The sequence below is a fragment of the Coregonus lavaretus genome (assembly GCF_964263955.1).
Source record: "Coregonus lavaretus genome assembly, chromosome: 21".
NCBI classification, from domain to species: domain Eukaryota; kingdom Metazoa; phylum Chordata; class Actinopteri; order Salmoniformes; family Salmonidae; genus Coregonus; species Coregonus lavaretus.
Window position 1 is genome coordinate 19,504,411 of NC_140008.1, and position 144,179 is coordinate 19,648,589.

A 144,179-nucleotide genomic window follows, 5' to 3' on the forward strand; every position below is an offset into this window, starting at 1 on the left:
CAGAGACTTGAATTGATTAGTAGGGTCCTTAGGGAGTCCTTTGTAAAATTCATCTTCACTAAGTTGTCTCAGAATTGTCTTTACATAGTCTGCAGCATTTTGTATCACTATTGCACCTCCTTTGTCAGCAGGTTTTATAATGATACTGGAGTCATTTTTGAGTTCAATAAGAGATTCTTTCTCTGCTTTGCACATATTGTGGAATACCTTGTATTCTTGTTTCTTAGCCAGGAGATGATGTACATCTTTCTCAACTAGGCAGCAATATGTTTCAAGAGAGGGATTTCTTTTGGGTGGTAAAAATGTGCTTTTCCTCTTAGAATGTGTCTTTTCCCTTGTCATGTCCTCAGGGTGAGAGTCAAGTTCATTGTCATTCAGGTTATCAATGGGGAAAACATTAGCACTATGTCCTGTCTGGTTACTAATATCGTTCAATAGATTAACATTGGCAGGTGTATAGGGAGCAAACCCATTACCAACAAACTCAGTCAATCTCCAACTGCGGAAACATTTTTGAAAGTCTATAACTGTATCAAGTCATTGGCCTGTGATGTTGGGACAAATGATAGTCCCTTACCTAGGGCAGATGAACATGTATCAGATATAGACCTGTTGGACAAGTTAATTACCGTGTCTTGCTCCGTGTATGTGGGGGGGACTTCGGGTGTTGCCGTGTTCCTACGTTGTCCTCTCCTGCATTTCTTGCGGGGAAGCAGGGTGGACGGTGGTCGTGATGACGGCCTATTCGATTCCCCAAAAAAGAACACGCTGATTGGTCGCTGGTCACTGGAGTCAGATGTGAAGGAGTTGGTTGATCACCACATCAGTGGCCCTCTATGATTACGGCTGGGCTGGCGTTTACCCTTCCATCTTGCTCGTGGGGGAGTGCCAATTAGCTGTCTCCGGCCATCCCTCCAGAAATATACCTTCTGCTCCTTGTAGTCCGCAGTACCACACTCAAACTTTTTCCACTTGCTTGTCTTTGTCTCCTCCGCAAGTTTATCACAAATGTTTTCCACATTGGTCAGAATGTTCTCTCTTTTGTCCTTATCGGTGATCTTGCTTTCCAGATCAACATTTAGCTGTGTCACTTGATCTCTTGTCATGCACAATTGTTCTGTCACTTCTTGTATGGTCAGCGCCATTAAATCAAAACAAGCATTTATTAAGAATCTATGAGATACAGAAATAGATGGATGATCATTTAATGTCGGGTTTTAAAACGGGCAAATCTGTGGAGAGAGGGTAAAGCACACAATTCTCAATGCATTTATTTATTCACTGTAATATGTTCATTTCAAAGGTTGTAGATGGGGAACGGGGGTATGTTTTTATAGTAATGAAAAAACAGTACATATCTGTAACAATTAGCATGTGAAAACAACAAACAAACAATATTATCCCTCTTATTTGATAAAACGGTTTGTCTCTGAGGTCACACCATGACCATAGACACAGATGGTTCAAAATAGAAAGTGAAATGTACTTAGCTTACATATTCAGACAGTCAAATAGGACACTTTGTTTCATTAAAACAGTTCTGTTATGTTTTTGATCAGATAGTGTAGTAAAGCATCAGTCAGTGTGCTGACACCCAGTTGTATCAGAAACTGAATGTTTGTTAACAGATATGGGTCCCACACCCAGTTACTAAAGGTGTGGAAATAAATGTTTTAACTTCTACTCCTCTTCTCACAAACTGATATAGCACAACTGTGACACCAACCTCAAACAAAACCATTTTGGTAACACTTTACGTGACACCCAGCATCATTACACCATAGCCTACGTGTCAACAGTATGCTTATGTTACATATTTTTTTAAAGAAATTGACCATATGAAATGATCATTGTAATTGCGCACACATTGATGCACCTACCCTAATGCTCTGTTTCTGATGACTGAGATGAATGCAGGAGCAGATTCAGGAGCAGGACAAGGCACCCTGTTCTTAACTGATGACTGACATAAGGGCATGTACGTGATAGGCCTATCTGGCTTATATGATTATGATAGTCATAATGCTTCTTGACAGTGTCATAAAGTCTATTTTCTTAGTCCAAGTAAAGTGACACAGGATGGTCATAATGCTTTTTGACAGTGTCATAAAGTGTATTTTCTTAGTCCAAGTAAAGTGACACAGGATGGTCATAATGCTTCATGACAGTGTCATAAATTGTATTTTCTACAAGTGATTTAAAATATGATGAAAAAAACATGACTAAAGAATTCATTACAACAACAACGGATGTAAGACATTTTATCATTTTGAATAAATGTGGGTTTTGACACTCTTATGTAGGTGTCATAACCAGCCATAAAATAACGCAATATATGTCACAACAGGTGTAAATATATGGGTCATGACAGTGTTATGACCATATTATGACAGGTTATGACAAGTTATGTCAGCTGTTATGACATTATGACATGGTTATGACCGTGTCATAACGTGTTATGACACTGGGTGTCAAGTAAAGTGTTACCACCATGGTATATTCAACAGAACGACATCCAACAACGACAAAAATTAGCTAAGAAATAGCACCATTCAAAAGCACCATCAGGAGAGTAATAGCAACCTAGTTACTCCAATAGAAATCAGTTCCTTCATCGAGAGCTGACATTATTGCAAGGTTGCTGGTTCTGAGTGTGAGCCCAGTAGATGGATGGATGTGTAAGAAGGCTGTTACTGTACATGTAGCATATTAGAGACTGAAGTAAACTAGTTGACCATTAAAGGCATAGTAGGAAGGCCATGCTATCAGAGAGAATGATCACTCACGGCCAGGGGGCATGGGAGGGTCTATGTTCCGATGTAATCAGAGGTTGGAGGTGGTTGACTCAGTGATGGACACTGTGTTTCCACTCACTGTATACGTGACTAATACAGAGTACCATGTAGCATTGTTCACATTGACAAGGCTACGGTAGGTTTGCTTGTATCTAAACGTGTACAGTAAGTGCTACAGTATGAGAGAAGTGCTGAGGTTTGCTGCTAGACGTGAACTGAACCGACCATTGACCAGACCTCGCTGGGTCCCATAAAAGGGCAAGACAGTGGCGAGTAAATGGTTATGAACATGGACCGGACCGTGGACCGAGAGTGTTAAGTAGAGTCCTCAAGACAAGTCACAAATAATTAACATACAGTATTCTTATGACTAGTCAGACTTTGTGCAAATCAAACCCTTTTCAAAAAGATTTTGTTCTGAGACAAAGCATTGACAAGATAACTTAGAAGACCAAGTGAGTTGGCAACAGCCACCACATAACAAACATTACATTACATTGGGTAAGTGATAGTAAAGTATCAGGACAGTTTCAGTTGTACAGTGTAGATTTAGTGTACACATAGAACAATGTCTGTAAATATACAAGTAAAGGTCTGTATGGACATAGAGGCTCAGGGTGAGACTGGGCCACTTAATAAACAACGGAGAAACGTAACTAAGCTGAACAGAGTACTTTGGCCAGTCCTCTGGCCAGCATGGCAATAGTAGTAGCACCACCAAACCCTTTAAGGATATACACTACATGACTAAAAGTATGTGGACACCTGCTCATCGAACATCTCATTCCAAAATCATGGGCATTAATATGGAGTTGGTCCCCCCTTTGCTGCTATAACAGCCTCCACTCTTCTGGGAAGGCTTTCCACTAGATGTTGGAACATTGCGGCGGGGACTTGCTTCCATTCAGCCACAAGAGCATTGGTGAGGTCGGGCACTGACGTTGGGCGATTAGGCCTGGCTCGCAGTCGGCATTCCAATTCATCCCAAAGGTGTTCGATGGGGTTGAGGTCAGGGCTCTGTGCAGGCCAGTCAAGTTCTTCCACACCGATCTCGACAAACCATTTCTGTATGGACCTCGCTTTGTGCACAGGGGCATTGTCATGCTGAAACAGGAAAAGGCCTTCCACAAACTGTTGCCACAAAGTTGGAAGCACAGAATTGTCTAGAATGTCATTGTATGCTGTAGCGTTAAGACTTCCCTTCACTGGAACTAAGGGGCCTAGCCCGAATCATTAAAAACAGCCCCAGACCATTATTCCTCCTCCACCAAACTTTACAGTTGGCACTATGCATTGGGGTGTTCTCCTGGCATCCGCCCAACCCAGATTCGTCCGTCGGACTGCCAGATAGTGAAGTGTGATTCATCACTCCAGAGAACCTGTTTCCACTGCTCCAGAGTCCAATGGCGGGAGCTTTACACCACGCCAGCCGATGCTTGGCATTGCGCATGGTGATCTTAGGCTTGTGTGCGGCTGCTCGGCCATGGAAAACCATTTAATGAAGCTCTAGATGAACAGTTATTGTGCTGACGTTGCTTCCAGAGGCAGTTTGGAGCTTGGTAGTGAGCGTTGCAACCGAGGAAGGACGACTATTACGCGCAACGCGCTTCAGCACTCGGCAGTACCGTTCTGTGAGCTTGTGTGGACTACCACTTTGCGGCTGAGCCGTTGTTGCTCCTAGACGTTTCCACTTCACAATAACAGCACTTACAGTTGACCGTGGCAGCTCTAGCAGGGCAGAAATTTGACGAACTGACCTGTTGGAAAGGATGCCACGTTGAAAGTCACTGAGCTTTTCAGTAAGGCCATTCTACTGCCAATGTTTGTCTATGGAGATTGCATGGCTGTGTGCTCGATTTTATACACATGTCAGCAACGGGTGTGGCTGAAATAGCCGAATCCACTAAATTGAAGGGGTGTCCACATACTTTTGTATATATAGTGTAGGTACATCGAGACAGAGAGGTATCCCAGCAGCTCATTTGACCTTCACAGCAGTGCCCCCACAGCTGGTATAAGTTAGGGCACTTTCAGAGTGGGGGATAAAAGCACAGTTCTCTCTCTCTTTCTCTCTCACCCTCCCGCCGTCTACCTCTCCCTCCTCTGATGTCAGGCAGGCTGCTCTGTGGTGCGTTGGCTGGGCAGTCCCTCCCCCCTGTGGAATGTGCAGCTCAGTGGGTCTGGTCTAGGCCCGCTGGGGGTGGCTCCTGGTCTGGTCTGGGCCCGCTGGGGGTGCCTTCTGGTCTGGCTCTCGGTCTGGTTCAGGGGTCAGTGTCCTTGGCAGGTCTTACAGCACATCTGTCTGAAGTAGGGGCGGCTGCAGAACTTAAACCTGAGCACCAGGGGGCAGTACGCCACCGTGTTCACATCTTTGCACTCTGGAAGGGAAAAATATATAAAAGGCGAGTTAAAATAATGAACAACTTAGATGGATATTTAGCTGGCAGGAGAATACAGTGAGAAGGTAATTAATGGAGAGTTGAACTTTGACCTTCAGGGTCACCCTCTGGGATGTCCATGGGTAGGCTGCTGAGGTCACATTTGCTCTTGCACTGTTGCATGGCTGCCGGGCGCTGGAGGTCTGGACACTCATTGGACGGCTGGCCGGTTTGTGCGAGACACTGCACAGAGCGCATCTCCTGACCCAGACCACACTTGGCTGAGCACTGACACAGAACAGAGAGAGAGAGAGGTCACAAAACTAGGAGTACACACAAAGAAGCCATAGTAAAGATGGATAATAGAGCACTTTACAAATCTGAACAGGAACACTTAACAGGAACGATTAACACTGTCTAGTATTTCCTCATCACTTCACTAGATCAATCAAGAGGACCTAGGAGGTCCAGTTGAATGAGAGCAGAGTTTAATACATAGCAGAGCCCATGTTAGTCCCAGCAAGCCCCCCAGCCTTACCTCTCCCCAGGGCCCTGTGACCCACATGGGGGGTGGACAGCGCTGCAGGTTACAGCGCACCCTGGTGGTGGGACGCCCATGCTTGGGACACTGGGACTCTGGCAGTGTGTCTCCACTCTCCCCACGCTTACACAGAAGGACACGGTGCCTGAACCCTGGACCACAGCTGGGATTACACTGGGGAGAGAGAGACAGACAGACAGACAGACAGACAGACAGACAGACAGACAGACAGACAGACAGACAGACACAGACACAGACAGACAGACAGAGAGAGAGAGAGAGAGAGACACAGACAGACAGACAGACAGACAGATAGATGGGGGAGAGGTTATTCAAGTCTGAGAGCGCCAACCTCTACAGCCTCAGAGCACACCAGAGACCAGTACATAATCCAACCAGCAGGTGGCATTGATTACACACAGAAATGTTGCATAGGTACAGAAAGTGTTGAGGTAAGCAACTTCTCTCTTTTTTCTTAAAATCTCTAGATTCCACTTCTTAGATTAAATTAAAAATAGTTGGGTTAGCTTATGGGGGTATTTTGGGTGTACCTCTGACCAGTCCAGGGCCAGCCACTCTGGGGGGCAGGTATGGTTGCTGCAGGGCTCGGTGAGGGGTGGTCGTTGGGGGGTACAGGCCCCATCGTCCTGCACCTTCTCCTCTGTAGGAGAGATCTTCCTCTTACACAGCACCTCTCTGGTCCTCAGGCCCCCGTTACAGCTGCGACTGCACTCAGACCACTCCCCAGACCACCAGCTGGGGGAGACAGACACACGGACAGACCTTAGTCCAGCAGGATGTCATTCTCTCCCAATACCACACACATGTGCATACACACATACACACATGATAGGTAAACACTTATACTGCATATATAGGTTCATTACGTAACCCGATCAGAATTTTGCAAGTTCTAGCAACAGCCCTAGCAACGGAAGCTAGATATCATCGAATCCCATTGTGACGTGGGGGAGGGAACACTTTTTGGCAGGGGGACACTATTTGGCATGACAGGACCATTCAGAGAAGCTTCACACAGGCAGTGGGACATATACATTGACACTCACCTTGGGGAGCATGGCTCAGAGTTGCAGGCTCGCTTCTTGTCTTTGGGTTTGCTCCTCTTGTCACAGAAGTGGTTATAGACCACGGTGTGATCAGTCTGCTTCTTACACACTACCTGCTGGGTCTGACCACCTGACAGAGAGAGGGAGGATAGAACACTTTTAGAACCATCACAGTGTATAACTTGTACAAGCCCTCCTCCATTCACTAGTTTTCCTGACATAAGGTCAAGTAAATTTGCTTTTAAGCAAAGTAAATGAGTTCTTATCAGGCTAGTTGCTTTGGATCATTATCCCGCGATAGAAAGAAAGCAAAGTTGGCCTCAGACCCGCACGAACGCCTGCAGTTTAACCAACCCCACAGTACCTCTGTTCATGAACATTCCACTCCCATGTTTCCCCAGAGTCAGTGTTACGTCAGGAAAACTCTGAAGCCACCATGTACCAGTGTGTGTGTAATGTGTATGTGTGAGAGAGGGAATATGAGAAAGCCTATGAGAAAGTGAGGGGTATGCACTGTGCACGTATGTGCAAAAATCAGAAACCTTTTGTCCATAAATGACGCAGAAAAGCTAATCCATGCTTTTGTCACTTTCTAGATTAGACTACTGCAATGCTCTTCTCTCCGTCCACCCGGATAAAGCACTAAATAAACTTCAGTTAGTGCTAAACACGGCTGCTAGAATCTTGACTAGAACCCCAACATTTTATCATATTACTCCAGTGCTAGCCTCTCTACACTGGCTTCCTGTTAAGGCTAGGGCTGATTTCAAGGTTTTACTGCTAACCTACAAAGCATTATATGGGCTTGCTCCTACCTATCTCTCCGATTTGGTCCTGCCGTACATACCTACACATATGCTACAGTCACAAGACTCAGGCCTCCTTATTGTCCCTTTCTAAGCAAACAGCTGGAGTCAGGGCTTTCTCCTATAGAGCTCAATTTTTATGGAATGGTCTGCTTATCCATGTGATAGATGCAGACTGGGTCTTGACCTTTAAGTCTTTACTGAAGACTCATCTCTTCAGTAGGTTCTATGATTGAGTGTAGTCTTGCCAAGGGGTGCGAAGGTGAACGAAAGGTACTGGAGCGACAAACTGCCCTTGCTGTCTCTGCCTGGCCGGTTCCAGTCTCTCCATTGGGATTTTCTGCCTCTGACCCTATTACGGGGGCTGAGTCACTGGCTTACTGGTGCTTTCCATGCCGTCCCTAGGAGGGGTACGTCACTTGAGTGGGTTGAGTCACTGACGTGATCTTCCTGTCCGGTTTGTCGCCCCCTCGGGCTCGTGCAGTGGAGGAGATCTTCGTGGGCTATACTCAGCCTTGTCTCAGGATAGTAGGTTGGTGGTCTGTTGATATCACTCTGGTGGTGTGGGGACTGTGCTTTGGCAAAGTGGGTGGGGTTATATCCTGCCTGGTTGGCCCTGTCCGGGGGTATCGTCAGACGGGGCCACAGTGTCTCCTGACCCCCCCTGTCTCAGCCTCCAGTATCTATGCTGCAATAGTCTATGTGCCGGGGGGCTAGGGTCAGTCTGTTATATCTGGTGTTATTCTCCTGTCTTATCTGGTGTCCTATGTGAATTTAAGTATGCTCCCTCTAATTCTCTCTCCCTCTCCCTCTCTCCCTCCACTCCCGGAGGACCATGCCTCAGGACTACCTGGCCTGATGACTCCTTGCTGTACCCAGTCCACCTGGTCGTGCTGCTGCTCCAGTTTCAACTCTTCTGCCTGCGGATATGGAGTCCTGACCTGTTCAACGGACGTGCTACCTTGTCCCAGACCTGCTGTTTTCAACTCTCTCTCTCTACCGCACCTGCTATTTCAACCTCTAAATGCCCGGCTATGAAAAGCCAAGTGACATTTACTCCTGATGTACTGACCTGTTGCAACCTCTACAACCACTGTGATTATTATTTGACCCTGCTGGTCATCTATGAATGTTTGAACATCTTCGAGAAAAATCTGGCCTTAATGGCCATGTACTGTTATAATCTCCACTCGGCACAGCTAGAAGGGGACTGGCCACCCCTCAGAGCCTGGTTCCTCTCTAGGTTTCTGCCTTTCTAGTGAGTTTTTCCTCGCCACCATGCTTCTACATCTGCATTGCTTGCTGTTTGGGGTTTTAGGCTGGGTTTCTGTATAGCACTGTGACATCTGCTGATGTAAAAAGGGCTTTATAAATACATTCGATTGATTGATTGATGTGCCTGAGTGAGTGTCACGACTTCCTCCGAAGCTGCCTCCTCTCCTGGTTCGGGCAGGCTTCGGCGTTCGTCGTCACCGGCCTTCTAGCCACTGCCGCTTCTCATCTCATCATTCCATTTGTTTTGTCTTGTCAATTACACACACCTGGTTCATATTCCCCTCATTAGTACGTGTATAAGTGTTCCCTCTGCCCCCTTGTCCTTGTGGGTGATTGTTTAGTGTGAGGAGAGTGTAGCTCGGTTGAGCTCTGTATATTTTGTATTGCCGGGGTATATTTTCCCTGTGTGCCTGTTTGGTTCCAGTGTGCCTGTTTTGCGCACTGGACTGTTTGACGCAATTCTGCGTAACTCTGTATTCCGGAATAAACTCTGTATTCTGTGATTTACCCTCCTGCGCCTGACTCCTTCAAATCACCCATCACAGAATCACACACCCGATATGGAGTCAGCAGGAGAGGAGCGCATGCCTGGAGTCGTGGCACAGGTCCAGGAGCATTCGACGATGCTAGCCAAATTGGGAGAAGCGATGGATCGGGTTCTCCAGGTCGTCCAACACCTGGAGAGGAGAGGACCCGATCTGTCGGGACCAGCTGGGCGACCGGATCCCGCAACCCACACCCCAGCACCCAGAGGGATCCATATATCGACGGGACAGCTGCTCTCTGCTAGGGATTCCTCCTCCAACTGGAGCTCTACTATTCCAGCATCAGCCCGGCCCCATCGGAGCGGGAGAAGGTGTCCGCCCTCGTCTCCTGCCTCTCGGGGAAAGCCCTGGAGTGGGCCAACGCGATCTGGAATGAAGAAGGAGCCGCGTTAGACAACTACGGGGAGTTCGCTCGCCTCTTTCGGACTGTCTTCGATCACCCGCCCGAGAGTCGAGAGGCGTGCGAGCGTCTTGTTCACCTGAGGCAGGGGACGAGGACCGCGCAGGACTTCGCCCTGGAGTTCCGGACTCTAGCAGCTGGGTCCGGGTGGAATGAGCGGGCCCTCATCGACCACTTCCGGTGCCATCTGCGGGAGGACGTCCAAAGGGAGCTAGCCTGCCGGGACACCATGTTGTCCTTCACTCAACTGGTGGACATGGCCATCCGGTTGGACAACCTGCTGGCGGCCAGAGGACGTCCTGGACGGGGCCTGCCCGTTCCAACCCTGCCCGACTCGGATCACGAGCTGATGGAACTGGGTGGAGCGGCGATCCGGGAGAGCGGAGGACGACAGCGCCAGTGTCACTCTGGTGGCACGAGAGGACATTTCACTGCACAATGTCGTCAGCGTTCTTTTGCGTCTGGAGGCGGCAGGCAGAGCACTCTCGCGTAACCCCAGGTATCGAACACCCACACTCGTTCAGAGCCCTCTGCTGCGCACTGTACCCTACCCATCCACTTTCCTGATTACACTTTAGTTCCCCAGTGTAAGGCGCTGGTCGATTCAGGCGCAGCTGGGAACTTTATGGACATGTCATTTTCACACAGTATAGGCATTACATTGGTTCCCCTATCCATTCCACTCCCCATTAGAGCACTTGACAGTCGACCATTAGGGTCCGGGTTCGTTAGGGAGGTTACAGCACCAGTCACTATGGTTACCCACGAGACTCATCGCAAGCAAGTCACTTTTTTATTATTGAGTCTCCCGCTTTCCCTGTTGTGTTAGGTATTCCTTGGTTAGCACTCCACAACCCCACCTTTTCATGGCCACAGATGGTTCTCACAGGGTGGTCGCAAGAGTGTCAGGGTAGGTGTCTCGGTGTTTCCGTTGGTGAAACCACGGTGGAAAGTCCAGACAGTACCTCCACCGTGCGCATTCTCCCTGAATACCTCGATTAGGCGCACACGTTTTCCAAAATGCAGACAACCAAGTTACCTCATCGGACGGGTGATTGCACGATAAACCTCCGGGTAGACGCTGTGCCTCCCAGGAGTCATGTGTAACCCCTGTCACAGGCTGAAACGGAGGCTATGGAGACATACGTCACCGAGTCCCTGCGCCAGGGGTTTATACGTCCCTCCACTTTGCCCACCTCCTCAAGCTTCTTTTTTGTGAAGAAGAAAGACGGTGGTCTGCGCCCTTGCATTGATTCCCGATCACTGAACAAAGGGACGATATGATTTAGTTATCCTCTCCCCCTCATTCCTTCGGTGATCGAGTCAATGCATGGGGCGCGCTTCTTCACAAAATTAGATCTCCGGAGTGCGTACAACCTGGTGCGTGTCCGAGAGGGGGGCGAGTGGAAGACAGCATTCAGCACAACCACGGGGCATTATGAATACCTGGTGATGCCTAATGGTTTGATGAATGCACCATCCGTCTTCCAGTCCTTTGTGAACGAGGTGTTTCGGGACATATTTGGTCCCGGTGTAGTGGTCTACATCGATGACATTCTGGTGTATTCCGCTACGCGCGCCGAGCATATGTCCCTGGTTCGCAAAGTGCTGGCCCGACTGTTGGAAAATCACCTTTATGCCAAGGCAGAAAAGTGTCTGTTTTTCCAACAGTCCGTCTCCTTGCTCGGATACCGCATTACCACCTCAGATGTGGAGATGGAGGGAGATCGCATTTCAGCTGTGCGTAATTGGCCGACTCCAACCACGGTTAAGGAGGTGCAGCGCTTTATTGGCTTTGCCAACTACTATCGGAGGTTTATCCGGGACTTTGGCAAGGTCGCAGCTCCCATCACATCTCTGTTGAAGGGTGGACCGTCCCGGCAACGCTGGTCTGCTGAGGCTGACAGGGCCTTCAGTAACCTGAGTAGTCTGTTCACCTCAGCCCCGGGACTGGCCCACCCCTATCCATCACTACCGTTCGTAGTGGAGGTGGATGCGTCCGAGGTAGGGATAGGCGCGGTCCTATCTCAACGCTCGGGCATGCTACCCAAACTCCGCCCCCTGTGCCGCCTTCTCCAAGAAGCTCAGCCCGGCGGAGCAGAACTACGACATTGGTGATCAGGAGCTGTTGACTGTTGTCCAAGCCCTGACCGTGTGGAGGCACTGGCTCGAAGGGGCGAAACCCCCTTTCCTCGTCTGGACGGACCACTGTAACCTGGAGTACACCCGGGCAGCGAGGAGGCTGAACCCTCACCAGGCCAGATGGGCCCTATTCTTCACCCGGTTTGATTTTACTCTATCATACATCCCGGGAACGAAGAACGTGAAGGCAGATGCACTGTCACGGCTGTACGACACAGAGGAGAGGCCCAGAGACTACACCCCCATACTCCCTGTTTACACACGTCCTGTTAACACACGTCTTCCGGCACTACGGGGTACCAGAGGACATAGTGTCTGACCGGGGTCCCCAGTTCACATCCAAGGTCTGGAAGGCGTTCATGGAATGTCTGGGGGTCTCGGTCAGCCTGACCTCTGGTTTCCACCCCGAGTCTAATGGGAAGGTGGAATGGGTAAATCAGGATGTGGGTAGATTCCTGCGGTCCTACTGCCAGGACCGGCCGGGGGAGTGGTCGGTGTTCTTGCCATGGGCCGAATATGCCCAGAACTCTCTCCGTCACTCCTCCACTAACCTAACGCCATTCCAATGTGTTTTAGGTTACCAACCGGTTCTGGCACCATGGCACCAGAGCCAGACCAAGGCTCCTGCGGTGGATGACTGGTTTCGGTGTGCGGAGGAGACGTGAAATGCTGCTCACGTCCACCTCCAACGCGCCGTGCGTTGTCAGAAGGCCAATGCTGACCGCCACCGCAGTGAGGCCCCGGTCTTCGTACCGGGTGATCGGGTCTGTCTCTCGACCTGGAATCTGCCCCTCCGCCTGCCCTGCCGGAAACTGAGCCCGCGGTTTGTGGGTGGCCGTTCAAAGTCCTGAGGAGGATAAACGAGGTTACCTATAGGTTATTACTCCCACATGATTATCATATTATCCCCTCGTTCCATGTGTCTCTCCTCAGGCCGGTGGTGGTTGGTTCGCTCCAGGAGTCTGAGGTGCGGGAGGTCCCTCAGCCTCCTCTGGACATCGAGGGGGCCCCGGCATACTCCGTCCGTTCCATCCTGGATTCGAGGCGTCGGGTGGGGGACCTTCGTGGAGTGGGAGGGGTACGTTCCGGAGGAGTGGTGAGGGATATCCTCGATCCCTCCCTGTTGCGGGATTTTCCACCGTCGTCCTTCCGGCTCACCCTGCTCAAGGGGGGGTACTGTCATGACTTCCTCCGAAGCTGCCTCCTCTCCTGGTTCAGGCAGGTTTCGGCGTTCGTCGTCACCGGCCTTCTAGCCACTGCCGCTTCTCATCTCATCATTCCATTTGTTTTGTCTTGTCTATTACACACACCTGGTTCATATCCCCTCATTAGTACGTGTATAAGTGTTCCCTCTGCCCCCTTGTCCTTGTGGGTGATTGTTTAGTGTGAGGAGCGTGTAGCTCGGTTGAGCTCTGTGTATTTTGTATTGCCGGGGTATATTTTCCCTGTGTGCCTGTTTGGTTCCAGTGCGCACTGGACTGTTTGACGCAATTCTGCGTAACTCTGTATTCCAGAATAAACTCTGTATTCTGTGATTTACCCTCCTGCGCCTGACTCCTTCAAATCACCCATCACAGTGAGCCACTGAGTTTACGAGAGAGGTCAATGTACTGTCTGTATAGAATATCCAGCCCTGCACAGCAGCTAAATGGATCATTAGTAAAATAATTATAATAATTATAATTATAATAATACGTTTATATTTGTCCTGTTACACACTTGTACAAGCGCAAAGGAAAGTGTTTCTTACTTAATCCAATTCCCCCTGAGACTCCCGCAGGGAGTGGGTCACTGCCAGGGTCACCATTGCCCAGCGCCCCTGGAGCAATTGGGGTTAACCCTTTACACTCGTACCCGTATACGGGTTGTAAATGGCAGATTTAGGCACTGATAAGCACCTAAATGTGACCGCAGTGGCTGTACAGTAACATGCTATACATGACATCAGAGCTCTGGCTTTGCGCTTCACAGCTCTGTATGGGTTTTGACTGACAGCCGTTCTGAACTTGCCAAACACGACAAGAAGTTGCCTCCATCCTTCCCACTAATTCAGCAACTTTTGCAAATGTTTTCTCGTCTGAGTGAGGGAAATGCTGTAAATTAAGATGAGACATTGAGGATTATAATAAATACCGCTTTGATATCATACAAGCAAGCCAAACACCCTTGAGTCCAAATGTGCACTTCACGTTTCCATATCATAAAACTCATGTCATATACAGTGTCAATGTTTATGGTCACTATGTTTGATGTACAGTTACAAGATGACATGGCGTTATACCCTGGGTTGTTCTGAACAGAATGAGCCTATGTTTGTCTATTGTGAAGAAAATTTGCTGCGGAACACACACCTGAATACACACGACTCCTTTCTATGCGCACCACAATTACAATCTGTTTCTCTGAATTGCCTTGTGAAAGCCTAACACTGTAAGATTATATTTTATAATTTAGCTAGGGTTGTATTCTAAACATAACAACTACAAGTGTGCTTGCTCTAGTTCGGTACAGCTAGGAGAGCTCAAAAAAGCACCTTATAGTTGAAGACTCTTCTTTGAGTCATAAAAGTGCATTGAAATTAATTAGGAACTGTGCACACTTTGGAGAGGTGTGTGGCCACTTGGAGACACCAGTTAGTCCTCTCACTCAAACCCTTGTCATTTTTTGTCTTATGTTGCACCTACCCCACATTTTCCAGGAATAGTCCTATCATGTTACTGAATGTATCCAGAGTATTTTCAGATTTCGTTATCAACAAATGCAGTGAAAAGTACAGTAAATGTAAAATGCACATAAAATCAACAGTCTTGTGTCAGGTAAACTGTTATGTCCTCATCGTTGGTCTAATTATTTTTTCCATAATCTCCAAACTGTTCTCTTTCAATTGCTACCATGGTTATGCATATGCTTTTCATATTTATTCTGTAAGAAACATTTCAATTTAGCCCTATCCATATAGGCCAATTCCCTTGCTTAAGGGCACGGTGACAGATTTGCTGCTTTACACGCACCTGAATGCACACGACTCCTTTCTATGCACACCACAATTAAGATCTGTTTCTCTGAATTGCCTTGTGAAAGCCTAACACTGTAAGATCGTATTTTATAACTTGGCTAGTCATGTTGGCAATAGAACCATCTTTCAAATTATGCCCACGGTAGGGCTGTGGCAGTCATAAAATTTTGTCAGCCGGTGATTGTCAAGCAAATAACTGCCAGTCTCACTGTAATTTACCGTTAATTAACGTAAACACATTTAGCATCTCCTGGCTTCCACGCATAGCCTAAATTGTATATGTGTGAAATTTGTTTTGATTTAGAATGGACCATTATCATGCACCTGTCTCGAAACAGGGGCAGAGGGAAAAATACATGTCATCTATGCACTTAAATAGCGAATGGAGGACGCTTTTCCCGTGGTTCATTTTCATGCCAGCCAGGTAGGCTATACTCCTGTTGTAAAGAGAAGCAATGTGCTTAATATTAGTAAAGTTGAGAAATAAATATAGTAGGCCTAGCCTATAGAAAGCTGATGGGATCCTCCTCTTTTTAATAGAGGCCATCACTCTGTTTTCTCACGCAATTGCATAGCCTATATAAATGTTGCGCAACATGAGCTCATGGGCTCTCATGAAGTGTTTGATTAGATTTTCGATCACATTTGCATTGATGTCAGAGTGATAATAGAGTGCTGAGGACCAGGCAGTTAGCAAGTTTGGTAGGCTACTAATGAACATCAGCAGCATCAGAGCTTGGAGAAGCCTAATTACCGTTATTAAACAGTCACTGTCATGACTAGTGGCAGTAATACGGTCACCGTAACAGCCCTATGTCCACCTAACCCAGACTGAGCCTTATAAGGGCACATCGACAGGCTTTTTATTTTATTTTTCCCCTTGTCGGCTCCGGGATTCGAACCAGTGATGTTTTGGTTACTGGCCCAACACTCTAACCGCAAGGCTACCTGCAGCTCAAAAATATGAAATTAATATTGGCTAAGAGATTTATCTGCATGAATTTGGCTTTGTGTGTATTTCTAAACCATCAAAATCAAATTTAATCAAAGTTTAATGGTCGAGTACACAGTTTAGCAGATTTTATAGCGGTTGCAGCGAAATGCTTATGTTACTAGCTCCTAATAATGCAGTAAAATCATCAATCAATCATTCAATCAATGAGCAGTGATAGAGCCAGTGTATAGTACAGTAAAATGTATTAGAGCCAGTAGTGGTTGTACCCCCAGCGCAGAGTACAGAGCAGCGGGACCAGGATGTGTAGTGCCAGGCATATCCACTCAGAAGGTTTCTGCTGACTGGAGGGTTGAAGCGGTAGTGGATCCCTGGGTTCTCCTCCCTCACCAGTACCTACACACACACACACACGTCACATATGTTGTTACATAGAATGATTAGTATAACACACACACAGCTAGGCCATTACCATGACGATGATGGTCATGTTGGTGGGCCCCAGGGCCTCCAGGGTCTCAGGTTGGTCAGTGGGCCGGCGGTAGTGGAAGGTGGTCCCTGCGATGTCAAACCTACGAGGGGTGTCGATGGTCAGCTTCCCATTGATGAAGAACTGGTCCCCTTTACTCTTCAGCACTGGAGCAGAGAAGAAAGGAGAGCATGTATAGGTCCACACGGAGAAGTGACGTTTTCAATGAAAATCATGGAAGCGGGGAACGGAAGCTATTTTTCCCCATTGAAAGCAGTTCAGCCAAGCCTGATCTCAAGCAATAACGACACACATAGTTTAAAACGATGTTTATAGCTCCCGTCCAAATGTCGTGAATGATATACAGTGGGGGAAAAAAGTATTTAGTCAGCTACCAATTGTGCAAGTTCTCCCACTTAAAAAGATGAGAGAGGCCTGTAATTTTCATCATAGGTACACGTCAACTATGACAGATAAAATGAGGGAAAAAAATCCAGAAAATCACATTGTAGGATTTTTTATGAATTTATTTGCAAATTATGGTGGAAAATAAGTATTTGGTCAATAACAAAAGTTTCTCAATACTTTGTTATATACCCTTTGTTGGCAATGACACAGGTCAAACATTTTCTGTAAGTATTCACAAGGTTTTCACACACTGTTGCTGGTATTCTGGCCCATTCCTCCATGCAGATCTCCTCTAGAGCAGTGATGTTTTGGGGCTGTCGCTGGGTAACACAGACTTTCAACTCCCTCCAAAGATTTTCTATGGGGTTGAGATCTGGAGACTGGCTAGGCCACTCCAGGACCTTGAAATGCTTCTTACGAAGCCACTCCTTCGTTTCCCGGGCAGTGTGTTTGGGATCATTGTCATGCTGAAAGACCCAGCCACGTTTCATCTTCAATGCCCTTGCTGATGGAAGGAGGTTTTCACTCAAAATCTCACGATACATGGCCCCATTCATTCTTTCCTTTACCTGGCACTGCAGGATTTGAGTCCCTGGCGGCGTAGTGTGTTACTGATGGTAGGCTTTGTTACTTTGGACCCAGCTCTCTGCAGGTCATTCACTAGGTCCCCCCGTGTGGTTCTGGGATTTTTGCTCACCGTTCTTGTGATCATTTTGACCCCACGGGGTGAGATCTTGCGTGGAGCCCCAGATCGAGGGAGATTATCAGTGGTCTTGTATGTCTTCCATTTCCTAATAATTGCTCCCACAGTTGATTTCTTCAAACCAAGCTGCTTACCTATTGCAGATTCAGTCTTCCCAGCCTGGTGCAGGTCTACAATTTTGTTTCTGGTGTCCTTTGACAGCTCTTTGGTCTTGGCCATAGTGGAGTTTGGAGTGTGACTGTTTGAGCTTGTGGACAGGTGTCTTTTATACTGATAACAAGTTCAAACAGGTGCCATTAATACAGGTAACGAGTGGAGGACAGAGGAGCCTCTTAAAGAAGAAGTTACAGGTCTGTGAGAGCCAGAAATCTTGCTTGTTTGTAGGTGACCAAATACTTATTTTCCACCATAATTTGCAAATAAATTCATTAAAAATCCTACAATGTGATTTTCTGGAATTTTTTTCCTCAATTTGTCTGTCATAGTTGACGTGTACCTATGATGAAAATTACAGGCCTCTCTCATGGGGAACTTGCACAATTGGTGGCTGACTAAATACTTTTTTTCCCCACTGTATAGTCATGTCATAGCCACCAGTCAACTCTATTACACTCAAAGTTACTTCAACTTCAACCAGTGAATGCTAGCGATGGCTAGCTATAATAGCTATTCTACCAGTCTGTCTTTATGAGTGTTAGCATGCTAATAGCACACCCTGCACACAGAAATTTGTATTTTTAAGGGGTATGCAGTAGGTTGATAACGATATCGCCATAGTACACTACATGACCAAAAGTATGTGGACACCTGCTAGTCGAACATCTCATTCCAAAATCATGGGCTTTAATATGGAGTTGCCCCCCCCCCCCCTGTTGCTAGAAAGTTGGAAGCATAGAATCGCCTAGAATGTCATTGTATGCTGTAGCGTACAAGGGGCCTAACCATGAAAAACAGCCCCAGACCATTATTCCTCCTCCACCAAACTTTACAGTTGGCACTATGCATTCGGGCAGGTAGCGTTCTCCTGGCATCGACCAAACCCAGATCCGTCCGTCGGACTGCCAGATGGTGAAGCGTGATTCATCACTCCAGAGAACGCGTTTCCACTGCTCCAGAGTCCAATGGCGGCGAGCTTTACACCACTCCAGCCGACGCTTGGCATTGCGCATGGTGAATTTAGGCTTGTGTGCGGCTGCTCGGCCATGGAAACCCATTTCATGAAGCTCCCGACGAACAGTTCTTGTGCTGACGTTGCTTCCAGAGGCAGTTTGGAGCTCCGCAGTGAGTGCTGCAACCGAGGACAGACGATTTTTACGTGCTATGCGCTTCAGTACTCGGCGGTCCCGTTCTGTGAGCTTGTGTGGCCTACCACTTTGTGTCTGAGCCGTTGTTGCTCCTAGACTTTTCCACTTCACAATAACAGCACTTACAGTTGACCGGGGCAGCTCTAGCAGGGCAGAAATTTGATGAACTTACTTGTTAGAAAGGTGGCATCCTATGACGGTGCCACGTTGAAAATCACTGAGCTCTTCAGTAAGGCCATTCTACTGCCAATGTTTATCTATGGAGATTACATGGCTGTGTGCTCGATTTTATACACCTGTCAGCAATGGGTGTGGCTGAAATAACCGAATCCACTAATTTGAAGGGGTGTCCATATACTTTTGTATATATAGTGTTTGTTGTATCAGACATTTCAAACAACATTCCCAGCTACTGAGAAAACAGTCATGGTATTTAATCTAAGAGACTGAACAATTTGGGCAGGTTGGTATTAGTAAGTTATAATAACAGCATTAATGATGTCACAATGCACTTACCTTTTAATTCCAGTTTTGAGTCTGAATGCACACTAGAGAATACAACATGAGTCATAAGAGTATAACACATTGCGTGACACAGAAGAGACATGAACTCTCACCTAGGAAATTGAGGGAGACGTTGAGCTCCTGGATATGAATGAACACTGATCCTTTGGGGATTCTGACCACCTCTTCATAACCTGGGATGGGATCACACACACACCCACACCCACACACACACCCACACACACACACACACACACACACACACACACACACACACACACACACACACACACACACACACACACACACACACACACACACACACACACACACACACACACACACACACACACACACACACACACACACACACAAAGAAAGAAGAGAAGAGAAAGGCAAGGTGGAGGTTTTATTCACTGACATACTGGAGGGAGAATGATGTATAAGTAGTGTTTTACTCTGTGGGACTTCAATGGAATAAGCAGAGCCTTTCGGATTCCAACCAAATTCCTGGGCAACGTTCAGCTGCTAGAGTACAGTAACCATGTTTGAGGCCAGGCTGTGCTGTCCAGCCAGCCACCACAGTCCTGTAAAAAACAGAATAAATAATTTAATAATCCATTCCAATGGTGCGACTGCTGAGGAAAGAAGAGGCGTGGCTTTTGACCTCTCTCTGGAGTAGCAGTCGGCGCTGTGAGTAATTTCAGTAACCCAGCTCTGTACTTGCGGTTCCTGGCGGCTGGAGAGGGAGAGGTTTTTCTGTTAACAATCAGGGGCCTGTGCGGTAAACAGAGAGCCGAAGAGCAATAAACCCCCAGCCCTCAACCCCTGAGTAACCCTCCACCACTGCCAGAGTTACAGACTGGACAGACTGCAATGAGAGAGAGAGAGAGAGAGAGAGAGAGAGAGAGAGAGAGATATGGGGGGTTTGAGCGATGAAGAGAGGGTAGACTAGACAGATGAAGAGAAAACCTAGAAAGATAGATGAGAGAGAGCAGCTGACAGAGAGATGGAGGAGGTGATAACTCAGGTGAGAATGCAGACACCAGATGGGAGTAGTAAGGTTGCAGAGGCACAGGAGAATATGGCACCATCATCACTCTTAGGTGTAAATCACTAGATAGAACAACCTGCCCAGAACACCAGACCATCTGCTGTACTGCTTGGTTAGTGCCTGACAACAAACCCTATTTAAACCCTCCTGGGAGTAAGGATTGGTCTGCGCCTCAGAGACCTAAAAAAAACCTGTAGACATGACTGAGCGCTCTGTGGCTCATAAATCAGCCAGGACCCAGAATAGACCCGTCAGGCAGTCGGGCAGGCTGTAGGCCCAGGCTGAGACGGCCACTGTGGTCCCAGCCACTGAGCCGCAGCCACCTCAGTAGGGTGTGTCCACTCTGAGGGTTCCAGAGGGGGGAGGTAGAGTGGTGGAGGGAGGAGAGCTGTTGCTGTCGTGGATGGAGAGGGCCTAGAATAGACCTGTCCGGCTCCGCAGGCGCAGGGCTACCACAACCCACACTGGCTGAACTTCACCTAAAACTGTCTGCCACGTGCCCGCCTGCCCCCCGAACGGGAGCAGGAAAAACCCAACTCACCCCCTCCCTCTCTCCCCGCAGCCTTCCCCCCCAGCGGAAAAGAGAGCTCATGGTCTCCTTATTATAAGAGCGTATTGAGAAGGCATTAGGGTTAGTGCAGTATCATGTATGACCCACGGCTCTATAATTGGACAGAGGACCACAAGCCTTCCAACCGTCACTATGATGGAATGATGGAACTGAGACTTCGGGAGTGTCTCTTGATCAGAACTGAGCAGTTATAGGCTGAGCCTGCCTCAAGCCATCGACAACTGCTTGGTTTTCTTGGAGATGGGGATGGCTAATTCTGTGTCAACTGTGGGCCTGGCTGGGCTGTATCAGTTTTCCCCTGACATGCTTCCACAGAATTCATCATGAACCATTAATCAAGGCCAAAGTGTTTAGACTGGAATAGGTACCGGAATAAAAGGTCATTCTGCACCTTCAGGAGGGAGGGAGGGGGGGGGGTTGGCAGGGCAAGGCACGTGTACTGTAGATATTCACCAGTAACTCAAAATGATTAACTGCTACAGTATGTAGCTAATGAAACTAGAGAGCTCGCATGTGAACAGATAATTATACATTACTTTCAGAATGTCTGAGGACTCCTAACTCACATTGCACGGCAGTAGTCCAACACATATTTAGCTTGTGTCAGAATCCAAATGCATGCACACATTGTTAGAATTTCCATAAAACAATTAGGTTGCATAATCTCTCTCGTGGATGCCTCAAACGTAACTACATCTCATTCTCAGAACGTCGCTGGAGCTCCCTGGTCCAAAACACAGTTCCTTTCTTCTTTGACGTTTTATTTGTGTTGTTCATTTCAATTCCCCAGTCTAATTGAGAGGTACAGTATGTGCTATTTGCCTGTTCTAGAAGTGGTGTTGGAGGGAGCGGAGAGTGCGAGGACAGAGAAACGCAGCAATCAGGGTCTTAAAACTGCATTGTTGGTTAAGGGCTTGTAAGTAAGCATTTCACGGTAAGGTCTACACATGTTGTATTCGGCACGTGACAAATAAAAGTTGATTTGATTTGATTTAAAAAGAGAGACGTGTCCTGCTACCAAGGCTTGGAACAGAACAGTCCCCCCAGTGTATTTCTGTCCTGCCCTGCCTGAGAGAGGGGCCCACCACCACCCCCCAGCCCTGGGCTCTCTGAACCCCCCACTCCTCAGCCCACAACCCCCCTACTCAGAGAGTTATTGATATCTCCTACCGCTGCACTACCACTACTGTAACTGTACCCACATACTGTACTGTTTGCTGGGGTTTATAGTGTAACTCTAACTGTTGAGACCACCATAGTGCAGTAAGCTTTCTTCCTAGCAGTATTGTGGTGAAGGGACTCCTGCTCTGTATTCCACACCGTACCTCCTTCAGGCAGGGAGTCATTGAAGAGGCCCTCGATGGCCTCACAGCTGCTCCCGTCACCCCCGCAGATCCGGCAGCGGTCCTCCCGCACATCCGAGCCCAGGATCCGGTCACAGCCCACGTGCTGCAGGCAGACAGGCAGGGGACACAGGTCACAGGGAGCAGGCAGAAGGAAAACAGAGGGACATAGACACAACCACTAGCCTCTATAGAGAGAATAGCACACAGCACATAGTACTTTCAGCATCAGAAGTGAGGCTGATTGCAATGTTTCCCAGGTGCCTAATTAAAACACTGACACCACAGGATGCCAGGAAACTTTCCGAAAACACAACCTGTACTGCCAACAGTCGGTTCAAGCCAACGTAAACACAAATGTTGGTCTAAATTCACTCTTGCACTGTACAGTAACTCTAACATGTGAATGGATGGATAGAGCAACCCTGGGGCACTTCAAACCCTATTGACCCAGGCAGGTCTTAGTTCCATTAACTACCAATGTGGAAGCCATTTCCCCTTAGTAATGGGAGGACAGACACTTGTTCCAGGCCGGGCCCCGGCCCTTCAGACTGCTAGACTCTGGGCTCCGGGACACGTCCCCTGGTGAGCCTCGGCCAGGCCAGGCAGCCTGCTTCAGCCTGCGCATGTGTTCTTTGAGCCACCACTAAACGCCATGTGTTTCCAAGCCCACATCTCTCTCTCGCTGTTCCCTCTCAGTGTCCGCTCCATCTCCCTCTCTTGCCTCAAATCAAACCCTTACTCTCCGGATCCTGCAAACAATACTTACATTTTTCTCCTCACTGTTTTCGTATTTTTATATGCACCATAAATATAAGAGAGAGACGGGAGAAGAGAGGGGAGATGGGAGGATTGGGAAAGAAATGGGGAGATATATATATAATAAACTGTGAGAAATAATGAGAGAAAGAGAGTATGATGCATAGTCACTTTACCCCTACCTACATGTACAAATTACTTCGACTAACCTGTACCCCCGAACATTGACTCGGTACCGGTACCACCTGTATATAGCCTCATTATTGTTATTTTGTTGTGTTACTTTTTATTTAATTTTTTACTTTTGTTTATTTAGTAAACATTTTCTTAACTCTATTTCTTGAACTGCATGGTTGGTTAAGGGCTTGTACGTAAGCATTTCACGGTAAGGTCTACACCTGTTGTATTCGGCGCATGTGACAAATAAAATGTGATTTGATAGGGAAAGAAACAGAGTGCTGGAAAAAGAGCCAGATAAAGAGAGAGATGAGAACGCCAGAATGAGAGAGAGAGAGAGAGAGAGAGAGAGAGAGAGAGAGAGAGAGACAGAGAGAGAGAGAGAGAGAGAGAGAGAGAGAGCGAGAGAGAGAGAGAGAGAGAGAGAGAGAGAGAGAGAGAGAGAGAGAGAGAGAGAGCAACAGAGCAATAGAGGGAGAGGGGCCAGCGGCTGCTGTGAATGTGTGTAGCAGCCAGCAGTGCAGACAGCTGAGCTGGAGGGTCACTGAGTTCCTGCTGCACACAGAACAGAACGGAGCAGAACAGAGGAGAGGAGAGGAGAAGAGAGAACAGAGCTGAGCTGTTGATAAACAGGCTTCTCTCTGAGTCTGGACGAGCCCAGAGACTCCCACTCCCAACCCCTCCATGTGCCCAGGCCCTGAGACTGCTCCAAACAAAGCACAAGAGAGCAGAGTGATGGACGTTCAACTGCCTAATGAAATCCAGCTCTGCTCCACATAGCTGCAGGAAACCACAAAACAACAATTGAGATGTTTTGTGGTTTGGTGTCATTCACTGCAGCGAGTGTATCTTGTTTTTTCCTCCTCCCCTCCCGGCCCAAAGCCACTCCGCTTCTTGATAGGCTCTGAAGCCATCCAAAAACAACAGGACGGGGGAATAATTGGCATTATTTGTGTGAGCAATGAGCACTACCATCTGAAAGGGAATACTACTTCAGGGTAAATCCATTTGAATTCAATCACTTTTTGACAGCATCCCTTTTGATTTAAACAAAACTTTCCATACATGTTTGCCCATGGAGGAAGTGGTCAGAAAGGGACTTTTTGGCCCGAATGCCAAAACATTCAGGAGATAAAGGTGCTCAAAGTTCATCCATTTTGCATACCCCACCCTACCATGAGACATCCATGTCTTCAGCACTGGAGAAGATAATCGGTTGAGTTTGATATAATTTAAAAGCTTACAAACAGTGTTGTCAAACTATTTTATTATTTATTGAAAAACATTTAAAAAAACTTTTACCTTTAACGTCAATTATTTAATGTGACGTTAAACTCCGATTTTTTTTCATTTTGCATATGCTGTAGCTTAAACCCTATTTCACATCATCTGAGTTTTTGTGTTGTGCCTGCCATCGGTTGAGACACAACATGCTCTTGAATACAGGGTGGGTGTCATTTCAATCATAGAAATAGAATTCATAGAATGGACCTATCCCTTCAGACCACAATGGTACACCATTTGAAATGTGAATTTTAACTTCTAATTACTACCACAAAGATGACGGCTGGTCTACCTAGCATCGAATGTCAACTTAAATGGTAATGTCTATTCTATTATCTATATTTCTATTTCAATAGGTTTCCTATGGATAGACAGTATAATTTAAAACAACAGATATTCCCATTCAAGTCAAGATTCTCTGATGTATGGAACTCCAGCCATCTTTGTCGTACCATTTGAACATTGACATTTCAATTTGATTCCCGTTTTAGTACATTTATTTAGTGTACCCTGCACGCACAACACATGGAATTCCTGGTCTCTGGCAGTATTTGGAACTGCTGATCTGCAGTCAACGCCAAGTTCATCTCAGCCTATGCTGCCCTTCAGTCCCTAGACCTTTTGTCCCTGATGGAGACATGGATCAACCTAGAGAACACTGCTACTCCAGCTGCTCTTTCTTCATCTGACTAGAGCATCTGGTCATGCACAGGGCTACTCATTTCTCCCTCACTCACTTGTCCATCTCCTCATTTGAATTCCATGCTGTCACTAGGGCTGTTGTGGTGACCGTATTACCGCCACACCAGCAGTCATGAGTCATGACTGCAGTAAAATTCTACATGACCGTTGAGTCACGGTAATCTCCTCTTATACACTCAGGACATGCGTTGGTAGTATCCAACTCGCTAATGGCCTGGTACTCAGGGCTCTATCGTCCTTCTAACCACTCTGACATCGATGCAATCGAAAATCACATCAAAACAGTATTGTGCTTTTAAACCTCATCTCACTGTGATTGATCAATCTGAAGAAAGAAGTTCAACAACAGGTTGAAACTGAGTGGAAAACATGGTCATTGTGGATGTTGTTTGAAAGCCTAACAACGAAATGGCCAGCGCTTTCTAAGGTGATGGTTAATTAAAAACATCCATACAAATTAGAGCTTATACATATGCATAGGCCTATATGAGTCCAAGTCTGAAAAAACCCTGAATTAAAATACTGCATATTACGCACCACAGAAAAACATACATAAAAAACGGATTTAAGATGTCTTTAATTAAACACATTATAGTAATTGTCTTTGAGTGTGGACTGTATTATTATGCATACTGGATGGACTGGTTACCTTCTGCTACACTCCAAAGTTTCTATTCATGAGTCTGGGAGAGAACTTATAGGGCTAGGCAATGCTGTTGGTTCATTGATTGTGCAGGGCGGCTGACAGAGTTAGCCTACAACAGTGAATTTGTATTTGATTTTGAATAGCCTAGTAATAGGGCATTTTTTATATTTTCATAATTAATAGGCTGACACATTACCTTTAGCTACAGAATATCTCACCACCGTGCGTTTCCATCTCTTCCTCTTTCTCCTTCATTACTTTCTCCAGCACGCAGAGAGAGGAGCTGTCAACAGTTTAATGAAATATGTTTCGTTGTGAAAACATGTTACTTTCGATGTTCCCGAACAGATTTGACTTGGTTTCCCAAATTAAGCACTTGGTAGCTGCAGGAACAGGGTTGGGGAGCCCATGGCACACAGGGTGGAATATCACCTGTCACACATCGAGAGGCTGGCTGCATGCTCCTCAAACAGTGGTTGATGCATGGAGTGAAATAACCAGACCGGAGTAGCCTACCTGAACTAACAGGCGGATGACATGTCTTTTTTTCTCCTGCCCCTGTTCCTGCCCATTTGATAATGGGCCATTCTAAATCCAAACTAATTTAACATATTAGTAAAGACAATATTACATTGAGAATAGTCTGATGGGTGATAATATGGTCACTTGATGACAGAACAGTGTGTGCTGCCTGAGGCAAGGAACAGAGCGAAAGCTTTTTTTGCGACTTTCTCAAATCATCAATAGCCTATAGTCGCATCATGCAGCCCATATATGTTTTGATTTCTAAGACATTCTAAGGTTTGTATCATTAACAACTAAAGTTGCCAAATAACTCAAAATCTAGCGTAGCCGGTAGGACCTGCTTCAAATTATCACTTTTGCGCTCAACATTCATTCAACCTTCATATGTGCACTCGCTCCATAATGGGAAAAAATCCTTTCTATTTTATTCAGCTAAGTTCAATTATATTCTTCTTACTATAAAATAATTTAATATAAAATAATGACACAGGACTTATAGGCATATCTTGTCTGCTAAATGAACAAGCCTACAGCCTATTGTTAAAATGTAAATGTTCCAAAGGCACGCATCAGCAGCTTGTATGTGTGGAGGCCTGGAGATGCTAAACGTGTTTATGTTTACTAACGGTCAATTACCATGAGCCCGGCAGTCTTTTGCATGACAATAACCAGCTGACAAAATGTAATGACCGCCACAGCCCTAGCTGTCACTGTCATTTGTCCACTCAAGCTTAACATTGCTGTCATCTATCGCCCACCAGGTGCCCTAAGAGAGTTCCTCAATGAGCTTGAGACCTTGATAATCTCATTTCCTGACAATGGCTCACTGCTCTTCGTACTGGGCGACTTCAACCTCCCGACATATGCCTTTGATTAATTTCTTTCCAACTCTTTCTTTCCCCTCCTTGCCTCTTTTGACTTCACCCTTTCTCAGTCTCGTCCCACTCACAAGGCAGGCAATACGCTTGACCTCATCTTTACTAGAGGCTGTTCTTTGACTAATCTCACGGAAACCCACCTCCAGGTCTCTGATCACTACTTTGTTTCCTTTTCTGTCTCCCTCTCCTCCAACCACTCAGCCCCTACTGAAATGGTCATGTGCAATCGTCGCTACTCAACTACTTTTCTCCTTCCCCGCTTCTGACACCCAGGTGGCGACACGCATCTCTGCGTGCCTGGCAGATATCTCAGCTTGGATGTCAGCCCACCACTTCAAGCTCAACCTCGACAAGACAGAGCTGCTCTTTCTCCTGGGGAAGGCCTGCCCGCTCCAAGACCTCTCCATCATGGTTGACAACTCCACGGTGTCACCCTCCCAGAGTGCAAAGAACCTTGGCGTGACCCTGGACAACATCCTTCTGTTCTCTGCAAACATCAAAGCAGTGACTCGCTCCTGCAGGTTCATGCTTGTGATGTCCCTCCCACTCTGTCTGCTGGGATCTCCTGTTTGGTAGTCTGCTTGTTGCAGGAGACCAGTGGACAGAGCTGGGAGGATCGTCAGCTGATGTGGCACACCTGGGCAGGTTTGGCCTGCAGGCTATAAAGGGTGGCAACATCAGCCAACACTCTCTCTCTTCCCTGACTGGCAGGCTGGCTTCCACCACCTTTTGGATTTCTGGTGTGTTTTCACCATACAACACGGTAAATGGAAAGTTATCCTGTGCTGTTGTCTGATACGCCCTCTCGTACTCATCTTATTGAGCATGATGTTGATGTTGGAGATGCTTAGCCAATAAGGCAGCGCTTCTACCGTGTTTTCCTGACAGGCGCAAGCACTTAGACGCAGAAGTCAAGTACATGTTGGATAACGATATTGCTGAATATTCTTGTTCCAGTTGGGCTTCCCCTTGTCTGTCAAGAAGCCTGATGCATCTTTTAGGCCATGCACAGACTATCTTAAAGTTAACAACATTACGAAGCCTGATTCCTTTCCTCTTTCTTGTATGGAGGATTGTGTTGATCAAGTGGGTTCTGTAAAATGTGAGCAAATTTGATCTTCTAAAAGGGTACTGGCAGGTCCCCTTGTCTCCTAGAGCAAGGGAGATTTGTGCTTTCATCACAACTTCTGGACTGTATTATTTTACAGTTATGCCTTTTGGTTTGCATAATGCACCTGCAACATTTCAGCGCCTCATGAACATTGTTTTCTCTGGTCTGGACGGATGTGCGGTGTACTTGGATGACGTGGTCATTTATAGTGACACCTGGTCTCAGCATGTGCAACCTATACAAGCACTGTTTGATAGGTTGGCTTAGGCACGTTTGCTAAGGCAACGGTCACTTATCTGGGCAAAGTGATTGGTCAGGGTGTGGTTTGCCCAGTACATAACAAAGTTGAAGCTGTTGAGCAGTGTCTGCCGCCCATGACTAAGAAGGAGCTTATGCGCTTTCATCGGTATGATTGGTTATTTTCGAAGCGTCTGTAAGAACGTCTCCTCAGTGGTAGCACCCCTGATCGACTTGCTTAAGGCTCAGGTTAAGTATATTTGGTCGGACAGATGTCAGCTGCGTTTGAGAATGTAAAGAAACTTGTGTTCTTCGCCAGTGCTTGTTGCCCCTTGTTTGAATGATCCGTTCATACTCCATGTAGAGGCTAGTAATGTAGGTGTTGGCGCTGTTCTGTTGCAGGCAGATGTCCAAGGGGGTGGACCATCTAATTAGTTACTTCTCTAAGAAGTTTAACTCGTACCAGCTCAATTATTCTGTGGTAGAGAAGGAAGAGATTGCGCTTCTTTGGGCTCTCCAACATTTTGATGTGTATGTTGGTACAGGTGGCACCTCTCTCGTGGTGTATACAGATCATAATCCCCTGACGTTTCTGCGGTCCTTGCAGAACCCTAATCAGAGGCTTAAGTGGTGGGCGCTGTTTTTGCAGCCATACAATTTGGACAGCCGCCATATTAAGAAAATGCCTTGTCCCGCGCCCTCATGCCATAGTTTTTTGTTATTGTTTTAGATAACTTGCCTGTCCTCTCCTGTCTCCCTCTTGCTTCCCTGGTTCTGTCTCTCTTTCTCTCCCTCTTAAAATGCTTCTTAGGATCCGAGGTTGCTGAGGTGGGAGAGGGATTTTTTTGTTGATTCTGTTTTGTTTTGTTTTGTTTTTGTTTCAGGTTTGTGGTGTAACCCCATTCTTAGGGGGGGGGGGTTACGTCCCTCCCACTCTGTCTGCTGGGATCTCCTGTTTGGTAGTCTGTTGTTGCAGGAGACCAGTGGGCAGAGCTGGGAGGATCGTCAGCTGATGTGCTACACCTGGGCAGGCTTGGCTTGCAGGCTATAAAGGGTGGCCACATCAGCCAACACTCTCTGTCTTCCCTGACTGGCAGGCTGGCTTCCACCCTCTCCACTCATTCATACACTACTGATCCTACAGACGTCCACAGCTTACGTTACGTTTTTGTATTTATTATTATTTAGTTTAATAAAAGTATTCCTTTTTACATTTAAGTCATGCGTGGTCTCCCTTTGTTGTTACGAACTATGAGCCAGGTCGTAACAATGCTCTACAACACCCGCAGAGTACGACCCTACCTCACACAGGAAGTGGCGCAGGTCCTAATCCAGGCACTTGTCATCTCCCGTCTGAACTACTGCAACTCGCTGTTGGCTGAGCTCCCTGCTTGTGCCATCAAACCCCTGCAACTTATCTTGAACGCTGCAGCCCGCCAGGTGTTCAACCTTCCCAAATTCTCCCATGTCACCCCGCTCCTCCGCACACTCCACTGGCTTCCAGTCAAAGCTCGCATCCACTACAAGACCGTAGTACTTGCCTACGGATAGGGCTGTTACGGTGACCGTATTACTGCCCTACCAGCGGTCACGAGTCATAACCGCAGTCAAATTCTCTTTGAGAAAACAGAGTTTTGATGGCCACTATTAAAAACAGGAGGATCCATTCAGCTTTCTATAGACTAGGCCTACTATATTTATTTCTCAACTTTCCTAATATTAAGCACATTGCTTTGCTTTACAACAGGAGTAGCCTACCTGGCTGGCATGAAAATGAACCGCGGGAAAAGCATCCTCCATTCGCTATTAAAATGCATAGGTTGATATGTATGTTTCGACAGCTGCATGATAATGGTCCAATCAAAACTAATTTCACACATACAGTACCAGTCAAAAGTTTGGACACACCTACTCATTCAAGGGTTTTTCTTTATTTGTACTATTTTCTACATTGTATAATAATAGTGAAGACATCAAAACTATGAATTAACACATATGGAATCATGTAGTAACCAAAAAAGTGTTAAACAAATCAAAATATATTTTCTATTTGAGATTCTTCAAATAGCCACCCTTTGCCTTTATGACAGCTTTACACACTCTTGACATTCTCTCAACTAGCTTCACCTGGAATGCTTGTCCAACAGTCTTGAAGGAGTTCCCACATATGCTGAGCACTTGTTGGCTGCTTTTCCTTCACTCTGCCGTCCGACTCATCCCAAACCATCTCAATTGGGTTGAGGTCGGGGGATTGTGGAGGCCATGTCATCTGATGCAGCACTCCATCACTCTCCTTCTTGGTAAAATAGCCCTTACACAGCCTGGAGGTGTGTTGGGTCATTGTCCTGTTGAAAAACAAATGATAGTCCCAATAAGCCCAAACCAGATGGGATGGCGTATCGCTGCAGAATGCTGTGGTAGCCATGCTGTTTAAGTGTGCCTTTAATTCTAAATAAATCACAGACAGTGTCACCAGCAAAGCACCCCCACACCATAACACCTCCTCCTCCATGCTTTACGGTGGGAACTACACATGCAGAGATCATCTGTTCACCCACACCGCGTCTCACAAAGACACGGCGGTTGGAACCCAAAATCTCAAATTTGGACAAATTTGGACAAATTAAACCGGTCTAATGTCCATTGCTCGTGTGTCTTGGCCCAAGCAGGTCTCTTCTTCTTATTGGTGTCCTTTAGTAGTGGTTTCTTTGCAGCAATTCGACCATGAAGGCCTGATTCACACAGTCCCCTCTGAACAGTTGATGTTGAGATGTGTCTGTGACTTGAACTCTGTGAACCATTTATTTGGGCTGAAATCTGATGTGCAGTTAACTCTAATGAACGTATCCTCTACAGCAGAGGTAACTCTGGGTCTTCCATTCCTGTGGCGGTCCTCATGAGAGCCCGTTTCATCATAGTACTTGATGGTTTTTGCGACTGCACTTGAAGAAACTTTCAAAGTTCTTGAAATGTTCCGTATTGACTGACCTTCATGTCTTAAAGTAATGATGGACTGTCGTTTCTCTTTGCTTATTTGAGCTGTTCTTGACATAATATGGACTTGGTCTTTTACCAAATAGGGCTATCTTCTGTATAACCCCCCTACCTTGTCACAACACAACTGATTGGCTCAAACGCATTAAGAAGGAAATAATTCCACAAATTAACTTTTAAGAAGGCACACCTGTTAATTGAAATGCACTCCAGGTGACTACCTCATGAAGCTGGTTGAGAGAATGCCAAGAGTGTGCAAAGCTGTCATCAAGGCAAAGGGTGGCTATTTGAAGAATCTCAAATATAAAATATATTTTGATTTGTTTAACACTTTTTTGATTACTACATGATTCCATATGTGTTATTTCATAGTTTTGATGTCTTCACTATTATTCTACACTGTAGAAAATAGTACAAATAAAGAAAAACCCTTGAATGAGTAGATGCGTCCAAACTTTTGACTGGTACTATATATTATTTATTTTTTGTAAAGACAAGATTAAATTGAGAACAGTCTGATGGGTGACAATATTATCATTTACATTTACATTTTTACATTTTTAGTCATTTAGCAGACGCTCTTATCCAGAGCGACTTACAGTTAGTGAATACATATTTTTTTTATACTGCCCCCCGTGGGAAACGAACCCACAACCCTGGCGTTGCAAACGCCATGCTCTATCAACTGAGCTACATCCCTGCCGGCCATTCCCTCCCCTACCCTGGACGACGCTGGGCCAATTGTGCGCCGCCCATGAGTCTCCCGGTCGCGGCCGGCGGCGACAGAGCCTGGATTCGAACCAGGATCTCTAGTGACACAGTTAGCACTGCGATGCAGTGCCTTAGACCACTGCGCCACTCAGGAGTATTCACTTGTGAATGATGTATTATCACTTGTGAATGATGCCCAACCTGTGCACTCTAAGGCAAGAAACAGCGCATTTGGAGGCGAAAGAGACGCACACCTGTTTAGGGGAGGTGCTGGCTAACGGAGTAGAACACTTGAAAAAGAAAAGGAGAGCCTCACACTCTAGGAGCTCAGATGCAATAATTTAATAACCTAATAACCAATGTTTCGACAGACAAGCTGTCTTCATGTCACGTTCGTTGAATGACGGGACAGACCAAGGCGCAGCGTGATATACGTACATGTTTATTCAACTTAATAAACACAACGACAAAACAATAAACGAAACGAAACGTGAAGTCCTAAGGTAGACACAACAAACCTTAACAAGATCCCACAACTAGACAGTGCCAATAGGCTGCCTAAGTATGGTCCCCAATCAGAGACAACGAGCGACAGCTGCCTCTGATTGGGAACCACACCGGCCAACATAGAACTATGCATACTAGATCACAAACATAGAAAATACAACAAGGAATATACACACCCTGACTCAACATATAAGTGTCCCCTGAGTCAGGGCGTGACAGTACCCCCCCCAAAGGTGCGGACTCCGACCGCACAACATAAACATAACAGGGTAGGGGCCAGGTGGGCATTCCGCCTCGGAGGCGGATCCGGCTCCGGGCGTGACGACCTCTTACTCTCTGCCTCCCTGTTGCGCCCCTGGTCTGGTCTGGAGCCGCTGACCGGAGCTGGACCAGGCACCGGTGGAGTGGACTGCTCAGGCTCCGGACTGGAGCCGCTGACTGGAGCTGGACTGGACCCCGGTGGAGCGGACTGCTCTGGCTCCGGAGTGGAGCCGCTGACCAGAGCTGGATCAGGCACCGGTGGAGCGGACTGCTCTGGCTCCGGAGTGGAACAGCTGATGGAACTGGATCAGGCACCGGTGGAGCGGACACGGGCCGTGCCGGACTGGACACACGCGCCACTGGTCTGGTGCGAGGAGCAGGCACGGGCCGGACCGGACTAGGAACACGCACCACTGGCTTGGTGCGAGGAGCAGGAACGGGCCGGGCCGGACTGGCGATGCGCACCACTGGCTTGGTGCGAGGAGCAGGGACGGGCCGGGCCGGGCTGGCGACGCGCACCACTGGCTTGGTGCGAGGAGCAGGAACAGGCCGGGCCGGGCTGGCGACGCGCACCACTGGCTTGGTGCGAGGAGCAGGAACAGGCCGGGCCGGACTAGGAACACGCACCACTGGCTTGGTGCGAGGAGCAGGAACGGGCCGGGCCGGACTGGCGACGCGCACCACTGGCTTGGTGCGAGGAGCAGGCACGGGCCGGACCGGACTAGGAACACGCACCACTGGCTTGGTGCGAGGAGCAGGAACGGGCCGGGCCGGACTGGCGACGCGCACCACTGGCTTGGTGCGAGGAGCAGGAACGGGCCGGGCCGGGCTGGCGACGCGCACCACTGGCTTGGTGCGAGGAGCAGGAACGGGCCGGGCCGGGCTGGCGACGTGCACCACTGGCTTGGTGCGAGGAGCAGGAACGGGCCGGGCCGAGCTGGCGACGCGCACCACTGGCTTGGTGCGAGGAGCAGGAACGGGCCGGGCTGGCGACGCGCCTCACTGGCTTGGTGCGAGGAGCAGGAACGGGCCGGGCCGGGCTGGCGACGCGCACCACTGGCTTGGTGCGAGGAGCAGGAACGGGCCGGGCCGGGCTGGCGACGCGCACCACTGGCTTGGTGCGAGGAGCAGGAACGGGCCGGGCCGGGCCGGACTGGCGACGCGCACCACAGGCTTGGTGCGAGGAGCAGGAACGGGCCGGGCCGGACTGGCGACGCGCACCACAGGCTTGGTGCGAGGAGCAGGAACGGGCCGGGCCGGACTGGCGACGCGCACCACAGGCTTGGTGCGAGGAGCAGGAACGGGCCGGGCCGGGCTGGCGACGCGCACCACTGGCTTGGTGCGAGGAGCAGGAACGGGCCGGGCCGGACTGGGAACACGCACCACTGGCTTGGTGCGGGGAGCAGGAACGGGTTTCTCCTCTCCTACCCGGGCTTCCTCCTTCATCGCCTTCCGATAACGGACGGCCTCCTCCTCTGTAATTCTCCCCCAACCGAGGAGGACATCTACTAATGTTACCTCCTGTTGAGTCCCAGGCGTTTGCTCCTTCTCGGCACGCTGCTTGGTCCTTGTTTGGTGGGATCTTCTGTCACGTTCATTGAATGACGGGACAGACCAAGGCGCAGCGTGATATACGTACATGTTTATTCAACTTAATAAACACAACGACAAAACAATAAACGAAACGAAACGTGAAGTCCTAAGGTAGACACAACAAACCTTAACCGGAACAAGATCCCACAACTAGACAGTGCCAATAGGCTGCCTAAGTATGGTCCCCAATCAGAGACAACGAGCGACAGCTCCCTCTGATTGGGAACCACACCGGCCAACATAGAACTATACATACTAGATCACAAACATAGAAAATACAACAAGGAATATACACACCCTGACTCAACATATAAGCGTCCCCTGAGTCAGGGCGTGACACTTCATCAGGGTATAATGACAAACACTGCGGGTCACTAATTGATATAGTGTCAAAGGACACACACAGGTGTCTGTAATCATGGCCGGGTGTGGCCTGATATCATTGGTTAATTCACAGATAAACAGAACATACAAAAAACATGAATGGATAGCATAAAATCATAGATACAACTTGGCTACATAGGCCCACAAACATTTACAATGAATAGCAAAGTCACAAGAATCACAAGAATGGCTTCAAATCAAAGTCTACGTTGAGACCGAAGGGAGCAAGGGTCTTTAAATTAAAGATCCAGGCAGCCTCACGTTTTAACAATAAGTTGTCGAGGTCACCCCCTCTCCTAGGGAGGGTGACATGTTCGATGCCGATATAACGTAGGGACGAAATCGAGTGGTTCGCTTCCGAAAAGTGGGCCGCGACTGGGTATGCCGAGTTTTTGCACCTAATGGTGCTACGATGCTCCGAGATTCGTACTTTCAAAAGAAACAGCACATGCATTTTTTGTGCAACTTTGTCAAATCATAGTCGCACACCTCATGTAGCCTAGCCCAAATATTCACCAAAAAATGCACCTTTATAATAAAGCATTCCATACATAATCGCATTTGAAGACTTATACAGTTGAAGTCAGAAGTTTACATACAGTCATTAAAACTCGTTTTTCAACCACTCCACAAATTTCTTGTTAACAAATTATAATTTTGGCAAGTCGGTTAGGACATCTACTTTGTGCATGACACAAGTAATTTTTCCAACAATTGTTTACAGACAGATTATTTCACTTATAATTCACTGTATCACAATTCCAGTGGGTCAGAAGTTTACATAAACTAAGTTGACTGTGCCTTTAAACAGCTTGGAAAATTCCAGAAAATTATGTCATGGCTTTAGAAGCTTCTGATAGGCTAATTGACATCATTTGAGTCAATTGGAGGTGTACCTGTGGATGTATTTCAAGGCCTACCTTCAAACTTAGTGCCTCCACAAGTCTGGTTCATTTTCCAAACGCCTGAAGGTACCACGTTCATCTGTACAAACAATAGTACGCAAGTATAAACACCATGGGACCACGCAGCCGTCATACCGCTCAGGAAGGAGACACGTTATGTCTCCTAGAGATGAACGTACTTTGGTGTGATCCCAGAACAACAGCAAAGGACCTTGTGAAGATGCTGGAGGAAACAGGTACAAAAGTATCTATATCCACAGTAAAACAAGTCCTATATCGACATAACCTGAAAGGCCGCTCTGCAAGGAAGAAGCCACTGCTTCAAAACCACCATAAAAAAGCCAGACTACGGTTTGCAACTGCACATGGAGACAAAGATCGTACTTTTTGGAGAAATGTCCTCTGGTCTGATGAAACAAAAATAGAACTGTTTGGCCATAATGACCATCGTTATGTTTGGAGGAAAAAGGGGTAGGCTTGCAAGCCGAAGAACATCATCTCAACCGTGAAGCACGGTGGTGGCAGCATCATGCTGTGGGGGTGCTTTGCTGCAGGAGGAATGGGACAAAATTCACCCAATTTATTGTGGGAAGCTTGTGGAAGGCTACCTGAAAAGTTAAACAATTTAAAGGCAATGCTACCAAATACTAATTGAGTGTATGTAAACTTCTGACCCATTGGGAATGTGATGAAAGAAATAAAAGCTGAAATAAATCATTCTCTCTACTATTATTCTGACATTTCACATTCTTAAAATAAAGTGGTGATCCTAATCTAAGATAGACTACTATTCATAATGTGATGATTAGATTGGATAGTCATTGCAAAAAAGACAGTTCAATGCATGGCTGAGCGCGTATAGCATTGAGTAGGCCTAGGCTATAGGCTATATCCGATACGTCTCTTCTTTCTTCGCATGGGAAAAATGTGGCCTTTTATAAACACAAAGTTGAGAAATAAGTATAGTAGGCCTAGCCTATAGAAACCTGATGGGGTCCTCCTGTTTTTAATAGTAGCCATCAAAACTCTGTTTTCTCACGCAATTGCATAGCCTATAGAAATGTTGCGCAACATGAGCTCATGGGCTCTCACGAAGTGTTTGATTAGATTTTTTGTTGGTTAAATCTCCTGGTGTTGGCATCCCCTACCTACATTATGTTTTCACCATCTTTTCGTGCATGGCACACACACACGCAGATACGCAGCCACTCATGCATACACACACTTGCAGCAGAATATTTTTTAAGTAGCCTACTCTGCTGACACTGACAAACAGATCAATAAAAACGACGTTGCCCATATAGGGCTACGAGAAGGGGAGACACAAAAAGAATATGTCACCCATCTAAACTGGAGGAGGAAATTATTGTCCAAAAACAAACTTTTAAGTAGCATTGACCCAACAATGATAAATAGTGAATATGCGCAGTACGCACTCACTCGGGATATTGCCGATGCTCTCCGCTGGTGCCAGTAATTAATTGTTCGCTCAATTAAGTTGAGAATTTTGATAACTAAGAGACAGATTATGCTTTTCAGTGTCTTATCTTTACAGCAATAACCATTTGCTTTCCAAACTATGTTTTCCCGCGATTGTATTTGAAATATTGCGATATGCCTGGCTTGGCCTTTCTACTTTTCAGACAGTCGCAACTCAACAATAAGCTAATGATCCTCTGTGGAAAAATCATGCTTTAGTAGCCTATTTTGAATTATTGTATTTATTTCTGTATAGACAGGAATAGGCTAATTAGGCTATATCATTTTGGCAATTTAATTCAATTTACTTTAGGGAAAGCTTAGCTTCCCCTAGCCTTATGGACGCTTCGCCTATGCTAGCATATTAAAAATGTAACCGCAAGTAACCTCCATTCGCTATTTGAGAGCAGGCTACGGATGCTGTTTTTTTTTTATAAAGAAAAAATTATTCCACACATATATTAGTATGTGAAGACCAGATTAAATTAAGAATAGTCTGATGGGTGACAATATTATCAAGTGCTTGTCAAATTGTGAATGAGAGACTGATGAAGTGTGTCCAGCCTGCGCAAGAAACAGAGCAGAGCTCATGCCTTTCATGCAACTTTTTTCAAATCATCATTAGAGTCGCAATCATGCAGCATTAGAATGTATTAAAAATCTAAACATATAGCCTAACATTGTGACTCACAACTACAGTTGCATAAATAACTCTAAATTAAGCATATAGGAGGTCCTGTTTCTTCGTTAACCTTTCAACACAGAATAGCCACATGTGCGTACTCCCTCTGAAATAGTTTGGGGAAAATATCCTTTCTATTTTATTCAGCTATGTTCAATTGTATTCTTCATACTATAAAATAATATACAATTATGCCACGGAAGACCTCCCGAGTGGCGCAGCGGTCTAAGGCACTGCATCACAGTGTTGCGGAGTCACTACAGCCTGGGGTTCGATCCCAGGCTGTGTCACAACTGGTCGTGACCGGGAATCCCATAGGGCGGCGCACAATTGGCCCAACGTTGTCCAGGTTAGGGGAGGGTTTGGCCAGGGGGGCTTTACTTGGCTCATCGTGCTCTAGCGACTCCTTGTGGCGGGCCGGGCGCCTGCAGGCTGACTTCGGTCGTCAGTTGAACATTGTTTCCTCCGACACATTGGTGTAGCTGGCTTCCGGGTTTAAGCAAGCGGGTGTTAAGAAGCGCGGCTTGGCAGGTCATGTTTCAGAGGACGCATGACTTGACCTTCGCCTCTCCTGAGCCCGTTAGGGAGTTGCAGCGATGAGACAAGATCGTAATCACGAAATTGGGGAGAAAAGGGTGGTACATTTTTGGGGCAAAATTATAATGCCACGGAATTCTAAGCAAATCTTGTCTGCTAAATGAACTAGCATTATGGCATAGCCAGATCAGGGCCTAACATAAGGACAACTCAGAATATGCTATTATGTTCTTCTGCAATAGGCGAAACTTTCTTCATATCTTGTTTCTTTAGACCTGTCTAAAATAAATAATGGATTTTATTGGTGTAGGCTATATTAAATAGATTCATAAAACTTTTTTTAATGTAGATGTTCCAAAGGTCTGCATCAGTGGCTTGTAGGCTATACGTGATAGCCAGGAGATGCTAAATGTGTTAATGTTCATTAATGGTCAATTACCATGAGAACGGCAGTTATTTGCATGACAATCACAAGAAAACAAAATGTCATGACCGCCACGGCCTTACCTATGGAGCAGCAAGAGGAACTGCCCCTCCCTACCTTCAGGCTCTGCTCAAACCCTACACCCCAAACCGAGTACTCCGTTCTGCCACCTCTGGTCTCTTGGCCCTCCCACCTCTACGGGAGGGACGGCTCCCGCACAGCCCAGTTCAAGCTCTTCTCTGTCCTGGCACCCCAATAGTGGAACCAGCTTCCCCCTGAAGCTAGGACAGCAGAGTTCCTGGCCAACATCTGAAACCCTACCTCTTCAAAGAGTGTCTTAAATCATCTATTTTCCCTCTTACTACCTCTGACTTTGCTGATAGCTACTTTACTGAAGAAAAATGTCCTTACTATGACTGAGATAGATATGTGATTGTCCCACCTACTGTAGTTATCTTAAGATGAATGCACTTTACTGTGTGGTCCTCTGTAGCTCAGCTGGTAGAGCACGGCGCTTGTAACGCCAAGGTAGTGGGTTCGATCCCCGGGACCACCCACACACAAACATTTATGCACGCATGACTGTAAGTCGCTTTGGATAAAAGCGTCTGCTAAATGGCAGATTATTATTATTATTAAGTCGCTCTGGATAAGAGAGTCTGTTAAATGACTAAAATGTAAATGTTAATGTAAATTTATCAGCCAAAACATGACACCCACCCTGTATTAAAGAGCACAACACAAAAACCGTAGATAATGTAAAATAGGGTCTAAGCTACAACATATGCGAATATGAAAAAACTATTTAGATAATTGACGTTTAAGGTAAAAAAAAGGACATCATTTGTATTAAATAACATTTATTTCCAGAAATTATAAAATAGTTTGACAACCCTGTTTGTAAGCTTTAAAATTATATCAATCTCAACCGTTTATCTTTTCCAGTGATGAAAGCAAGGATGGTGGAGTATGCAAAATGTGTCTTTGAGCACCTTTATCTCTTGAATGTTTTGGCATTCAGGTCCGGAAAAAAAACTGTCTGAGGACTTCTACAATGGGCAAATATGTATGGAAGGTTTCGTTCAAATCAAAAGGGGTACTGTCAAAAAGTGATTGAATTCATATGGATTTACCATTCAACAAGAAGTGGAAGAGGAGGGGAGGGAGGAAAAGAGGAGAGAGATAAATGAGAGGAGAGGATAGAAAGGACGGAGCAGTCTCACCTTGCACTCTCCGTTCACACAGACATCCAGAGAGTCGTCTCGACATGGGGTCCCGTCCACCACAGCCGGTGCACGCTCTGTGTAGAAGTTATATCCCTCCGCCAGGCAGTTCAGAGAGCAGGACTTCACTCCACCTGGTCAACAGAGCAGCACAGAGAAGAGGAACATGAGACAATAGATCAATACAAGCAAACACTAACAGATCCCTCATTCAATTTAGATTTCTGAGGTAAGCCCAAGTGGGACTCGAACCCACATCCTTATGTCTGTCAGTCCAATATCTAAGCCATTACAAAAATATATTTACAAGATCCCATGTGTTTTGACAAGGACTTGACAATACCATAAGAAATAAGTCAGAGGTTATTAAGAGCTGTACGTTTCTTTAGGTGTCGTGTAATACTCTTGGTAAACAACACATAGCCTGACTAAGAGCTAGATTGAGTTGACCAGAGAAGCAGCTGTGGAGGTCCTCTATAGGATCCCATCTGCAGCAGCCAGCAGAGACAACAACACCAGACTCAGCCTTTTATATGACACACACACTGGCTTTCACATCATTTCATTGCTGAAAAACTTACGCAACGTGTTTGTATGCTACTCTGCTGCTGCGTCGTGTTTACAACATTACGTAACATTAACACCAACACAAATAAAATTGTTTTTTTAGCACTTCCAGCAGTGAGGCCTGATGCCTCTTGTTGGGTGAAGCACAATACATGAATCCAGCTGTTCACCTTCATTACTGAGAAACACCACGGGCTGCTCTAATGTGTCTGATGGCCACGCATGGTATTTTAATGAGCTTTTGGGTTTTATGTTCGATGCAGTTAGTTTGTTCTCCCACGGCTGTAAGGACTCGGGCGCCAAAGGCAGACAGAGAGGAGAGGGGGAGGTAGAGGGGGTCTACAGGGGGGAGAGCACAGTTTGGATTGTTAACATCAAGAGAACAAGCAGCTGAATGTGATTAAGTCCCCCCCCACCACACACACACACACACACAACCCCTTTGTCCCCTCTGCCCCCTCTGTGTCGGTCACCCCTCCACCACTTAAGGCCTAGGACTGATGAGAGCTGTGGGTTCTGAGGTGTCAAAAGCTCACAACAAAAAAACAGAGGGAGCTAACAGAAATAGTGCATCTCTCAGCAGATTCCCTGTGAAAGTGGATATGTGGTTATCCTGCAGACTAGCACAAAAACGGACAGAGAGAGAGGAAAGAGAGAGGGAGAGAGGGGGGAGGGGTTATTTGTGCACTGACAGGTGCTCTCATTTATGCCATATTACCGAGAATGCCAGCGACCACACTGAGCTCTCTTGCTGGCTGACAAGGCCAATCAATGTCTCAGCACGGAAACACCACCACACCTGCTCACACATACACACACAACACACATAAACACAATACACAACATAACGCAACGCAACGCAACACAACACAACACAACACAACACAACACAACACAACACAACACAACCACACCCATGGTCTCACTTTACTCACCACCACCACCCTTTAGTCAGCCCAGTTTCCGTGCTTTATAACCTGTCCAGGCTCTGGTCATGTGAGAGCAGGAATAAGGTGCTAATCATGCCCTAATACCCTGGCAGCCAGGACCAGGACCAGGAAGCAGACTTTCCACTAATTCTCCTAGGAAGCCTCTCTCTCTCAGCCAGGGTGTCATAGCCCACCACAGCCCCCCCAACTCCCTGCACTGTAACCCCCCTGCGGACTGGGTGAGCAGCCGTGTACAAACATATCAAGTCATCTAATACTGCCACGGCTGTGCACTAGCCAAATATACCCATTTCCAGCTAGTTCCACTGTTTGAAAAGTTCACTTTGGGCTCTGTTTGTGCTGGCACCACAGATACAGGTACAGTATGTGCTGCCTGCGAGGCTAGCAGACGAGAAAGTGGTGGGATGATGGAAAACTCTAACTCCCATGGTGCTGTGCTTTGGCAGGCCTGCTTCCAGTCTGAAGCGAAACGGGTTTGGAGGCTGGATGGATGGATGGATGGGGGCTGACTGACTTGGGGGGCCTGCTGGAGGAAGGCTGCCTGCGAAGGTTGTTGGACTGAGCGCAACAATGTGGATGGCGCATGCCTCTGAAAAAATAAATATGACTGCTAAAACGCTGCATGCTTTTTTAAATGAACTGTCCTTGGCTGTCTGAGCCAAGCCCGACAGCCTGCAAGAGGTGTCAGAGTACAGGACAGAGAGAAGGAGAGGGAGGGAGACAGCAGAGACCAGAGAGGAAATTAGCAAGAGAGGGAGAAAGAAAGAGGAATGGAGAGTGAGAAAGAAAGAGAAATGGAGAGTGAAGGAGTGAGTGAGTGAGGGGAGAGAAGGGGACTGGGATGTGTGATCTGGCCCTAACGCAGGGCAGACCATGGCACAGCTCCTATTTTAACAGCTGCAAGGGATTTCCATTGTAAAATCAGCTGACTTGATGAAAGGAGCACTTGTTGCCTGGAGTTGGAGAGGGCCCCTCTGTAAGCCATTATGTTATTGGACTGGTAGATTAAAGGCAGTTATGTCGTCAAAAGTATTTATCTTTTGCGTCCAGTGCAGCGCTCATCAAGCACAGGAATTCTAGCTGGGGATTCTGGGAGAAGACTTTCCAGGGCAAGCATATGGGAGCCAGACAGTAAACTTTCTGCAGCTTTCCCCTCTCCTCTCCTCCTCTCTCGCTTCTCCTCTCTTATTTTCTGCTCTCCCCTCTTCCCTTTCTGGGCCCACGGTCTGGCAGCACTCTACTGCTCAGCTCTCCCCATCTGCTGCTGCACTATTCTCTCTCTGTAAACTCACAGGTGTGTCTGCTCTAATATCAGCTTTCTCCATATCTACAGACTGTCTACAGACGTTTTCAGTCTACTGTGGAGGGGGGGGGGGGGGTACACACACTTACTGTACCCACCTCCCCTGTAGGGTTTCCAGGTGTAGAATTTCCCCCGGAAAGGAACGTTGTCGAAGTCGGAGCACTGAATCTCCCGAAAATCCTGAGAGCCTGCAGGGCACTCCTAAAACAGACACACACAGAGGGGCACAGAACAGCTCTATGTCAGTCAAATCCCAGGCCTCTCAACATCAGAAACCCAGTATATCCCCTCCCTTGTCTCTCTCGCTGCCAGCAGTCATTTACAGTAAGACTGAACTCACAGTAGCCTCTACACTACACCATGTACACACACACACACACAGTGAGGGCTTTAGTTTGGGGCTGGGTAGGCTGCTGTTAATTAGGTCAGTCTGAGAGCTGAAGATCTGAGTTGAGAGCTGGGCATAGCCAGGATGAGTATGTGATGGTACTGTAGGCCTTTCAGAGAGAGCTGCTGCTCCGTTCCGCTCCGCTCCGCTCTGCTCCACCACTCACGTCAATATTGCACGATCTGAAGCGCTTCCTCTCTCCCAGACAATACTTTCCACCAATGGTTGGCCTGGAACCAGAAAAGCAGAGGCGAAACACATCTGAGTGCAATTGAACAACAACTCCCCAATGACACTGGGTTCTATTCTCCTCCCGCCTGGCTGGCTGGGCTCTACCACCCTGTTTCAATCTCTGACAGTCTGTCTTTTTATTACTCAGCTATCCAAGCCAATGAGACTCCTCAGTAGAAACACTGTCTGTGTTAAAACTTTATTACGGCTGTCGTTGTTGCACGTGGGTGATTATAATGGGATGTTAAAATGATTGGTGGTAGACTGATGTCTCTCATCCCCAACAAACAGTTGTGCTTGGAAGTTAGGAAGAGCCAGCCAGATACAATCCTATGACTTTACAGTCCTACAGTGGCTGGGAATTCAATGGCAAATCCTTATAGACAGAGTTGAGATCCACATCACCCTCCATCTGCAGCACCACTCACCTGGGGCTGTCACAGTGGCGGATGGAGGAGGACACTCCTCCCCCACAGGTACGGCTGCACTCCTCCCAGGGGGTCCAGAGACCCCAGCCGCCGTCCACCCCCTCTGGCTGGGTCCCGTAGACCACACACACCCTCTTATAGCACCACTGAAACACACACACAGGGGAGGGACAAGCTTTGGAACTACTGATTTTTGTCATTTGCACACCAAACACCCCCATTTCTGCTGGTAATGGAACATCCCAGTGCTTACTCCTTTCTCTATGGTATTGGTTTGACAGATGGTTCCTTCGGCGGCGGGTATGCTGCTGGTGATGCAGCGGTTGCTTTTGCTCATGCACCACAGCTCGCTGCAGACTTCCTGCAGGCACAGAGAGAGCTGTCAGAGTGTGTCCATTTCAGCCCATTTAGAGACAACAGGCACTGATGAGCCCAACCAAGAGGGCTCACTGACCCGGTGCAGACGGCACCAGCGGTTGGTTCAACTACCACTGGTCTCTGTGGTGCTAATGTATTTAAGACTTATGCCGTTGTATTTTATTGTATACATATGCTCTGACTACATAGTATCAATGATAATGACACTATAAAGTGCTATTTTGTTCCAGATGTCCGTTCACTCAGCTGTCGGGCCAATAAAATAGACTGTCTAATAAAATAAAGGTAGCACAAGACTTCTTCATTAATTCTTCACACATGGGGCCAAAATCCTGGGACTGGTTAAAAAATGGGAAAAAAAACTCTAGCTGGGACACAAATAAATATCAGTCAAAATCCAGTCGCTACTCTGTCTGCCATCATGATGCCCTGATCAGAGTGGGCAGAGAGCCAGAGATATGCCAGAGAGGAGTGGAAAGCTGGCCTACAGATGGAGAGGAGAGCGCGCCTACAGATAGAGAGGAGAGCTGGCCTACAGATGGAGAGGAGAGCTGGCCTACAGATGGAGAGAGCGCGCCTACAGATAGAGAGGAGAGCTGGACTACAGATGGAGAGGAGAGCTGGCCTACAGATGGAGAGGAGAGTGCGCCTACAGATAGAGAGGAGAGCTGGACTACAGATAGAGAGGAGAGCTGGACTACAGATAGAGAGGAGAGCTGGCCTACAGATGGAGAGGAGAGCTGGCCCGCAGATGGAGAGGAGAGCGCGCCTACAGATAGAGAGGAGAGCTGGACTACAGATGGAAAAGAGAGCACGCCTACATTTTAGTCATTTAGCAGATGCTCTTATCCAGAGCAACTTACAGTTAGTGGTACATTATTATTTGTATTTTTATTATTCATACTGGACCCGTGGGAATCGAACCCACAACCCTGGCGTTGCAAACACCATGCTCAACCAACTGAGCTACATCCCTGCCGGCCTTTCCCTCCCCTACCCTGGGCCAATTGTGCGCCACCCCATGGGTCTCCCAGTCACAGCCAGGATTCGAACCAGGATCTCTAATAGCACATTTTTATTATTCATACTGGACCCCCGTGGGAATCGAACCCACAACCCTGGTGTTGCAAACGCCATGCTCTACCAACTGAGCTACATCCCTGCCGGCCTTTCCCTCCCCTTACTGGACCAATTGTGCACCACCCAATGGGTCTCCCAGTCGCGGGCTGGCTACGACAGAGCCTGGATTCGAACCAGGATATCTAGTGGCGATGCAGTACCTTAGACCACTGCGCCACTCGGGAGATTACAGATGGAGAGGAGAGCTGGCCTACAGATGGAGAGGAGAGCTGGCCTACAGATGGAGAGGAGAAGCACACATCTGCTCTGGAGAAGAAGAGGAAGGAGGAAGAGGACATAAGGTGCACGTGGTACTAATGGATCAGACAGTTGATTGGAGCATGGTGCTTGCAACACCAGAGTTGTGAGTTTAATTCCTACACGGGCCACACATAGAGTACTGAATGTATCTGCCTGATAAAAATGACCATACAGCCTTATCAAACGAGTTAGAGGAGGAGGAAGAGGAGGATGAGGAAGGTGATTCGGTACCCCGTATTTACACTGCCGAGACTTCACTCCGTATTGGAAGCGGCACTGCTCATCTGCATCGTAGGCCTGGCCGGGGGCCGTAGTAGGGTACACAAACTCCTGCTTGGGGGGGACGTTGTTGAGGCAGGAGCCCATGCCTGAGCTGCAGAGACACAAACAGGAGAAGACACTGAAAAAGAGCTCACAACACAACAAAGATGGACATCGCCTCACTTGCAATGCACCCAGTTAATCTACCCCACAATAAACTCATGATCAACTTTATAACACCTTATGCTTCCACTTTGTTGTACTGTATGTCCTGTGTATTGACAGTGACAGCTGCAGACTCACTCCAGGAAGTTGGTGATGTAGTCTCGGCTGCAGGCGGACCAGACGAAAGGGTTGGTCTTCATGGTGATGTGTGCAGCCATCAGCTTGGCTGTCTCCTGACTGCGGGAGCCACAGGCGTTGCCCACTCCATCATGGTTCATCCCAAACCTGCAGGGAGAGAGAGAGATGGTACTGTGTTGATATATCACCTGGGTGACTGAGTATGTGTGAAATATTGGGGTATTGGTGATGGTATCGGGCAAAAGGCAATTTTTTACTCAAATATCCTCTCCGTTAAACTCTTATTAACACCATGAGCTCTGTCTCTGAGGTCAGTGCATATTTAACAGACAGCAAAGTATCTCTGTGCTCTGCTTTCTCTCTCACACACACACACACATGCACACACACACACTTCCATATGAACTGTAAAAGACAAGGCCCGCCGTCTAGACAGCCCCAGGGTATAAGCACCCCATCCAGTTCAAAGGTACCTGGACTAGCCATTAGGGGGGAACACCAATAGGTTTGCCACCTGTGAAAATACCTCAGAGGCCTGTGTGCACACGTAGGTAAATGGCACACTCAATTACTTTGCAAATATAGTGGATTTTCAAAAATGATACCAAGTAATGGCTTTCGAAGGAAAATATCAGAGCAAATTTAACAGAATCCTCTTTCATGGCAGGGAATGAAGAGGCTTGGAAATGACATGCATGTCCAGTGGAGCATGTCTTATATTACTCAGGCATGCACCTAGATAAATATGTATGCATGAGTAAGTGAGGCAGAGAGGCAGATCGGCTGATATGCCAGGCCAGCAAGTAAAACAAAGTGTCTTGGAGGGAAGGTACAAAAGACATGCCTATTGCCAGGCACTGTGGTAGGCTCAGAATGATATACTGTACATTTGACATTTTTTACATTTTAGTCATTTAGCAGACGCTCTTATCCAGAGCGACTTACAGTTAGTGAGTGCATCCGTTTTCATACTGTACCAGCCACACTCATACATTGTTCCACTAGCGTATAAATAGCACATGACTGAAAGCAAATATAAAGATATTAACATGTTCTCAATTGATGGAAATTACTCATGGAGGTAGTTACGTAAGTTCTTCCTCTGGTACGGCTCTAATCTAACAGCAATCTCACTCTGAGCTTGGGCTTTGGATAAATTTAGCTCAAGTCAGCCCAGACCAGGGGTGCTTGGGTAATGGCAGGGGGCAGGGGGTGTAAGGGAAGAAGGGCAGGGCCAGAAGCCAGGGACAGGGGCAGGGTTTCCTGTGTGGGGTAATAGGTAACATCAGTGAAAGAGTGGTTTGTTGAAACAGCGTAGGGCCATAAAGCAGAAACAGAGCCTAAAGCCCAAAGGGTGTGTGTGTCAAAGGTGTGTTTATGACCACTGTGACGAAGGCTATAACTGGGGCTCTGATCATTTTCCTGGTCAGGTCCCGTGGTCAGTAAAGACTCAGGGCCCCAGTGACGAGGGATATGAGGGTGATATAGGTGATGTGGGTGATGAGGGTGATATAGGTGATGTGGGTGAGCTCCTTACGTGTGTCCTATCTCGTGGGCGATGGTGAAGGCTGTGGCCAGGCCGATGTCCTCGTTGATGCTGCAGCTCCTCTCTGGCTCACACATCCCTCCCACTGGAGCTAGACCTGGGACAGAGAGACACACAATACTTTCACTAACATAGCCATACATGTCCATTCACATTCATGCATGCTGAAGCACATACAGAGATTATGCAAATGTCAAATACATACAGTTACATGCTAACATATACAGATAACTGCCAAAATAAAGGAAATACCAACATAAAGTGTCTTACACTATATATACAAAAGTATGTGGACAACCCTTCAAATTAGTGGATTCGGCTATTTAAGCCACACCCGTTGCTGACAGGTGTATAAAATCGAGCACACAGCCATGCAATCTCCATAGACAAACATTGGCAGTAGAATGGCCTTACTGAAGAGCTCAGTGACTTTCAACGTGGCACCCTCATAGGATGCCACCTTTCTAACAAGTCAGTTCGTCAAATTTCTGCCCCGCTAGAGCTTCCCCGGTCAACTGTAAGAGCTGTTATTGGGAAGTGGAAACATCTAGGAGAACAACGGCTCAGCCGCGAAGTGGTAGCCCACACAAGCTCACAGAACGGGACCGCCCAAGTGCTGAAGTGAGTAGCGCGTAAAAATAGTTTGTACTCGGTTGCAACACTCACTACCATGTTCCAAACTGCCTCTGGAAGCAATGTCAGCACAAGAACTGTTCATCGGGCGCTTCATGAAATGGGTTTCCATGGCCGAGCAGCCGCACACAAGCCTAAGATCACCATGCGTAATGCCAAGCGTCGGCTGGAGTGGTGTAAAGCTCGCCGCCATTGGACTCTGGAGCAGTGGAAACGCGTTGTCTGGAGTGATGAATCACGCTTCACCATCTGGCAGTCCGACGGACGAATCTGGGTTTGGTGGATGCCAGGAGAACACTACCTGCCCCAATGCATAGTGCCAACTGTAAAGTTTGGTGGAGGAGGAATAATGGTCTGGGGCTGTTTTTCATGGTTCGGTCTAGGCCCCTTAGTTCCAGTGAAGGGAAATCTTCATGCTACAGCATACAATGACATTCTAGACGATTCTGTGCTTCCAACTTTGTGGCAACAGTTTGGGGGAAGGCCCTTTCCTGTTTCAGCATGACAATGCCCCTGTGCACAAAGCGAGGTCCATACAGACATGGTTTTTCGAGATCGGTGTGGAAGAACTTGACTGCCCTGCACAGAGCCCTGATCTCAACTCCATCGAACACCTTTGGGATGAATTGGAATGCCAATTGCGAGCCAGGCCTAATCGCCAACATCAGTGCCCGTCCTCACTAATGCTCTTGTGGCTGAATGGAAGCAAGTCCCCGCAGCAATGTTCCAACATCTAGTGGAAAGCCTTCCCAGAAGAGTGGAGGCTGTTATAGCAGCAAAGGGGGGACCAACTCCATATTAATGGCCATGATTTTGGAATGAGATGTTCGAAGAACAGGTGTCCACATACCTTTGGTCATGTAGTGTAATAGGGCGTTGTGCCACCACGAGCCGCCAGAACAACTTCAATGAACCTTGGCATTCTACAAGTGTCTGGAACTCTATTGGAGGGATGCGACACCATTCTTCCATGAGAAATTCCATCATTTGGTGTTTTGTTGATGGTGGTGGAAAACGCTGTCTCAGGCGCCGCTCCAGAATCTCCCATATGTGTTCAACAAACACACACACACACACACACACACACTTTAAACCCCCTTTGAGAACCCTCTTTCAAAGTCACTGAGATCTCTTCTTCTAGCCATGGTAGTGAAAATAATGGGCAACTGGGCATTTTTATACATTACCCTAAGCATGATGTGATGCTAATAGCTTAATTAACATTAACCACACTTGGGTTGGAGCACCTGCTTTTAATATACTTTGTTTCCCTCATTTACTCAAGTGTTTCCTTTATTTTGGCAGTTACCTTTATATATCCGTATAAACTTAACCAAAATCTAAAAACCTAGATTCTGCATCTACGTGTCACTCTAAAGGCGTCAGCATGCTTCAGTTTGGCTTTTTACATCTAACTAATTTAGTGCAGTATTTTTCAATGAAAACATTTGCATGAAAACGAGTCGTCTCTCGTTGCGTGACAACAAATACTTTATTGACCAATCACCGACGAAGGGGCGTAGACTTCGGCTGCAAAGTTCGGCTTGCTTCCAGAAAAAAAAGTGTGTGCCTGAACAACCCCAAAAAAAATAACCGAAGTCCAAAACGAACAGAAACGTCACTAAAAGTCGTCATAATATATGCACGAACTCTACTGAACTGTTTTGTCTGGGAAGCATGAGGACGCCTTAAGACAGTACTAGTCAGTCATGCTGGTAAGTCAGCTGCAGCAGAGATACGGTAGGTAGGTACTTAATAGTGAGGGAGAGCAAAGTGAAAATGAAGGCAGTTTCCTGAGTCACATCCCCTCCCCTGGCTGCTCTAGATTATATATAGTCTGACACTGAAGCTCAGTGCTTCCCAACAAGCGGCCTGTGTGCAGTGTGTGTGCCCAGGGTTAGCCCTCTCCTGGGCCGGGCGGGGGCAGGCAGGTTTGACCAGATGTCCTACCTAGGGTTCCACATGGCTTGTTCTTGTAGATGCAGATGTCGTACCTGGGAACAGCAAGGAAAATAAACCAGGCCATTTACTCAAACGAATACTCTGGCAGTCGGTGCTTCCACACCCTGACAGGCACTCACTAAAACATAAAGTACATTCAGCAAAAACCACTCACACACGTAATCACACACAGACTCTTTCTCACACACACACACACACACTCTCTCTCCTCTCTCTGTACTCTCTCTCTCCCTCCCCCTCTCTCCTCTCTCTCTCCCTCTCTCTCCCTCCCTCTCTCTCTCCTCTCTCTCTCTCCCTCTCTCTCTCTCCCCTCTCCTTCTCTCTCTCTCAGAGGCACTAAGCCCTATATGGACACACAACAGACTTGATAAGCGACTGATAAGGTCTGAACAATGGCAGGAAATAAAAGGATGGTTACTGCAGTGTCCTCTGGACATTTTCAATCCCTCTTCGATAAAAGTCTTCATATAAAGAACCTATTCTCACAGATCAAACATCCAAAGACACTCCAAGAAAAGAGAATACAAGCGAGTCGGAACAGGGGCCCATGCATGGGCAGAACTTTTCAGTGAATGGTGCTCTGTTGTATCTCTCTACAGTATTGTGTTTCTGCTGTTGCTGCTGTTGCTGTTTTCCCCCTAAATAGAGTGCCTCACTATTTCTGAAACTGTACTTTGCTTCCTTGGCCCGGCTCAGGGCTGTCAGATTCAAGGCAGCTGTACTCTGATTCCCTCTCCCTCTCTCTCTCTCTCTCTCTCTCTCTCTCTCTCTCTCTCTCTCTCTCTCTCTCTCTTTCTCTCGTTTTTTTCTCCCTCCCTCTCCACAGCGCTCTCTCTCCAGATGCTCAGTTGAGCAGAACAGCCTACGTTCCGTCACTCCAGACAGGACCAGACACAAATGCACACTTGGCGAAAATGAGAGGTCATGAGGTAAGAGAAGGAGCCAGTGAACTCAGAGGGCAGAATATGGAGTCAGTTCTTACTAAAACCGTAATCCAAAGAAGAATAAATTGAGCACAATATAGTATCTTTGTCCAATAGACTCAGTAGTGGATCATTAAGGAATTAGGCTAGAGAGGGTTTATTATGTGCATTGACAATGCTAGCATGTGCATTTTGGTACTAAGAGCAGTATTCTGTCTTGAGATCTGTGCACTTATCTCGAATTCTGCGCAAGTCTCCCATTGAAGTCAATTAATGACTTATGTGAAAGTCTGAGTTGTGCATGCTTATCTCAACACTGAATCACTAAGAATGTTCCGGTGCTGTGAGTGCTGACCTGGTGATGAGCACGGCAGTGTCGTGGTGAGCGATGCCGTTGTCTGGGATGGCATTCCCGTTGCCATTCCGGTTCTGGATGGATTTCTGCCACTTACAGAAGCTGTCCAGGGACTTCCCTGCATGGTGGTTGATCTCTAGAGTCGGCTGACAGAGACAGAGAGGGAATACAAACTGAAATCAACATAATCTGGAAGTGTACAGTGAAATAATCAAATGACTGTATAATCATCTTTAGGTTTTCCTAGATATGCCACTTTTACTATCTGCAATGACCTGACAATAATTTATAAGCCAGAAGGAGTAATGAGAAAGACATTCCCCATGTGGACCAATAATTAATTTTTACTACATAAACAGAATTGACCAGTTCAACCATAGCTGTGCAATGAGCCTAGTATTAAGCAGCCTAGCCCTCTGCCATGGGGCTATTGGACTGGACTGATGAGGACAGGAGCTCCCTCTGCTTTGCTCTCTCGCTGCCATTAGCCACCTTGACAGAGGAAAGGGAATGCTCTCCTGGTCACAGCTGGGTAAGGCTCGTAACACAGGAATGTCCATGGTGGTGACATAACTAGTAATTGTCTCATCCCACAATCCTTCATCTCTGGGCTCAGTGGGCTGGCTAGTCTGTTTTGTTTTCCAGGGTCAGTTTTCAGCTGGAAACGACAGACCCGCTCTGCTCCTCTCAGCGAGACGACTTTTGGTCTTACCCCAACCTCAACAGACCGAACAGCAAAAATAATACTAATACTTCTGCTAATGATCATAACATTTATTTATTCATTTCTTTCTTTGTCAGATGACATATGCCCGGGGCAAATTACAGGGGATTATTTTCAGCTGTCTAGTATGAATCATACAGGTTGTTATTAGACTGCCACAGTACCTTCACCGCAAAACCACTAGTCCCCATCTAATACCCTTTGAATCATCTGTATGAAGGCTTATTAGGTCCACATTACGCCAGAGAGTGTAACCCTGTCCTGGCACTCAGTTTGACCGCATGCCGTTAGCAGCACGGGGCCTGGCTGACTGGCCTGGTGGACTGGACCGGGACCAAGCACGTGACATGACATTCATGTCAATCCCCAGGCAGCAGGTGGATAGAACACTGGGCCACAGTGAGGCACGCCTGCCTGCCTGCTGCCCGCCTGCCTGCCCCAGCTTCATATTTAGCTTTATATTTTTATATGCACTTTTCTAGGGCACTAATGTGCGTCATATCAACGGCCCGAGAGGTCACCAGCAACAACAAATGCAGTCATGGCTGGGCTGCTTGGCAGGCCGCTCTCCCTCCACTGCCACAAACGGCTCTGCTTACAAGACAGTCTCCACCGGGAGCAGGGGAGGAAGGACACTTAAGCCAAAAATTTGACACAAACAAGGAGCTCATAGATGCTGGCCCGGGAAACCAAACTGGACTGGACTGGGAGTTGGATGCGGAGCAGAGCAGAGGCAGGGTGGATGGATGCAGACTCCACTAAGTCCATTGAAAGGCAGAGATTTTTCCGGAATGGGTCTAGAATAGAATACCTGGTCCTCCATGAGCAGGATGAGGCGGGTCACCACGATGTTCACTGCGTTCCCCAGGCTAGAATCCTGGAACAGTTTGGCAACCTGACCTCCAGGGAAACAAGAAAAGACCAGTCTTAAAAAGAGCTGACACATCATTCATCACTAACACTTACAACCCAAGGGAAAGACACTTGTCATAATTGACACAACTCGTGTAATTTGGGTTACTTTACAGTGTGCTTCTGTAGTTTCCTCTGTATGGGATTTTGTGACAGGATGGATGCAGAACAGTAAAATAAGGCCAACCATTCATTAAAGGCATTCCAGACATGAGTGTGTGTGTGTAGCCATCTGATCGACAGGGTGTGAAGTGATATCCTGTGAAATAAATACTACTACAGATGTTATGACCTCAGCTACACTATCTGCAGGTGAAGACAGAATAACCATTCAACACAGTAACAACAATCCTAGACGCAATCCTAAACACAGACACAATAAAGTGGATGGGACAATAGGAGATTGTGGGGCTTTTTCAAATATTTTCCTACTTTTCCACCCTGCCAGTTGTAGTGATCTGACTCGATGTGAAACTTACAATATTCATGACAGCCAGGATGTACTGTTCGATGTCCCGGCGGCCGTGGTACCCCACCATCATCTTGTCGGCCACCACCAGTGTTTCTACGTAGCGCTCTCTGCTCACAGACCTCTTCAGGGGCAGCTGGCCTCGGCCGATGGGGTTGGGAGGGGTCTTCAGAGTCCTCTGCCACCAGGACATGCCTTTACCTGGCTTCTCATCTGAGACACAGTTACACAGACAGAGATAGGGGTTAAGAGAGGAGAGGGTACACTACCTGATAAGAGCCACTCCACAACATTTTGACTGATGATAAGAGTGACATTAATTTGAATGTATTAAAACAAGGTTATTATGCCCTGTAAACTGAGACTGCTGTACAGAGTATATCATAAACTATGCTGATCCAATTGTAACCTGTGAAACATGAGAGTTTAAAGGGGCATGTTGTGCCCAGTACCCAGACAGCTCTACCTACCGATGACCCCACAAGACTGGTCCATGTACTGGTGGCGGAGAGATGACCTCTTGTAAACCACATGTGGGCGGCCCTCCCCCCTCTCCGCTCTCGTGAGGTTTTCGGCCGGGGTCAGAGGCTCGACGAGGTACTCTTCACCGCCCGCCACGATCACCCCCTGCTGGAAAAGCCAGGAAAGCAAAGGGGAGCCAGGGGCCCTCTGAAGGTTGGTGGTGACAGGACAAGAACTGACACGCACAGAAGTCCCTATCTCTGCTGCCTGTCAGGCCATTTACAGTAGTACTGTCTACAGCCAGCCCTGTGACACCTCATCTCCCCTCAGTGGATACACTACACTGACACTCTCACACAAAACCCACACTCATTCACATACAGCACATACACACACACACATAACACACACGCATACCGACACAACACATACACACACACCCTTGCACACACACACACACACACACACACACACACACACACACACACACACACACACACACACACACACACACACACATAAAACACTTTAACACTCATCATTTGCTGCTGCTACTCCATTCTTTATTTTACTCTTATTATTATCTATCTTGATGCCTAGTCACTTTACACTATCTACCTCAAATACCTCGTACCTCTGCACATTGATCTGGTACTGGTACTCCCTGTATATAGCGCCATTCTTATGTATTTTATTCCTCTTGTGTTACTATTTTTATTTTATTATAATTTGTAACTCTGCGTTGTTGAGAAGGACTCGCAAGCAAGCATTTCACGGTTAGGTCTACACCCGTTGTATTCGGCGCATGTGACAAATAAAATTAGATTTTTGTTGTTGTTGATACAGTACATATTGTAACTATCCCTGGCCTGGGATTATAATCATATCAGTCTCTCACAAGCCTGGGCCTAAACAAACACAGGCCCTCACCTCTCTCCTAAACTGTTCTGTAGGTCAGATACATAGGGAGAGTGATCCTATCTCAGTGGGGATTCATGAGTCTTTCCACAGAGAGGAGACGGGGAGACACTGTAACACTTCCCCTGATTAGATCTCTTGGCTGCAGCCTCCGAGGGTCACAGTGAGTGTTTCCCCCCGGCCCTCTCTAGTCTCTACAATAGCGGCACACTTTCAGAGTGCACCTAATCCTGTAATATGTTTAGTGATGCTCTCGTGGACACACAGCGGATTCCCTGCTGAATTAAGTTATGCTAGTCTGACCACAAGTAATTATGTGTGGGGTTTATTAACACTTTGTGAGCAGATTAAATCCTTGGTTGTATTTACCTCTGTTATTATGGACCCAATTAGTTATTAGCTGTAAGGACATCACAAGAATCAATGGACAAGGAGAATGCTTTTATCTGTCAAAAGGCATATTGGAATTGTGTTATTTGACTGATTTCATTATTTCAAAAGGGTCTGCCGTGGGCGGCGGTGCTAGCTGGCTACTGAATGGTCGAGACGTACAGCTGTGAACATGCCTTAGTGACGTTATTAGTTGTGACCAGCAGGGGAAGTCTGGTGATAAGAATGGGCTTTGGTAATCCCTTGTATACGCAGGTGCATTCCTGTTCCAGGCCTAGAATACTATGTGGCCAGACAGATGCCCTGGTCTAGTCCAGGGTCAGAGCTATCCTTGTACACTGAATCATAATGTTACACTCAGAGGGAGAGGAAACCTCTGGAGATCCATTAGCCCTGGGTCCCCTGAGGCCAAGGACAACAGCACAACAAGACAACAAGACAACAGCACAACAAGACAACAAGACAACAGCACAACAAGACAACAAGACAACAGCACAACAAGACAACAAGACAACAGCACAACAGCACAACAAGACAACAGCACAACAAGACAACAGCACAATAAGACAACAAGACAACAGCACAACAAGACAACAGCACAACAAGACAACAGCACAACAAGACAACAGCACAACAGCACAACAAGACAACAGGGCAACAAGACAGCAGGAAATCAGGACAACCGGACAACAAGACAAGAGACCATAGGACAACAGACCAGTGGCGCTAGCAGTACTAGATGGGTCAGGTACTTACCAGGCCGTTACAGTTGCTGAGAGCCACCTTGCTGGAGTGGGGCTGATCCTGCAGGTGGCCTACATAGAGACACTGGGGGGCGTAAGGGTGGCTCCAGGCCAGACGGCCCCTCCTCCAGTACTCCACACGGAACTGGCGGGACAGCAGGCCCCCCTGCAGGGTCAGGTTGAGGAGGAAGTTGGTTTTGGGGGTGGAGAGTTGGTAGTACATCTGGGACGGGTCCTGTTGCTGGTCCTCAGCACTGCGGCGGTTCCGCCGGTGGTGGTTGGGGCTGTCTGCACCCCAATCCTCTGTGTCCAGGGTCTCGCCCTGCGGCCCCACGCGAACCGGGATGGCAATTTCATACTGGCCCAGGCTGGACAGGAACGCAGCTGGACAGAAACAGATAGAGGAGAGAGAGAGACAGCACAAACACTCAAGGTCAAATTTGACATTTCAATGAAACTTTGGTTGAATTTACAGTATGTGCATTATCATCATGGCTTAAACGCTCATGAGGACAGGCCATAGTCAGTAGTGACTAGCGGGATTCTTGAGGACTTCTCAGTCTACGCTATCCCTCCCAAGGTCAAAGGATGTCTCCATGGCAACCCTGAAATGGTATACTTCCTGTCTCCGGCTGCGCGCCCGGAGATTTATTGTCCAAACATGGCGCTCCAAACACTGCACTAACAAGGGAAAGTTAAACAGAAATGAGCCCAGTTTTCATCAAGGCCTTTTGCCTTGTTTTGTTGAGAAACAGCCCTCCCCACTGAGAGTAAACAGGCAGGGATTAGTGTCTGTACCTTGCGTCTATGCCCAGCCTCTCTGTATACGTGGCCAGGCCAGCATAAATAAACAGCAAGCACCATTACAGCTTCCCAGACCCCTCCAAACCCTAGACCCATTTCACATCCTTCAGCACATTCTGCAACAGCCAGTTATAGGAGCTGTGAATAACTCCCCTACAACATTTCAGACAACATACACAAATTGCCCCACATAAAAAGTGGTATTTTCATGTTATTTACACAGGAAAGCCTCATGGAGGGCTGGAGTGAACTCAGAGGGCAGCATTCAGATAAAGTAGATTGTTTCAAAAGTGTACTGTACCCCCACTCTCCCCGCCTCCATCCCCCCCTCCATACCTCCGTGGTTCCACAGCTGTACAGCTGCTCCTCGTGCCCTGCCTGCCTGCTTTGTTCTGTGGCTCTCTCTCTGCAGCGCAGCAGTAATCTGTCCAGACACAGCCACCTGATAAGCCTGTCTAATTAATGAGTGTGTGGCAGCTAGTGGGCTGACTTGGCTCCACCACTGTTTTCATAAGGCTGCCATACTGCTGTCAGTCCCCTCCCAATGCACTGTGCCCACATGTGCAGGGTACTTCAAAAGGGAAATATGGCTGGTACAATGGAAATGAGGGGAGCAAAGTTGTCTATACAGTATAAGAGTACAGTAGGTCTTAGTCTGGTCTGAAGGGTCGCGTGGCGTCTGATCCTCTCCTAGGTCCCCTACTGGTTCAGAGACCCAGCTATCTATAGGTCATCACACAGTGCTCATGTTATCACAAGACAACATTGGGCATAAAATTGATGGAAAGCTGCTCCCAGCTCTATGGCACCACAGGGCGAACCATTCCTCAGATTCTTTTGCTCTATTATCTAATCACCAGGAGGCGGAAACTATCATTACTCACCAATAAACACAACCGGTAAAACAGAGAGGCCCATAAAAGAAGAGTGCTCACCTTTTATAAAATAAACTGCCATAAGCGCTACCCAGAGTTTGGTTTATTTGAGCTTTTAGAAGAAAGGAACCTTTAATTAGCCTCTTTAAAAAAAGAGAAGGAAACGAGAACAGTGGCCCTTTTTACTGTAGTGTTCTCTCTCTCTCTCTCTCTCTCTCTCTCTCTCTCTCTCTCTCTCTCTCTCTCTCTCTCTCTCTCTCTCTCTCTCTCTCTCTCTCTCTCTCTCTCTCTCTCTCTCTCTCTCTCTGTGTGTCTGTGTCTGTGAGCCTGTCTGTCTGTCTGTCGGCCTGTATGTCTGTCGGCCTGTATGTCTGTCTGTTGGTCTGTCAGGCCTGTATGTATGTCTGTCTCTTGGCCTGTCTGTCTGTCTGTCACGTCTCAGCCTGGGACAGTTGACTGTCTGAGTTATGAGACTGTGTTGCGGATCCTCATTCTGAGGGAAAAGTTATATATACAGTGCATTAGGAAAGTATTCAGACCCCTTGACTTTTTCCAAATTTTGTGGAATTTTGTTACAAGTGAAAACAGGTTTTTAGACATTTTAGCAAATTTATTAAAACTAAGAAACAGAAATACCTTATTTACATAAGTATTCAGACCCTTTGCTATGAGACTCGAAATTGAGCTCAGGTGCATCCTGTTTCCATTGATCATCCTTGAGATGTTTCTACAATTTGATTGGAGTCCAGCTGTGGTAAATTCAATTGATTAGACATGATTTGGAAAGGCACATACCTCTCTATACAAGGTTTTGTCCGTAGAGCTCCGAGACAGGATTGTGTCGAGCCACAGATCTGGGGAAGGGTACCAAAAAATGTCTGCAGCATTGAAGGTCCCCAAGAACACAGTGGCCTCCATCATTCTTAAATGGAAGAAGTTTGGAACCACCAAGACTCTTCCTAGCCTGGCCAAACTGAGCAATCGGGTGAGAAGGGCCTTGGTCAGGGAGGTGACCAAGAACCCGATGGTCACTCTGACAGAGCTCCAGAGTTCCTCTGTGGAGATGGGAGAACCTTCCAGAAGGACAACTATTTCTGCAGCACTCCACCAATCAGGCCATTATGGTAGAGTGGCCAGACGGAAGCCACTCCTCAGTAAAAGGCACATGACAGCCCGCTTGGAGTTTGCCAAAAGGCACCTAAAGGACTCTCAGACCATGAGAAACAAGATTCTCTGGTCTGATGACACCAAGACTGAACTCTTTGGCCTGAATGCCAAGCATCACGTCTGGAGGAAACCTGGCACCATCCTTACGGTGAAGCATGTTGGTGGCAGCATCATGCTGTGGGGATGTTTTTCAGCAGCAGGGACTGGGAGACTAGCCAGGATCGAGGGAAAGATGAATGGAGCAAAGTACAGAGAGATCCTTGATGAAAACCTGCTCCAGAGCGCTCAGGACCTCAGACTGGGGCGAAGGTTCACCTTCCAACAGGACAACGACCCTAAGCACACAGCCAAGACAATGCAGAAGTGGCTTCGGGACAAGTCTTTGAATGTCCTTGAGCCCGAACTTGAACCCGATCGAACATCTCTGGAGATGTTGTGCAGCGACGCTCCTCATTCAACCTGACAGAGCTTGAGAGGATCTGCAGAGAAGAATGGGAGAAACTCCCCAAATACAGGTGTGCCAAGCTTGTAGCGTCATACGCAAGAAGACTCAAGGCTATAATCGCTGCCAAAGGTGCTTCAACAAAGTACTGAGTTAAGGGTCTGAATAAATGTGATATTTCATTTTTTATTTTATTTTTATGTGCATAAATGTCTAAAAACCAGTTTTTGCTTTGTCATTATGGTGTATTGTGTGTAGATTGATGAGGGGGGAAAACAATTTAATCAATTTTAGAATAAGGCTGTAACGTAACAAGGGGTCATAATACTTTTCGAATGCACTGTACATATACACTGAACTAAATGACTTAATGCCACTACCACGATACCTCATTATTCACTTATTTCAAGGAAATAGGGAGAGAATATGTTTTCAGAAAAAGCCCAACTCTTCAACTACGCCATGTCTGCATATTTGTCCTCTTTCTTTTAAATAAACACAAAGACACTAGCCAAAAATATTCTGCAGCTTGTCATGAAGTGCGACAGCAAATATAGGCAGGTTTCATGCCCTCAGCAAATGTCCCATTTTCTAATTCTGTTTTTGTTGAAGGTTTTAATCTAGAATTACTTAAAGGAGTGTCACGCCCTGGCTCTGGGGACTCTCGTATGTTGAGCCAGGGTGTTCATTTGTTTATGTTCTAGTTGTTGTATATCTATGTTGGCCAGGGTGGCTCCCAATCAGAGACGGCTGTAGCTCGTTGTCTCTGATTGGGAGTCATACTTAGGTAGCCGTTAGGCATTCATTGTTTGTGGTTTCTTGTTCTTATTTGGTTTGTGTTCAACCGTAGACATCACGTTATCGTCTGTTGTTTTGATCGTGTGATCATTCTCTAAATAAATATGTTCACCTTCAACGCTGCGCATTGGTCCTCCTCCTTAGACGATCGTGACAAGGAGTTACCATTCTGTGAGATAATAACTTACACTTGGCCAGAAGTCAATATCCATTGTGGGAGACATGACTAGCGTGGAGGAATCTAAAAAGTGGCGCTGTAATGTATAACACCAGACGTACTACTTGTTGCATTTTCCAGTGAATACTTGTGATAAATGCTAACTAATAAAAAAGTATTACCGTCCATTATCAATGGAGCTGGTTTCATTTTTGGGTTAGAAAAGTGCCCTTCTGGCCTCCTGAGTGGCGCAGCAGTCTAAGGCACTGCATCGCAGTGCCTTAGAGTCACTACAGCCTGAGGTTCGATCCCAGGCTGTGTCACAACTGGTCGTGACCGGGAGTCCCATAGGGTGGCGCACAATTGGCCCAGTGTCGTCCGGGTTAGGGGAGGGTTTGGCCGGGGGGGCTTTACTTGGCTCATTGCGCTCTAGCGACTCCTTGTGGCGGGTCGGGCACCTGCAGGCTGACCACGGTCGTCAGTTGAACGGTGTTTCCTCCGACAAATTGGTGCAGCTGGCTTCTGGGTTAAAAGCGGGTGGGTGTTAAGAAGCGCGGTTTGGAAGGTCATGTTTTGGAGGACGCATGACTCGACCTTCGCCTCTCCCGAGCGAAATTGCAGTGATGAGACAAGATCACAATTGGGGAGAAAAAGGGGGTAAAATATATATTTTTTAATAATAATAATAATGTACTTCTAGAGCTTAGTTTAAACAGAGAAGATAAATGAATGAGCCTGTGGTGGTTTTTAAGGAAGTTGTGTGGCAGACTATTTGAAACAGATGACTTACAGGGTGCAGAGGTTAAGCATAGGAAATACACAATCAGTGCCTTGTTCTGCATGACAAGCCATGGACACTCTGGGTATTTACGTTTGAGCCTAAATGGGATTGGTCTGGCTGAGGAGTGGTGGGGTTGGGGTTGGGGTTGGAGTTAGGGTTAGGGTTGGGGGGGGGGGGCATGGCTTTCTGTCTCTGGAGTTGATTTGTGAGAGCAGGGTTCAAGTTCAGCAGGGCCACTGCCCTGGTGTGTGGCTGAGGTCAGAGGAGGCCCTCCCCACTGTATGGAACTGGTCCTTTACCTTTTCGAGTGAGACACCAGGACTGGAAATGTTGAAGCACTTTCACAGTTCAAGAGAGGGAATAATATAAATTCCCCAATGAATATGATAGTAATAATAACATACTATAATCATACTGTATATTCAGGATAAACATTGACACATTTAAACATTTCCATTTATGTCAAACAGAAGAGAAGAAAGTAGTCGGCCCGATCTCTGCTCACCTTGTGACTGGGTGAACTTTTCAGCAGTCTGACTTTCTGCAACATTGGTGGCAACCATGACGATGATGACAACAATGCAGGCCAAGGTCCTCCATAGCATTTCCATGGTTACTACAGCAAGCTTCAGTGCGGTCCCCAGGCCTCTGTCCCAACATGTCTTCTGCCCTCTGATGCCCCTCGCTCACCAGTGGGACGCAGTGCACTCAAGGGCCATGGCAGCAGGATAGACCTCTAGAGACTGGACTGGAGAGCTCTGGACACACACAGCCTCTCTGCTTCTGTCTCTGGTAGAACCACGGTCAGGAGAAGATTTTGATAGAGAGACTGTCTCTGAGTACAGCAGCAACTGTGGCCTCCCTGTGGAAGAGAAACAGGTTAGTGTGAGGGGAGAGTGGGGGAGGGAGAGAGAGAGAGCATGAGATCCATCTAAATGGCCCCCCTCTGACAACACAAATATATCTAGTCTGTAGTCAGTGCCTCATGAACAGCCTCCTCCTGCTGCGTCTTCAGCTAATCAATCATTCCTCCTGTCACAGGAAAACAGTGGCTGACAATCTGACGACTAGGGTAAGCAAGTTTCAACCTGGGGGCCCCTGTGTCTATTTTAGTGGTCTGAAAGGAGTTAAAGTAGAAAGGAAGACATTGATATTTTAAAACTCTGTGCTTAGGCTGGAAGTGGGTGTTATGTCAGTGGCTGTGGAGGAAAATTACCCAATTTGAGAGAAGCAGCGGGTTGCTTCCACACTCACTCTGGGCCTCATGTGGCCTGGCCACATTACAGGATAGAGGCAGACACACAGCAAGAATAGGCCATTAGCCACAGACCAGGCTTTTTTTGGGAGATCAAAAATGGCCTTTGAAAAAGCAACATTGGTTATTATTACATTACAACACTGAAGATGTCCCTTCCCCCATCACACTTTGACGTCTACAGAGGAGTTAAAAGCCTGGATGAGGAGGAGTCCTATTTACAATAACATTGTGACTTTTGTTCCTAAACCTTTTTGGCAATGTCATTGGCTACCGTTCCTTGCCACACTGCCCCCCTCCAGCCCTCCTTTCCCCTCTATCGCTCTCTCTGTGTGTATGAGTAGAGAACAGAGAGCACAGACGCCACACTGGCCCAGATGGGATGGCTGGCGGCAAATCAACTGCAGGCAAAGGTAATCGGAAGCAGATGGGAAATGATTTGGCGACAAGCGTGAGGGAACAAGTTGCTTGCCTCCTGACAATAAAAAAACTAAAAGGGAGTGCAAAGCTCAAGGGGCTGAAAGAGAGATGGGAGAGAGTGTGCTGTTTAGTCCAGCTGGGAGAGACATTCTTGAATACTAACACACTGGCTATGAATAAGTGTTGTTGTGTGTTTGTATTTGTGTGTGTATGTGTGTTTGGTTTTACTATCCTTGTGGGGACCAGAAGTCCTGGGTGAAAATATGATTTTGAATGGGAATTAATTGTTTGGTCCCCAAAAGGATAGTAAAAAAAAGTGTGTATGTGAGAGAGAAAGGGAGAGAGAGCGAAAATCTTTGCAACCCCCCCCCCCCCACCGCTTAATGTGCCTCTGGTTCCCTGGGTCCCAGAGCATACAGAGCAGCAGAGCAGCAGTTCATGGTATAATACAGTATGAGGTCCTAAAACACTAAGGGGGCTTTGTGCTCCCACTCAAATGTGTAGCAACTGTAAGCTCCTCTCCTCTCTCCATCTCCACAGCCCTCCCTCGCTCCCTCTCTTCGCCCCTTCCGCCCCCTCCCTCCAGGATGTTTTCAGTCATTTCCTGATTGGCCAAACTCTCCTTCATTTTCATTACTTCTTGTTGGAGTCTCATGTTATTGTGGGGTTATTAGACTTGCAGCAAGATATCAAATGTGTTCATTAAAACTCTTTCTCATCTTGTTTATTTAATCGGACCCCCTATGATTGTCTTTGTGTTTTTAAACAAGGCTGCTTAAAAGCTTTACTGACTGTCTTTAAGTTCTCCCTACACTCACTAAATCCTTGTTCAGTTAGGAAACATAACAAAAATGGTTGAATGGAAATTTTCACAATCTCTTGATTGTGATTTTGTCATTTGTCTTTGAGGATCTGTTGTGCAACAGTTTTCCTTTCGGAAAAATAATCTTGATGTGTTTGTCATTCGGCCAATACAACTATGATGCTGTAATTACTTTGTAATGCTGTAATTATGATGCTGTAATTACTTTGTAATTACTGAGTAGCCTACCTTTGACCAATTTGAATGCCTAATTGTGGGCATGGTGAGTTCAGGAATTGGAATGGGCTGCATACAGCACAATTACAATGTGGTCAGAGTGATATTTACAAGCTAGACAAGGAGGTATTTGTTAACAACAGGAGAAACGTTGTACAGGGGATTGTAAATTGCAATTTCAGGGTGGGCCAAAGTCATAATGTAGTCTGGACCATAAGCTTTTCAACATATCTACTGCATTGGAAAAGGCAGTGAAAAGTATGTTTTTGCAGACTATCTATAGTGAAGCTGCCAGGAAGCGTCCAGACAGGCAGAATTTAAAACACTAATCAAAACCACTATGAATTTTTTATTTATTTTTTTCACCTTTATTTAACCAGGTAAGCCAGTTGAGAACAAGTTCTCATTTACAACTGCGACCTGGCCAAGATAAAGCAAAGCAGTGCGATAAAAACAACACAGAGTTACATATGGGGTAAAAAACATAAAGTCAAAAATACAACAGAAAATATATATACAGTGTGTGCAAATGTAGCAAGTTATGGAGGTAAGGCAATAAATAGGCTATAGTGCAAAATAATTACAATAGTATTAACACTGGAATGCTAGATGTGCAAGAGATTATGTGCAAATAGAGATACTGGGGTGCAAAAGAGCAAAATAAATAACAATATAGGGATGAGGTAGTTGGGTGGGCTAATTTCAGATGGGCTGTGTACAGGTGCAGTGATCGGTAAGGTGCTCTGACAACTGATGCTTAAAGTTAGTGAGGGAGATAAGAGTCTCCAGCTTCAGAGATTTTTGCAATTCGTTCCAGTCATTGGCAGCAGAGAACTGGAAGGAATGGCGGCCAAAGGAGGTGTTGGCTTTGGGAATGACCAGTGAGATATACCTGCTGGAGCGCAGACTACGGGTGGGTGCTGCTATGGTGACCAATGAGCTAAGATAAGGCGGGGATTTGCCTAGCAGTGATTTATAGATGGCCTGGAGCCAGTGGGTTTGACGACGAACATGTAGTGAGGACCAGCCAACAAGAGCGTACAGGTCACAGTGGTGGGTAGCGTATGGGGCTTTGGAGACAAAACGGATGGCACTGTGATAGACTACATCCAATTTGCTGAGTAGTGTGTTGGAGGCTATTTTGTAAATGACATCGCCGAAGTCAAAGATCGGTAGGATAGTCAGTTTTACGAGGGCATGTTTGGCAGCATGAGTGAAGGAGGCTTTGTTGCGAAATAGGAAGCCGATTCTAGATTTAACTTTGGATTGGAGATTCTTTATGTGAGTCTGGAAGGAGAGTTTACAGTCTAACCAGACACCTAGGTATTTGTAGTTGTCCACATACTCTAGGTCAGACCCGTCAAGAGTGGTGATTCTAGTCGGGTGGGCGGGTGCCAGCAGCGTTCGATTGAAAAGCATGCATTTAGTTTTACTAGTGTTTAAGAGCAGTTGGAGGCTACTGAAGGAGTGTTGTATGGCATTGAAGCTCGTTTGGAGGTTTGTTAACACAGTGTCCAATGAAGGGCCAGATGTATACAAAATGGTGTCGTCTGCGTAGAGGTGGATCTGAGAGTCACCAGCAGCAAGAGCGACATCATTGATATACACTGAGAAAAGTGTCGGCCCAAGAATTGAACCCTGTGGCACCCCCATAGAGACTGCCAGAGGTCCAGACAACAGGCCCTCCGATTTGACACACTGAACTCTATCTGAGAAGTAGTTGGTGAACCAGGCAACAGGATTGTCCACTCCTCCTGTCTCTCCTTTCTTATATTACACTGACTCTTCACTCTCTCATATTATGTCATTTCTGAGTTATATTCAAGTAGGGGAGAGTGTGGCCTCTTCACTATACTGTAAACACATCAACACTAAGTGAAAGCTGGGAGCTCACGAAGCACATAGCCTAGATACTTGTATCACCCTGACAGCAGTCATTCCCTCAGAAGTGGCTTAGAAAAGCAAGCTCAATTCACATGACTCCCCCATGTTAAGCCTTCCACAACAAACAACAGATGAGGTGATAAAAATAATATGGAAGATAAAGGAAGATCTCAGTCTAAACACTAGGTCTTTGGTGGAGAGGCATTCCTCTTTCAATTTCTCCAACCCCCCCCCCCCCCCCAGTCAGTTGAGAGAGACTTAGGAACCTCACATGCAGATCAAACACTGGACAGCCCTACCATGGTGAAGCTACTGGATGTGAAAGGTATTCACAATATGACCAAAACTTAAAGTGTCACGACTTCGGCCGAGACTGCCTCCCCTCCTTGTTCGGGCAGGCTTCGGCGTTCGTCGTCACCAGCTTACTAACCACTGCTGCCCCAATCATCATCACATGTGTCTTGTCAATCACACACACCTGGTTCTAATCCCCTCATTAGTCCGTGTATAAGTGTTCCCTCTGCCCCCTTGTCCTTGTGGGTGATTGTTTGAATGTGAGAGTAGTGTAGCTCGGTGGAGCTACTCGTACATTTTGTTGCCAGGGTAGATTTTCCCCTGTGCCTATGTATTATGGGATTCTACCGTTACAGTGTATTTGCCAGGGATGAGAGTTTCCCCTGTGCCTGTTTCGTTGATCGCTATTTGAGCGCATTTGTGTGTCAACGAAGGAATAAACTCTGTATTCGGTAATTACCCTCCTACGCCTGGCTCCTTTCATCACACTCATCACAACAAGCATAATGTCAGCACTAGTTCACTTCTGGGTCAGTCTCATAAATCTGAAAATTGTCTGAGGAAGAGGAGCATTGTGGGGGAGGGGGGCGGGGAGTATCTGTATGGACTGCTTGTACCAGATATACAACTCTGTGTTCACTGTGCAATGAATCACTATGCAACTCCTTCAAGGTACTTGATTTGTGTTTTTTTATATATTAGTTTGACGTGTGTGTGTGCGTGTGTGTTTGAGAGAGAGAGAGAGAGAGAGAGAGAGACAGAGAGAGAGACAGATAGACAGACAGAGCGATATATCACCCAAGCACACAAATATTCATCAAACACTTTTTAGCAGTGCAGTAGTTCACTGATGTCCTGAAGAATCCCCTTCTGCCTATTCCTTCTCCAACTCTTGCAGGAGCATTGCTTGCTCCCTCACCCATCAGAAACCCTCATAGAACTATGGGCATGTGCCATTTGACACTATATGCTGCTGCTGCTCCCTGGCATCAGACAAGCACTGTTTCTCATAGCCCACAACCTATGGGTTCAGCTTTTCAAATAACAGTCCCCATTTCACTCAACTGAATCTATATGGGGGAAAGTGTTTTGGGTCCATGACAGTTTCTTCATTAACCTCAATGCAATTAAACAAGGAAATACTCCCGACAATGTTGTTAATATACAATTCAAAAGATTATACTTCACTGAGAAATCAAGCCCATCACAAAATATCATGGTCTGACTCTACCTGATAATTCCATGGTTATTTTTGAGTTGTGAAAAATGACTTTAAATAGCTTTAAAATCAATATGGAAGACTTCTAAAAAAGTCGTCAAGCATTTTTGCGGAATGGACTGTGCTCTCATAATATAGCCTACAGAAAAGTGCACACTGGGTTTACGAAAGATGTGTTTAAAATAAGTGTATAATGAGAGTCCAGTACCTTTTTCTTCTCCCTGTCAAAGTTCACTATGGTTGCCTCTCAGGGTTTGCGATGTCTTTCTCCTGTTCTCCTTTAAGACGTGTCAGTTGGCTTGAAAAGTTATGTCTGTATTGCGCCGAGGATCGTAGGTGAGTGGACCTCTCCTGCTCCCAGGGTCCCACTGCCACAGAAACGCGGTGGGTGCCTGCTCGCTAGCTCTCACTGCTGCGTACAAGACCCGGAAGTGAAAATGGTAACGCTAGCGTCCGTACGCACCGAGGAGCTCCACCAAAGATTTTTGGCTACAGAAAACAGAGGGGGCCCAAGGGGATGTTTATAACACAACTACAACCAAACGTATGCAACAACATATATAGACATACATTTTGTTCCAATGGACCGACTACGTTTACAATATAATATTTCGATGAAAAAGTTCAGCTATACATCATGCTTGCAAGAAAAGCGACTTCCATAATAACCTGGTTTACATGGCGCGAGAGAGCCTGCTACATCTGGCTCTTATGGGGATTCTATTAAAAAGAAACGTTTTATCACCGACAATTTTATTTTTGAGAAGCCAAATTGATTTTGGAAATATAGGGCTAAAGTTTGTGAAAAACATTTCTATGATGTGTAGGATATCCTACTTTCAGATTTTTCGAACTCACTTCCTTGTTTTCACTGGTGCAGTTTGCTTTAGGACATTCAAAGATTAAACACACTGCAGAAATTCCGATTAGCTAGGTGGATAGCGGACTATTTTTTGCAAATTTTGACAGCAAGGAAGTTTTAGTTCGGACCTAATTAATTATTAATATTAATTAATTAATATGCCATTTAGCAGACGCTTTTATCCAAAGCGACTTACAGTCATGCGTGCATACATTTTTGTGTATGGGTGGTCCCGGGGATCGAACCCACTACCTTGGCGTTACAAGCGCCGTGCTCTACCAGCTGAGCTACAGAGGACCTCGTTGAAGACCGAATGCGGCCCCGAGGCAAAATTAGTTAGACACCCCTGAGCTAGATGTTTACTTGTCCTATTCATTCGATAGATAGCTCAAAACTCTAGATGTTTTAATCGGAGTATTCATCATTTATGACTTTACCCAGAATAGGCCTATGGCATTTACATGACTAATGCCGGCATACATGTAAAGGTTGCACTGCCAGGCCTGGTGGGGTGATGTTGCTGTAGTAGGTGCTATATGACCTAGTAGTAACAGTAGGCTACTATAGCAGGGTTATTAGTTATGATGACAGTGTAGTTACCTGAATAGTTAAAGGAGAAGTTCACTTTATTTGAACCAAATCTCTATCCACAATGTAAATGTATCTGCAATGTTATATTCCATTCCGCAGCACAGCTGGTAGGGGAAACCGTTTGACTCGCACAGAATGGAATATAGGATTAGGGATACAGTCTGAATTGCACAATTTCATGTGTACAACATCTAAAGACCTGCATCACTATACTGAGAGCGTTGCCGTTTCTAAAAGGAAGTATTTGAGTGTTTATGGAGCCTTTGTTCAGGTTTTTCTGTGCCCCTACAACTTCTGAACAAGCATGAGGAAGTATATCACTGTTTCTCAAAAACAAGTAGATCACAAAGATCTAGGCACTTCTATAATAATGTCATTTACAACGAAAATAGAGATTTGGTTCAAATATAGTGAACGTCTCCTTTAATCCAGACCACCCTCTGTAGTTGATTTTGAGCATGGCCTTATTCAAACTTTTTTTTGTAAGGTATGGTAGACAATGCATTTGCCCTGTTTTGAAACGTGGCCTCCAACATACAGTGCATTCGGAAAGTATTCAGACCCCTTTATCTTTTCCACATTTTGTTATGTTACAGCTTTATTCAAAAATGTATAACATTATTTTTTCCCTCATCAATCTACACACAATACCCCATAATGACAAAGCGAAACAAGGTTTTTAGAAATTTTTGCAAATGTATTAAAAATAAAAAAACAGAAATACCTTATTTACATAAGTATTCAGACCTTTTTCTATGAGTCGAAAATTGAGCTCAGGTGCATCCTGTTTCCATTTATCATCCTTGAAACGTTTCTACAACTTGATTGGAGTCCACCTGTGGTAAATTCAATTGATTGGACATGACTTGAAAAGGCACACACCTGTCTATATAAGGTCCCACAGTTGACAGTGCATGTCAGAGCAAAAACCAAGCCATGAGGTCGAAGGAATTGTCCGTAGAGCTCCAAGACAGGATTGTGTCGAGGCACAGATCTGGGAAAGGGTAGCAAAACATTTCTACAGTATTGAAGGTCCCCAAGAACACAGTGGCCTCCATCATTCTTAAATGGAAGAAGTTTGGAACCACCAAGACTCTTCCTAGAGCTGGAAGCCTGGCCAAACTGAGCAATCGGGGGAGAAGGGCCTTGGTCAGGGAGGTGACCAAGAACCCGATGGTCACACTGACAGAGCTCCAGAGTTCCTCTGTGGAGATGGGAGAACCTTCCAGAAGGACAACCATCTCTGCAGCACTCCACCAATCAGGCCTTTATGGTAGAGTGGCCAGACGGAAGCCACTCTTCAGTAAAAGGCACATGACAACCCGTTTGGATTTTGCCAAAAGGCACCTAAAGGACTCTCAGTCTGATGAAACCAAGATTGAACTCTTTGGCCTGAATGCCAAGCGTCACATCTGGAGGAAACCTGGCACCATCCCTACAGTGAAGCATGGTGGTGGCAGCATCATGTTGTGGGGATGTTTTTCAGCAGCAGGGACTGGGAGACTAGTCAGGATCGAGGGAAAGATGAACGGAGCAAAGTACAGAGAGATCCTTGATGAAAACCTGCTCAGGACCTTAGACTGGGGTGAAGGTTCACCTTCCAACAGGACAACGACCCTAAGCACACAGCCAAGACAATGCAGGAGTGGCTTCGGGGCAAGTCTCTGAATGTCCTTGAGTGGCCCAGCCAGAGCCCGGACGTGAACCCGATCGAAAATCTCTGGAGAAACCTGAAAATAGCTGTGCAGTGACGCTCCCTATCAAACCTGACAGAGCTTGAGAGGATCTGCAAAGAAGAATGGGAGAAACTCCCCAAATACAGATGTGCCAAGCTTGTAGCGTCATACTTAAGAAGACTCGAGGCTGTAATCGCTGCCAAAGGTGCTTCAACAAAGTACTGAGTAAAGGGTCTGAATACTTACTTAAGTAAATGTGATATTTCAGTTTTATATTTTTAATAAATTTGCTAAAATTTCTAAAAACCTGTTTTTGCTTTATCATTATGGGGTTTTGTGTGTAGATTGATGAGGGGAAAAAACAATTTAATCAATTTTAGAATAAGGCTGTAACGTAACAGAATGTGGAAAAAGTCAAGCGGTCTGAATACTTTCCAAATGCAGTGTATTCCATGTTCCATCTAACCATTAAAATCTCCATCATAGCCTCACTGCTGGAGGGTTGTTGTGGCAGGCTACAGGTGGAAACAGAAGACTGGGGCTGCTGCTTCAGATGGCTGTATAGAGAACTGCTGTCACTTCATGTAGCTGATGTAAGGAAGTCGGTTAGTGTCTCTGTGAAGATTCCAGGACTGTATCAATCAACCTACATAGTTTTCCTGCACCCTCATAGTAGCACTGATGCCTCTGCTCTGTCACCAGACTCAACTACTCTCTCTCTGAGGCCAACCTGCCTGACTTCTCTTCCCTTGGTTCCAGTGAAATAGTTTATGGTGAGTGCGTCTTAAGTCAGTCCTGTGTTTTTATTTACTTATTTGCAATGGAGTAAATAGGATTATATATATAACAAGGCTTTTGTTGATGCTGTCTTTTGGAGATGGAGAATCAAGTTGAAATTCTATTACTTTAATCGACTTTGAAGTGTATCAATACAATATTTTAGAGAGAATTTATATCAATAATATATATAAAAGATTGTTCTGGAAATGTCTGTTCCCTTATAACCAGTGCCTTGAACACATTTAAAACTGTTAATACATTTCATTTAGCAGAGTTTATGCTGTAACAATGGCAAAATGTGTTCACCACAGTGCGGCAAAGACATTCTAGCTGTGGCTTCAAAAGTAGAGATTATATTTATAAATAGTTGTTTTCATTGTGTATATGAAGAGAAAGCCTAAAGGGGGTACGATTTTCAAGTGGGCATACACAAGTGTTCTATGTGTGTCGTTTATTGCTTGTAACTTTCTTTTGAATTATAGATTATATTTTGAGACTTGTTGGCACATGTAATCAGATAATTATTACAAAATAGATTACCAATACTGTGCTTTGTATGAAAATAAGGTGCTGTCTTTTTATATTATTTTTAACAGAGACTCATTCTCGTCTAGATGACAGACCAACCTTCTGTGACATTTACGGACCTAATGTAATCCAGTTCAACCAATGCAATGGAATGTCTTTAAAATACAACATGATTTGCCTGTTGCGATAGGGCCCTGGCTTAAACATGACTGGCGAAACTAGTGTCCTGAGGATGTGCGGCTGACTTTTGGGCCCATGTGTAGCTCAACTCTTTACAGAGATGCCACCACCCAGATCACTGAGAATGATGTGTTGTCATTCCAGGGAAAGAGTTAGGTCTCACAAATACTTAATTATCCTCTTAGGTTTGGTCTTAAGCTCGACTGGTTAAATATAGTTGGATGAGGGGCCACTCTCAGAAACCCAGCAAGTCAACAGTTAGCACTTTGCGGGTTGCATGTTCATAAAACAAAAGCAGGAAACGAAATTCAAAAAGCTTGATTTGAAATTGACAATAATCTTCTACGTAGACCTATAGGAAAAATATGCGCATTGGAGTCTCTTCGATTTTCCATTGATGTAAGCAATTTATAAGGTAGCAGTCTGGCCCACTGACTTCATTTTTAAATTAACCACTTACTAGAGACCTCCCACCATTTGAATGTAGGCCAACGCTTGATGTTTGTAGGCATATTTGTGTGGTTGTTTCTACAAAACACTGCAGGTATTATTAAGCAACATGGTGTGGTTTATCTGTTCTAGAGGCCTAGAATTATATAAAAAAATAGAAAACATGCTGCATTGAACACATGTATATATTTAGACATGTTTTGATAAGCCTAATTTATTAGATGTTCGCCTGATTTTAAATGTTTTGTTAAGTGCATAGTTGCCAAAGCAATCCCTAAAAATAGCTGGGTATTGTATATCTAATGATTTAGGAAGGTTTTTGTTAGCATAACTTACAAAACTGATACCACTCCTGATATATAAAGTTTATTTTGAATGATCATTTGAATCCAATTCAAAGACAAAACAAAGTGTGGGTTATTATTTATCTTACTATGATTATATGAAATACAAGGCAAATATGCATTATTATCGTTACAGTTCATGGCCATGAGCCAATGAACTAATTTAGCAACCCTGAATAAACTGCTAATAGTTGATGAATGTCATGTCTTATAGGCAAACCAAGGGCCCTCCATCATGTGCTGCAGTGGATAGGGCATTCCTTCTGTAGAGCTCACAGCCACTTGTACCTGCATGGAAAAAGCTGTGCGTCAGAACACAGGAGGGTTGCTGCTCTGCTATCTCCCCGCTCTTTAAAGCTACAGCCTTCAGCCTGCCTGTGCGTCAGAACACAGGAGGGTTGCTGCTCTGCTATCTCCCCGCTCTTTAAAGCTACAGCCTTCAGCCTGCCTGTGCGTCAGAATACAGGAGGGTTGCTGCTCTGCTATCTCCCCGCTCTTTAAAGCTACAGCCTTCAGCCTGCCTGTGCGTCAGAACACAGGAGGGTTGCTGCTCTGCTATCTCCCCGCTCTTTAAAGCTACAGCCTTCAGCCTGCTGAGGCTGGTACTGTGTGCCCTGTACTGGCTCAGCTGTTAACCCCAAACAACCTCCAGGCAAAGCACAGTACTGAGAGTGCATGGCCTTCCAGGGGAGAGTATAGGCCTACAGCTGTTTTCGATGTGGTCCTAATGTCTTGTAGGAAAACAGTCATTTAGCTGGAAAGTAACTCATGTTTGAATATTAACGGCATGGTAATGTTTGTAGTGTATTTTGAAAAGTGCTGATGTAGTTAAATATCCATCACACTGTCAGTCTCTTGTAAAGTAACATGGGGCGGGGGGGGGGGGGGCTCTATATGTTGTTACGAAAAAATTTATTGCTTGGTTTGTTTCCCTCTTGGAAGCAGTATAACATTCAGAAATAGTTTAAAAGATAAGATATGGTGGATTCCCTTATCAGAAGTTGATCTCCATTTAGATGGTCTGTTCTGAGCTGGAAGGAAAGCAAGATGAGGGAAAAGAATTGGGGTGGTCAAAAGCAAACAGCATATTTATGCTCCAATTATTGAGCTAGTGGTGAGACATTTATGGTTTTGTCTATGTGTTCACTCATAAATTCAGGGAACTAGAAAATAAAATGTGGACATTTCCTAGACAACAACTCTCTCGTTGACAATTTGTCTTCTCTGACAGATTGGTCTTTATGCTTAACATCTTTCAATTTTCATGGGAACTGACTTTTATGGTTATTCTCAAGTACTTTATTCTGTCATTCAGGGTTTTAGCTGTTAAATTCAGCTCATATAATACCAGGATAAAAAGACAGGAAATAAAACTAAACACTAGCCAGCTCAGTTTGAGCCATTCACAACATGTAAAGACCACTGTCATTTTACCGTGTGGTGAGGGGGGGTTTGAAGTTCTCAGACCATGGTGGAGTCTGTGTGTGTTGTGGCACATTGCGGCTCTCTGTGGCTCTGTGTCTGTGTGTCCACCGTGGATGTGGGCAGCCTGTCACAGGTACGCCCAGGAAACTGTGGTTAAATCACACTATGCTTTTAAGCATAGACACAAGCTTCAGGTGATACAGTCCTTACATTCTCCCCTTTTGACATACCCCACCTCAGAGAATCCTTTCACCAAGCACAGGACTTTAGATCTCTGAAACAAAAATCTAATATTGGCCATGAAGTTTTCCCATAAGAAGCTAGTAGTATTGTGTATCATGTACTAAACTGAAGTTTAATTTTGGCAGGTCATTAAAACTACAAACCAATCCAAGGAAAACCACCCTAACCTATGACTCACACCAACAGATTGGAAAACATGTTTAGCTAAAGCTTTCTTTTTCCAAAATGGGGGTGTCAAACGAAAAGAAAAGGGGAAGTTATATGAAGACTTCAAATAGAAAACTCACTAAATGAAAGAATCACTATGTTAACTGATTCAATGCCTATGTTTATTTAGTCTACCAAGCTCCTTTTATTTCTGATTGTGTGTGTGAATATCATGGTATCCTGATAGATGTCTGGCGTGTTTTGAAAGTTATCATGATACTCATCTGTGTATTGCCCACCAACAGGCTTTTCCCGCTTGTTATCGAATAAAGCTACCTCGCAGTAGAACAGAAACAAAATGCTGTGATGCTAATCACACAGACTGTAGTCTACACTTGGGGTTTCTTTTACATTCTCCCGATAGTCAGTTAAAAGCACAAGTTGGGGGCTTTACATCTGTTTGTTTCTGTATTTTCATTTATCAAAAAATTATATCTGTTCCCTTAATCTTCATGGAAATTAGTCACTAGTGTGTTGAAAAGCTTAGGGAACATTCGAGAAACAGCAGCACCTGCTCAACGGAAGAGTGAGAAACTAAAGAGAGATTGGAGAAGGAGGATGGGGGCGGTTGTAAACTTCCTGTTGTGGCTGTGCTTAACACCAGCCTGTGCCGGTGCAGAGAAACACACATACTCTCTCTCTCTCAATTACTGCACATTGAACATCCCAACCACACAAATACCTCAGTCACTCATCTGGGTCCATGAGATGGAGGCTCAATGTGAGTTATGATAAAGGCTGAAGACTGTACCTCATCAACAACCTCAATTAGAAAAACACATGTATACTGTAGTTAGTATTATTTTTGGTAATTTGAGTATTATTATTTATTTTCCATTCTCTCTCTATATACAGTGGGGAAAAAAAGTATTTAGTCAGCCACCAATTGTGCAAGTTCTCCCACTTAAAAAGATGAGAGAGGCCTGTAATTTTCATCATAGGTACACGTCAACTATGACAGACAAAATGAGAAAAAAAAATCCAGAAAATCACATTGTAGGATTTTTAATGAATTTATTTGCAAATTATGGTGGAAAATAAGTATTTGGTCAATAACAAAAGTTTCTCAATACTTTGTTATATACCCTTTGTTGGCAATGACACAGGTCAAACGTTTTCTGTAAGTCTTCACAAGGTTTTCACACACTGTTGCTGGTATTTTGGCCCATTCCTCCATGCAGATCTCCTCTAGAGCAGTGATGTTTTGGGGCTGTCACTGGGCAACACAGAGTTTCAACTCCCTCCAAAGATTTTCTATGGGGTTGAGATCTGGAGACTGGCTAGGACCTTGAAATGCTTATTACGAAGCCACTCCTTCATTGCCCGGGCGGTGTGTTTGGGATCATTGTCATGCTGAAAGACCCAGCCACGTTTCATCTTCAATGCCCTTGCTGATGGAAGGAGGTTTTCACTCAAAATCTCACGATACATGGCCCCATTCATTCTTTCCTTTACACGGATCAGTCGTCCTGGTCCTTTTGCAGAAAAACAGCCCCAAAGCATGATGTTTCCACCCCCATGCTTCACAGTAGGTATGGTGTTCTTTGGATGCAACTCAGCATTCTTTGTCCTCCAAACATGACGAGTTGAGTTTTGACCAAAAAGTTATATTTTGGTTTCATCTGACCATATGACATTCTCCCAATCCTCTTCTGGATCATCCAAATACACTCTAGCAAACTTCCGACGGGCCTGGACATGTACTGGCTTAAGCAGGGGGACACGTCTGGCACTGCAGGATTTGAGTCCCTGGCGGCGTAGTGTGTTACTGATGGTAGGCTTTGTTACTTTGGTCCCAGCTCTCTGCAGGTCATTCACTAGGTCCCCCCGTGTGGTTCTGGGATTTTTGCTCACCGTTCTTGTGATCATTTTGACCCCACGGGGTGAGATCTTGCGTGGAGCCCCAGATCGAGGGAGATTATCAGTGGTCTTGTATGTCTTCCATTTCCTAATAATTGTTCCCACAGTTGATTTCTTCAAACCAAGCTGCTTACCTATTGCAGATTCAGTCTTCCCAGCCTGGTGCAGGTCTACAATTTTGTTTCTGGTGTCCTTTGACAGCTCTTTGGTCTTGGCCATAGTGGAGTTTGGAGTGTGACTGTTTGAGCTTGTGGACAGGTGTCTTTTATACTGATAACAAGTTCAAACAGGTGCCATTAATACAGGTAATGAGTGGAGGACAGAGGAGCCTCTTAAAGAAGAAGTTACATGTCTGTGAGAGCCAGAAATCTTGCTTATTTGTAGGTGACCAAATACTTATTTTCCACCATAATTTGCAAATAAATTCATAAAAAATCCTACAATGTGATTTTCTGGATTTTTTTCTCTCAATTTGTCTGTCATAGTTGACATGTACCTATGATGAAAATTACAGGCCTCTCTCATCTTTTTAAGTGGGAGAACTTGCACAATTGGTGGCTGACTAAATACTTTTTTTCCCCACTGTATAGATCTTTAACCAGGAGCCTCCAGCCATCTCCAACCCTTCCAACTGAGGAGTCTTCCCTCGTACTACCTGAGGAGACTCAGACATGGCGATAGACCCTGCGGCAGAGCTGCCTTTCTTCTACGGCAGCATCAGTCGTTCGGAGGCTGAGGAGCACCTGAAGTTGGCAGGCATGGCCGACGGGCTGTTCCTGCTGCGCCAGTGTTTGCGGAGCCTGGGTGGCTACGTGGTCTCCCTGGTTTGGAACTTGGAGTTCCACCACTACTCTGTGGAGAAGCAGCTCAACAGCACCTACTGTATTGCAGGTGGCAAGCCCCACTGTGGGCCAGCGGAGCTCTGTGAGTTTTACAGTAAGGATTCAGATGGCCTGGTGTGCACCCTGAGGAAGCCCTGTCTGCGCTCCCCAGACAACCCCATCAGAGCAGGCGTCTTTGATAACCTGAGGGACAACATGCTGAGGGAGTACGTACGACAGACCTGGAACCTGGAGGTGAGGGTTGGCTGAATTACATTTTACGTTTGAGTAATTTAGCAGACACTGTTATCCAGAGTGACTTACAATTAGTGCATTCATCTTAAGATAGCTAGGAGAGACAACCACATATCACAGGATGAGAGGCAGCAGGGCCTGAAGTCACATAAACACTGTCTCTGATGTAGTTGCCTTTCTGAATTTGTGTCTGTGTTCAGGGGGAGGCCATGGAGCAGGCCATCATCAGCCAGGCCCCACAGCTGGAGAAGCTGATCGCCACCACCGCCCATGAGAGGATGCCCTGGTACCACGGCAAGATCCCTCGCCAGGAGGGAGAGAGGCGACTCTACTCCGGGGCACAGCCAGATGGAAAGTTCCTGTGAGTCATGAAAGGCATTTTAGTCCAACGCTACACAAAGGTTCCAAAAACACCTGCAACATAGTTTGATTTGGGTTTTTATTCATCAGAGTCAGAGACAGGGAAGAGTCCGGCACCTTTGCCCTTTCTTTGATGTACGGAAAAACGGCCTACCATTACCAGATCCTACATGACAAATCAGGGAAGTACTCCATGCCAGAGGGAACCAAATTTGACACTGTGTGGCAGGTAGGCTGTTCTCTCTTCTCCAACAAATGAGTCCAAGTTTATTATGTCTGCTACCTCATGTTTAAGACAAAGATAGTTATCTTTCCCTGCCACTCTCCCTCCCTTCTGCAGCTGGTTGAGTATCTGAAAATGAAACCTGATGGGCTAGTGACAGTTCTGAGGGAACCGTGTGTGAACCGCAACAACACCAAACGTACTTAATCAACATTTTGTTCACAAATGAATCACAATCATCAAATTCTTATTGTTTCACTAAACTTTGTCCCTTATGCAATTGAATTAATTTTCTTATTTCTCAAATCCATTTTCAGAGACTCCTGTTGTGCCCTCAGGGGTAAGTATCAAGAGCATTTTCTAATTTTCTTTCACACAGATCTATTGTGTAAAAGCATCTGCTAAATGGCATATATTATTATTACATTATATATTATTATATTACTATTGAATACAGTACATTTCTTTCAGAGGCGGCCCAGAGCAAATGGATACACACCGCCACCTGGAGGTAGGTCAATAACATTACAACAGACACACATGGCCTTTCTACCAAAACCCACACACACACAAATCACAGAATTTGTTTTGAAGACATTTCCCTGTGGTTTGTCCCTTTCTTACAGTACCTCTAGGGGGCTCCACGGAAGTCAATACTTTGCCCCCCACAGACCGTCAGATGCTGCCCATGGACTGCAGTGAATTTGTCAACCCTTACCATGACCCCAATGACCTGAAGAAGTTCTTCATCAATAGGGATCAGCTGATGATGGACGAGGTGGAGCTCGGCTCGGGAAACTTTGGCTGTGTCAAGAAAGGAGTCTTCAAGACAAAGAAGTGAGGGGGGGTGGGGTGCTTCTTTTTGGATGAATCAAACAGAACATCAGATCCTGATTTAGAACCTATAACGTCAGCCTAGAGCCATTTATAACAATAACTACGTTTTAGGTCAGAGAGGTTTATAATAATTTTTGCTGACAAAATGAGCTGATCAGGACAAACTCTGGACCCCAGTTATAGGCTATAATTATGAAAAATATGGGGCCCTATTCATAACACATCACTAATTCCTGTGTGGTTCCAGCGGCCACACTGATGTGGCCATCAAGGTGCTGAAGAATGAGAATGAGAAGCTGGTGAAAGATGAGATGATGAGGGAGGCGGAGATCATGCACCAGCTGAGTAACCCTTACATCGTCCGCATGCTGGGGCTCTGCCAGGCTGAGTGCCTGATGCTGGTGATGGAGATGGCTTCTGCTGGGCCACTCAACAAGTTCCTCTCCACCAATAAGTAAGGCCAATTATATCACACGTATAGTGTAGTACAGTATATACAGTATCATAAGGCATGTTATTCTCTTAGTAGTGACATTGATCATAGAGTTATGGAAATGAAATTAATAATAGCACTACTATTGCTCAAACAGTGATCATGAGCTCAGCAAAGTGAAGCTAAATACCATGACATACTGTAATTTCCCTAAAGGTTTATTTGAGTTCCCTTTCTGTCCCTCTACCTCTCAGGGAGAAGGTCACAGTGGAGAACATTGTGGGGCTGATGCACCAGGTGTCTATGGGAATGAAGTACCTGGAGGAGAAAAACTTTGTGCACAGAGACCTGGCAGCTCGCAACGTCCTGCTAGTCAACCAACAGTTTGCCAAGATCAGTGACTTTGGTCTGTCCAAGGCTTTGGGTGCTGATGACAACTATTACAAGGTAGGAGTCTTTTGCACGTATCATGTGCTATTACATTTTAGTCATTTAGCAGACGCTCTTATCCAGAGCGACTTACAGTTAGTGAGTGCATACATTTTTCATACTGGCCCCCCGTGGGAATCGAACCCACAACCCTGGCGTTGCAAGCGCCATGCTCTACCAACTGAGCTACAGGAGGCCTGCTATAATGTTTGTCTGTTTTATATAATCAAATTCTGCAGTTCTTTATACATTATAATGTGGTATGGTATGCATGTGTGTACGTGCGTGGGTACATAGGCACGCACAGCAGGTAAATGGCCGCTGAAGTGGTATGCTCCAGAATGCATGAACTTCCACAAGTTCTCCAGCAAGAGTGATGTCTGGAGCTTTGGTGTCACCATGTGGGAAGCCTTTTCTTACGGAGGAAAACCATACAAGGTACTATATGTACAGCACCAGCAAGATACAGTTGAAGTCGGATGTTTACATACACCTTAGCCAAATACATTTAAACTCAGTTTTTCACAATTCCTGACATTTAATCCTAGTAAAATTTCCCTGTCTTAGGTCAGTTAGGATCACTACTTTATTTTAAGAATGTGAAATGTCAGAATAATAGTAGAGATTTATTTCAGCTTTTATTTCTTTCATCACATTCCCAGTGGGTCAGAAGTTTAAATACACTCAATTAGTATTTGGTAGCATTGCCTTTAAATTGTTTAACTTGGGTCAAACGTTTCAGGTAGCCTTCCACAAGCTTCCCACAATAAGTTGGGTGAATTTTGGCCCATTCCTCCTGACAGAGCTGGTGTAACTGAGTCAGGTTTGTAGGCCTCCTTGCTCACACACGCTTTTTCAGTTTTGCCCACACATTTTCTATAGGATTGAGGTCAGGGCTTTGTGATGGCCACTCTAATACCTTGACTTTGTTGTCCTTAAGCCATTTTTGCCACAACTTTGGAAGTATGCTTGGGGATCATTGTCCATTTGGAAGACCCATTTGCGACCAAGCTTTAACTTCCTGACTGATGTCTTGAGATGTTGCTTCAATATATCCACATAAGTTTCCTCCCTCATGATGCCATCTATTTTGTGAAGTGCACCAGTCCCTCCTGCAGCAAAGCACCCCCACAGCATGATGCTGCCACCCCCGTGCTTCACGGTTGGGATGGTGTTCTTCGGCTTGTAAGCCTTCCCCTTTTCCCTCCAAACATAACGATGGTCATTATGGCCAAACAGTTCTGTTTGTGTTTCATCAGACCAGAGGACATTTCTCCAAAAAGTATGATCTTTGTCCTCATGTGCAGTTGCACACCATATTCTGGCTTTTTAATGGTGGTTTTGGAGCAGTGGCTTATTCTTTGCTGAGCAGCCTTTCAGGTTATGTCAATATAGATACTCGTTTTACTGTGGATATAGATAATTTTGTACCTGTTTCCTCCAGCATCTTCACAAGGTCCTTTGCTGTTGTTCTGGGATTGATTTGCACTTTTCGCACCAAAGTACGTTAATCTCTCGGAGACAGAACGCGTCTCCTTCCTGAGCGGTATGAAGGCTGCGTGGTCCCATGGTGTTTATACTTGCGTACTATTGTTTGTACAGATGAACGTGGTACCTTCAGGCGTTTGGAAATTGATACCAAGGATGAACCAGACTTGTGGAGGTCTACAATTTTTTTTCTGAGGTCTTGGCTGATTTCTTTTGATTTTCCCATGATGTCATACAAAGAGGCACTGAGTTTGAAGGTAGGCCTTGAAATACATCCACAGGTACACCTCCAATTGACTCAAATTATGTCAATTAGCCTATCAGAAGCTTCTAAAGCCATGACATTATTTTCTGGAATTTTCCAAGCTGTTTAAAGGCACAGTCAACTTAGTGCCCACTGACCCACTGGAATTGTGATACAGTGAATTATAAGTGAAATAATTTGTAAACAATTGTTGGAAAAATTACTTGTGTCATGCACAAAGTAGATGTCCTAACTGACTTGCCAAAACTATAGTTTCTTAACAAGAAATTTGTGGAGTGGTTGAAAAATGAGCTTTAATGACTCCAACCTAAGTGTATGTAAACTTCCGACTTCAGCTGTATATATACACCACATTATAGTTAAATATTTATACTGTAATAGTGCTGTCTAGATTAACTTAAACTGCGTCTTTACCAAATGTGATCAGAAAATGAAAGGTCCGGAGGTGATCAGTTTCATTGCCAGTGGGAGCCGGATGGAATGTCCATCTGGATGTCCAGATAGAATGTATGCACTGATGAAGGACTGCTGGACATACAAGTAAGTGAGAAACTAGAGACCTTCTATACATTTTCACACCACATGGCATTGAAAGTAGGCTACTAGGCCACACCGCTGCCCATTTAAAAGTAGAGCCATCACGTCTAAAGTGTCTGACCTTTCTCTTCTCAGACATGAGGACCGGCCAGGCTTTGTGAAGGTGGAGGAGCGCATGCGAGTCTTTTATTACTCCATATCCAACAAATCTCTGCCTGAGGTGACCGCAGATGCTGCTGGGCCTCTCAAGTAGACCAGGGACAACAGACACTCTGTCCCCACGCCACACAATGCATTCTTTGAGATAGACAAAGAGCTTCTTATGAACTAGTCTGGGCACTAGCTGATAGCTTCAGAAACAGGCAGTTACAGTAAACAGCTAAACAAGCCTTATTGAAGCAAATGTGAGTTTGTAATTAAAGTCATTAATGTGAGGATGCTTCTGAAAGGTAGCTCAAGACTGCATCATCTGAGGTTTGGAATGGTTTGAAAGAAACGCTTCACAAATAATTTTGCATGGTAAAACTGCAAAATTGCATTTAGAAAGTGTCATGATTCCCTGAGAGTACTTATACTATAGGTCTAGTGTGAATTTTGTTTATATTTAAGTGCTTCAGCTCTGTATACATTCCTTAATATGTCATGAATAAACATTTCACAGAATATGGTGTATCTATATCAAGTAATTGTGAAAAGTATTTGTGAATGAATGATGAAACATAAAAAGGCCAGAAACATGGGCTCAAAGGGGCAATCTGCAGTTGCTACATCCATTTTTGGACTTATAAATTAAGGCTATGTGTCACGATCGTCGATAGAAGTGGACCAATGCGCAGCGTGATAAGTGAACATACTTCTTTTATTAGAGTCACCACACGAACAAAACAACAAACGATACGAAACGTGAAGTCCTACGGTTACACAAACCAAACGGAACAAGATCCCACAACACACTGTGGAAAACAGGCTGCCTAAGTATGGTTCCCAATCAGAGACAACAAGCAACAGCTGATAAACGTTGCCTCTGATTGAGAACCACACCGGCCAACATAGAAACAAATGAACTAGACAATCACCCTAGCACACAAAACACATAGAAACAACACACCCTGGCTCAACATAACAGAGTCCCAGAGCCAGGGCGTGACAGTACCCCCCCCCCAAAGGCGCGGACTGCGACCGCGCCAAACATAAACCGAACAGGGGAGGGCCGGGTGGGCATTCCTCCTCGGAGGCAGTTCCGGCTCCGGGCATGACCCCCACTCCCTCTCTAACCCCCCAAAGCGCCCCTGGTCCGGTCTGGCCCTGCTGGCTGGAGCTGGACTGAACACTGGTGGAGCGGATTGCTCTAGCTCCGGAGTGGAGCAGCTGACCGGTGCCGGACCAGGCACCGGTGGAACAGGCACGGGCTGTGCCGGACTGACGACGCGCACCACAGGCTTGGTGCGGGGAGCAGGGACGGGCCGAACCGGGCTGACGAAGCGCACCACTGGCTTGGTGCGGGGAGCAGGAACAGGCCCGACCGGGCTGACGACGCGCACCATTGGCTTGGTGCGGGGAGCAGGGACGGGCCGAACCGGGCTGACGAAGCGCACCACTGGCTTGGTGCGGGGAGCAGGAACAGGCCGGACCGGGCTAACGACGCGCACCACTGGCTTGGTGCGGGAAGCAGGAACGGGCCGGACCGGGCTGGCGACGCGCACCACTGGCTTGGTGCGAGGGGCAGGAACAGGCCGGACCGGGCTGGCGACGCGCACCACAGGCTTGGTGCGAGGGGCAGGAACATGCCGGACCGGGCTGGCGACGCGCACCTCAGGCTCGGTGCGAGGGACAGGAACAAGCCGGACCGTACTGGGGACACACACCACTGGCCCTACGCGGGGATCAGGAACGGGCCGGACCGGACTGGCAACACACCCCAGTACCTCTCGCCGTGCCTCTACATCCTCCTTCCCCCTGGTGACCAGTGACTCCCGTAACCTGGCGGCCTCCTCCTGCCCTGTTGTCCACGGCGTGAGCCCCCCCCTAAAAATGTTCTGACCGTCTCTCCTCCCCGTGGGCCAGGCCTCCATGGCTCTCGCCAGACTCTCGCTCCTCTGCTCCCAAGTCCAGCCTCTCTCCTCCTCCCGCGGCTTGACCCAGTCGAGGTGGATATCCGCTAGATTCACCTCTGGCGTTGGCTCCTGGACACGCTGCTTGGTCCAGTTATGGTGGGATCTTCTGTCACGATCGTTGATAGAAGTGGACCAATGTGCAGCGTGATAAGTGAACATACTTCATTTTAGAGTCACCACACGAACAAAACAACAAACGATACGAAACGTGAAGTCCTACGGTTACACAAACCAAACGGAACAAGATCCCACAACACACTGTGGAAAACAGGCTGCCTAAGTATGGTCCCCAATCAGAGACAACAAGCAACAGCTGATACACGTTGCCTCTGATTGAGAACCACACCGGCCAACATAGAAACAAATGAACTAGACAATCACCCTAGCACACAAAACACATAGAAACAACACACCCTGGCTCAACATAACAGAGTCCCAGAGCCAGGGCGTGACACTATGTACCCATTGATTCTTGAAGAATATATCTTATAAATTCCTCATGAGCTTAGTTCAACTGTCGTACCCCATCAGATCCAAAATATAAGCTTGTTTTACTCCAATGTTTAAACAAAGTAAATGTAAACAAACACTATATAGCCTCAAAACATGGTTAAAACTATACTGAACAACAATATAAACGCAACATACAATAGTTTCAAAGATTTTACTGAGTTACAGTTCATATAAGGAAATCAGTCAATTGAAATAAATCAACAGGCTTCCTGTTACGACGTCGACCACGAAGATCCATCCGCTAGCCCTGGCCCGCTAGCACATGCAAGCCGTGGCCTCTTGCTCACCAGTGCTGTAGCAGCCCCTGAACTACCTCCGAACTCTCCTATTGCTGTTCACCGGACCTTATGATAACTCAGCTATACAGCTGATGCCTGCTGGACTGTTCCTTTATTCGGTACCGCATCCTGTTTATATTTAGCCTCAGCCCAAACTTTGTCGCCATTACCAGCTGTTGTCTTAGCTCTCTCGAATAACACCTGTGATTGCTTTATGCCTCTATCCCATGTCAATATGCCTTGCTTATTGCTGTTTCGGTTATTTCTTATTGTACTATTTCACTGCAGATCCCCCAGCCCAGCTCAACCTGCCTTAGATAGCTCCTTTGTCCCACCCCCCATACATGCGGAGACCGACTCAATCAGTGCCTCCAGTGATGCTATCTCTTTCATCGTTACCCAACGCTTAGGTTTACCTCCACTGTACTCATATCCTTCCATATCCTTGTCTGTACATAATGCCCTGAATCTATTCTACAACGCCCGGAAATCTGACCCTTTTTTTCTCTGTACCCAACGCACTAGAAGACCAGTACTTAAAGCCTTTAGCCGTAGCTTTTAGCCGACTCTATTCTCTGTGTATATCAATTATGTTGCTCTTGCTGCTGGTGACGCTCGGATCCACCTCTATGTGGACGACACCATTTTGTATACATCTGGCCCTTCATTGGTCACAGTGTTAACAAACCTCCAAACGAGCTTCAACGCCATACAACACTCCTTCCGTAGCCTCCAACTGCTCTTAAACACTAGTAAAACTAAATGCATGCTCTTCAACCGAACGCTGCTTGCACCCGCCCACCCGACTAGAATCACTACTCTCGGCGGGTCTGACCTAGAGTATGTGGACAACTACAAATACCTAGGTGTCTGGTTAGACTGTAAACTCTCCTTCCAGACTCACATTAAGCATCTCCAATCAAAAGTTAGATCTAGAATTGGCTTCCTATTTCGCAACAAAGCCTCCTTCACTCATGCTGCCAAACATGCCCTCGTAAAACTGACTATCCTACCGATCCTTGACTTTGGCGATGTCATTTACAAAATAGCCTCCAACACTCTACTCAGCAAATTTGATGTAGTCTATCACAGTGCCATCCGTTTTGTCACCAAAGCCCCATATACTACCCACCATTGTGACCTGTACGCTCTTGTTGGCTGGCCCTCACTACATATTCGTCGCCAAACCCACTGGCTCCAGGTCATCTATAAATCACTGCTAGGCAAATCCCCATTTTAGCTCACTGGTCACCATAGCAACACCCACCTGTAGTCTGCGCTCCAGCAGGTATATCTCACTGGTCATCCCCAAAGCCAACACCTCCTTTGGCCGCCATTCCTTCCAGTTCTCTGCTGCCAATGACTGGAACGAACTGCAAAAATCTCTGAAGCTGGAGACTCTTATCTCCCTCACTAACTTTAAGCGTCAGTTGTCAGAGCAGCTTACTGATCACTGCACCTGTACACAGCCATTCTGAAATTAGCCCACCCAACTACCTCATCCCCATATTGTTATTTATTTTGCTAATTTGCACCCCAGTATCTCTATTTGCACATCATCTTTTGCACATCTATCATTCCAGTGTTAATACGAAATTGTAACTATTTTGCACTATGGCCTATTTATTGCCTTACCTCCATAACTTACTACATTCGCACACACTGTATATACATTTTCTGTTGTATTTTTGACTTTATGTTTTGTTTACCCCATATGTAACTCTGTGTTGTTGTTTTTATCGCACTGCATTGCTTTATCTTGGCCAGGTCGCAGTTGTAAATGACAACTTGTTCTCAACTGGCTTACCTGGTTAAATAAAGGTGAAATAAAAAAATATATAAAAAAAACATGCTCAATGAGTGATATGTCTGGTGAGTATGCAGGCCATGGAAGAACTGGGACATTGTGTGTACAGATCCTTGTGACATGGGGCCGTGCATCACATGAGGTGATGGAGGCGGATGAATGGCACAACAATGGGCCTCAGGATCTCGTCACGGTATCTCTGTGCATTCAAATTGCCATCGATAAAATGCAATTGTGTTCGTTCTCCGTAGCTTATGCCTGCCCATCCCATAACCCCAACACCACCATGGGGCACTCTGTTCACAACGTTGACGTCAGCAAACCGCTCACCCACACAACGCTATCTGCCCGGTACAGTTGAAACTGGGATTCATCTGGGAACAGCACACTTCTCCAGTGTGCCAGTGGCCATCAAAGGTGAGCATTTGCCCACTGAAGTCGGTTACGACACCGAACTGCAGTCAGGTCAAGACCCTGGTGAGGACGACGAGCACGCAGATGAGCTTCACTGAGATGGTCCTGGGCTGGCGTGATTACACGTGGTCTGCGGTTGTGAGGCCGGTTGGACATACTGCCAAACTCTCTAAAACAATGATGGAGGTGGCTTATGGTAGAGAAATGAACATTCAATTATCTGGCAACAGCTCTGGTGGACATTCCTGCAGTCAGCATGCCAATTGCACGCTCCCTCAAAACATGAGACATCTGTGGCATTGTGTTGTGTGCACATTTTAGTGGCCTTTTATTGTCCCCAGCACAAGGTGCACCTGTGTAATGATCATGCTGTTTAATCAGCTTCTTGATATGCCACACCTGTCAGGTGGGTGGATTATCTTGGCAAAAGAGAAATGCTCACTAACAGGGATGTAAACAAATTTGTGCAGAACATAATAAAATAAGCTTTTTGTGCGTATTAAACATTTCTGGGATCTTTATGTCAGCTCATGAAACATGGGACCAACACTTTACATGTTGCGTTTATATTTTTGTTCAGTGTACTTTCCCTAAGAAGGGGGGGGGGTATTATAAATTGACCACAGCATTTAAGTGGCAGTCTTTCTCCAATGTATTTACAATGACATAATCCACATACTTCTGGTACATTAGGAGAGGAGTAGGAGTGTATAAGTCCTAAAAAGGCACAGCACCTCAAAGTACAAAGACATTTTAGCTTTATGTTTTTTGTGTGTTCTCTGTTAAATGTTTGCTCAGCCTAGATGTTCACACGTGCATTCGGAAAGTATTCAGCCCCCTTGACTTTTTCCACATTTTGTTACGTTACAGCCTTATTATAAAACTGATGAAATTGTATTTTTTCCCTCATTAATCTACACCATAATGACAAAGCAAAATCAGGTTTTTAGAAAATTTTGCTAAATTATTAAACATAAAAAACAGAAATATCACAAATACTCAGTACTTTGTTGACTGTCAGGCGTCAGTGTGATGCGGTAGGACGGAGTCAGGCGCAGGACACAGAGCTAGTAGACAACGTACTTTACTCGTGAAAATAAATGAACATAATCTCCACGCAGGGAGGACAAATCCCGCTCACCAGTCGATGACACCAAACATAGAACAAACACGCACACAACACAGTGGGAGCCAGAGGGTTAAATAGGGAACAAATCATGAACATAATGGGAACCAGGTGTGTACAATAAAGACAAAACAAGTAGAACACAGCCGTGCGCCGACACCGGCCTCAGGGACGGCCAGGAGGACGCGGAGGGTGGAAATCCCTCAACAGGGAGGGATCGAGGATGTCCCTCCTAGGGGCCCAGCACCCATACTGGAACGAATGGTTAATACGGTAATCAGGAGGAAGCTGTAACCTATAACAAACCTCGTTCAATCTCCTCAGGACTTTAAATGGCCCCACAAACCGCCGACCCAGCTTCCGGCAGGGCAGGGGCAGGTTTCGGGTCGAGAGCCAGACTTGGCCTCACTGCGGTGGCGGTCGGCGCTCGCCTTCTGTTACCTGATAGCCCGTTGCAGGCGTACATGGGCAGCGTTCCAGGTCTCCTCCGAGCGCCGAAACCATTCATCCACCGCAGGTGCCTCGATCTGGCTCTGATGCCATGGTGCCAGGACCGGCTGATAACCTAGTACACACTGAAATGGAGAAAGGTTAGTGGAGGAGTGGCGGAGGGAGTTTTGGGCCATCTCTGCCCAGGGGATGAAAACCGACCACTCCCCCGGCCGGTCCTGGCAATAGGACCGCAGAAACCTACCCACATCCTGGTTTACTCTCTCCACCTGCCCATTACTCTCGGGGTGAAACCCTGAGGTCAGGCTGACCGAGACCCCCAGACGTTCCATGAACGCCCTCCAGACCCTTGAGGTGAACTGGGAACCCCGATCAGACACTATATCCTCAGGTACCCCGTAGTGCCGGAAGACGTGTGTAAACAGGGCCTCCACAGTCTGTAGGGCCGTAGGGAGACCGGGCAAAGGAATGAGACACTCGATGTACGCGTCAACCTCCCATACCACCGGTGCCACCAGACAAGAAGCCGGAAGTATGGGAGTGGGCTCCATGGACCTCTCCTCTGTGTCATACAGCCGGGACAGAGCGTCTGCCTTAGCATTCTGGGAACCTGGTCTGTAAGAAAGGGTGAACACAAAATGGGTGAAAAACATGGCCCACCTTGCCTGGCGAGGGTTCAGTCTCCTCTCCGCCCGGATGTACTCCAGATTGCGGTGGTCAGTCAGAGCCTGGACAACAGCTAACAGCTCCCGGTCCCACACATCATAGTTGCGCTCCACCGGCCTGAGCTTCTTCGAAAAGAAAGCACAGGGGCGGAGCTTTGGTGGCGTACCCGAGCGCTGAGACAGTACAGCTCCTATCTCAGCCTCGGACGCGTCCACCTCTACTGTGAATGCCAAGGAGGGATCTGGATGAGCCAGCACAGGAGCCGAGGTAAACAGGGCCTTCAGGTGACCAAAAGTCCTGTCCGCCTCAGCTGACCACTGCAGTAGCACCGGTCACCCCTTCAGCAAGGAGGTAATGGGAGCCGCTACCTGACCAAAGCCCCGGATAAACCTCCGGTAGTAGTTGGCAAACCCTAAGAATCGCTGCACCTCCTTAACCGTGGTTGGAGTTGGCCAATTACACACGGTCGAAATGCAGTCACTCTCCATCTCCACCCCTGACGCGGACAGGCGGTACCCTAGGAAGGAGATGGACTGTTGAAAGAACAGTCATTTCTCCACCTTGACGTACAGGTTATGTTCCAAAAGTCGACCAAGCACCCTGCGCACCAGGGACACATGCTCGGCTCGTGTAGCGGAGTATATGAGAATGTCATCTACATACACCACTACACCCTGTCCATGCAGGTCCCTGAAAATCTCATCAACAAAGGATTGGAAGACTGATGGAGTATTCATCAACCCGTACGGCATGACGAGGTACTCATAGTGCCAAGATGTGGTACTAAATGCCGTCTTCCACTCATCCCCCTCCCGGATACGCACCAGGTTGTACGCGCTCCTGAGATCCAATTTGGTGAAGAAGCGCGCCCCGTGCAATGACTCCGTCACACTAGCAATGAGAGGTAGTGGATAACTGTACTTAACAGTGATCTGATTGAGACCGCGGTAGTCAATGCACGGGCGTAAACCTCCATCCTTCTTCTTCACAAAAAAGAAAGTCGAGGAGGCAGGTGAAGTGGACGGCCGAATGTATCCCTGTCCCAGAGATTCGGAGACATATGTTTCTGTTAAGCTATGGTTAAACCCAGCACTCAGAGAAACAAAACACGACTAAGGGAGTGGAAGAAACAAAAATTATTTTAATAAAAGTTCAATTTGTCTTAGTCCAAAAACAACTGAAGAAAAGGAACAGAGTGGGCTAGTCGGCTCCGGAGGAAGGAGAGGCTGAGGCAGGCAGGCAGGCAGGAAGGCAGGCTGGAAGGCAGGCAGGCAGGTTGGGAGGTATGTCTGAACTGAAGACAAAACAAACGACAGGTTAAGGAGAGTAAAGAGCCAGGCTGAAGACCTCTGTAGCTCAGCTGGTAGAGCACGGCGCTTGTAACGCCAAGGTAGTGGGTTCGATCCCCGGGACCACCCATACACAAAAATGTATGCACGCACGACTGTAAGTCACTTTGGATAAAAACGTCTGCTAAATGGCACATTATTATTATTATTATTATTATTACTCTACTGGTGAGCCAAGTTACCGCTCTAGTAAGAACAACGATCTGGCGCCGGTGGAGAGCCATGCCCAGGAATTAGTAGTTCAGGTTGATGAGAGAATAGGATGCAGCTGCGTAGGCAGGAATCACTGGAAACAACCCGCAGCTGCACAGGAGAGGCAGATCCTGAGCACGCCCCCCGATCCACTCCAGACACACCCACATAATGGGGACAAACACACATACAGATACAACAGACAAAGAGGGGACAAAACAAGGAGGAAGGGAAACAGAAAAGGGAGAGACAAGCTGCCCACATAACAGTACCCCCCCCCTCAATGGTCGCCACCTGGCGACCCACCAGGCCTGTCAGGGTTGTCGTGATGGAAGTCCGTGATCAGCTGAGGATCCAACACAAAACGCTTAGGGACCCAAGACCTCTCCTCTGGTCCATAACCTTCCCAATCGACTAGGTATTGGAGACCCCTACCCCGCCTCCGAGAGTCCAGGAGCCTACTGATGGTGTAGGCCGGATGGTCGTCAATGAGGCGAACAGGTGGAGGTGGATCTGCCGGCGGACACAAAAGGCTGGAGGACACAGGTTTCAGTTGGGAGACGTGGAAAGTAGGGTGAATCTTCATGGCTGAAGGCAACTTCAAACGAACCGCAGCGGGGTTAACGATGGACTCCACCACAAACGGACCCAGGTACCGAGGAGACAGCTTGCGTGATTTGGTACGAAGAGGTACGTTCTTAGATGACAGCCAAACTTCTTGACCAGGATGAAACACAGGTGCGGGAGTCCTGCTCCTATCCGCTGTCCAGACCACAAACGGCAGTTCAGCTCCATCCAGCCAGTGCCGCCATTCTTCCAGTGCTAGCTTAACCGCCAGCAGTTCCCGGTTTCAAACGTCGTAATTCCGTTCTGTGGGTGACAATTTCTTGGAGAAAAAAGCACAGGGGTGAAGCTTTTGGTCAGTGGGGGAGCACTGGGAGAGGACTGCTCCCACACCTGAGTCAGACGCGTCCACCTCCACAATAAACTGCAGAGAGGTATTGGGGTGTATCAACACGGGGGAGGTGGAAAACAGTTCCTTCAAAACCCCTACCGCCTGCTCCGCCTCAGGGGACCACAGAAAAGGGACTTTTGGGGATGTGAGTCTAGTAAGGGGTGCCACCACTTTACTAAAACCCTTAATGAATCTACGGTAGAAGTTAGCAAAGCCCAAAAATCGTTGAAGTTGCTTACGGGTGGTGGGTGTGGGCCATTCCGTCACTTCCCGGATCTTCTCGGGGTCTGCCTTCACCTGCCCGCTCTCAATGATGAAACCAAGGAACGATGTAGACTGTTTGTGGAACTCACACTTTTCTGCTTTGACGTACAGCTTATTCTCCAAGAGCCGTTGAAGGACTTGATGGACGTGTGACTCATGCTCCTCGGGTGACTTGGAAAAAACAAGAATATCATCCAGGTATACAAAGACAAAACGGTTCAAAAAATCCCTAAGAACATCGTTCACCATGGCTTGGAATACAGCAGGGGCGTTTGAGAGCCCAAAGGGCATGACCAAATACTCAAAATGCCCCAGTGGAGTGTTGAAAGCGGTTTTCCACTCATCTCCCTTTCGGATTCTGACAAGGTGATAAGCGTTCCTGAGGTCGAGCTTGGAGAAAACTATGGCGCCATGCAGAGGTTCAAAAGCTGAGTTGATGAGTGGAAGGGGATACTTGTTTTTAACAGTTATGTTGTTTAAACCCCTGAAATCGATACAGGGGCGTAACGACTTGTCTTTCTTTTCAACGAAAAAGAAACCTGCACCCAAAGGAGACGACGAGGGACGGATTATGCCCGAGGCCAGAGAATCACCAATATACTGCTCCATTGCCTCTCTTTCCGGTCGGGACAGATTGTATAAGCGACTAGAGGGCAAGGGAGCACCAGGAAGCAGTTCAATAGGGCAATCATAAGGCCTATGTGGTGGTAGAGACAGAGCCTTGTCCTTACTGAAAACCTCCGCTAAGTCATGGTATTCTTTGGGGACAGATGACAGATCGAGAGGAGCTGAGGGATGAGTTGGGTTACACTTAGTGGGGGGAACCGCTGACCTAAGGCACTCTGAATGGCAGTTAGTGCTCCAACTGAGAATGGTGTGACGTGTCCAATCAATTTGTGGGTTGTGAAGAGCCAACCAGGGGAAGCCAAGGATTAGGGAGGTAGCTGAGCCAGACATAACTCTTAACTGAATGCTTTCACAATGATTGCCAGAAATCACTAGGGAAACGGGGGTGGTTTGATGAGTTATCTCCGCGAGGAGGCGCCCATCAAGGGCTGTGACCCGAATGGGGGTAGGTAGTGGCTCCATGGGGATACGAGCTTGTGTAACGAACTGGTGGCTAATAAAGTTGTCTTCTGCACCGGAGTCTATGAGAGCTGAGAGTGGCAGGGAATGACTCTGGAAACGTAAGGTTACAGGTACTTGTAATCGGGGAATGATGGGTTCAGGATCTAACTCTGGGCTCGCAAGTAGACCCACCGTTACGAGCGAGCCTTGTCTTTTGGTCGCTTAGGGCATGTAGCCAGAATGTGTGTGGCGTCTCCACAGTACAGGCACTCACCCGCCTGGAGGCGCCGTTGCCGCTCTGCTGGAGGTAGTCGAGCTCGACCCACTTGCATTGGTTCCTCCTCTGTGCTCGGGATGGGATCAGGAACAAGAAGCTGCCGGCTCCGGGGAGGCGAGACTCGAGTGGTTGAAGGCTGGGGAACTCGTCCTCCTAGATGTGGCCGACCGCCTCTCTCCCGACGCCTCTCCCGCAACCGGTTGTCTAGCTTAATGGACAGGGAAACGAGAGAATGTAAATCATGTGGCTCGTCACGAGCAGCCAGTTCATCCTTAATGGCTTCATTCAAACCGTTTAGAAATGCACCTTGAAGTGCCACATTGTTCCACTTGGAGTCCGCTGCCAAAGTCCAGAACTCAATAGAGTACTCAGCCACACTGTTAGAACACTGCCTCAAATTAAAAAGTATCTTGGAGGAATTACCCACATGGTCAGGATGGTCAAAAACAGTCTTCAATTTAGCAGAAAAATCAGCAAAAGTCAATCCAGTCAAAGTTTGATTTGAGCATACAGCCTCAGCCCAAACCAGAGCTCTCCCTCTTAACAGCCCCAGAACATAATGTACCTTAGAGGAATCAGTAGAAAACGACAGTGGTCTCTGCCGAAAAATCAAGTCACACTGAAGCAAAAATCCCCGGCACTTGTCCAATTCTCCATTGAACGGTTCAGGCGACGTGACAGGGGGTTCCCGATGGAACGAAGCCTGCATAATGTCAGAGGAAACAACTTGGGGTGCATCAAACTGGGGGTCAGAGAGAGATGGAGAACTGATAACAGACAATTTAGAGACTTGTGTAGTTAACTGTGTCACCTGGTTCAGCAGTTGATGATTATCTTCCAAAAGAGTCCGAATCAATTGGTCATGCTGTCCTAGCAACGTTCCATGAGCCTGGATAGCTTGTTGGAAGCTGTCTTCGTTTGCCCCGTGCTGTTTCTCTGTTGGGTGCATGGCCAGATCGTTCTGTTAAGCTATGGTTAAACCCAGCACTCAGAGAAACAAAACACGACTAAGGGAGTGGAAGAAACAAAAATTATTTTAATAAAAGTTCAATTTGTCTTAGTCCAAAAACAACTGAAGAAAAGGAACAGAGTGGGCTAGTCGGCTCCGGAGGAAGGAGAGGCTGAGGCAGGCAGGCAGGCAGGCTGGAAGGCAGGCAGGTTGGGAGGTATGTCTGAACTGAAGACAAAACAAACGACAGGTTAAGGAGAGTAAAGAGCCAGGCTGAAGACAAAGACAATTTACTCTACTAGTGAGCCAAGTTACCGCTCTAGTAAGAACAACGATCTGGCGCCGGTGGAGAGCCATGCCCAGGAATTAGTAGTGCAGGTTGATGAGAGAATAGGATGCAGCTGCGTAGGCAGGAATCACTGGAAACAACCCGCAGCTGCACAGGAGAGGCAGATCCTGAGCACGCCCCCCGATCCACTCCAGACACACCCACATAATGGGGACAAACACACATACAGATACAACAGACAAAGAGGGGACAAAACAAGGAGGAAGGGAAACAGAAAAGGGAGAGACAAGCTGCCCACATAACAGTTTCCATAGCCGCCGTCTCCTCCTGTGACAGAGGATACACGTGACTCCGGGGAAGTGCAGCGCCTACCTGGAGATTTATCGCACAATCCCCCTGTCGATGGGGTGGTAATTGAGTCGCCTTCTTTTTACAGAAGGCGAGAGCCAAATCGACATATTCGGGGGGAATGTGCATAGTGGAGACCTGGTTCGGACTTTCCACCGTAGTTGCACCTATGGAAACACCTACACACCTCCCCGAGCACTGACTTGACCATCCTTTGAGAGCCCTCTGTTGCCATGAAATAGTGGGGTCATGAGAGGTTAACCAGGGAAGCCCCAACACCACTGGAAACGCAGGAGAATCGATCAGACAGAGACTAAGTCTCTCTTCATGACCCTCCTGCGTTTTCATCCAAAGTGGAGCTGTGACCTCCCTAATCAGGCCTGACCCTAAAGGGCGACTATCTAAGGCATGTACAGGGAAGGGCACATCAACAGGAACAATAGGAGTCCCTAATCTACGGGCAAATATATGATCAATAAAGTTCCCAGCTGCACCTAAATCTACGAGCGCCTTATGCTGGGAATGCGGGGAAAACTCCGGAAATTCTATGTCAATACACATGTGCGCAACAGGGAGCTCTGGGTGAGTCGGGTGCCTACTCACCTGGGATGGTCCACCAGTGCTCTGCCTGCTGCCTCGACTCCCTGAGGAACCTCCCCAGCACCGACCAGCAGTGTGTCCTCTGCGGCCACAGTTGGTGCAGGAAACGGCCCCCCTTCTGGTCTCCCTTAGAGTAGCACCTCCGAGTTCCATCGGTGTAGGGTCGGAGGTGCTGGGGGATGGAATGGACGGACCCCGATCCGGACGTCCGCTGGTGGCCAACAGGTTATCCAGCCTTATCGACAAATCCACCAGCTGGTCCAGGTTAAGGGTGGTGTCCCTGCAGGCCAGCTCCCCGCGAACGTCCTCCCATAGGCTGCATCGGTAGTGGTCAATCAGGACCCTCTCATTCCATCCCGCGCTGGCTGCCAGGGTCCTGAAGTCCAGTGCGAAGTCCTGAGCGCTCCTCTTCCCCTGTCTGAGGTGGAACAGACGTTCCCCCGCAGCTCTCCCCTCCGGTGGATGATCAAATACCGCCCGGAAGCGGCGGGTGAAATCTTCATAGCGCACCGACGCCGCGTCTATTCCTCCCCACTCGGCGTTGGCCCACTCGAGCGCTCTCCCCGACAGACAGGAGATGAGGGCGGACACGCTCTCGTATCCCGAGGGAGCCGGGTGGATGGTCGCCAGGTAGAGCTCTACCTGGAGCAGAAAACCCTGGCACCCGGCAGCTGTACCATCATATGCCCTCGGGAGCGAGAGCCGAATCCCACTGGACCCAGGTGACGAAGGGATGGACAGCGGTGTGGGTTGCAGTGTAGTTGAAGGAGGTGTAGGAAAAACCCCTCTCTCCCATCGCTCCATAGTGTTCAACACGCGATCCATGGCTGTGCCGAGAGTCTGTATCATGGTCGCTTGCTGCAGGACGCGTTCCTCCACTGATCCTGAAGGAATTAATGTACCTGCTGACTCCATTTGAGGTGCGTGTTTCTGTCAGGCGTTAGTGTGATGTGGTAGAACGGAGTCAGGAGACAACGTACTTTACTCGTGAAAATAAATGAACATAATCTCCACGCAGGGAGGACAAATCCCGCTCACCAGTCGATGACACCAAACATAGAACAAACACGCACACAACACAGTGGGAGCCAGAGGGTTAAATAGGGAACAAATCATGAACATAATGGGAACCAGGTGTGTACAATAAAGACAAAACAAGTAGAACACAGAAACATAGATCGGTGGCAGCTAGTACTCCAGTGACGATGAATGCCGAAGCCTGCCCGAGCAAGGAGGAGGGGCAGCCTCGGCTGAATTCGTGACATTGACGCACCTTTTGCAGAGATTACAGCCTCGAGTCTTCTTGGGTATGACGCTAGAAGCTTGGCACAACTGTATTTGGGGAGTTTCTCACATTCTTCTCTGCAGATCCTCTCAAGCTCTGTCAGGTTGGATGGGGAGAGTCGCTGCACAACTATTTTCAGGTCTCTCCAGAGATGTTTGATCAGGTTCAAGTCCGGGCTCTGGCTGGGCCACTCAAGGACATTCAAAGACTTGTCCAGAAGCCACTCCTGCATTGTCTTGGCTGTGTGCTTAGGGTCATTGTCCTGTGGAAGGTGAACCTTCACCCCAGTCTGAGGTCCTGAGCGCTCTGGAGCAGGTTTTCATCAAGGATCTCTCTGTACTTTGCTCTGTTCATCTTTCCCTCGATCCTGACTAGTCTCCCAGTCCCTGCCGCTGAAAAACATCCCCACAGCATGATGCTGCCACCACCATGCTTCACCGTAGGGATGGTGCCAAGTCTCCTTCAGATGTGACGCTTGGCATTCGGGCCAAAGAGTTCAGTCTTGGTTTCATCAGATCAGAGAATCTTGTTTCTCATGGTCTGAGAGTCCATTAGGTGCCTTTTGGCAAACTCCAAGTGGGCTGTCGTGCCTTTTACTGAGTAGTGGCTTCCGTCTGGCCACTCTACCATAAAGGCCTGATTGGTGGAGTGCTGCAGAGATGGTTGTCCTGCTGGAAGGTTCTCCCATCTCCACAGAGGAACTCTGAAGCTCTGTCAGAGTGACTATCAGGTTCTTGGTCACCTCCCTGACCAAGGCCCTTCTCCCCCGATTGCTCAGTTTGGCCAGGCAGCAAGCTCTAGGAAGAGTCTTGGTGGTTACAAACTTCTGTGTTCTTGGGGACCTATAATGCTGCAGAAATGTTTTGCTACCCTTCCCCAGATCTGTGGCTCGACACAATCCTGTCTCTGAGCTCTATGGACAATTCCTTCGACCTCATGGCTTGGTTTTTGCTCTGACATGCACTGTTAACTGTGGGACCTTATTTAGACAGGTGTGTGCCTTTCCAAATCATGTCCAATCAATTGAATTTACCACAGGTGGACTCCAATCAAGTTGTAGAAACATCTCAAGGATGATCAATGGAAACAGGATGCACCTGAGCTCAATTTCGAGTCTCATAGCATAGGGTCTGAAGACATGTAAATAAGGTATTTCTGTTTTTTTATTTTGAATACATTTGCAAAAATCTATAAAAACCTGTTTTCGCTTTGTCATTATGGACTAATGTGTTTAGATTGATGAGGAAATGTACAATGAACAACTTCATAACACTATAACAATATGGAAGAAAATGGATTCTACAAGAACCAATATCATTCCCTAATAACACACCCCTATGGAACAATCCTTGGATAGCTTTTCAGAATTCACTGATAAATTGGCCCACATGGAAAAACCATAGGCATAGAAACCGTAAATTACTTGGTAATAGGAAATACAATTATTTCCATTACAGAATTAAAAATAGATTTTGTACTGACCAATGTAGACATTCTCAAATACATGCAACATGAAAAAATCATGAAATTTCGATCTGAAATATTTTGGACATCAGAGCAATTTTGAGGGTATCCTATTTGAGTCAGAAAATGATATTCATATGATGGGTAAAATATACAAAACCTTGCAGAGAGCCTATCCAACTGACAATCTTTCAGTCTCCTGACTTTATCCCCATTTCAAACCAGTGTATGTAATAGTCCACAGTTACCTACAATAGGACAAAACAAGTATTTTTCCAATCTTGTAGCTGGCATAATATGAGCATGTTATGCTTTGCAATGTTGCACAATTGGCCCAACGTCGTCCGGGTTTGGCTGGTGTAGGCCGTCATTGTAAATAAGAATTTGTTCTTAACTGGCTTGCCTAGTTAAATAAAGGTAAAATAAAAAATAAAATAAAATAAAATGTTAATGACAATGCATAATTAATCTACTAGTGGCACACATGTCACAAAACATATTTAAACTGGCATAATATGGGCATTTGATGGTATGCAATAGTCATCACACTGGATTAATAATCTACTAGTGGCACACATCTAAATTTAAAAATAAATAAATAAAGTCTACCAGCCATTTTTACTGCATTTTTTTTTACATAGTGCTCATCAAAATTCACTGTAATATAACTACTTTTTTTTAAATGGTAAAGATAAAGAATGTGGGGATAGACCAAGTAAAATGTAGTTAATTAAAATGTATAATCTCTCTTTAATGAAATACAAAGAAAAACAAAGAAAAACCTTTCAAGCTCACTTAGATCTCGCTGTGAAGCTGTGTGTGTGTGTGTGTGTTGTGTGTGTGTGTCTCTGTACTGTGTTTGTATGTCCTGACTGTAAACACATTTTGCGTTCACAATTTAACATTTGTTAAACAGCACCCCCGGTAGGCTACTGCAGCCTCTAAGGCCTCACTCTAATCGTGATATCAAAGTAATTTTTGAAAAGGCGCGAAAATAAAATAAACGATTTGGTATCATTTTCATTGTGGACGATTGAATAAGTGTGATTCAAACTGTTTGCTTGGAATGATTTGTAGCTATCATCTCAATCTGTGCATGACAGTTCATCCAACTCACAAAACACGCTATAACGTAAAGTGTTGTGTATTCACGCAACAAAATCCAGGAGGCGACTGAAGCGCTGGCAGGTTGACTGCATTTTGCAAGTTTCGGCTCATTTGACCGCATTTAAGTGCTAGTCGGAATTAGGAAACTCGGAAATGTCCGACTTGCTAAGTGGTTCTAGTTATACACGTGCCGTGTTCAACCAGTTAGCGTGTCAGAAATGTCCAAATTTCTGAGTTCAGACTAGCACGTGAACTCGGCACTAAAATAAAAATATATACTGTATGTGTGCCTTCTTGGTCCGTGTACAGTGACGTATAATCGGAGGAAGTGCTTTTTTTGTTGTTGGTAGGGAGGGGCCTATTTTAGTTGCCTAAGTATAGACTTAGCGCTATGCTCAGAACTACTATACATTAATCATAATGTAGCCGTTGTTATACATATAAAAAGGATTAGCAAAGTTTATTCTATTCAAGGGAACACAGCAAGGGAAGGAACATTGAAGCGGAACAAGTGGTAACGTTAGCCTATCTAAGTTCGGGGAAAGTGGTTGCGAGACACATTTCGTCACCGTCAGCTCGTTTGGTAGCAATTTACTCCGTTATTTCTACGTTAAATGTTATAATGAATAACATGTTTTCAGGAGCAGTTTCTGGTTACCCTTATCATGCGAAAAGCAACAAGTGCGATTGTTGTCCTTTTTCTCTCGTTGGTAGCCTTGTCACGCGCCCTCATCGTTCAAACCTCGTAGTATCAGCGCTCCGGCTACCGCTAGGATACATCATGTACTAGCTACTGAAGTTTGTTTCACTTTTGCCTCTGACCCCTTTAAATGTCTGTTGGCTAGATAAACTCATATAAGTAACTTCAATATATGACATGGCGTTATTGTCTGAGGTCACTTCATAAAGTCGTGCAAGGTTGTCTCGCTTGCCTGAACCAGGCCATAATGTAATGTGAAAAATAGGAAATGACTCATATAGTTTGCAACATATTGTAACTATATTCTAACAACCCTCACTCTTTGAAACGTGGTAACTAACTCTGTGACGACACACATTTTGCAACATTGTAACTGATTGGTGTTATTCTTCTCGAAGTTGATGTTCAGGTTATGTTGGAGAACAGACTTCCATAAACTTACCACTCTTTGGACAGCAGTCATAGATGTGTGTTATATATTTTGGTTAGTTCAATATGGTTTATTAATTTGATTAACTGATTAATCAATTATTATTATTTTATGTGTTATTAATGTTCAGAAATGGACCGAGACACCACAAACACTTACAGTATTATGCATTTGTACCAAACAACATAACTAATGGTGATGCAGATTTTTGAAATATTGCACATTTATAAAAGTGGCACCAATAAATACATTGTGGGCCTAAGTTGTTGGCATTGCAACACCAGACTGAATACTGCATGTTACTGCTGAATTGGACAATATGGCATCTATGTGAATCTGACACTGTAAATTATTTTTTCTTCCCCTTGCTCAGATTTAAACCTTCATCAGCCTCAGGACCAAAACCAGCTGCAAGGAAAAATAAAACCAGCGTATAACAGCTCCACTGTTGTTTATATCTCCTCGTTCTAACCAGTAAATCATTCAGTAAGACATAAACAAACTGCCACATGCAACAATGTCCATGGCCCTGAAGCAAGTCTTCAACAAGGACAGGACATTCCGGCCGAAACGTAAGTTTGAGCCTGGGACACAGCGCTTTGAGCTGCACAAGAAGGCTCAGGCATCTCTGAATGCAGGCCTGGACCTGAAGCAGGCGGTGGCGCTGCCCCATGGAGAGGACCTTAATGACTGGGTGGCTGTGCACGTGGTGGACTTCTTCAACCGCATCAACCTCATCTACGGCACCATCAGTGACTCCTGCACAGACCAGACCTGCCCTGTCATGTCGGGGGGGCCCAAGTACGAGTACCGCTGGCAGGACGAGCACAAGTACAAGAAGCCCACAGCCGTGCCGGCCCCAAAATACATGAGCCTGCTGATGGACTGGATCGAGGTACAGATCAACAACGAGCACATCTTCCCCACCAACGTCGGTATGTACAAAGAATGATAACTAGGTACATGGGATGGGATCTGTTATTTGGCTATGCATGATGATGATGATAAATAAGTCTAAAGCATGTTGATGGGCTGAATTCCTTGAGATCTCTGTGTCATTATCAAGTGCAACAGTTGTATCAGTTCATCTACTATAATCCAGAAATTCTTAACCTTCCATTCTTCACGTCCTCCCACCACGCATAACTTGGTGACTGACTAGCTGTAGAAACAGCCAAGCAATGGCTTTAGAAATGGTCACACAATCTACAGTAGGGTATAAATAGGCATGTGCACATGTCCCCGGGAATGCATTGTTAAAATGCTGTTAGATTAGTGTAAGCGGGTAGACCGATAACTTAATCTATTCTTGATGGATGAAGGGAAATATGAATCCTCTGCCCTATGGGTGGTAATTTCCAAGGCTCACATATCTCCTTCAGGTGATACAAGCATGATCCTCCAGTACACAAGAAGATAACATCCCTCACTTTATTTACAAATACATATAATATTTTTATATTTATATCAATGGTATTTGCACCCAATGTAATATTTAAAGTTGAGAATTAATCTGAAAATTAGACTGAACCAACCACAGAGATGAGGTTGAGAGCAAGACTACATTTGTGTTTACTTTACATGTCCCAGGAGGACACGTCTTAATGTTTTTTGTCATCTTATGTTTGGTTTTTGCAGGTACTCCCTTCCCAAAGACCTTCATGCAGGTAGCTAAGAAGATTTTGTCTCGCCTGTTCCGTGTGTTCGTCCACGTCTACATCCACCACTTTGATCGTGTGAACCAGATGGGTGCAGAGGCCCATGTCAACACCTGTTACAAGCACTTCTATTACTTTGTAACTGAGTTTAACCTTACAGACTACAAGGAGCTCGAGCCACTGGTGAGTGAGAAAAAATATATAAATTGTCTATCTTGTTGGTAGGTGAGCTGAAATTGTAATTTTCATTTATTTTTCTTACATATTACATGTTTTTTTGGAAAGGAAGCTGCCTTAAGTTATGATGCCTGTATTGCACCCTAGAATTGTGACGTTTACAAGCACATTTGTGTGCTTTTGCTATCATAATGTTGCTATCACTCCTGCCCCCTACAGAAAGAGATGACATCACGGATGTGCCACTAAGGGAGCGCCACTGACCACTTGACAAATTCCCCCTTGAAGACTAGTTCCGTCCATATAGAAGACAGAAACAGGAAACCAAATCTAAAAGAGTCTTTATTTTTATAAATAAGTACTGTTATCTATTTTAACCATGTAGGTTTGTTTAACCAGGAACTTTGTTGTTTTTTTAATTTGAAGCTGAATCATTCCTGTAATTTAGTTGTTCTCTTATCTAAAATGAATATATGTATGTTTGTACATATCTAAGATTGTAGTATGTGGAGACATTAAATGTACTCACTGTGTTCCTACTCTAAACTCAGTGTCTTATGTTTAATTATGAAATGGATAGTTTGAATCCTGGATGCTGATTGGACGAGCAGCGTTCGAAGCCGTGCAGTATTATCATATATTGTTATTTTTACAGAATATACATTCTAGCTGGTATATTGTTTGTGTATTAAATCTATTCAATAGCGTTGTTTTGTAAAATAACTGAGAACAAGGCCTGTGGAGCAGCGTTCGCATTTTCAGTATAAAAATGTATGCAGTCACTAACTGTAAGTCGCTCTGGATAAGAGAGTCTGCTAAATGACTAAAATGTAATGTAAATGGGGCAAGGCCAATCAACATAATAAATCAGTCGTGCAAGTCTTAAATTAGTCCACAAGGTGGCGAAAGGCGCACACATAAATACGGCTGGTGTAAGGTTTGAGTTTACATTGTAGCAGGAAGTCAATTCAGTGTTTAAATACCCCATAACTCAAATTAAAAATATATGCCTACCTTAGTACATTTTACATTACATTTTAGTCATTTAGCAGACGCTCTTATCCAGAGCGACTTACAGTTGGTGAGTGCATACATGCAAATACTGTTTTAAGGACACCTTAGGCAATATAAAGTTACTTTTTAAGTTAAGGTTGTCTGTTGGAAGTGATTGATCTGGACTAGCCCTAAGTTTGAGTAAAAGCTTATTCAAATAATATGCAAATGCCAAACATTGTAGTCCTGAAGTGAACTGAATATGTTTAATCCAAGTGTGCTGATTGTTCACTGATCGCCTTTGGTACTATTGTCAGAGTTTGAATAAGGATAAATTAAATGAATGCCATATTGCAGGCCCCCCCCTAAAAGACTGTAAAAACACCACCAAATCAGCTCCTAGTTATTTACATTTTGGAAATCTGTTCCAAAGTATTCACACGCATAATAAAGAGATATATGTGATCATATACAAATGTAAGAAAGGTTTGGAATTATTATGTTTTAGTAAAATTGTATATCTATTTGGGCTTCTTGCGGTCAATTTGCAGTTTACAAATTATTTGTAATTATGTTCCTGACCTCTGACCATCTGCCAAAAATCGGCCCTCAGGTTAATCTAATTGATGATCCCTGACATATTGTTATGTAACGTGGGCTGACCAATAATACACCCATTCACTGCACATTTGAGCAATTTTTCATGTCCCTAGTGGGAATTTCTTGGAGAGAGTATTGGGTGGGCAGGCTGTATCATATGTTGTCGCTGGTACCTATAACTTTCTATAATAATATTTGATTTTGCTTAAAAGGTGTAGTTCTTTCTTTCCTTTAAATAGGTGGTCATGCTTCTATTTTTCTGGGAACCTCATTCCAGGAACAAGAGTGTAAATCTTCACCATGTGACCTTGAGCACTGACTCCTAGGAAAAACCCAGCAGCCAAGATGAAACAGAATAGGAATGGTAACTAGCTGCAGAGACTCATCTCTCTTGTTGATACAATAAGCATGTGCACCCGCACACACACACCCACACCCATGATACATACACACATACAAACTCAGCAAATAAAAACGTCCCCTTTTCAGGACCCTGTCTTTCAAAGATAATTTGTAAAAATCCAAATAACTTCACAGATCTTCATTGTAAAGGGTTTAAACACTGTTTCCCATGCTTGTTCAATGAACCATAAACAATTAATGAACATGCACCTGTGGAACGGTCGTTAAGACACTAACAGCTTACAGACGGTAGGCAATTAAGGTCACAGTTATGAAAACTTAGGACACTAAAGAGGCCTTTCTACTGACTCTGAAAAACACCAAAAGAAAGATGCCCAGGATCCCTGCTCATCTGCCTGAATGTGCCTTAGGCATGCTGCAAGGAGGCATGAGGACTGTAGATGTGGCCAGGGCAATAAATTGCAATGTCCGTACTGTGAGACGCCTAAGACAGGGAGACAGGAGGACAGCTGATCGTCCTCGCAGTGGCAGACCATGTGTAACAACACCTGCACAGGATCGGTACATCTGAACATCACACCTGCGGGACAGGTACAGGATGGCAACAACAACAGCCCGAGTTACACCAGGAACACACAATCCCTCCATCAGTGCTCAGACTGTCCGCAATAGGCTGATAGAGGCTGGACTGAGGGCTTGTAGGCCTGTTGTAAGGCAGGTCCTCACTAGACATCACCGGCAACAACGTCGCCTATGGGCACAAACCCACCGTCGCTGGACCAGACAGAACTGGCAAAAAGTGCTCTTCACTGACGCGTCGCGGTTTTGTCTCACCAGGGGTGATGGTCGGATTTGCGTTTATCGTCGAAGGAATGAGCGTTACACCGAGGCCTGTACTCTGGAACAGGGAAGACATCCTCCTCCCTCATGTGGTACCCTTCCTGCAGGCTCATCCTGACATGACCCTCCAGCATGACAATGCCACCAGCCATACTGTTCGTTCTGTGCATGATTTCCTACAAGACAGGAATGTCAGTGCTCTGCCATGGCCAGCGAAGAGCCCGGATCTCAATCCCATTGAGCACGTCTGGGACCTGTTGGATCGGAGGGTGAGGGCTAGGGCCATTCCCCCCAGAAATGTCTGGGAACTTGCAGGTGCCTTGGTGGCAGAGTGGGGTAACATCTCACAGCAAGAACTGGCAAATCTGGTGCAGTCCATGAGGAGGAGATGCACTGCAGTACTTAATGCAGCTGGTGGCCACACCAGATACTGACTGTTACTTTTGATTTTGACCCCCCTCTTTGTTCAGGGACGCATTATTCAATTTCTGTTAGTCACATGTTTGTGGAACTTGTTCAGTTTATGTCTCTGTTGTTGAATCTTATGTTCATACAAATATTACGTTTGCTGAAAATAAAGGCAGTTGACAGTGAGAGGACGTTTCTTTTTTTGCTGAGTTTACATTAGTGGACATGTAGACAAAACACAAGAGACACACTTACATGTTTGTTTTGGTTTTAATTCCTCTACAGTTATTACTGTAGTTGTAGCTCTATATGATGTAAGTACTTATTGCAAGTATGTTGTTTAAATTAATTAGTTATGTCGCTATGTTGTCATGAGCTACTACACATTAAAAATGATGTCATTGTGAGCGTTCTGATGCATGTCAGTCATACATCACTCAGGTGAGTGCTACACATTGGGGGTGAATGGGGGTGAATGACCAATCAGCCTGTTACAAGTGCTTAGCAAGCTTTTGGAAAAAAATTGTGTTTGATCAAATACAAAGTTATTTTACAGAAAACAAATTAAGAACAGACTTTCAGCATGCTTAGAGGGAAGGGCACTCAACATGCTCGGCACTGACACAAATGACTGATGACTGGCTGAAAGAAATTGATAGTAAGAAGCTTGTGGGGGCTGTATTGTTAGACTTCAGTGCAGCTGTTGATGTCATTGATCATAACCTGTTGCTGAAAAAAAACATAGGTGTTATGGATTTGCATCCTCTGCCTTATTATTGATTGAGAGATTACTATCTGATAGAACACAGAGGGTTTTCATTAATGGAAGCCTCTCTCATTTTCAGTTGTGTACCGCAGGGCAGCCGGCTAGGGCCATTATTGTTTTCTGTTTTTACAAATGACCTTCCACTGACCTTGAATAAAGCCTGTGTGTCTATGTATGCTGACGACTCAACAGTATACACGTTAGCTGCAACAGTAACATAAATAACTAAGACACTAACATAGATCTCCAGTCAGTTTTAGAATGGGTAACTAGCAATAGGCTGGTGCTAAATATCTCAAAAATGAAAAGCATCATTTTTGGGACAAATCACTCGCTCAATGTTTAGATCTATTATTGAATAATGTGGTTATTGAGCAGGTTGAGGAGACTAAACTGCTGGGTGTAACCCTAGATACAATAGCAAGCTGTCATGCTCAAAACATTAAGACTCAATGGTTGTTAAAATGGGAAGAGGTCTGTCCATGTGCTGCTCTGCCTTCTGGACATCTCAGTCGAACAGACAGGTCCTGCAGGCCCTAGTTTTGTCGCACCTGGACTACTGCCCAGCTGTGTGGTCAAAGAAGGACACACAGCTGACACACAGCTGACATTTGTGCAAAGTATTGATGTGTTGAAGGTACCGAACTGTCTGTTCAAGCAGTTCGGACACTCATTGGTACAACACAAATCATGCAACCAGAGGTCTCTTCACAGTGCCTAGGTCCAGAACAGAGGCTGGGAAAAGCACAGTATTAAATAGGGCCATGACTACATGGAACTCTCTGCCACCCCAGGTAACTCAAGCTAGCAATAAAACCAGTTTAAAAAACCCCAGATAAAAGAACACCTTAGTGCACAAAGGGGACTGTAAAGAGACACAGCCATTTTATAAATATTGTATTGTACTATGCACTCTATTATGTATTAGACCTAAATATTGTGTGTATTTACTGATATGTAGGCCATGTGTGATGTTTTAAATGTATGTATTTCAGTTCTTGACTAATAATGTTCTGTATTATGTCATGTTTCATGTGGACCCCAGGAAGAGTAGCTGATGCTTTTGCAGCGACTAATGGGGATCCTAATAAATACCAAATACCAAACTCGTATGACTGTAGAACACAAAAGTGCTATGTAAATGAAATCCGTTGTTATTGTCATCCTGTAAGCCACACTTTCTGTCCCCTGTCCCTTCTCCTAAAACCAATCACTTAGACTTCATAGAACTAGTCATTTCAGATCTGTGAAGGAGACGGTGTTAGGAAGGAAGGAAGCTATATGAGCTGAAATTGAATCAGACCTGTAAAATATATACGTCATCCCAGCCCATGTGATAAACTGTCTATTGCTGTGTTTTGTACTCGAAGGTGCTGGATTATCCGAGAAATGGGCGGAGACAGTCGTGAGATTATAAATGCTTGTTGGGCAGCGATTCGTTCCACCTTCCACACACTCAAGATCTGGCAAGTGCTCGACCATCGCTGCGGCGTTAATGAAAGCAGTTGGTCAAACAACGGCGTTTACACTGGAGCGCTGAAAAACGACAAGGGGGTAAATTAAACGTAGTTTGTCGATAAGAAGCTAGTTACTTTTGTTTGACGTCCTTTCTACTAGGCATTAATCGAAATGAATCATTCTGGTGGTGTGTGGTTGATAGCGTTAGCATAGCTACAGTTAACATTAACTATCTGGCTAGCCAAGTCGATTAATTTAATTAAAATGTCATACCATATTGCTTCACGCTTATTGTTTAGTCGGTTGACGTTGGTAATTCATTGTGGTCCAGATATTGATGTAATTTATTGATTTTAGTTAACTAGTTGACTAACTGCGTATTCGAGTTAATGTGCAGTTGTCCAGTGCAGTGTGCACATATACGCATCCAGTGTTTTCTACTGTACTGTAATGCGCGGTGTGGGTTCAATTAACGTGTTTGAAATGTAATATTAAGCCGTATGTTAAAGTAACGAAATATTCTTACGTTATGTTTCACTGCATATACAGTTTGATGTATGGTCTAGGCTATTATTGACAACTATTCCCGATTGTTGTCTAACGTTAAGCTATACATGTTTTTACCACAGTGCTCCGGTTAAGCGCGGCATCATCTTGACCAGACAGCGCAGGGATCATTTGCTTCAGTCTCTAAAGAAACATTTTGTTTCGAGAGAGGGTGCAATTTGACACTACTTGCACGCTGCAGCCGCCATCAGTCCCTCCTAATCATCTTTAATCGAAGCAAAATGGTGCAAAAGAAGATCACCGAAGTCACTGGATTCCATCGTTCTTTCAAGGTGAGTTACTGTTTCTATTAGATTGCGTTGGTTACGAGATGGAGAAGTGGGACCAGGCTGCATCTGCATAATATTTCACTGGACACCGTATCAGCTGTGACATTCTTGAAACTTGATTCAATATTCCAAAATTGTAATGGATGCCATGAGACCATGGCCACTAACTAATGTGTTGATCATTTTGAACAAGGCTGAACTGTTATTATTTGAAATTCACCCGTTTGTTCTTCTCACCTAGGGCCAAAATCCATTTGAGGGTGATGAATTCACAAAAAATGGTTCCCTCCTTAATTCAGACTTCAATTTTGATTCATCGAATAGACATGGTAAGTGTATTCCTTTTGTTTCTTTTACTGAACACTTGACTAAAGTTAATCCAAGAGGCCAATATCAGCATCCTGGGACACAAACTCAGTAGCAGCATTTCCTATGTTAAGTACCACCCTGGTATTCTATAGTATTGTTACTGATTTTTGTGATTGTGTAGATATTCCCTCCAGCCAGCCTATTGACATCCCCGATGCCAAGAAGAGAAATAAGAAAAAAAAGCGTTGCAGGGCAACTGACAGCTTCTCTGGCCGATTTGAGGGTGAGTCATTTTCTTATCTCATCTAAAGGACCGATTCTGTAGATTATAGTAAAAAAATACATTTTTTTAAACTAGCTGGTCAATTTTTTTTTAAATATAAATTTGTCCTACCAGATGTCTACAGACTGCAGGCAGAGGTTCTTGGAGAGGGGGCTTATGCAAGAGTACAGACATGCATCAACCTCATCACCAATAAAGAATATGCTGTGAAGGTAAGACGTTTCTAATGCTGCACAAGTTCTCTAAAAAGGAACCCCAATAGCATGGAGTGCCTGAACATGTTCTTGTCTTGAGTGATTTGTAGGACACTTTTCTAGGAATGGTTATTGAAGGCTCTCCCAGGATATTGCGAACCTCAGAGGATAATGTTTGAAGTGTGCGTCATGCTCCTGACAAGGGCCTGTGACTGCTATCATCTCACATTGCACTTCCTTGCTGCCTTGGCATGTGATCAATATGGAGATGTTACATTGTAGATAACTGCACATGGTCACCTGATCATTAGCCCCACTGGGAGGAATTGCAATGGAAATGTAGGCCCTGAATCAATTTTAATGGTATAACCTATAGATATACATGAGGTTGTGGGCTACATCAATGTCCTCTCTGGCATCTAAATTTGTAGCCTGTACTCTTGTAACCTTGTTTGGGACATTTTTCAATTCCCTAGACAGACATATTTGTTCTGTTCAGCCCTTTGAAACGGATGTCTGAGGCTCTGTCAGTGTTTTGCTGCTGTGGTTTTATGGGCACTGGGGGCCTAGCTACTGCTAGCACAGAAACTTCCCCTCCCTGTGTTTTTCTGACTCTGCCAGCTAATCAGAGCCAGCGGAATTCTACATCCACCCCCTCTCTTTGCTCTCATTCGTCAGCCAGGCTCCTAGTGGTGGGAACATTGTGTACTGTCAGCAGTGCCAAAACATGAGGGGGGGGGGGGGGGGGGGGGGGGGGGGCTGGTAAGGGTTATGGCATGGGGTGATTACACTTTTTTGTTCCTCTAGAACAGTTCAGTTTTTTTTTCTTCTACAAAATGGGCCGTAGATTGAAAAATGTGTTGGATTCCGGAGCCTTGCCTCTTTTGCCTTGAGGAAGTAAATGTTGTGAAATTCAGTTTTGGCAGTTTTTCATTTTGCGGAAGTGATGTAAGATTTAGTTTGTCCATATTTTGTATGGATTCCTTGTATACAGCTGCAAGACAGACATTACTTTTGCATCCAGTATATTAATGGTATTTGTTCCCTTCAACTCTTTCTAATAAACATACTAGTGTTAAATAGTTTACTATAGAGGGATCCTTTGGGGAGGATTCTAGGGGGTGGGGTGTGGGAAAACCAGTGACTCGGTCAGTTGGGGCTAGGAGTGGACTCCGACTGCCCAGATGTCCTCGCCAGCCACCCCTCCCCCTCAACGGCTGGAAGGGGGGCGGGGGCTCCTGGTGTTGCCAAAGCTGCAGGAAAACAAACTCAAAGGGGCCTGCCTTTCCTGCCTGGCTAGCTGCGTCCTGGGGTCCTGCATATGGTGTGCTCCTTGGCGTTCACACATTTGTTAATTTACAGACCTGCAGTATGACTCAATGGGGCCCTCTTTCTAAAGCTGCAGGGATTTATATTCTCCCTGGAGGTGATGGGTGACTGTCTGCAACAGGACAGTAAAACCTCCAAGGACAAAGGGGGCTCACCCCCACAGCTTTAGCTATTCATTTAGCCATCTGTCAATTTTGCCATTATCAGTTAATCGATACTAGTGTCTGCTCTGCTGTGCTACATGTAAGCTACTCATTGGCGGTTGTGTTGTGATCAGGAGAAAGTCACTGGTTGGTGCGGACTCTGTTTAGAACAGTGCTGAGGCTTTGGGAACACACAGGCCCCTAATCCTAGACACACATTGTGCTCTGGCCCGGTGGGGTTCAATGGCAGCCCTAATCCAGCGAGCAGGAAGAGCATCACATACACCCTCAGACAATGAGAGGAGGGTGTGTCTGGAAAATTCAGGCCTTTGCTTTTAGTGTCAGCAGTCTCTCTTGGCTGTGCAGCAAGCTGGGCTGCCAGGCAGCAAACCACAACAGCACTACAACTATATTTAGTCGTCGCTCTATTGTCGATACAACTCTTTGGGAACCGTTTGCCTTGTGATTTCATGTAGCAAGCATGGAAGGTTGGAATATGGTATACACATGTATACTATATTTAGAGGTGTGGCGCCTTGATTCTCCATCCATTGGCTCTCTGAGATTGTTACCCCAGCGGCCCTTAACCCAGACTCCTCCATTCCAGATCATTGAGAAGAGACCCGGTCACAGCCGCAGTCGCGTCTTCAGGGAGGTGGAGATGCTGTACCAGTGCCAGGGTCACAGGTAAGATTACTGCCTAGACGCCCAACCACAGGGCTGACTTCTGAGTAATACATTTTAGTGGAAAGCACCATACCTCATCAGACCCTCATGGCACTGTAAATGAGCAATGCCCTGAGCCAAGTCTTTACAGTTATTCAATACATACATTCCCTGACTGACAAATCTGTTTAAGTAATGACTGTCATGTGATTAAGTGTGACCACATAATGAGTGTCCTGTTTCCTTCACTGCAGAAACATCCTGGAGCTGGTGGAGTTCTTTGAGGAGGAAGACAAGTTTTACTTGGTGTTTGAAATGCTCAGAGGAGGTGAGTGCTTCTAACAGGGGTTAAACGCTTTAAGATGTGAGATGCACCAGTTCCTTCTGCATGCTTCTCATAGAATTTCTTAGTGTATTTTAATACATGCACTTTTTATACAAGCCAATGTGATAGGGTTGAGCAGAGTAATAAGTGTCTTGTTGACCTGCAGGTTCAGTCCTGGCTCACATCCACAGGAGACTACACTTCAGCGAGCAGGAGGCCTGTGTTGTGGTGCAGGACATCGCCAGTGCTCTGGATTTCCTGCATAACAAAGGTAAGCCTCCTACAACAGGGTTGAGCCACAGGCCAGGGCTCGCCTGGCAGGCCAAGAGGGAGGATGGGGATTCATTTGGGGACTGGGAAGGGCGCTGGCATCTGGAGATGGGCTGGCTGGCATTTCTCATGAGGGCTTTACATTGCTGATCTGGTTTCAGCAGATAGTTAGAACGCTCGGCCCACTAATCTACTTCTGGGTAGAATAACAAATGGGTCAAAGGTCTTACGTGTTCCCTCCACACCTGGGCTGTTAGGTCAAGGCCATGGTTCCCATGTGATCCCTAGCAGTGGCCCATGCTGGTCATTTGACACATGCTAAAACACATGCCCACCCCTACTGTCTATTGCCTAATTATACATACATCAGAATGACGCTGCTTTTCCTTTTTACAGGAATGGCACATAGAGATCTGAAGCCGGAGAACATCTTATGTGAGCATGCGGACAAAGTAAGTTTCCATTTACAGGTGTCTTGATTTGTAGGTATCTGTAGCCACTGGCACATTGGGCACTCTAATCTGGAGTATGATTGCCCATGAATTGCCTTCCTCTGATGTGCCATCATAGTCAATGGCGCCGTAAACCACAACCAGCACCCTGGTCACATCTCTTGAGAAACAGCAGAAATAATTATGTTTTGTAACATTTCTAAAATGTGCCTATTTCCCTTCCTTTGTAGATCTCGCCTGTGAAGATCTGTGACTTTGACCTGGGTAGTGGGATCAAGCTGAACAGTGACAGCTCTCCCATTTCCACCCCCGAGCTCCTCACTCCAGTAAGTCAGTCTACTACACTCTGTTGGGCCAGTCCAGTTTTGACCGCATGTAAATAGGCCTGTGGCAATGCTTTAGGCGGGAAACCGAAATTATATGGAAAGCAGAGGTGGTGTGACTATAGAGACGTGGCACAAAAAATACATTTACATTTTAGTCATTTAGCAGACGCTCTTATCCAGAGCGACTTAGTTAGTGAGTGCATACATTATTTGTTTTTAAATTGTCATTGTTTTTTGTATTTTTCTTCATACTGGTCCCCCATGGGAAACGAACCCACAACCCTGGCGTTGCAAACGCCATGCTCTACCAACTGAGCTACACAGGACTACCAATGAGGGCTTTCTTGTGCCTTTGTCTGAGGCAGGCTGATATGCAGGGTGGTTTTACAATTCTGCTCCCTGTGTAGATTGGTTGGCCTGTACGGTATTGGACAAGCCCAGGTGGTGTCACCTGCAGGAAGTCCTCATTGGGAACCAGGGAGAAGGTGTGCTGGTATCTGAGGTCAAGGACAAAGTTTACTGTCGGCTGGTTTTGTTGTAATGATGGGGATTGACTCTCAGCCTGTGTATAAAAACACAACTTTGGCACACTCCTATCTGGCAGCTCCTATGATTAGATATCTGAATAGGACTTATCAGCTCCATTCAGATTCCCAAAAGTATCTACATCCTGCTACTTATCAGTGTAAATGGTGAGTGAGGCACATGGGGCTAGGTTATGATGGTTAACCCAAAGTTTCATAAAAAGATAACTGGCTTTAAACCCTGAATGGCACAATGTTACTGGAATGCATCAAATGTAACGGGCACCCATCCCATTCTGTGCCTCCTGTCAGAGGGAGGGAGATGGATGTGAGCAGGTGAACCTGATGGCCAGGCTAGTTAGAGGGGGGAATGTGGAGAAATGTAGGAGGTGGGGGATTTTGCATTGTAACCTAGCTTGGGCAGCCTGTTGGCAGGTCAACCCTGGCCTGGACTATTTGTGGGTAGTGTAGTTTGGCCCATGTTGGAGACAGACAGGGCGGCGTGAGCGCTGAGTGGTCTTCCCCTCTGTGATCTTTGGTCTCAGCTCTCTCAGGGCTGTCTGAGGGTGGATGATAGCCTTGCCTGCATCCCCCCTCTGTCCTCTGGTTTCAACAACAGCCTGGTCTTTGTTATCTGAGAGATTGACCTGGCCCTGGGTCAGACTGACAGACCTTTTTGAATGAAGCTAGTTTGGCCTTCCTGTGTAAAGAACTATATGTAATATCTTGGAGGAGGAATAAGGCTACAGGGAACAGATTGCACATTTGCAAAGCCCTTGAGGCCAAACCATGCTACTGTATGTGGAAGTGGTTGAATGAGAAGCTTATTTTCCTTAACAGTAATTGGAACGAGACAATGTCTCCCGTCACTGATCCTCTGCTACATTCCTCTGGTATCACTTGAGCTGTAACATGCAGAAACTGAAATAACATTGCCACCCACCCTCCGGTCTCTTCTCTTGCACTGTAATCTCCACCCACTTTGTCACCACATTTGTGCAAGCCTGCATTTCTCTTTGTATTCATGACACAAAAGCCCCATGTCTAATGGTTGTTCTAGAGAAATTGAGTTGCCCTTGTGCCTACTAGCAACTGTGCTTTGATTGGCTGAGGCAGTGGGAGGGGGAGAGGGAGGGAGTGGCGTGTGTACCCAGCGCTGCTCATGCGCCTCGCCCTTGTTTTTCTTAGTCTCTGTTCAGGCCCATCTTAACTGATTTTCATTTTTCTCCTGCCACTTTTTTTCCTCACATGCCTGCACTTAGTGTGTCATTCCCCAATGTTTCATAGTATTTACAGATGTTGTCATGTGCTTGAGTAAATTGAATTTGATAGAAAGCTAGGGCTGTCCCCAACAAAAAATATAATCTTGGTCGACCGAGAGTCGTCCTGTTTAAACTTAGGGTGTGTCTATATGGAAAAATAGGCCTATGTGTTTGAATAAAATCAACTACATATGCACTGCGCTTGTCTGATGCTTTAAGCACACTGTTTGATTAAATAATTAAGACACACAAATGACTCCAGAAAGAGCCCGATGGTCACACTGTGTTAAATAAAATGACAGCACGTGCCTGTGTGACTGGCGCACGTTGTCTCGCTCTCCTACCTACTGCAGCAAAAAGGCATGACAGCACAGCAAGTGTTTATTGCGCTGTCCGTGCTGAAGCTGCAACATTAATTTCTTCCATTTGGTTTCTTACTTGTTTCTCACTGAAAAGTTCTGTTACCGAATGAATGTCTCGTATGCAGTGTGATGGCATGAACAAAAGAGTGATTGATTCAGTAGCCTATAGATTGAGAAATAGGCCTAAGTAAGTTACGGTATTAATACTAAACATGACGCTCTCTTAGGCCTACAGCTCGATGGTGGTTATACAAGGCTACTATACAAAGCCTACTAATGATGGCGATATTACTTATTATAATAATTGTAATAATAATAAGGAGAAAAAGGAGGGTGTAGGACTGAGCGCTGCGTGTTTGTGTATTATGAGGTGCTTTTAGATGACACTATTTTTCTGCGTGTTTGGAACAGGGTAAACAACACTAAATACATTAAGTAATACCAGTTTGTTCTAACAATCTTTGTAAAGCCTTTATTACAGCATAGCAAAGATTGAAAACAGTCAAATCTGTGAAATTGCTTTATCCAACAGTCTTTCCGTTGCATGAGGCTTGGCGCTCACGGAATCAGTAAGCTATTAAACAAACAGGCAACAGAAGCAAGATCTGTTTTTATTTCTATGGATATATATGGATGATTTATAAAGCCAGGCATGTTTTAAGTTAGGCTATTAATTATAGACCTTAATTAAGTTTGTTTCCGCTCTCCTCAAGTTTCTTAGACAATTAGGCTAAGGCAAGGGCTGTTTCCTCATCTCTGCTGCTGCCTCCGCCGCAGTTCTCATCCCAATATGCTGCTTAACTTTGCTATTATGCAAATAGCAACATAGGGAAAGATGCCAATTTTACGCCGCACTGAAGATTGTTTCAGATTCGCAAACATATCCAATGTGTGAGAGCGCATTTGTTATAAAATATTCGATTTATTAGTGTTGCATCATTTTTATTTTTACATAATATAATAAATACAATTTCAGTATCACATGTCTTAGAGTGATGGACTGTGCCATCCCCACGGCCTTCACAATGGAACCATGAAAATTTTTTATAATTGCGACTGCTCGACTAAAGAAATCTTGGTCGAACCAACAGCCTATCAACCAACCAGTCGACTAAATGGGGTCAGCCCTATAGAAAGCACACTTAGGCAATTTATATGTTTACTGTACTTGAGACTTCAGGTGGAGAAGGGTTTGACTTTCAGGGAATGGTCTCTTTTCTGAGAATCATGTTAGTGTTTTCCTGAGAATTTAGCGGTGTAATCAGGTATGCATGGGCCTGTGCTGCGCCTTAAAGCTGCAGTATAACTTCTTGGGCGGCCCGACCAAATTCACTTAGAAATGTTATAGATCTGTCATTCTCATTGAAAGCAAGTCTAAGCGGTAGATCTGTTCTGTGCTCTATTTGTTTTTTTTACTTTCCCAGTTCACCAGCTTCAAACAGTAGAAATGTAATATTTTTGGTTTAACAAATGTATTTCACAGCGGTTTAGATGGTACAATGACTACACACTATCCAATGCTTGTTTTGTCACAAACTGAAATTAGGGGAATTTAGAATTTTAGAAACCAGGAAATGGCGGAGAGATTTCTGTATACTACAGCTTTAAGGGGAATTCACAGGACTTTTCAGAGGTTTGTCAGGCACTCGGTGCAGCTGAGGTGCTGATGAAAGACCAGCGCCTCTTTCTGTAAACTGTCCTCAAGCAGCGGTGTTATGAGTTGACTGGTCACATGGTTAGGAAAACCCCAGGTTGAGGATTTGTTGGAAAAATCACAGCAGATGTCAACTGATTAGCCACTTTCTTTGTCACCGCAAGGACTGAAGAGGCAAAGACTGATGCAAGTCTTCATTAGTATTGCACCAGCAGGATGAAGTTGATCTACTCTAGAAAGTCAAATCTGCTGCTGTACACGTATCAGTTGAGCAGAGCTCCCTCATCTTATCCCCTTTTGCCGCCCCATATCCTTATTGTCGTCCGGGTTTGGCCGAGGTAGGCAGTCTTTGTAAATAAGAATTTGTTCTTAACTGACTTGCCTAGTTAAATAAAGATTACATTCCGTGCCCTGAGCAGTCATGGGCTGGCTGGCTAGCCTGTCTCTGAAACATGAGTACTCTTTGGATTATCATAATCCCATTACTCCTCAAAAGCACCTTGGTGGACAAATATACTTTGTTCCATGATGCTGTTGCTAGGCAGGGCAAGCCCATGTTGGTGATTTCTGGTATACCATCAAAATCAATTGCAGCATGTTTTTTAGACTCATTCAGCAGTTTTTTTTACCTGCTTTTAAGGACCATACCATTTGGAAATTAATGTTGAAAGTTACATTTATATTCCTAAAACTTAAGCTGAAAATTATGCTGTCGCTGCTTCCTGTTGACAATACATTTTTATAAATGGCCTAATGTCAACAGTTTTAACGTGTCCAAATCAATAACCAATATGCAGAAAGTTTGATATATTGAGAACATAGTATATTTTGTTTATCTACACGTGCAACATTAGTAATCATATTACTTGTAATTTTTAAACGGGCACCTTATAAACTGCACACTCACCAAAAACCGTGTTTTGACAAGTGGCAATAAATCACTAATCATCGACTTTAGGGGGGGAATCGTGTTGTACGCGCTTTTGAAACTAACACCCAAAAAATACATGAACGCGAAACGCAACACGTTGTCAACTCCTAACAATATCACGTTTAAATCAATTGCGTGAGGGGATGGAGATGAGGTTGCACGTCCTGTTAACTAACACAGCTCAAAAACCTCATAGAATTACCACATCTGGGAATGTGTAAGTCACTGGTTAGAGGACAATTTGTAGAAGACTGCTGGCTACATTTTGAAGTGTTGCATTTTGATTCAAGTGGCTTGCCGATGCGGTTAATGTAAAGCAACACTTTTTTGGGGTAAATTACTTCCATCGATCATGCTAAAATCAATAGAATGGGGCAAACATTTGGGGTGTAGCGCTGTTGAAACTAACAATATTTAAAGGCCACATGGAAACTTGGAATAACCTATACATGATTGGTTAGATGAGAACTTGTAGAAAGCTTATCTATATTTTGGAATGTTGATTTTGGGAGTCTGCCATCATGGAAAAGGTAACAAACCACTTTCTCTTAACTTCAACAAATTACGACACTGCATAAGATATCAAGTGTTAACTGTTGGCTATTTAAGTGATAGTTTGACTGTTAAATCAATGTATTGGTGTGTGTGGCCAGCGACTTGTATAGACTACCCTGAATTTTCCATGCCATTTTCATTAACTCCGTGTTCTAAGTCGTGCGCATCCCCGAGCATGTAACAATATCAACGGTATGAAAACAAAGATTAATCTTTTTTAAGCATTCAAACTTACGTCATCGTGATGACTGACCTTTTATACTACAAACACCAATCTGAGTTAAAAGTATGCGTAATTCCACAATTTTATGGTGTGAAAATGCAAGCTTGTCCACGTTAGGGAAATTAGTGCAATATACAAAAAAAATGTAATCTGGCAAAATAATTCAACATGTCAATTTTAAGATGGTATGTGTTTCCCACTCACAAACCATTCCAACAATGACCTCTATTTCTCACTCATTTAACCATCGAGTAAAAAACGTAAGTTGACCTGAAAAGGGGTGGTGTTGGTGGCAGCCAGCCGTGACGACGGTGGTGGTGTGGGTTGGAGGGGCTTGTGGCTCGCTGGCCAACAAACGAGGCTTTGTCTGCGCTCAGATTCATGCCCTGCTAATTGCATTACATAAGGGTGCAGCGGGATGGTGCTGGGGCAACAGCTGGACCAAGGCTCACAGTAGAGGCAAGCTGTGTGCAAACAGACCACTCCAGCCTCTCCTCGGACAGAGGAATGGGATTTTTAAAAGTGAAATGAAAACCACAAGTCTGCTTCAAACCACCCCCACGAAACTGAGCTGTTCAGAGCCCTGGTGTTGCAGCAGGCTCTCGTTCCATAGCATGTTTGGGTTTTATGGATGTTTGGTTTACCAGAGGAGCGCTTGGGTGTCTCCTTCAACCAGAGCGCTTTTCATGATAAAGCTAGCCAATCAGGAGTGTTGAAAGTGCATCCTTGATACCTCTGCTGACCTGAGGTCTGGGTTTAGTTTATGTGGTCTGGTCATTCTAACCCCACAGATTGAATGTATCATGTTTGTTCAGAAATGTGTTTTGAATCTAGTTCCTTGAAAGGTTAAGGAAAGTGTTTTTTTTTGTCCTGCTGGAACTAAAACTAGAACCTTGCAAATGCGCCTGCATTATTTGCTCAGAGGTTGTTCAGTTTCTCTGAAAGTAAACAGAAGCTAATTTGATCAAAGTAGGGCAGCCAGCGTCTAAGGAATGTCTTTGTTCTCCTGTCCTGTGAAACTAGTGACCCACATTTCTTTACCGTGATCGTAAAGTATTATAACACCACTTGTTTGTCGGCGTTATGCAACTGTGCTGGGCTTTCTTGGACTGACCCACCGACAATCCTCTTTTCCTAGCTCAGTGTTTGGCCTAGTTTCACATCCTACGCAGGCAATTATGCTGAGCCTGTAGCCTGCTCAGTCAGTCCACTGTGGGTGTTGAGCGCTAAGAACAGGCTGTCGCACAGGGCCCTAGTCATCACTCACCACCCCCTACTCACTGGCCTACCCTACCTAGATCATTGCACATAATGTTCTCCATGCCTCCTTACATTTTCCACAGAACAGAGATGTTTTGGAAAGCAGGGGCACTTAAAGGGCTCCTCTGCTTTACTAAGTTAGTTTAGCCCAGCGCTGACACAATCTGCTGTCTACCATGTGACACTCATATAGTGGCGTTTCAGACAGGCTTGTGCTTCTGTGCAGAGGGACATGAGCCGTTAGCTGACTAGTGAGGCATGCCGCAGTCCAAAAAAAGAAATATTTCAGGGACATTGGACAGCATAGACATGTTTTCCTTTTTACTGTTGTACCCACAGCATATTACACTCTGCTCTGTTTATTTAACAGCAGCAGTAGCTTCAGGTGGGGAGTTGACTGTTGTTCCCAGCCCAGGGCTAACTAACCCTTCTGTCTTGGTCTGTTTCCTGCAGTGTGGCTCGGCAGAGTACATGGCCCCTGAGGTGGTGGAGGCCTTCAGCGAGGAGGCCACCAACTATGACAAGCGCTGTGACCTGTGGAGCCTGGGGGTCATCCTCTACATCCTGCTGAGCGGCTACCCGCCCTTCGTGGGCCGCTGCGGCAGCGACTGTGGCTGGGATATGGGAGAACCCTGCCACACATGCCAGGTAAGAAAGAAAGCCAAGGTCACCTCTGGCTGACCCAGATTCTCTCGCTCTAGTTTCTCTCCCATTTGTTTACCTTGTGCTCTCCAGAAACTGAATCCTGTTTGTTTAGGAAGAAGTATAATATTCCTAGATGCACATTTAAACAACTTTTAGACACCATGTCTTACACACAATTGTGAAATTCAAGCTGTGAGTTTCCTTCGGTTCCTTACCATATGATTGTAAAGAAAGCTCTTATTTTTGTCCCTAGAACACGTTGTTTGAGAGTATCCAGGAAGGGAAGTATGAGTTTCCAGAAAAAGACTGGGCTCACATCTCCTCAAGTGCCAAAGACCTGATCTCCAAACTTCTTGTTCGAGATGCCAAGAACCGCCTGAGTGCCGGCCAGGTTCTGCAGCACCCCTGGGTGCAGGGGGTAAGTCTCACTCTATCTACCCACCCCACCCCCAGGCTTCTTGAACTTGTTGACGCACATTTCAGTGGGTTTTTCGTCTAACCACCTGCTAAAACATGTCTGCTTTTTTTTTTTAGGGATTCTCTGACACACTGCCAACATCCATCCTACCTCAAAGGTGAGTTAATCTTTGAGTCCCTGAGGGATATGTTCTGTAGTGTATCCTGATCACCTCCATTATAGGGAAGTACAACTAGTGTAACTGGAGTGCCAACTTCTGCATTAAGGTTTTTGTTTGGTCTCCCCTCCTACCCTATCAGGAACAGTGCCAAGGACCTGACGTTCTTTGCTGGCAAGGCGGTGGCCATGAACCGACAGCTGGCTGAGCAGGCTGTGATGGAGGAGCAGCAGCAGCAGCTTGACGAGGCTCCCATGGTCATCACAGCCAGTTCTACTTCCATACGCCTCTCCCCTCCATCCAACTCCAAGCTGGCCAAGCGCAGGCAGAGCCTGCTGAAGACGGGGCCCGTCTCTGCCTCCGAGCTCTGCCAGCTCCTCGCCCCCCTCGTCATCACGTCATCTGCCTGAACCACCGCCTTTGACCATCCCTACACCGATTCAGATCTCCAGGAGACCGCTCAGCCTGGCCTTTCTGCCTCTACTTGACCCCAACTCCTCAGCCACACTCACTGACTGCAGGCATGCCCACCTCTTTAACAGGAGAGACTGCTGCCATGCCTGTCTCAAAGTGTATTTCGGAGTGCAGAGCCCGCAGACCGAACGCACACATCCCCAAAATTCCTGACCAGCGCCGCGTACGCATCCTCTATTAATTGAAATGTGTTGACAGTTGGAGAAATGGCTTGAGCCGTGCTGAGAATTAGAAAAGTAGAACACTGCTGTGCGTATACATTTTGGACTCTGAAAAATGCTTAACTGCCTTCTGCCCCACAGCAGCACTTGTAAAGCACATTAGCCAGGGCCTGCATACACGACACGTCCAGGCTGAGGGGCTACTGGGTCTTCTAGGGATTTGGGGGGAGGGGTGGGGGCGGCGGTGGGCTCTTCAAACTGTTTTTATTTTGTTGAGTCTGTGGCAGAACGTATGAACCAAGCTCCAACGCCAAAGGACTACCTGTTGTGCTGCTTCCACATGTTACAACTGGATCCACTGTGAATTAAGTTTCTGGTTTATGTTCTCCATGTCTGTGAATGCCCCATTAGCAGATGCATACACGCTTATGCAATAGCCAACATGAAGGGTTTTACATGTGGAGGGATTCAGTGGAAAGAGTTCAGAAGGGTGGAAGCCAATGCTGTCAGTGTCTGGTGCAGTCCGTTGTTTGGATAAATTCCTCTTCATCTGAGCCTCCTCTGTAGAAGGTCTAAGCCCACAGTACAAAAGCTTGTGGCTGTGCCCATGAGCCTCTAGTACCAGAGAATGTATCTATAACCAGCCCTTATTACGCTACAATGCCTACCAATGCAGTTTCATAGATGAAATGAATTATGCCAAACTACCAATCGCCATGCATCATTCAATATTCATCTACATTTTCTGTTTTCAGGGAATTCCTCCAGAATATCTACAATGCAATAGGGGTTGAGTTAAATGTGTTTCGCCTGCCTCCGCAACAGTTGCTTTATGCACCAACCTAAAGTTCTTGGCACATGCAACTCATTTGATACCAGATAATGTGAACTTGATTGGCCTGATGCTACACTCAATAAACATGGAGCAAAAAAATTGCAAATTTGGTTACCCATACCAAAGCCTCCCATGCCAAATGGTGTACTAAGTTAGTGTTGTCATCAAACCATAATGTAAACATATATTTTAGTTATTTGACTGCTGTGTAGTGTAAAGTAATTTTATGCCATGGCTGGCATAATAATCTGTCAAGTTGAGGGGTTAGAAATTTTAAATTTTTTAGTCATTTAGAAATGCAAATTTTAGCCGACGTGACTTAGCTAATGAATTGGGATTTGTTCAGGGTTTAATCAGGCTTTTCCGTTAAGAGGTTAACCTGCTATTGACCTCTGTGACACCCTCAGGAGACAATGGAAAAGGCTATTAAAAATGGAAAAGCATTCCAGAAAAAAAGTATTCCGAGGACATGTAGCTGTATTAATTTGTTATTTAAAAAGTTAACTATTTTATGTTTAACTCCATGTTAATGTTTAACTGTCATGGATTATTTTATTTTTTATGTCAACCTCATGCAGGTGCTGTTCAGGTGGAACACCAGATGTTGTGTTCCATTTTTTTAAGATTCCTTTTTTTAAAGTTTTTTTTTTTAGTGTGAGATTGGGAAAGTGAGTTTTTTTTTTTGTATCTGTAGCTAAATGAATGCCCAGTGAAGGTTTTTTCTTTTTGTTATTTTGTATGTGAAAATGTTGGCAACAATCTGTTTTGAAACAAGTTTGGCTCTTTTATGAAATTGACAAATTATATTACAGTGATGGGTTCTCAAGACACTGTAGCCAATGCCAAAGAGGGTAAAAGTCATGAAAACAAGTGACAATGCGCGCGTTCTCATCACCAAGGCGTAAAATGACAACTCATGAATGTCCATGTAGTGTTACCAGCACTGCAGTTTGGTACTCTTGGAATATATGGCCCCCTTGGTGTCAAAAGGCCCATTATGCCGATAATGGGACACTGATTGTAATCTTTTTAAGAATCCTTTCTACCTATGTATGTTTCTGGGTTTTTATGTCTTATAGTAAGACTTACTTGAATTTGTGTATGCAGCTGTTTTCTTCTTTGTTTGGGAAACGACCTTGCTATCAAGAATCTGAACAAAAGCATTAAGCTGAGTAAGGCAACATTTTGGGTTGTGAAAATGCCTTTCTCTTAAGTATCAGAAGTTTCTCCCTATGTTTTGTTAGGGTTGGGATTCTCAGATTTGCACAAAAATGTAGTACTCTTATATCTACGGTGTGTTTCCTTGGTCATAACCATTTCTACTTATGCAGTAGTTTTGGACTGCTTTTTATTTGGAGAGAATTGCTAGAAATCCCTAGCCTCTTATTTTTTACGTTGCAAGATCTTTTTGAAACGACGTGTAAAATGAGAAACGTTCAACTGGACAGTCATAATCCACTTCCCCACTATTTGAATGGAGCCCACAGGCAATTCATTTAAGAGTTAACAATAACGTTGAAACATTTTGTATAAATATTTCTGTTTGAGTGAGGTAATGTAATAGCTTTTCTACTTGGTTCTCTACTCAAGCCTTGAGCCTGCTCTTCTCTTCGGAGTTGTTGCCACTTGTTTTTAACACTGTATTTTCTCTCAGCCCAAAATATTAAGTTTTATTTTTATCATACTTCTGAGACAAACATTGAATTTAAATAAGCACTTTACTGTAATGTGACTGATTGCAGTTCACGCAAAGAAACATGACTTGCAGAATTTTGTATTGTTTTTTTCTAAATACAATAAAAATGCTTTGAACATAACGATTCTCTTGACTTATTTTTGCTATTTGTCTTAGGAGTGGTTAGATGCCTTGGGGTCAATTCAAGGACGTAACTGCAGAACCGTTCCAACATGTTTTCACTTGTTAGCTGGCACAATCACCACAGTTCATCAGGCTGAAGTCATTTGACGATCTATTCTACTGTAAATGGTGCTATCAGATACAAAGCTGAGTAAAGGACACATTTTGATCTTTGCTTGGGGTCTGTTAAGTAATATTTACTATCAACCTAGTCACATGTAATTGGTTTGGTCCTGAGTCCGAGGTGTTAAGGATTCATGACTGTCTGTTCACACAAGGCAACTGACGCAACTCCCTGTAAGCGCTGCCACTATGTTCCCCAGGAGATCTGTTGGTGTTGCTGATCAACCCAGGGGCTGAGGACACTGAATGCCTGCTAATACTCAGCACACAAGTCATATGCTCAGAATCTGATACTGTAATTTTCCATTTGCTCAACAGAATGTAGAAAAGGAATGTCCTATTATATAACCGACGCACTACTAACCCATTGCGCAAACATCACCAGGGATATCAAGGAAATTATGCAATGGCAATGTTAGTTTGCTTGGGGATGAGCTATAGCTGGCTTGGTACACCAGTTTCAGAGCAGTGCTCAAATCTTAAGTATGTCTCCCCCTAGTGTATACTTTCTAAAACTACTCCAGTGTGCCAAAAAATATTGCACACAACCAAATGGGTATTTATTTGATATGTTGGTCAAAATAAACTAGGAGCACACCTGTTGAGTGAAATACACTTTACTCCCTTCAGGACTCCTGTTAAGCTGTGGGAGTTGTTCTGGTGTTCGTTACTCATTTGAGGTCTGAGGTTCTTTGGGCTCCACAGGGACATCCTTAGCCTTAGAGGCCGCTGGGGGGTGTCTCTTGTCCAGGTTTTTGGCCACAGCCTCAGGAACCTCAAATGCCTTCAGAGAGTCCATTATCCGTTTTGGGTAACCCCAGTTCTTGTGAGCTTTCTTTTTGCTCACATTGCCCTCTAAAGCCTCTTTCTGTTCATCAGTCAAAAATGGTAAGTCACTTGTCATTACCTCAATGTCATACTTGGGCTTTGGGAAAACCCTGCTGTGATCCATCTTTGGTGCCTTGGGTATGAGGGCATCAAGAGACTTCTGCACCAGCTGAGGCAGACCCCAGAGGTGTTGGATTTTTTTGCATTTGATGTGGAACTCTAGCTTGTCTCTAATTTCTTTGCGGATAAAAAGTGTCTTTGAGCAATACAATTCAAACTCTACCTCTGACACTTCCTTCGGCTGAGGAGTTTCTTTGGGTGTGATCAGTTCCATGGACTTGCTGAAGATGGTGGGCGCTCCCAATACATTTGCCAAATGCTTCTGTTTCAGGTTCATTTCAATAAGTTTAATGGATGCCTTTCTCATGAATAAAACATGTTTCACTCTGGGTATAGGGATGCGCATACCTGGTCCGACTAGCTTCTTCACCAAACTCTTCAGAGGAACCCTTTCCTGTGGCATAGACAATATGATTTCCAGGCACTTGCTCTTCAATTCCATTTCAAATTTGGTCCTGGGATCAGCTGTGCTAACTTCCAATGCATCAGGTCGAGTGGCTATATCTATGACAAGAACGCTGCTACATACACTTTCCTCAGTAGAATAATCATCACACTCAGTTGACGTTGCAGAGAGAGATTTCTCCCCCTCTGTTTCTTGACCTGGTGATGTTACTGTTATTGGCTCTATCTCACCCTGAAGTTGTTGGCATGTGATCAGAGGCTGGAAAATGGTTTCAGCGTTACTGTCCATCATCAGATTTCCCTTGTCCATACTCTTATTTCTCTGTTGACACTTAGCGGCTTCTGCCCTAAAGGCTTTTATACACTTCAAAGCAAGCTTGGGAAGAGCCCACTGCTTTTGTATCACTTTATGCTTCACATGACTCTCAAGTCTGTTCCTTACCTCCTGGGGGAGGAATGGGGTTTCTACACCATGGAAATCCAACTCAACTGGCTGTAGTGTGACCGATGTAACCTCCTCGGCTGCCTTCTTCCCCAGGGAGTCTGAGTAGAGAGTACGCACTCCCAGTAGGTGCTGTAGTCGGTTTTGCTTCAGAGTCATCTCAAGGAAATCAGTTGTTTCCTCTCCAATCATACGGATTAAAAATGATCTTGGCTTGGGATATGCAAAAAGATGGACCAAACATTCAGGAGGACGATGAGTCTTCACCAACCCTGGACATACTTTTAAACCTAAGGGCTTGCTAGATGTTCTAGTCTCCATCTTTTCCCGTTTCGGATCTTTCTGACCATTGATTGCCACCCGGGATATATCAGTAGTGTTCATTTTTTTTTATGTGGTCTTTGCGTTGTGATGCTGGTCGGGATCTAAAATGTTGTCACATACCATAGGTTGATGATTTTCCTCTTCAACATTGAAAATAAGCTCATGAATCCTCTTTGTGGCCTGCTTCAGTCTTTCTGGGAGTAGCATCACAATAACTTGAACCAACAATATGGCACGTCTCCATAACCTGCGTATGGTCCTTCGGCGGATACTGTGCTCTAGACTGTGCCTCCACTGCCTCAACTCTGACCTGCCAGCAGGACCTTTGTTAGTAGAGGATGGCTCATCCTTAGAAACCAACGGTGGAGCATGGACCCTTTCACTCATCCCAGATCTTGCAGACACAAGAGTGGATAGATTGGATGTTGAGCTGAGGGAGGACCAGGAGGTAAATGAGCTGATAGAATCAGATGACCCCATAATGTTCAGAGGCCAAAAGCTGTACTCAGTCTCACTGCTGGTGGTGGTGTCGTTTCTGGACTCTGGAGTGTCCACTCTGATGTTGACACACCTGTCACCATCATTGTTGCACAGGTGCATAGACCTGCACTGTTTGCAGTCAGACGGTAACTCGACATGACGTTTGGAGGAAAATGAAGGTTTTCTCTTTGTTTCCAGTTCACTGGCCCTGTCATAGAAAGAGTCATATTAATTGTCGTATTCAGAGTCGTATTTCGTAGCAGGGCGATAATCTGAGCTGGAGTCAACATAGGAATCTGGAGGCTGCCTCCGCCATGGCTTCCTCTGTCTTCTGCTCCCACACCTGATCTTGTGCACAGTGTTCTCCGGCAGATCATCCAGTTCATTCACATGGTCTAAGCAGCTACTGTATAGAGTGTAGCTCTGGGAGGTCAAATCCTTCAGCATGTCCCTTGTGAGAAAAAATACCACTGATATTAGTTTAAAAAAATACAAGAAATGTATGACATTTCTTAAGTGTTGGCTAGAGCACACACAAACACACACACATACACCAGAGGAGGCTGGTGGGAGGGGCTATAGGAGGACAGGCTCATTGTAATGGCTGGAATATAATAAATGTGGTTTCCATATGTATGATGTGTTCGATACCATTTCATTAATTCAATTCCAGCCATTACAATGAGCTCATCATCCTATAGCTCCTCTCACCAGCCTCCTCTGTCTCACACACACACACACACACACACACGTTTCTAAACTTACAAAAAATCTGTGTCATCATAGTCTTCATCATTTCCTTTCCATAGATCCCATAACACCACAGTATGATGCCTGAGCAAAACAAAAACACAACGATCTTGACAAGGATTGTCACATCAAGACCTAGGAACAGAGGCCGAGAAGAGAAATTCTCACCGTTCCTGAAATAATTATTTGCTGTAGCAAACATACTAGCGATCATCTAGGCCTGCTACATTTAGTGTTCAGCATTTGCCCCATTAATGGCGCGTTTTGAAGGTTGGTCTAACGGTGAGCAAATGTAGCAAGAACATACAGTGGATACGCTCTAATAATGACTATACCATTACAGTTAGAGCGTCATAAACTATTGCGTAATGCCTTCTAATTTGTGACACAGTTGACACACAAAAACCATTTCAAGCGAAGCCAACGAAGCATACACAGTAATAAAATGCATACATTTACTTCAATGTCTAGCCCACGTGTCAAACTCATTCCATGGAGGGGCGAGTGTCTGCGGGTTTATGCTCCACCCTTGTACTTGATTGATTAATTAAGGTCACTAATTAGTAAGGAACTCCCCTCACCCGGTTGTCTTGGTCTTAATTAATAGCAAAAAACAAGAATGAGTTTGACACCCCTGGTCTATCCTAATCATGACAAACATATGGGAGGGCTATGTCTATATCAAAGCATTTGCATAATTGATTGGCTTAATTGATCGGCTTGACGCGCAGGGAACCATGTAGGCTACAAAATGGGAGAGTTTACTTTGTATGCGCGAGTTGGTGACTGAAGTTGAGCTCAGGAAGGTATAGTTGGTTTTTACTGATGTCGGTACCATTCTGTAGGCGTATTTTGTGAACATAGGGCGCTTTGATTTATTTGTTTCTAGCTCAGGCTGATACAGAGAGACTCATCCATGCTTTTATTACAAGCAGACTTGACTACTGTATTGCTCTCCTGTCTGGTCTACCCAAGCAAGCCATTGGTCAACTGCAAAACGTACAGAATGCTGCAACATGGGTACTGACCAAGACCAGATGGAGAGCACGCATTACACCGGTTTTAAAATCTCTGCACTTGTTGCCAGTGAGTTTCAGAATTACTTTTAAGGTTTTTCTATTGGTTTTTAAATCAATCCACGATTGTGCACCCCAATACATATCAGACATGCTTTTGAGTTATGTACCCAGTAGGTTCCTCTGGCACTGGCCGTTTTAACTATCCCAAAGCCTAGGACCAAGAGGCATGGAGAGGCAGCCTTTAGTTGCTATGCCCCCAACCTCTGGAATAGCCTGCCAGAGAACCCGAGGGGTGCCGACACTGGACATATTTTGAAAATATCTTAAAACACACCATTTTAGCTTTGCTTTTTAGTCTTTCAGTTATTTTTTTAGTTGTTTTGCCTCATGTTTGTGTAGTATATATTTCGGTTTTTATTTTCATTGTTTTATTAGTTTTTCCTGTGAAGCCTGTTGCATTAATGTTTTGAAATGTGTTATATAAATAAAGCTTGATTTGATAGGGTTAGGCTATATTGAGTTTACAGACCATATCCTAGATTGTAGGCCTAATCTAATTTGGGCAAAATTCGGAGTACTATTTTGGCTACAAAAACCTGCTTGAAGAATCAGACTAAACGCACGTATTTTGATGCGATATGTAATCAAGCCTTTAACAGAACATGGCCCATTTGGGGTTGATTGAAACATTTTACAGCCTTCTAAAAAAAAAAAAAAAATCAATCTCAAATCAGTGCAATTGAACTCTTCTCATTCTTTAATTATCTTCTACATTTTGTTATGTTTGATTAGGATGAGTGCAGTTGCTTTTCAAGATGCCAGCTGTTCTGATGACCATATAAGGACTGGGTAAAAGTGTGATGGAAAGTTATTGTGAGAAAAAAAATGGTGTCTGGTTTCATTGCTCTTGTTAAGATCAGATTCGAACAAGTGTTAGGCTATACAATTCTGCAGCCCATTTAGAACCAATGATGTATATAAGAACTGAACAAGTTAGTCTGACCTTGGACACACAACACGTAGTAGAATTCAAAGGCCAATCTAGTGTATGCTACAATATTCTTAGAAGAAGTTTGAGGTAGCAGGGTGACGCAATGGGTTCATTTTCATAGACACTTTTGTAAGTCCTTAGTTACATTTTAACTATCAGATAGCAAATGTTAACACACGTTTTATTGGTGAGAAATTAAACAAATCAAACATTTGAACAAACGCAGGCCGTGGGTACTTTACACGCTGATGCCCTGGACTGAATTTGCACAGGCAAATATTTAGCGTTCTAAATGACGTAGATATGTGCGACATGTGGGGCTTTTTGTGAGAGTTTATTTGGCCATCCAACATGGCGTCGTAGGGACTGTTATTGTTGTATTGCACGTAGCTATGTGAATCCAAGTGGATTCATGTCCATTTACTCAAACTAAAAAAACCACTAACTACTACACCAAATTGTGTCGGTCTCGAGTCTGCGGGAATGAGAGAGGTCAGGGAAGACTATGCTGAGATCCACCGGTTTCTTCCGTGGGATTGACTGCCCGTTTAACACGGATAGTTGCAACGTGAAAAGCGTCAAAGATGGGTGCGAAAGACCGTACTGTCACTTCAGACACAGCCAACAGAGACCGGCGTCTTATGTATCAAATGACATTCGAAAATCAAACGAGTTTTACTCCAAACAAAAGGGTGAGTTGCATTTATATTGTATTAATATAATATGGCTTACGTTAGCTAGCTAGCGAGTGTACATTATGTCGCAGTGGCTGCATAGTGTTTAACTTGCTAAATTATTCCCTGCTTTACTGAAGGGTTGACGACACAATTGCAACTTGTACATTAAATGAATCCTCCGAATCGGCAATACTGTGTAATTTCTTAGCTGCATTAACTAGTTAGCTTGTTAACTAGAGTAAAGTCAAAGTGATATACCGGGTAAGTGGTGTCCGGATGTTAACCCTTTTAATTGGAATAATTTTGCGTCTTGTCTCAAGTCACGTTTGTTGACAACGGCATTTGAAACCTTATTTCACTCCAAGGTAGACCGAATAGAACGTATTCAATTGAACTGTTACAGTACTGTAAAACTGTACATTATTCTTACCATAGAAAATTCTTGACAATTTGCTAATTCTAATCTGTATCATGGCTCTCTCCAGAGCAATGTGGCTATGACCCATTCAACCCAGAGGTAGTGAGACCTGAGGAGCAACAGAATGGGGAGCCTGCTGCTGCCACAGTGGACATGGGTGCCCTGGAGCTTGAGTTGGTCAATCGCGCCATCGAGGAGGTACGCAGTGAGGTGGAGCGGGAAAAGAAGAAACTCTCACGAATCGGGGACCAGGAATATGACCCTACCGCCAGTTCCCCCAAAGTGGTGGCTAAATGGCCAAAACCACCGGCCTTGGCATCCCACTTGGCGTATGACCCAGGCAGTTATCAGATGACTACAACAGCTGATTATAACCCTACCCCTCGCTCCAGGAAGTACACCTTGGACTCTGACAGCAAGGACAACCATGCCAGCTCCATGGAATATGTGCCCACCTCAGTTACCAAAACAGCTGTGAAAAAGCCTGTTCCCCGAACACAAACTCCTCATCTTCACTCTTTGCCTACTAGTCCTAAGTACTCCACTATTGCATCCTGCTCCAAGAATAAGTACACAGTGGATAATTCTAAACCATCCACAGACATGGAATATGACCCTCTCTCCAACTATTCAGCTAAAATTGCTGGCATAAATAAGAAGAACCAGAGGACAGGTGCTACTCTGGGCGAAGGGAAAAAGAGACCTCACCTAACAGGGACTGGAAAGCGGTCAACAGATGAGGAATATGTGCCAACCATTAAGAAGCCACGGCAGGTGATACCAGACCTACTGAAGTACACTGCCAGTTTCTCTGAGTCTGATGAAGAGAGCTCTGGGACAGAGTATCGACCCACCTCTCTCAGCCGTCTGCAGAGGAGGAAGAGCAGCAGTGGGTCAGTGGAGGAAGGGAAAGGAGAGGGGACAGAAGGAGCCGTAGGTGGGCTGAAACAACAGAGTTGGAGTCAGGAGTCTAAAAAGCAGCAGGACACTGCACACTGGGAGTCAGAGGACTTGGAGAACCAGGAAGTAGTAGCTAGGCAGAATGACAAGCCAGAGACTGAAAAAGTGCCAGGTAAAACCAGCCAAATGAAGAGCAGCAAAGTAAAGAAGGTGCATAAATCTGAAAAGGAGTCCAGTAAAAAGAGTGGTTGTGGTAGTAATAGTAAAAAAGGAGCAGGGGACGTTGAGAAAGTAAGTGATTTAAAGAAATCAAGCCACGAAACTGCAAAGAAGGACAGCAAGAATCAGGGAAAGAGAGAAGAGAAAGGCAAGATAAAGGATACATCCATAGACAAAGGCAAGAAGGAGGGAAAGGAAGAAAAGAGAAGTGATGGAAAGAGTAAGATAAGGACAGACAAAGTTAAAGGGGAGTCAAGCAAGAGAGAGAATGAGAGAGAAAAGAGGGGTGGGGATAGTAAAAAACAGAAGACTTCAGACAAGGAAAAGGACTCTTCTAAGTTTAAAGAACACAAGAATGGTAAATATGACGGCAATGGAAGAGAAAAGGACTCGAAGAAAGTTAGCAAAAGGAGTTCTAACAGCAGTAAAGACAAGGTGAAGAAAAGCAGCAGTAGCTCCTCTGATGGTAAAACAGGAAAGGTGGAACAAAGATCTCTGAGTCACGTAGATCTGTTTGGTGATGAGAGTGTAGAGGAGAAAAGTGAAGAGGATGAGGAAGAGGAGACAATTGTGAGGAAGTCAGCTGCTGCTTTCAAGAGGGGGAGTTTGAATAGGAGGAAGGTCTCAGAGCTCACCCCCTCATCCTCAGAGGATGACGACGTTGGTGCGGAAGATGACGTGGGCTATGATGACATGGATGACGGTGGGGTGGACTACTCTGGTCTGCAGGTGGACATGGACTTTGACCTGGATAATGACCCAATGGAGGAGTGCTTACGGATCTTCAATGAATCCAAGGATGTGAAGACTGAGGACAAGGGAAGGCAAGCCAAGGTACCCATAGATTGCCATGTCCCTTCATTGTAGCTTGTTTTGTATAATATTTCCTTAGCTTAGCATTCACTGCTGTTTATCCTGTTCGTTCAGGTCAGTAATGGTGTCATTATTTTAAGAATGGGACTGAATGTAATGTTTTTGTGTCTCCAATATTATACTTAACAAAAATATAAATGCAACATGCAACAATTTCAACTATTTTACTCAGTTACAGTTCATATAAGGAAATCAGTAAATTAAATGAATTAGGCCCTAATCTATGGATTTCACATGACTGGGCAGGGGCGCAGCCATGGGTGGGCCTGAGAGGGCATAGGCCCACCCACTGGGTAGCCAGGCCCAGCCAATCAGAATACGTTTTTCCCCACAAAAGGGCTTTATATAAGACAGAAATACTCCTCAGTTTCATCAGCTGTCTGGGGAGGCTGGTCTCAGATGATCCCGCAGGTGAAGAAGCTGGATGTGGAGGTCCAGGGCTGGCGTGGTTACACGTGTTCTGCTTTTGTGAGGCCGGTTGGACGTACTGCCAAATTTTCTAAAACGATGTTGAAAGTGTCTTATGGTGGAGAAATTAACATTACATTCTCTGGGAACAGCTCTGTTGGATATTCCTGCAGTCAGCATGCGAATTGCGCGCTCCCTCAAAACTTGAGACATCTGTAGCATTGTGTTTTGTGACACAACTGCACATTTTAGAGGCCTTTTATTGTCCCCAGCACAAGGTGCGCCTGTGTAATGATCATGCTGTTTAATCAGCTTCTTGATATGCCACACCTGTCAGGTGGATGGATTATCTTGGTGATTGAGAAATGCTCACTAACAGGGATGTAAACAAATTTCTGCACAAAATTTGAAAGGAATAAGCTTTTTATGTGTGTGGAAAATGTCTGATCTTTTATTTCAGCTCATGAAACTTGGGACCAGCACTTTACATGTTGTGTTTATATTTTAATAATATATTTTAGTTCAGTAGATATTCGTAGAATATTGTATGAAATGTACTGTACATTTGCCCAAAGTTTCTCTGCCTTCCCAGCCCTCTAAAGATTCAGAGGATGAGGATTCCACTGAGAGCAATCAAACCACTCTTTTCCCCGGTCAGAGGAAAAGGGTTTCACATTTCTCAGCCAAAGGAAGTGTGAGTTTGTTCTCTGGTATTTACCCACATATTTATGGTAACTCAAGCAGCAAAAAACCTTTCATTGATTACAAACTGGATTCTGTGTTTCAGACTGAGGCAACCCCGAAGCCTCCACCATACAGGAGACTGACTGCCCAGGAGATCTGTTACCAGCGCATGCAGATAGCACAGCAGCAGGCTGTTCAGCTGGCTGCAGCTGTGAAGACTGCCTCCACACCCAGGCCAAGTCCCAGCCCCAGCCCCTTACTTGGGGAGAGGAAGAGAGTAGCCCACCGCCCCACCCCTTTACCATCCTCCTCCAAATCTGGTAGGAAAGCTTGGCCTAAGGCCTTTATTTATTTCTTATTGTCGAGAAGGAACCTGCAAGTAAGCATTTCGTTGGACGGTGTATACCATGTGTATCCCGTACATATGACTAATAAAACTTGAAACTTAACTAGAAACGTCTCTTCCAGGTCATCTAACACAGTTTGTATACATTACGATTGCACAAACAATATGAGACCAGAAAAGTGTAATTTAAGGTCTGTGTTGTTGAGAAACCTTTCTGTATCTGACTGAAGGTCTTGCTGAGGCAAAGTCGGCGGGCAGCAGAGTGTTGTCGCCCACCTGTACCCTCCCAGCAGGTCTCTCTGTGAAGGCCCAAACATCTGCCGGGATCCTGTCAAAGACCACCACCACTATTGCACAGAAGAGGGTGGCACACACTCCCACAATGAAGGTAATGCCAGATATTGATATTATGCCAGAACAGCCCATAAAATGGGCGTCCATGTAATTGACATGATTTTTCTGTTCTCAGAGCTCTGCAATGAAGCGGCCAGTTATTCCCACCGAGTTTGGGGCCAAAGTGCCCACCAACGTCCGCCAGCGATACCTCAACACATTTATAGATGAGTGTATGAAGTTCTGCCCCTCTGAAGATGTGGCCTTCCAAATGGTATGTGATACCACACAGGGTTAAACTGATTCATCATCAAATTGATCCATGTCTACAGTAAAGTATGTGTGCTCATAGAACAGCTAGTGGTATCCCATTTCAGAAAAGGGTGGATGAGTTATGTTTGTGAAATATTTGATGTGGGTTCAGGTGGTTTACCCATTCACATTTTTGGGAGCTTATTCATAGTGTGCATTGAAAGTTGTAACAGCGGACGGTCTCTCTAGGCCCTGCAGGAGGAGGTGGTGGTGTATGACCGGAGCAGCAGTAAGAACATCTACCTCAACGTGGCAGTCAATGCACTGAAGAAGCTACGCAGCAAGAGCAGCTCCCCCACCTCACTTATTGCCAGTATGTCACTGATAACATACAGTATCCATGTAGCAATTACAAACGGATGGTGTTTGGTGTAGTTGCAGTGCTCCTGTTAGTCATTGCCCTTTGGCACAATTCTAACTTTTACCATTAGGTGAAAAAATACCAAACTGACTGTAGATCAGTCTTATCAGCCTGCTTGTCTTTCAGTGAGCCCTGCAGTGGTGGGGAACAGGAAGGCCCAGTCCCATGAAGAAGTGCTGGGGGGGCGCCTTGCTGCCAAGACCAGCTTCACCATTAATAGGACAGGCAAGCAACAGGCGGAGAAACTCAGTGGTGAGTAGCTAGTCCTCTGGTTGGAGCTGGTATTACTGGCAGTAGGGGTTTGTATTCTAGCTATGTTATCTGGTCTGCTGTAGGTGCTACTCTGTACAGGAAACTGAGGGACTATCTGATGACGGAGGAACTGCTGCAGGAGCATGGATACCCTAGGCCACACCCTGAGCGCTCAGGTCGAGCTGTGGTCCACAACGTCCCGGAGAAGAAGAACGTTGACCGTAAGTCTTTACAAAGCACCTCCACATCCTCCTCAGTCTGGGGTGGATCCAATCCTTCTCGACCAGACACATAAAAAATCTTCCCCATATCTCTTCTCATTCCAAGCGTTTGCCAAGGTGTGCTGTCGATGTGGGACCGAGTATAAGATCAATGCCAACGGCAACTGTGTTCACAAGGAGGAGTGTAATCACCACTGGGGCCGTCTGCGTAGGCATAAAGGTCTGTTTGTCTGTATTCACTTTTGCATTGTTTGAATTTTTGCATGCTGTAAATGGCAAGATGTTAGGATTTGAATGTAGTCGCCCATTTTGGATGAAACTAGTAAGGGCTTCCGTCCATCTATGAACAGTGTCGGGAGGCTTGGAAACCAACTACAACTGCTGCTCAGGAGCTGTGGGCTCTCCTGGCTGCTCCGTGTCTAAGGTAGCACACCTAGCAGTTCTGCTGCATTGCATTTATGTGAACAGAACTAATATGGATACTGAACTGTTATGGGAACACAAGGTGGCAGTGTTGTCCATGTCACATTGTGACTGTGCTACTCATTGGACCTGATGCCTCCCCAGAATACCATCTCTGTGCTTATATTTAAGAATGAATAAATACCACCATTATTTTTAAAAGATGGTTTACTTGTCGTGGAGTTTCCTCCTTGCGTCTTGTCTGTTCATAGCAACACGTTCAGGACGGACGCAAAGAGTCTTTGGATGGCTACGTTCAGACCTTTGAGAAACAGCTTCCCCCGGACGGAAACGGTGGAGTCTATGCCCTGGACTGTGAGATGGTGAGCTGGCTGCTGCACTGCTTTCCTTTGGGCACAATTAGCTGTTTGAGTGCTGAGAGTGGCTCTTAATACCCTATATAATGTGTCCTCTCTCTCGCGCCTCTGTAATAGTGCTACACAAGGCAGGGTCTGGAGCTGACCAGGGTGACTGTTATCAACTCTGAGCTGAAAGTAATCTACGACACATTTGTTAAACCTGAAAGCAAAGTGGTTGACTACAACACACGGTAATGGATACAGAAGGTCTTTGTTCAGTCTTGATTGTGGTGATATAGCTAGCATGCGCGTGAACACACACACACACTAGGACAAAATAACAATATTCATCATGTTTTGCACAGATTTTCGGGTGTAACAGAGGAAGACCTGGAGAATGCCAGGATCACCCTGAGAGACGTGCAGGCGGTGATGCTCAACATGTTCAGCGCTGAGTCCATCCTCATAGGACATAGCCTGGAGAGTGACCTCTTCGCCCTCAAGGTACACATAAACACTCCCCTAATCTGATTGCCCTCTGGTCATTATGTGTGTGTTTTGTAATGTGGCCCACTCACTCTGTACCTCTCGCTGCTGTCTTCGTAGGTCATACACAGCACTGTAGTGGACACAGCCATCGTGTTCCCCCATCGCCTGGGCTCTCCCTACAAGCGGGCCCTGAGGAACCTCATGGCAGACCACCTCAAACGCATCATACAGGACAGCGGTGAGCAGCTAAACCCTCACTACACTGTTTATTATTGTTCCTATGATATATATATATATATATATATATATATATATATATATATATATATATATATATACTGAACAAAAATATAAACGCAACATGTAAAGTGTTGGTCCCATGTTTCATGAGCCGAAATAATAGATCCCAGAAATGTTTCTCTCAAATGTTGTGCACAAATTCGTTTACATCCCTGTTAGTGAGCATTTCTCCTTTGCCAGGATAATCTATCCACCTGACAGGTGTGGCGTATCAAGAAGCTGATTAAATAGCATGATCATTACACAGGTGCACCTTTTGCTGGGGACAATAAAAGGCCACTAAAATGTGCAATTTTGTCACACAGCACAATGGCACCGATGTCTCAAGTTTTGAGGGAGTGTACAATTGGCATGCTGACTGCAGGAATGTCCACCAGAGCTGTTGCCAGATAGTTTAATGTTAATTTCTCTACCATAAGCCGCCTTCAGCGTCGTTTTAGAGAATTTGGCAGTACGTCCAACCGGCCTCACAACCACAAACCATGTGTAACCACGCCAGCCCAGGACCTCCACATCCGGCTTCTTCACCTGCAGGATCGTCTGAGACCAGCTAATGAAACTGTGGGTTTGCACAACCGAATAATTTCTGCAGAAACTGTCAAACAGTCTCAGGGAAGCTCATCTGCGTGCTCGTCATCCTCACCAGGGTCGTAGCAGACTTCAATGAGCAATTTCTCACCATCGATGGCCACTGACGCTGGAGAAGTGTGCTCTTCACAGATGAATCCCGGTTCAACTGTACCGAGCAGATGGTATGGTGTCCTTTGGGCAAGCGGTTTGCTGATGTCAACGTTGTGAACAGAGTGCCCCGTGGTGGTGGTGGTGGTGGTGGGGTTATGGTATGGGCAGGCATAAGCTACGAACAACTAACATATTTGCTTTTTTATCTATGGTAATTTTAATGCACAGAGATACCGTGACGAGATCCTGAGGCCCATTGTCTTGCCATTCATCCGCCGCCATCACCTCATGTTTCAGCATAATGCATGGCCCCATGTCACAAGGATCTGTACACAATTCCTGGAAGCTGAAAATGTCCCAGTTCTTCCATGGCCTGCCTACTCACTCATTGAGCATGTTTGTGATGCTCTGGATCGACGTGTACGACAGCGTGTTCCAGTTCCCGCCAATATCCAGCAACTGCACTCAGCCATTGAAGAGGAGTGGGTGAACATTCCATGAGTGAACATTCCACAGGCTACAATCAACATCCTGATCAACTCTATTCGAAGGAGATGTGTCGAGCTGCATGAGGCAAATGGTGGTCACACCAGATACTGACTGGTTTTCTGATCCACACCCCTACCTTTTTTTTAAAGGTATCTGCGACCAACAGATACATATCAGTATTCCCAGTCATGTGAAATCCATAGATTAGGGCCTAATGAATTTACAGTGTTTCAATTGACTGATTTCCTTTTTGAAATTGTTGCATGTTGTTTCTATTTTTTGGTCACATGTCAACAAATCCCTAGTAGGCCATTTCTCTCTCTCTCTGGTTTCAGTTGAAGGTCATGACTCCAGTGAGGACGCCTGTGCCTGCATGGAGCTCATGATGTGGAAGATCCGAGAAGACGCCAAGGTGAAGAGGTGACCTCTGCTCCACCCCTCCCCTCTAACCGGACCGCTGCAGAGAGACTGATAGGGAGGGAGAGAGGCGGGGCGCTGAAGGCCCGGAGAGAGAACTGTCAGTCTGAGAAGCCAACAGCCCAGCACTTGACGAGAAATAAGTAGCAGGAGCGCTTCAGGTATTCCAAAACAGCCACAGCACTTGAGTTCCACTGACTGGGATAGGACCTTGACAGAGAGGGTGAGAATAGGCTCCTCTGCAGAGATCTGCACAGACAGCCAAGTCACTACGTTGCCTGGTCAGGTGGGCCATTGTGAACAGGTGCTGCTCCGGCCTTGTTGGAATAAAGCAGAGCCAGAGCCCTCGATGGAGCAAGCAGGGAAAGAGCAAAAATCAGCAGTGTTTTCATTTACTGTTTACGTATTTCATTTAGAAGATCCATGATCATGATTGTCACCAGTTTTTCTTGGTATGTATTCTTCTCCTCCTCCCGCCATCTATTTCTGAAAGGTGGGGGGGAGGGAGTTACATCGAAGGCTCCCATCAAATATAACCTTTCTGTCAAATGAAATGTCAGGGCATTGGACTTGTTCACATTATGTTAGGGTGAAAATGCTATTGCTGCTGAGCTGCAGCCTTGGCCCAACTTGCACTATCTGTACTGATGTCAATCTCTTAGTATTTTGGTAGCTCTCAAACTTGATTCATCATGACGGACTTGGTCAGACCCCAAACCAGAAATATGAATTTCTGAAATTGTCCTGGTATGGTTGATTAGAGATGGTGTTGAATAGCTTGACCATCAAATCTCACTATCTCTGTGTCCTGTACACTGCATTTAAGTAACTTAGGCTACTTTTCTATCCACACAGATAGAACCTATTACTCCCAGGGTATGTAGAAAAACTGTCCACATTATGCTGCAATGCAGACCGATATGAAACCGTTTATATTAACTAACGCCTATAATTTGTTATATGGTATAACATATATACTGGTAAAAGAGAACTTGTCCTGTAAATTGTTTCCTTTTGTATTTGTTTATTTTGGTTTATTGTTTTCTATTAAAAATATCTGGTTTACTTAATCATTTCAATGTAAACCTTTTTTTCCTGCATATGTCAAAGCAGGATAAACATAAAAATATCACTAACAAGTGCAGCCTTCACCGAGTATACAAAACATTAAGAACACCATGACATAGACCAGGACTGCACCAACACTGTTCCTGGAGAGCTACCGTCCTGTAGGTTTTTGCTCCAACCCTTATCTAGCACACCTGATTCTAATAATTAGCAGGTTGATAAGATGAATCAGGTTAGTAACACCTGGGGTTGGAGGGAAAACCTACAGGAGAGTAGCTCCACAGGTTTGGGCAACCCTGACATAGACTGACCAGGTGAATCCAGGTGAAAGCTTTGATCCCTTATTGATGTCACTTGTTAAATCCACTTCAATCAGTGTAGCTGAAGGGGAGGAGACAGGTAAAAGGATTTTTAAGCCTTGAGACATGGATTATGTATGTGTGCCATTCAGAGAGTGAATGGGCAAGACAAAAGATTTTAAGTGCCTTTTGAACAGGGTGCCAGTCGTACCGGTTTGTGTCAAGAACTGCAACGCTGCTGGGTTTTTCATGCTCAACAGTTTCCCGTGTGTATCAAGAATGGTCCACCGCCCAAAGGACATCCAGCCAACTTGACACAACTGTGGGATGCATTGGAGTCAACAAGGGCCAGCATCCCTGTGGAACTCATTCGACACCTTGTAGAGTCAATGCCCCAACGAATTGAGGCTGTTCTGAGGGCAAAAGGGGGGGTGCAATTCAATATTAGGAAGGTGTCCTTAAAGTTTTGTACACAGTGTATAATGTATAGTTTTCCAAATGTAGGCTAAGGTTTACTTATGTTAGTGCATATCATGTGCATTTATAGTACAGTACAATTACATTTTATTTGTCACATACACGTGTTTAGCAGATGTTATTGCGGGTGTAGCGAAATGCTCGTGCTTTTAGCTCCGACAGTGCAGTAATATCTAACAAGTTCACAACATATACCCTATACACACAAATCTAGTAAGGAATGGAATTTAAGAATATATACATATATGGACAAGCAATGGCAGAGCGGCATGGTCTAAGATACAGTAGAATATTATAGAATAGAATACAGTAAATGTTCTCATTTACAACTGCGACCTGGCCAAGATAAAGCAAAGCAGTGCGATTAAAAACAACAACAACACAGAGTTACATATGGAATAAACAGAACGTACAGTCAATAACACAATAGAAAATCTATATACAGTGTGTGCAAATGTAGTAAGTTATGGAGGTAAGGCAATAAATAGGCCATAGTGCAAAATAATTACAATGTAGTATTAACACTGGAGTGATAGATGTGCAGAAGATTATGTGCAAATAGAGATACTGGGGTGCAAATGAGCAAAATAAATAACAATATGGGGATGAGGTAGTTGGGTGGGCTAATTACAGATGGGTTGTGTACAGGTGCAGTGATTGGTAAGCTGCTCTGACAACTGATGCTTAAAAATAGTGGGGGAGATAAGTGTCTCCAGCTTCAGAGATTTTTGCAGTTTGTTCCAGTCATTGGCAGCAGAGAACTGGAAGGAATGGTGGCCAAAGGAGGTGTTGGCTTTGGTGATGACCAGTGAGATATACCTGCTGGAACGCATACTACGGGTGGGTGTTGCAATGGTGACCAATGATCTAAGATAAGGCAGGGATTTGCCTAGAAGTGATTGTTAGATGACCTGGAGCCAGTGGGTTTGGCGACGAATATGTAGTGAGGGCCAGCCAACGAGAGCGTACAGGTCACAATGGTGGGTAGTATATGGGGCTTTGGTGACAAAACGGATGGCACTGTGATAGACTACATCCAATTTGCTGAGTAGAGTGTTGGAAGCTATTTTGTAAATGACATTGCTGAAGTCAAGGATCGGTAGGATAGTCAGTTTTACGAGGGCATGTTTAGCAGCATGAATGAAGGAGGCTTTGTTGCGAAATAGGAAGCCAATTCTAGATTTAACTTGGGATTGGAGATGCTTAATGTGAGTCTGGAATGAGAGTTTACGGTCTAACCAAACACCTAGGTATTTGTAGTTGTCCACATATTCTAAGTCAGACCTGCCGAGAGTAGTGTTTCTAATCGGGCGGGCGGGTGCAAGCAGCGTTCGATTGATATATACATATGAGATGAGTAGTGCAAGATATGTAAACATTATTAAAGTGACTAGTGTTCCATTTCTTAAAGTGGCCAGTGATTTCAATAGGCAGCAGTAGCCTCTAATGTGCTAGTGATGGCTATTTAACAGTCTGATGGCCTTGAGATAGAAGCTGTTTTTCATTCTCTCTGTCCCAGCTTTGATGCACCTGTACTGACCTCGCCTTCTGGATGATAGCGGGTTGAACAGGCAGTGGCTCAGGTGGTTGATGTCCTTGATGATCTTTTTGGCCTTCCTGTGACATCGGGTGCTCTAGGTGTCCTGGAGGGCGGGTAGTTTGCCCCCGGTAATGCGTTCGGCAGACCGCACCACCCTCTGGAGAGCCCTGCGGTTGCGGGCGGTGCAGTTGCTAATACCAGGCGGTGATACAGCCCGACAGGATGCTCTCAATTGTGCATCTGTAAAAGTTTGAGGGTTTTAGGTGCCAAGCCAAATTTTCTTCAGCCTCCTGAGGTTGAAGAGGCTCTGTTGCGCCTTCTTCACCACACTGTCTGCGTGGGTGGACCATTTCAGTTTGTCAGTGATGTGTACGCCAAGGAACTTGACGCTTTCCACCTTCTACACTGAGGTCCCATCGATGTGGTTAGGGGGGTGCACCCTCTGCTGTTTCCTGAAGTCCACGATCATCTCCTTTGTTTTGTTGACGTTGAGTGAGAGGTTATTTTCCTGGAACCACACTCCCATGGCCCTTACCTCCTCCCTGTAGGCAGTCTCGTCATTGTTGGTAATCAAGCGTACTACTGTTGTGTCATCTGCAAACATGATGATTGAGTTGGAGGCGTGCTTGCCCACGCAGTCATGGGTGAACAGGGAGTACAGGAGGGGGCTGAGCACGCACCCTTGTGGGGCCCCAGTGTTGAGGATCAGCGAAGTGGAGATGTTGTTTCCTACCTTCACCACCTGGGGGCGGCCCGTCAGGAAGTTCAGGACCCAGATGCACAGGGCAGGGTTCAGACCCAGGGCCTCGAGCGTAATGATGAGCTTGGAGGGTACTATGGTGTTGAATGCTGAGCTATAGTCAATGAACAGCATTCTTACATAGGTATTCCTCTTGTCCAGATGGGATAGGGCAGTGTGCAGTGTGATGGCGATTGCGTCATCTGTGGGTCTAGGGTGACAGGTGAGGTAGAGGTGATATGATCCTTGACTAGTCTCTCAAAGCACTTCATGATGACAGAGGTGAGTGCTACGGGGCGATAGTCATTTAGTTCAGTTACCTTTGCTTTCTTGGGTACAGGAACAATGGTGGCCATCTTGAAGCATGTGGGAACAGCAGACTGGGATAGGGAGAGATTTAATATGTCCGTAATTGCAGCTGTACGTATTGCAGCTGTCCTATCGGTCTCTTCCCTGTGTGTGTGTACTCTGACGGCAGGTGTGTTGGTGTTGTCTCCTTTTCTTAGCAGATGTGTTAGGGATACAAAACGGGACAAAAATGCTAAATGGATAGGCCCATTCTTTTTCACCAGGCTCCACATTTTTGCCTATTGAGCTCCTCCTGTCCGTCACATGTCAGCATGCAT

General features: G+C 45.6%; 5 protein-coding genes across 6 annotated transcripts; 4 read left to right on the forward strand and 1 right to left on the reverse strand.

Annotated features, from left to right (window-relative positions):
• Nucleotides 1–4,069: 4,069 nt before the first annotated feature.
• Nucleotides 4,070–68,036, reverse strand: LOC311148920 (A disintegrin and metalloproteinase with thrombospondin motifs 10-like). The gene is made up of 25 exons (XM_084185945.1): nucleotides 67,862–68,036; nucleotides 62,048–62,404; nucleotides 56,532–56,902; nucleotides 54,476–54,635; nucleotides 54,016–54,218; nucleotides 53,436–53,519; nucleotides 51,901–52,046; nucleotides 50,611–50,654; nucleotides 48,019–48,124; nucleotides 46,482–46,628; nucleotides 46,149–46,290; nucleotides 44,413–44,520; nucleotides 44,160–44,305; nucleotides 43,667–43,730; nucleotides 43,211–43,313; nucleotides 40,293–40,426; nucleotides 22,256–22,379; nucleotides 19,419–19,499; nucleotides 16,390–16,553; nucleotides 16,187–16,313; nucleotides 6,782–6,911; nucleotides 6,266–6,470; nucleotides 5,712–5,888; nucleotides 5,287–5,461; nucleotides 4,070–5,173 (listed from the first exon to the last, which is right to left on the reverse strand). Exons 2-25 carry the CDS (start codon nucleotides 62,151–62,153, stop codon nucleotides 5,064–5,066), a joined length of 3,357 nt encoding a protein of 1,118 aa, XP_084042071.1. The 5' UTR covers nucleotides 62,154–62,404; nucleotides 67,862–68,036; the 3' UTR covers nucleotides 4,070–5,063.
• Nucleotides 68,037–71,454: 3,418 nt separating this feature from the next.
• LOC311148906 (tyrosine-protein kinase ZAP-70-like) lies at nucleotides 71,455–83,108 on the forward strand. Its single transcript, XM_084185926.1, has 13 exons — nucleotides 71,455–71,555; nucleotides 77,390–77,875; nucleotides 78,076–78,236; nucleotides 78,326–78,464; nucleotides 78,576–78,657; nucleotides 78,776–78,798; nucleotides 78,930–78,969; nucleotides 79,085–79,295; nucleotides 79,543–79,749; nucleotides 79,983–80,175; nucleotides 80,455–80,595; nucleotides 82,338–82,450; nucleotides 82,583–83,108. Exons 2-13 carry the CDS (start codon nucleotides 77,471–77,473, stop codon nucleotides 82,698–82,700), a joined length of 1,833 nt encoding a protein of 610 aa, XP_084042052.1. The 5' UTR covers nucleotides 71,455–71,555; nucleotides 77,390–77,470; the 3' UTR covers nucleotides 82,701–83,108.
• Nucleotides 83,109–100,283: 17,175 nt separating this feature from the next.
• Nucleotides 100,284–103,634, forward strand: LOC311149277 (MOB kinase activator 3A-like). Of its 2 annotated transcripts, none has more exons than XM_084186402.1 (4): nucleotides 100,284–100,476; nucleotides 101,466–102,027; nucleotides 102,731–102,933; nucleotides 103,147–103,634. In XM_084186402.1, exons 2-4 carry the CDS (start codon nucleotides 101,610–101,612, stop codon nucleotides 103,174–103,176), a joined length of 651 nt encoding a protein of 216 aa, XP_084042528.1. In that variant the 5' UTR covers nucleotides 100,284–100,476; nucleotides 101,466–101,609; the 3' UTR covers nucleotides 103,177–103,634. The 2 variants fall into 2 exon arrangements, with proteins under 2 accessions (XP_084042528.1, XP_084042529.1); XM_084186403.1 differs by lacking the exon at nucleotides 100,284–100,476 and adding an exon at nucleotides 101,060–101,146.
• A 4,706-nt stretch (nucleotides 103,635–108,340) lies between these two features.
• Nucleotides 108,341–124,766, forward strand: LOC311148908 (MAP kinase-interacting serine/threonine-protein kinase 2-like). Its single transcript, XM_084185928.1, has 14 exons — nucleotides 108,341–108,451; nucleotides 108,985–109,194; nucleotides 109,433–109,520; nucleotides 109,682–109,783; nucleotides 109,898–109,995; nucleotides 112,057–112,136; nucleotides 112,370–112,443; nucleotides 112,607–112,711; nucleotides 113,107–113,162; nucleotides 113,393–113,488; nucleotides 120,713–120,907; nucleotides 121,158–121,322; nucleotides 121,439–121,479; nucleotides 121,622–124,766. The coding sequence occupies exons 2-14, from the start codon at nucleotides 109,144–109,146 to the stop codon at nucleotides 121,887–121,889; spliced, it is 1,419 nt and encodes a 472-aa protein (XP_084042054.1). The 5' UTR covers nucleotides 108,341–108,451; nucleotides 108,985–109,143; the 3' UTR covers nucleotides 121,890–124,766.
• Nucleotides 124,767–130,629: 5,863 nt separating this feature from the next.
• On the forward strand, nucleotides 130,630–140,498 carry LOC311148899 (RNA exonuclease 1 homolog). The gene is made up of 16 exons (XM_084185916.1): nucleotides 130,630–130,981; nucleotides 131,452–133,337; nucleotides 134,377–134,478; nucleotides 134,572–134,788; nucleotides 135,045–135,202; nucleotides 135,284–135,421; nucleotides 135,649–135,772; nucleotides 135,947–136,072; nucleotides 136,156–136,293; nucleotides 136,400–136,513; nucleotides 136,644–136,717; nucleotides 136,968–137,078; nucleotides 137,190–137,305; nucleotides 137,420–137,558; nucleotides 137,661–137,781; nucleotides 139,349–140,498. The coding sequence occupies exons 1-16, from the start codon at nucleotides 130,795–130,797 to the stop codon at nucleotides 139,435–139,437; spliced, it is 3,840 nt and encodes a 1,279-aa protein (XP_084042042.1). The 5' UTR covers nucleotides 130,630–130,794; the 3' UTR covers nucleotides 139,438–140,498.
• The last annotated feature ends 3,681 nt before the right edge of the window (nucleotides 140,499–144,179 follow it).

Coding starts and splice junctions, on each gene's coding strand:
- LOC311148906 (XM_084185926.1), top strand. CDS start 77,471: ATGGCGATAGACCCTGCGGCAGAGCTGCCTTTCTTCTACGGCAGCATC. Junction 78,237..78,325: donor CAGCCAGATGGAAAGTTCCT/GTGAGTCATGAA, acceptor TTTATTCATCAG/AGTCAGAGACAGGGAAGAGT. Junction 79,296..79,542: donor GGAGTCTTCAAGACAAAGAA/GTGAGGGGGGGT, acceptor GTGTGGTTCCAG/CGGCCACACTGATGTGGCCA.
- LOC311148908 (XM_084185928.1), top strand. CDS start 109,144: ATGGTGCAAAAGAAGATCACCGAAGTCACTGGATTCCATCGTTCTTTC. Junction 109,996..112,056: donor ATAAAGAATATGCTGTGAAG/GTAAGACGTTTC, acceptor CCTCCATTCCAG/ATCATTGAGAAGAGACCCGG. Junction 112,712..113,106: donor GGATTTCCTGCATAACAAAG/GTAAGCCTCCTA, acceptor TCCTTTTTACAG/GAATGGCACATAGAGATCTG.
- LOC311148899 (XM_084185916.1), top strand. CDS start 130,795: ATGCTGAGATCCACCGGTTTCTTCCGTGGGATTGACTGCCCGTTTAAC. Junction 136,294..136,399: donor GGAGAAGAAGAACGTTGACC/GTAAGTCTTTAC, acceptor TCTCATTCCAAG/CGTTTGCCAAGGTGTGCTGT. Junction 137,782..139,348: donor ACGCATCATACAGGACAGCG/GTGAGCAGCTAA, acceptor CTCTGGTTTCAG/TTGAAGGTCATGACTCCAGT.
- LOC311148920 (XM_084185945.1), bottom strand. CDS start 62,153: ATGGAAATGCTATGGAGGACCTTGGCCTGCATTGTTGTCATCATCGTC. Junction 5,462..5,711: donor TCACAGGGCCCTGGGGAGAG/GTAAGGCTGGGG, acceptor GTTCTGTGTCAG/TGCTCAGCCAAGTGTGGTCT. Junction 5,174..5,286: donor CCCAGAGGGTGACCCTGAAG/GTCAAAGTTCAA, acceptor TTTCCCTTCCAG/AGTGCAAAGATGTGAACACG.
- LOC311149277 (XM_084186402.1), top strand. CDS start 101,610: ATGTCCATGGCCCTGAAGCAAGTCTTCAACAAGGACAGGACATTCCGG. Junction 102,028..102,730: donor CATCTTCCCCACCAACGTCG/GTATGTACAAAG, acceptor TGGTTTTTGCAG/GTACTCCCTTCCCAAAGACC. Junction 102,934..103,146: donor ACAAGGAGCTCGAGCCACTG/GTGAGTGAGAAA, acceptor TGCCCCCTACAG/AAAGAGATGACATCACGGAT.